The sequence below is a fragment of the Diorhabda sublineata genome, chromosome 10, assembly GCF_026230105.1.
Source record: "Diorhabda sublineata isolate icDioSubl1.1 chromosome 10, icDioSubl1.1, whole genome shotgun sequence".
Classification (NCBI taxonomy): domain Eukaryota; kingdom Metazoa; phylum Arthropoda; class Insecta; order Coleoptera; family Chrysomelidae; genus Diorhabda; species Diorhabda sublineata.
Genome location: NC_079483.1, coordinates 6,077,972 through 6,189,863, shown reverse-complemented (window position 1 = coordinate 6,189,863; position 111,892 = coordinate 6,077,972). Strand labels below are relative to the sequence as shown.

Below are 111,892 nucleotides of genomic sequence, written 5' to 3'. Positions count from 1 at the left end.
AAAATGTTTGAAAAATTATAATATTTCAATTTCAGAGTATTTTTCAAATTGTTTATATAAAAATTTTCTTCATATCTCTATGCCCTTTTAGTATCAGAGAATTAAGGTTATTTTCACCCCCCTTTTATCATTTTCCCACTCTTGTCAATCCTTTATTAATTCATTTGTCGTGTTGTTTTTATCTGTCTTCCTTTGCTTCTTTTCTTTTTCTCCGAAAAAGCTCCTTCTCTTCAATATTGTAATTTTATCTGTTCAGTAGGGATTTTTTAAAGAAATTAAGTCAAAATATCCATAAAAATAGAAAAATGTATAGAAAAAAAAAATGAAAAAATTCAAAAAAATAAAGAAAATATATACAAAAAACAAAACATTCCAAAAAAATAAAAGAATGTATACAAAAACACAAAAAAACCGAAAAAAATAAAGAAGATATACACAAAAATACAAAAAATTCCCAAAAAATGAGAAAATGTATACAAGGAGCAGAGAATTCCAAAAAAATGTAAACAAAAAACAAAAAATTCCTAAATAAAGAGAAAATGCATTGGAAAAACAAATTCCCAGAAGGTAAAAAAATAAATACAAAAAAACAACAAAATATATATTAAAAAACAAAAAATGTATACATAAAAACAAAAATTTCCAAAAAAAATAAAAAAATGTACATAAAAAACAGAATTCTAAACAAAAAAAAATGTATACAAAAAAAAAACAAAAAATATATACAAAAAAACAAAAAATGTTCAAAGAAACATAATTACATAAAACAAGATATTCCAAAAAAAAAAGTGTATATAAAAAAATTAAAAATGTATACAAAATAAAAAATATACATATAAGAAAAAAAATTTTCAGAACATAAATACAAAATGTATGCAAGAAACATTTCCAAAAAATAAAAAAATGTGTGCAAAAAATCAAAAAATATATACAAAAAACAAAAAGAAGTATACAAAAAAATGTATACAAATAAAAAATCCAAAAAATAAGAAAATGTATACAAAAAGCAAGAAATTCCAAAAAAAAATCAAAAATGATGTCCCTCGGCCAGGCTGTAGGCGACTGCGAATCTCTCGCACTACTCACTCCGCCATTGTTGACATTTAAGAGTCAGTCGGCGTTGTGCGACAGCCACGTAAACATGTCCGCCATTATTAATGATCCCGCCAAGTATGAATTGCGAAGTGTGATTCGTTTTCTACAGACTGAAGGTCATAGTACTGCAGAAATCCATCGGAAAATGAGTCGAGTATATGGGGAAAACTTCATGAGTGAATGGTGTTGTGCGGGAATGGTTTCGAAAGTTGAAAGATGGCCAAGGACGCGAATCTATCGTTTCAGATGACATGGTTCAACGAGTTAACAGAATGGTTAAAAAATACCGCAAATTTACCATTTCCAGAAGTTTCAACGTCTGTTTTGTACTCTACTTGAATTCATTCAACTTTCTTTGAAGAGGGTATTGAAAAGCTTGTCCACAGATATTAAAAATGTTTCAATCTCTTCCTTAATGACCAATCTTTTGGTAATAAAATTATTGTTTCATATGAACTTGTTTTTTATTTACAGCCTATCGGGGGTTGAAAAAAAAACAGTCCTCATAGATTTTTTAGGCATTAAAATCATGGCGAATTGTATTTTTGATGCTCCTCGTATACTCCATAATGTGAAAATTAAAAATTATTTATTTTATTAATAGAATTTCTGACATTTGAATAAATACCAAAATAATATAATATATCTTAAAAAAAACTGAAAATCTTGTGACTGTCTTTATTTTTTTCGTTTTTAAAATGTTGTTATATCAAAAATTTTGCCACCCTAGGTCCGGGTTTAGCCTAGGCGTAAATCCATCACTGATTTATGTCATAATTGTTTTTTCTACACTAATTTTTTGTTAAAAAAAATATTTTTTTTTTCAAAATTTCACCTCTCTCTTTCTCCATTTCAATAATTGCGTTTAATACATAAATTTAATTCATTTTTTCTCCAAACAAATTTCAAGTTACCCGGTAGTATTTCAACTTTAAATAAAAATAAACGTACGAGTAAATATCTACGGGAACGTTGATATTGTGGAAAAGTTTCTCTAGACTATCAGATGCATCTCGAGAGATAAGTATAAAAAAAAACAACGATAATGAAAAAAAAACTGACTTTCATCGTAGGTGTATGAACTACATACTTAACATCGTTCACCTTCTAGAAAGAAGAGCCGAACAAACATCGACCTAACGGTGTTATCTCTTCACCGACGAACGGTGCCCCACCATCCGGCCATGTTTATATATGGCGGCTCTTTCGCGAAAAGTTTGTTAGTCGACGAGCGAAACATTATTTGAAGCGGTTATTGAAATAAATTTTTATTTTCTAAACAAACTTTCGCTCAAAATGCTAATTCGTGCATTATTCGTTTTGAGTGGGTTATTTTTCGTACGAGCAGTGAAATCTGATATATACGGGTAAGCTTCTATTCTTTGTGTACAAAAAAAATTTCTTTTACTTTAATAAATTATACAGAGTGATTGATTAATGTGATACACTTCGAGATATCGATTCGAAAATTTGAGTGATTGTAAACTTTCTTCACAATCTTACAGGGTGTACCAAATTTCTTCAAATGAATCACTGTATATTCTATCGCGTATTTAGAATCATCTTGAATCCCCAATTACAATAATACAGGGCTGGTATGTGTTCCACGGGGTATTTAAGTTCCCATAAAAATCGTAACAAATTGAATACCCTGTACAATCTAAAAGAAATTACTACGGCCAAATTATTCGAAAAGTAGTGAAAATTCTGGAACTTTATTTATTAGGTTAATATTCATTGAATTTAATACAGGGTGTATCAAAATACTAAAACATTATTTTCTCGGTGTTTCCAAATGAATTTTATTTCATGTTTGTATCAAAAAGTATTACCAAAATCGAATTGAAATTGGAATATGTTTAAAAAATCAAATCAATCAAAAAAAAAATCAAGGCTAATGTTCGGGTCCTCAATAGAACATCATTTTGAACAGACTTACTATTTATTGGGGTATCACAACATTGTATTACATCACTAAGTTTGCGAACGGTTCTTCATGTCGGTCAATTTCAATTGCTTCAAAGAATAAAACTTGTTTGAAGCTGCGTAAACACAGAGATCAACAGTTGTAGACATAGAGCAAGGCCGCTGCTCTCGGTTTCCGCTTCTAAGCGGTTCACTGCAGCTGCTATGTACTCGTCAGCAAGCTCTACGTGGATCTTCCAGATCTTGTGCCATCCACTCATCGTTTGGTTCTCCACAACCGGGAATTTCTCTCACCATTTGAAGCAGATCCTTGGCCAGAACTGTCATCTAACGAATCAATTCCACAGCTTCCTCCAAGACATTTCTAACAACCTGATCAGTAACTGTATTCCATGCCTCAGCTGACCAGTAATCTACATCTTTCACTGTCACTTTCTTGATTTTTTTCAATTAAAGTTAGTTTAGAATCTCCTTCAATGGCTGTAGGAAGAAATTTCTTATGATAGGCTAATTTAATTGCTTGGAGAACCCCTTGGTCCGCAGGCTGTATCAGAGTGTAGCATTGGAAGGTTGTCAATGAACAAAATTGCCTTATTCGGCAACTTGTTTGCTTTATTAAAACGTTTAATAGCCTTGACGGACCCGTTGTTAAACTGATCGGATTTTTTGATTTACCGATTTCATCCAGATAAGCTTGTACCGCAGATTTATTTGAAGATAATTGCTCTACAGCTATTGTCAACTGGCGGACGCCATTGCTCAGTTGCACAACTCTTTCTTGTAAAAAAAGTTCACTCAGACGATGATGCCCAATTAGAAATTATAGTCTTGCCTACTCCAAATTCTACTGCTAGTTTAGTAGCACTCCGTTTAGCATTTGAATAATACGATTTGAGACATCAATGCATGCATTCCATTCCCCAGAAAAATGAGTAGATCTTATTGAAATCTGGTTAACTTGATGGTAACTGCACTGGACTATTTTGACTGGACTATGAAGGAAATACTCGAAGCTATATTAGGGTGTATTTTGAATAAGCTTTCCGAATCAGTACCCAACGTTTGTCGATAATAAGTGACGTCTTCGGCAGATCAGTCGCTTTGCTTTTGCAAAAGGTTCCTGAATCTTGGGAAGACATTTTAAAACATACTAAACTAATGAATAGGAACTCTACGAGAGTTTTACGAAAAGTTTTCCTCTTCTAAATAAGTTAAAATAATACAAAGAGCAAATGAAAGTGTTTGAGATATAAGATCCAAAATGAAGAAATGAGGAGACAGAGGGATTCAATACAGGAAACAAGACGTTCATAAATTAATGCTAAATAGAATTCAGTAGTCTTCATTTAACTTTGTAATAGGAGACGATAAAGGTAGTAAGGATTGGAGTTATTATCCTGGTGGAACTTCCAGTTACCTACGATGTCCAACTGGACTCACTAAAGACAGTATTTCTTCTCGTTTGAGGATTTCCAGATATAATTTGGTGTTCATGGTTGTTCCAGGTTCTACAAACTCGTGATTAACCAGTCAGAGGATATGTAAAAACTCGATATCGGCAAGATTTTCCGTTTGATTAGATTTTGGTTTTCTTAAAGAGACGTTGGTGCTATTCCAAGTTTCGTCCAAACATCGGGGATCGTGTTTGTACAATTCGATGTTTTCTCGTCATGTTTTAACTAGGACGTGTTCTTGGTGAACATTTTTGGTACAATTTAAACATTCTACTCATATTAACTCAAAATTTGGACACGAGAAAGCGTGAAGATGTTTCCAGTGAGTGTTTTAAAGCCAAAAACTATAATCGGCGAATATTTTGCGAACTTATTGCAAAGTTTGAGCGAAGAAATCAAGCAGAAACGTGCTGTTTCATAAAGACAATGCACCAGCTGACATATCCGCTATTGCAATGGCCAAAATTAATGAATTAAAGTTTGAATTGCTACCCCGTACACCCTATTCGCCAGATTTAGTCCCCTGAGAGTTTTTTCTCTTCCTAGATTTGACAAAATGATTCGGTGGTCAAAGATTTTCTAGCAAAGAAGATGTGATGTCTGGTATTTTGAGGAGCTTGACGATTCTTATTATAAAAAGTGAATCAAACGTAGTGAATATCGCTGGAAAAAGATTTTGTGTTTTATTAGTTGGGTTAGGTACTTCTGGGATAATCCTCGTATATTAAAACTGTTTATCTTCTTTCTCTGAAGACGATAACTTGGCTATCGAAACGTATCGTTAGACAGTATAATTGAAATAGGTTAGTATGAAAATCACTTAATGATTTATGAATTTGTATCTTATGGTGACAACTTTCACAATTTTTTTTTTTTGGGATCAATAAGTACCCGAAAAACTACAATACCGATTTTATATCTAATGATTTTCACTTTGAGGAAACCCACAAAAAATAATAGTTTTATTTTCTTTTATTTATTATTTATTTTTACAAAACGTGTCTTATTTTATGAATTCCCCTCGTATATTAACAGTTGTGTATCGGATTTTTTTTACACAAAAAACAACTTCTCATTCTGTGTTAGTAGTAACAAAAATTTTTATATTTTTGTCGTAAATTTTTTATTTTTTTGCGAACCAAATAGTTAATTTTTTAAAATAGGAATCCCTGTATATTACACCGAATTTGAATTGCTTTTTAAGTGCTTACCTTTAAAATTCACATTAAAATTGTCTATTAAAGCAAAGGAAGTGCATTATCATTTTTTTTTATTATAGTGGAACCTCTATTTGGGTACTTATTAATTTATTCAACTAGAAATCACCTAAAGGAAACATATAAACCAATAAAGTCTGTAAATGAATTTTTTTCATATTTCTAACTATTATACAGTATACAGTGTGTTTCGGAATCTACATTTATGAAAATTTAATGAAATATTCAGTAATATTGACCGTACTAATATAAACAATTTTATGTTTTATATAAAAGTTGTGAAATAAATTAATTTAACTTTATTCAATAACGGATTGTTGAGCTAATTAGATGTAGATGCAGTCAAATGCTCTACATAGATCACATAATGTAAAAACAACACGGTAATAATCTTCGAAACCTTTCACAACGTATTCCAAGAAATCGAGTACGTCTAAAACTTTGGAAAGATCTACAAATGAATAATCGTTTTTATTTTTGAGTTTTGGATAGGAATTGCCCTTCAAATTCCCTAATTTCATTACTAATGATTAAATAAATGAATCTAGACCCCCTCGAGGAGCCGTTGGACCTTCACATTGGTTAGGGGGCCCAGGAACGGTTCATTTAACCTAACCTAATCAGGAGTCGTGAACAAAATTTCGAGGGCGCTGCAAGCGCAAGAACCATGGTACATCCTGAGCTTTCCTCGAGGGTTTTAAGCAAACAGAATCCATTGAATCTTCCTACATACAAACTACCTATGGCGAAGCTTTTAACAAGTCCCAACGCCGCAACATCGTTGGTGCGGAAAAAAGAGAAGGAAGCCCAAGGCTTCCAAGACTCATGGCTTAACGGTCCTGGATCCTAAAGTTGTAACGACCTCCAACCCTCCTTCATCTTCCTAGGATGTTTTGAACCACGAGTTGGATAAAACTGTACCAGCGGTAGTGGCCTGAGGGATGATCGAATCCTCAGCTTCATGGCAGAACAGCTGCTGGATATCTTTGACGCGATGACTGATGTCTTCGCTGGAACTATATGATTGTAGTTTCTTCTTTTTTGGCTGGTTAAGAATCATATACTGATTCGTCGAAAGGTTCAAGTTAAGCTTTCCAAAGGACATCGGTTTGTGGTTATTTCAAGTAGGACAAGTTTGCAGGAAACAAAGCCCTGCAAGCGCAAAAACCATGGTACATCCTGGGTTTCAAGCAAATTGGGACCATTTAATCCTACTACTCTCAAACTACCTATGGCGAAGCTTTTAATAAGTCCCAACGCCGCAACATCGTTGGTGCGGAAAAAAGAGAAGGAAGCCCAAGGCTGCCGAGACGGCTCATGGCTTAACGGTCCTAGATCCTAAAGTTGCCACGATTTCCAACCTTCCTTCACCTTCCTAGAATGGAGGTCCATTGAACCACGAGTTGGATAAAACTGTACCTGCAGTAGTGGCCTGAGGGATGATCAAATCTGCAGCTTCACGGAAGAATAGCTGCTGGATATCTTTGACGCGATGACTGATGTCTTCGCTGGAACCATATGATTGTAGTTTCTTCTTTTTTGGCTGGTTAAGAATCATATACTGATTCGTCGAAAGGTTCAAGTTAAGCTTTCCAAAGGACATCGGTTCGTGGTTATTTCAAGTAGGACAAGTTTGTAGGAAACCAAGAGCTATGAAGTAAATCTAAACTTGAACAATGAACAATGAAAGACTTGAAAGGAATGAAAGCCTATCAAATACGTAACTTTCTATTTCCAATATTCCTAGCGACTAGCTTGTGCTTTTTTTTTGTTCATTTTGCTATTTGTTTCAGAGATCTCAGTCTTTTCCACGAATTACAACAAGAACCGTATCGAGTGAACTGGGATTGGGGTAATCCTTTGGTTAATAATAGACGAGCGGTCGAAGATGATATATCTCTAGAAGACGACGATTCCGATAGAGAACCCCTGGGTAAAAATTATAGAGATCCTCCGGCTGCTAGTTCCGAACAAAAACCAGTTGTAGTATCAAAACCCGAATCGGATGTTAAAACCGAATCCGATAAATCAGATGATACCCAAAAACCTATTTCGCCTTTCCAAGGTTTTCTGCCCGATGGAATTGTGGATGTGAAAGCGGGTGGATTCGGTGGTCCGCTCAATCCGTTCAATCCGGATTTCGATTTTTCCTCAACGTTTGGTATCAATTCCAAGCCTTTCGGATTTGGAGATTTGTTCAATTCATTCCAGAGTAATCAGTGGTGGAAGGGGTAAGAAAAATTATATCAATCCTTAATAATATACAAAATAAACTGACTAAAATCGCCCTTAAAACTAGTGGATACTTTGAAGGTGATGGTTTTTTCCTAATTTGATATTTATTATGGAGATTCGCCGCGGGAGTACCTTAAGGTTCATTTTGGCGAATGGATAGGCAGACAAGGATTCTGGAGTGACCCCGGAAGGTCATTTGACTTGACATCTAGTGATTTCTTTCTGTGAGGCCTCTTCAAGTACCGCGCATCTATTTATCTACTATTTTTGACACTTTCTTGAGGTCTTGACGTCATATAGTAAGTGCGTTCGAAAAAATCTTCATGCACGTGTCAGTGACAAGTTTTATACAAAGTTTAAACTTGCTGCTTGGATCCGTTTTGTTATGGCAGAACTCGAACGACCAATCAGTCAAGTTGTTTTAGAAAATGTTTCTAATTGAGTTTATGGTGATTTGTGTCGATCATTTTCAACAATTCAACATTGTTCTAAGTTGGACTGGGGACGAGAATCATTAGAAGATGACGCAAATGCGGGAGGTCCTCTGATTGGGAAGGACCAAGTGTAATCCAATCAATCGTAATTCCAATCCGATCCAAGATCTAAAAAATATCCATGAAGTAACATTAGAAACGAAAGCTCTTTCCAAAGAAAGCAAAGGTCACGGAAAGCACCAAAAAAATGATGGCTACAATATTTTGGGACTGCTAATGTGTCAAATACAATCATGAACATGACAATTTTTGAAAAAATATCGAGGCTGTAGAACGTGGCGATTGAATATCCACCTTGTAGCCCTGATCTGGCTTCGTTCGACTATTTTTTGTTTGCAAAATTGAAGATCAGTTTAAAGGATAAAAGATTTAACAGCGACGCTGAAATTAAAGATGGGGTGTACAAATATTTTGACTCTAAAGATGCATCGTATTTTTTATACTGAAATAAAAGTTTTGGTCAGACTATTTGCAAAGTATATTGCAATAAAAAACGTAAATTTATGTACTGAAAATTATATTAAATCCCATCTTTCGTATTTCAAACATGGATTCAATGTATTTAGATCCAATTAAACTTATACAGACATTTTTTTGGTAGGAAATTCGAGACAAAGAATAAAGTAGATGTAAAAAATAAATCTCCGGGGGATTATTATCCTTTAAATTATTTTCCAAGCATTAACAGGCCTAATTTCAAAGATGGAAGAGATGAAACTAACGCGCCCCCTCCACTTGACCTTGATTTATATGCCGACGAATACACACGAAGGAAAAATCATAAAAAATTATTCTTTCGAGATTGGCAAGAATATTAGACTGTATTTTGAGTAATTTAATAATATTGATGCGTCTAAATGAAGTATTTAATTAAACATTAAATAATCAAAATTGTGACATTTCTAGAGGAATATACAGGGTGTATAATTAAAATTTAGGTAAGAAATTAAACTAATGTTAGAAATTTGAATAAATTTTCTCGTACTAGATCTCGTTTTTGAATTATCAGCCTATAAATAAAAAAGAAAAATGATATTCTAACCTCATCCTAAGTAAATTCCAAATTCCAAGTATTTTGAAAACATTTAATATCAAAAGTTTGGTTTTGTCGTAAAAAATCTTCTAATTAATACAGTCACTGAAGGGGGGAAACGATTTGTAGTGATTTGCGGTTAAATATTCGTTATACAGGGTGACTAAATCGAAATCGATTATGATTTAATGCTTATTAAAAGTTCGCATTGAAAATCCAAGGGAATTGTAGGTATCGGATCTTTTGAAGGATTATTTTGTATGGAATTATACTTAGGAAACGTCCATAAACCATCAATAGTGAGGGGGGGGTTGGACTAAGCCACGTGACGGGGGAAGGCAGTTTTTGAAATTTTATTAAAGAAAATGATATTATTTGGCACACAAAGTTTAATTTTTCGAGAAAAATCATGAATGCATTGTTTAAAAAATAATTATTACTAAATATTTATTTTTGAAGAAAATCACGTAGCATCGGGTAGGGTGGGGGACGCTTCCTCATGTATTTTAATAATTTCAAGGACTTTTTCTCTAAAAAATTCACTTAAATCAAAAACCGACGTTATTTAAGTAATTTTAGAATAAAATATAGGGTGTTCCATTTAAAATAATATAAATTTGTACATTTTGACTTATTAGCAAGCGTCTTCCGGGCAAATGTCCCCTTTTACGATTTTCTCCATGCAGGAAAACAGAAATAAATCCACAGTCGTTAAATCAGGGGTGTACGATGGATGATCGAGATGAATTACGTTAAATTGAGCCAAAAATCGGCTGGAGAACAAACTTAGCTTGCGCGATATCGTATAGCAGGACTTACTGCTCAGTCCTGCTCAACTGTGGCTAAGACTTTTTTTAAAAGGACTTATAGACATTTCCTTATGTATTTTAATAATTTCAAGGAGCTTGTTTTTAAAAAATTCGAATAAATCAAAAATCGACAATTTTTAAATGTAATTTTACAATGAAATACAGAGTGTTCCATTTAGAATAATATAAATTTGTGTACAGATAAATATTGAAATTTGGACTAATTTTGATTTTTATGCATCAAAATGTTCTTGATTTTAGGTCTTTCCTGTTTTAAAATTGAATTTTTTCAATAATTTTTTAAAGAAAAAATTTCGTTTCGACTTTTCTTTAAGTCTTTCTCAAAATATTATATTGACAAGGACAGTTTGAGTATTTATATTAATCAAGAGATCACCTACATCATGAATATAAAAATAAGAATAAAATCAAAATAGATAATGCTCTAAATCAATTTTTCCTTAGTCTTTACATCTCAAATATATAGCAGTACTTAATCAATCAAATTATTTGTCGTTTTTTTAGATTTTTTTCGCGTATTAAATTCCGTTCCATATCAAAAGGTCTAAGAATCAAGAACATTCAGATAAACTTTTAAAAACTTATTAAAAAAAACTAATTTTGAAACAGAAGAGTCCTAATTTCAAGAATATATAGATGAACGACATGTACAGAATCATAATTAAAAAAAAATGTTAAGCTGGTTGCATAATTGCAAACCGGAAAAAGTTTCCATCTACCCACACATCTCTTTCGACAAGTTTGTCAATTTTCTGTGCTGCTGGCTCTTCATCCTCCATCCGCTGGTTTAGCAGTTATCCTTTTCTTTTCCACAGGATAGTCCATGCACTCTACTCGTCTGTATTATCCGCAGCTTCTAGGAGAGGTGAATTCCTTATAGACTTGCTATCCCTACTCGAGATATTTCCTATTTCCTTCTTTTCTTTGTTCATTTTCTTATATTTGTCTTCCCTGCTGTTTTTTCTGCTTTCTGGTGGTTTATTCCTTTTTGTCCAACTCTGGATAAATCTGCTGGATGTTGATGTACCAAATGGCGTTCATTTCTTGCCACAGGTTGATATTTTCCTGGTTTTCACGCTTCTTTCAGCGACTTAAGTCTCTAGATGCGCAAAGAGTCAGTCCTTGGTTCAGTATGAATCTCAGGTATTTGACCTTGGTGGTCTTAACGTTTTATTCTGGTATATTTTCGTAGAATATTCTTCGTTCATGGTAATCTTTTACATTCATGACTTCCTGGAGTTTTATTGTTATCGTTACTGGTTGGGTACCTCTGGTACTACTCCTTGTGGTACTCCCGCCCTTTTTCCATCGCGTTTTTCATCTAGTTTAATTGAAATTGGTCCGAAATCTTCGGTTAGAAGATGATTGGAAAGGCTTTATTCTAAATTATGAATCGAATTTTCGATTTATACGTATAGAGGTAGATTAATGATTTTTTTTTATTCAACGCCGAAACCTTCACTGAATCTAAAGTAAATAGACAATGGAATACCGTAGAACTATAACTAAATCGAATTAAAAGGTCAATATACTGTTAACTGAAGTAATGTTGGAAACGAAAGTTGAAATCCATTTGTAAAAAAAACGATTGTGTGTAAAAATGAAAAAAAAAATCTGAGTATAAATTCAAGGTGTTCGTTAATTATATTTTGAAGGTAATGATTACTTTATAGCCCTACGGTTTCTGATTTTAATTAAAAAATAAAACAATTCACTTAACAATTATTCAAAAATTGTATAAACAACCAGTATTTTCGGAAATATTAATCATCGTCAATTATTTAACCTTTGGAAGTGAGTTGACAACTCAATCGTGTAAAATCTCAGGCAAATGTGTTGATTTTTCCGATTTATTTTTTATATTTGCGATGACTACACACCTTAATATCAAAAAAGGCGTTAACACCTTTGATTAAGAAATGCTAACGTGCATATTTAAACCTGTACATTCGCAATAACGATAAATATTGGGTGTCAAACATGGTGTGAATATACCAATCACATAACTGACTGTTTTTTTTTTGGTTGACCAATATTAAAGGCTTTTCGAAGAAATCGATGTATACGGTAGAATACGCGAAGGTGTATACTGTAACAAAAACAATTCTTTATTCGGAAGAAGTTCATATTCACTTAAAACTTTGATTAATATCAACTAATATGTATAATTCATCAAAAAAGTGTATGAGTTCATCGAGAAGACGTTCTAGATGCGTCTCGTCATAGGAGCTTTTCTACAACATCGAATTGTTGTGAAATTTCACTTAAAACTTTGAAAAATCACAACCAAAACTTGTAATTTTACAAAAGATGCATATGACATTGAATTTCTATCACCTGGAGATGTTTTTGAGTGGTTTGAGTGCTCATGAGTTGATCGAGAAGGCGTTTTAGATGTTTCTCATCATAGGAGCTTTTCTACAACATCGAATTGTTGTGAAATTTCACTTAAAACTTTGAAAAATCACAACCAAAACTTGTAATTTTACAAAAGATGCATATGACATTGAATTTCTATCACCTGGAGGTGTTTTTAAGTGGTTTGAGTGCTCATGACATCGTCAAATATGCGTTCTAGATGTTTTTCGTCATAGTAGGTTTTCTACAACATCGAATTGTTGTGAAATTTCACTTAAAACTTTTAAAAATCACTACCAAAACTTGTAATTTAACAAAAGAAGCATATGATAGTGAATTTCTATCACCTGGAGGTGTTTTTAAGTGGTTTGAGTGCTCATGACATCGTCAAATATGCGTTCTAGATGTTTTTCGTCATAGTAGGTTTTCTACAACATCGAATTGTTGTGAAATTTCACTTAAAACATTGCGAAATTTCAAAACCAAAACTTGTAATTTTACAAAAGATGCATATGACATTGAATTTCTATCACCTGGAGATGTTTTTGAGTGGTTTGAGTGCTCATGAGTTGATCGAGAAGGCGTTTTAGATGTTTCTCATCATAGGAGCTTTTCTACAACATCGAATTGTTGTGAAATTTCACTTAAAACTTTGAAAAATCACAACCAAAACTTGTAATTTTACAAAAGATGCATATGACATTGAATTTCTGTCACCTGGAGGTGTTTTTAAGTGGTTTGAGTGCTCATGACATCGTCAAATATGCGTTCTAGATGTTTTTCGTCATAGTAGGTTTTCTACAACATCGAATTGTTGTAAAATTTCACTTAAAACTTTTAAAAATCACTACCAAAACTTGTAATTTAACAAAAGAAGCATATGATAGTGAATTTCTATCACCTGGAGGTGTTTTTAAGTGGTTTGAGTGCTCATGACATCGTCAAATATGCGTTCTAGATGTTTTTCGTCATAGTAGGTTTTCTACAACATCGAATTGTTGTGAAATTTCACTTAAAACATTGCGAAATTTCAAAACCAAAACTTGTAATTTTACAAAAGATGCATATGACATTGAATTTCTGTCACCTGGAGGTGTTTTTAAGTGGTTTGAGTGCTCATGACATCGTCAAATATGAGTTCTAGATGTTTTTCGTCATAGTAGGTTTTCTACAACATCGAATTGTTGTGAAATTTCACTTAAAACTTTTAAAAATCACTACCAAAACTTGTAATTTAACAAAAGAAGCATATGATAGTGAATTTCTATCACCTGGAGGTGTTTTTAAGTGGTTTGAGTGCTCATGACATCGTCAAATATGCGTTCTAGATGTTTTTCGTCATAGTAGGTTTTCTACAACATCGAATTGTTGTGAAATTTCACTTAAAACATTGCGAAATTTCAAAACCAAAACTTGTAATTTAATAAAAGAAGCATGTGATAGTGAATTTCTATCACCTGGAGATGTTTTTGAGTGGTTTGAGTGCTCATGAGTTGATCGAGAAGGCGTTTTAGATGTTTCTCATCATAGGAGCTTTTCTACAACATCGAATTGTTGTGAAATTTCACTTAAAACTTTGAAAAATCACAACCAAAACTTGTAATTTTACAAAAGATGCATATGACATTGAATTTCTGTCACCTGGAGGTGTTTTTAAGTGGTTTGAGTGCTCATGACATCGTCAAATATGCGTTCTAGATGTTTTTCGTCATAGTAGGTTTTCTACAACATCGAATTGTTGTGAAATTTCACTTAAAACTTTTAAAAATCACTACCAAAACTTGTAATTTAACAAAAGAAGCATATGATAGTGAATTTCTATCACCTGGAGGTGTTTTTAAGTAGTTTGAGTGCTCATGACATCGTCAAATATGCGTTCTAGATGTTTTTCGTCATAGTAGGTTTTCTACAACATCGAATTGTTGTGAAATTTCACTTAAAACATTGCGAAATTTCAAAACCAAAACTTGTAATTTAACAAAAGAAGCATGTGATAGTGAATTTCTATCACCTGGAGATGTTTTTGAGTGGTTTGAGTGCTCATGAGTTGATCGAGAAGGCGTTTTAGATGTTTCTCATCATAGGAGCTTATCTACAACATCGAATTGTTGTGAAATTTCACTTAAAACATTGCAAAATTTCAACCAAAACTTGTAATTTAACAAAAGAAGCATATGATAGTGAATTTCTATCACCTGGAGGTGTTTTTAAGTGGTTTGAGTGCTCATGACATGGTCAAATATGCATTCTAGATGTTTCTCGTCATAGTAGCTTTTCTACAACATCGAATTGTTGTGAAATTTCACTTAAAACTTTTAAAAATCACTACCAAAACTTGTAATTTAACAAAAGAAGCATATGATAGTGAATTTCTATCACCTGGAGGTGTTTTTAAGTGGTTTGAGTGCTCATGACATCGTCAAATATGCGTTCTAGATGTTTTTCGTCATAGTAGGTTTTCTACAACATCGAATTGTTGTGGAATTTCACTTAAAACATTGCGAAATTTCAAAACCAAAACTTGTAATTTAACAAAAGAAGCATGTGATAGTGAATTTCTATCACCTGGAGATGTTTTTGAGTGGTTTGAGTGCTCATGAGTTGATCGAGAAGGCGTTTTAGATGTTTTTCATCATAGGAGCTTATCTACAACAGCGAATTGTTGTGAAATTTCACTTAAAACATTGCAAAATCACTACCAAAACTTGTAATTTAACAAAAGAAGCATATGATAGTGAATTTCTATCACCTGGAGGTGTTTTTAAGTGGTTTGAGTGCTCATGACATCGTCAAATATGCGTTCTAGATGTTTTTCGTCATAGTAGGTTTTCTACAACATCGAATTGTTGTGAAATTTCACTTAAAACATTGCAAAATTTCAACCAAAACTTGTAATTTAACAAAAGAAGCATATGATAGTGAATTTCTATCACCTGGAGGTGTTTTTAAGTGGTTTGAGTGCTCATGAGTTGATCGAGAAGATTTTTCAAAACAAAAACTATGTAAAAATTAATAATTTTTTTGTTTTTGAGTGTCAATACATATTTCCATTATCTCTCATCCATCCGGCGACCGTGACGAGATAACAAAAACAAAGTCGACTATCTCCACGTTCGTTCTTGAACCATCTGTATATTGTTGAAAAAATCTTGAGGTCGTTGAAAATTCTGTTAAAATTACTAGTGAATATAACTGATAAATATTTTGTTGTCGTATCAACCTTTATCAATCAGTTTTAAACCACTAAAATCTCCAAAAAATAAACTATTGACAATAATAAACACTCCATTGAAGTCATTGGAGGCCAATACTAGATTATTTTTCACAATTAAAAATTTTACAAACCATATAATCTATTTCAAAATCATTATTTTTTATTTTTTTCCTCTATTCTTGTTGCTCCATCCGTTTCTATCCTCTGATCTTTCTTTCCACTCTTCTGAAATCTGATGTTACCTCTCCTATCCATTCCTTTCACGGCTTGCCTGTTCTTCTTCTAGTTCCTTATCTCTCCATTTGTACTTTCTCGAAAATTCTGCTTGCATTCATTCTGCACACATGTCTCAACTACCTGACACTTTGGGCACTGATCATTCTTTATTCTCCATGTCTCATTGTTCATTTTTACACTCCCAGTACTTTTCTTTCTAGTAATCTTCTTAGTAGTACCCAAGACTCATACCGATACAGCCTAATCATTATTTTGTACAGTCTTGTCGTTGTTGCTTTGGAAAAAAATGATATTCCTTATTTTCCGTCACCCTATACGCCAGATTTAGTCCCTTCGGATAATTTTCTATTCTCAGACTTGAAAAAACGACTAGATGGTTGAAAATTTTCCAACAATGAAGATGTGATGTCGGTTATTTTCAGTAGCTTAACGATTATTATTCTTATTGATGAATAAATATATTTGTTTACAAAATTTTTGTGTATGTGACCACCTCTGTGACCAACTTCGTACATAGTACATGTATAACGCAAAAAAGGCCTTAAAAACTATCATTATTTCAATGCGAATTGACCCGAATGACCGTCTTCCTAGTTAAACTTAAAAGATTGTTATCTGTATCGTAATTTAAAATAGAAATGACTATTGAATTGACCTTGAATCGTATTTTTATGCTGATAGACATGAATGTCTTCTACTGGGAAACAATAGCCATTGTTAGATTAGATTGCTTAAAAAATAAGCGCGTTATAAGAGGGGGAGAATGGGTACAAAAAAAAAACGAAATTTGTATATAAGAATTTGATTTTCAAATTTCGGAAATGCATCGGTTTCAGTAACTCATTGCCATTTTGGAAAACTTTTAAAAAAAAGTCTGTACCGGTACCAGAATTTTGTTTTCTTTTATATCAAGTAAGAAAGTTTCATTTGTAACCTGAAGGGCGTATTTTTGCATTATAAAAACTTTCAAAACAGTCCAAAACAATCATACAAAATACGTGATTTTCAATATATGAATGATTCTAGAATAATCAAGAATAATTCTAAAAGATTCCAGATTCTATAGCATCCTAAAATATTTATCTATTTGATGTCGATCAAAAAGTTTCTCTTCTTTACCTAAAATGCTTAGTTTTGAATATATAAATGATTCTAGAACATTCTAGAATAGTCTAGAGAATTTTATGGCATTTCAGAATGTTACAGAGCATCCTATAGCATCCTAAAACATTCTGAAATATTTATCTATTTGATGTTGATCAAAAAGTTACTCTTCTTTACCTAAAATGCGTGGTTTTGAATATATAAATGATTCTAGAACATTCTAGAATAGTCTAGAGAATTTTATAGCATTTCAGAATGTTACAGAGCATCCTGTAACATCCTAGAACATACTGAAATATTATTCTAATAAATGTAAATCAAGAAGAATCTCTTCTTTACCCAAATGCGTGGTTTTCAATTTATAAATGCTTCTAGGACAATCCAGATCCTATAGCATCTCAAAACATTCCGAAATTTTGATCTATTTAATGTCCATTAAAAATATTCTTATCTTTTCCTAAAATGCGAGGTATAGAATGTATAAATGCTTCTGGAACAATCTAGAATAGTTTAGAGAATTCTGTAACATTCAAGAATATTCTAGATCATTCTATAGCATCCCAGAACATTATAGATTACTGATTTGTCTAGTGTCTATTAATAATGAACCCTTTTTTGCTTAAAATTTTTGGTTTTGAATTTATAAATGCTTCTTGAACATTCCAGAATAGTCTATAAAATAATAAAGGATTCCAGCATGTTTTAGAACATCCTATAACATTCTAAAACAATCTGAAATATTTATCTACTCAATGACGATGAAAAATATTTTGTTCTTCACCTAAAATGCGTGATATTGAATATCATAATTTTTCTAGAACAATCCAGAATAGTCTACAGAATTCTAACGGATTTCAGATTGTTCTAGATCATTCTATAGCATCCCAGAACATTCTGATTTACTGATTTGTCTAATGTCCTTTAAGAAAGAACTCTTTTTTGCTTAAAATTCGAGGATTTGATTTTATAAATGCTTCTTGAACATTCCAGAATAGTTTATAAAATTCTAAAAGATTCCAGCATGTTTTAGAACATCCTACAGCATTCCAAAACAAACTGAAATATTTATCTACTCAATGACGATGAAAAAGATTTTGTCCTTCACCTAAAATGCGTGATATTGAATATGATAATGCTTACAGAACAATCCAGAATAGTCTACAGAATTCTAACGGATTTCAGCATGTTTTTGGAACATCCTACAGCATTCCAAAACAAACTGAAATATTTATCTACTGAATGACGATGAAAAAGATTTTGATCTCCACCTAAAATCCGTGGTTTTGAATTTATAAATGCTTCTAGAACAATCCAGAATAGTCTACAGAATTGTAAAGGATTCCAGAATGTTCTAGATCATTCTATAGCATCCCAGAACATTCTGGATTACTAATTTGTCTAGTGCCCATTAAGAAAGAACTCTTTTTTGCTTAAAATTCGAGGTTTTGATTTTATAAATGCTTCTTGAACAATCCAGAATAGTTTATAAAGTAATAAAGGATTCCAGAATGTTCTAGAGCATCTTTTAGAATAGTGCAGAATATTTGAAAGCACTCCAGTACATTATTTCGTAGACTGGATGTAAAAATCACTCTTCTTCTTGTGATATATGTTATTTATCATTAATTTTTATAGTACTAGTTTTGCCTGCCATATTCTTGCCTCACTTTTGATCAGTTTCAATCATAACCTTTAATTTTTCTTCTCTTTTGTAGTAGTTCTTAAATCCTCTTCTATTTCTGTATATTTATTTCCATCTCGACGCCAATTTTTTATTCTATTATCTTGCGAAAATTTCCATCACTTTCTTGTTTGTATTTTTATTAATCTTCTTGATGCTTTCATCATTTTTTCCACTTTTATATCTTATCGTTTCTTGTTTATCTCGACTTTAATTGTTTTAGTTTGTTTATTGCTTCTATAATGCATATTCTGAAAGTTTATGACATTAAATCTTTCATCTTTATCAGTATCAGTTATAATTGGACTTGAATTATTCTTCTTTTCGATTAATTTTTAATTCGATTTCATATTTTTGATGATCCATTTTAAGATAACCGCCCGCCGCTGAAAACAACAGTTTCGTATTTGTTAATTGCATCTGCAATACACTGATAGAACTTTTACAGTTACCTTGGAATTTACACCTTTTTTTGATAGTTGATTTTACAATTAACAGCTTCCCGCATTTTCGCAGTAGTTCGAATAGACTGAGATCAATGAACTTGAAATAAATCGGTAAGTTGTCAAGGATAAACACCAATTTATTTGAGTTAACCTCGAATTATAGTTCAAAAATATATTTACGAGGGTTGTTACTTAAGTTTTGAGATACGGCGATACTAAAGTGAATGTCAAATTTGATATTTTCGATGGTTGTTTATTAAACTAACAGCAGCGTGCCGATTCAACTCGCTTCAACTTTTGGCGATGAAGCGCCATCTCGATTTATCATATACCAGCATTTGTTTGCAAGAAGAGTTGAACAAAATCAGGGATACCAGTCGCAGAAGACGATTCAATTTCCGTCACGACAATTCCAGCACTTAAACATCGAATTGATGTATCATTCGCCCTTTGGCACTCAAATATTTTTTCTTATCCCCGCAAATCAAAAATTAACGTTTTTTTACATCCTAAAAAGCGATTGAAGCGTGTTTTGGAGGTACCTCAATCGAAATGGAAAAAAATGCTTCGGAAATTGGTTCAAATGCATACAAACTGTATTAATCTGAATGAGGAATATTTTGAACAAAAAAATTAAGTTATTTACAATTATAAATATTTGTTTTTATCTGTCTATCTCGAAACTTAAGTAACAACCCTCGTATATATAATTATTGTGAGCTGTCTAATCTTTATTTCATAAAAAATAATGAATCAATAGTGTCATCGATATCTTATAAAACTTTTTGTATATTCCCACCCAACGAAAGGTTTTAATCAACCATATTCATTTTAATTTGATCATTTGTTTTTTTTAATTAACTTGAATCAGTCAAATGAATTTAAAAAAATCACATCAAGTGGTAGACCTCCAAATATAAATCGAGATACATCTGTAATGATTTAATGGAACACTTGTAATATATTTGATGATATATATAGAACTAAGTACACAGCATGAACCGTGTTGGATGTTCGGCCACCGATTTTTGATTCCAATCAGTCTAGTACCTGGAAAAAACTGTAGCAGTGCTAATTAAGTTGTTGCATTGAAATCTATAAAGTAGAACTATAAATTTGACTTGATTTTTTCAGGTCTCTTTCATCATTTACAGCTTTCTCATTCCTATGCAACCATTTCTAAAAATTTTCGCGTATTTGATTCTGTTTCGAGAATTTTTTGATCTTCGTTTTTTTTAACACTTCGTGGTGCATTAATACAGTTTTATCTCTTTTATCATATTGATGATCTTTTAATCTAAATTGTAAACAATGTGATGACTGTCCTATGTAAACAGTGCCATGATAATTACAAGATACTTGTTATATAATATAACTTCTTTCGTTTTTAGGTGTTTTATATTTTAGAAATATTTGGATGATGTATTATGTCTTCTATGACTTATACTAATATCATTTTTATTGAAATAATACGATGGTTATTGGGAAAGTCCTTGTACGTACATTGTGTTCTGATGTTTAGTTTCATAATTTATTATAGTATCTACAAGATGTCTCAAAAGAAAGTCCACCTTTGTATTGCTGATTGCGTGAATCATAGCGGCTGCAATATCATTTAAATTACGAGTCAGGCGTTTGATTGACTGAAAAAATGGTTAGATAAACTAGATAAACCAAAATCCGGGTCTCTAAAATCTAGAAAGTATTCATCACAAACCTGACTTGTTTTTTCGAAAACTTGTTATTGCTTTAAACGTACATTGACCATTTCACATGAAGATTTGGTGCTGCACCTTTACAAAATTGGTTAGGTTGGGTTACAAGAATAGAAGCTTCAAGATGCTTGACTTCGAAAACCAGATGATTGAGCGCTTTCTAACGTTGACCAATATCTTGTTATCGGATGAAGCTCATTTCTATCTTGATGGTCTTGATGGACACGTGACATTATGAGCTGCCTCGTCAGTGCGAGGAATCATAGGCACTTACTTTTGTGAAGAACAAAAAAGTTACAAACAGTAAGAAACAGTTAGAAACGGTTAGAAACAGTTAGAATCAGTTAGAAACAGTTAGGATCAGTTATAAACGGTTAGGATCAGTTAGAAACGGTTGGGATCAGTTAAAAACCGTTAGAAACAGTTAGAAACCGTTAGAAACAGTTTGAAACGGTTAGAAACAGTTAGAATCAGTTAGAAACAGTAAGAAACAGTTAGGATCAGTTAGAAACGGTTAGGGTCAGTTAGAAACGGTTAGGGTTAGTTAGAAACAGTTAGGATCAGTTAGAATCGGTTAGAAACAGTTAGAATCAGTAAGAAACGGTTAGAAACAGTTAGAAGCGGTTAGAAACAGTTAGAATCAGTTAGAAACAGTTAGAATCCGTTAGAAACGGTTAGAAACAGTTAGGATCAGTTAGAAACGGTTAGGGTCAGTTAGGAACGGTTAGGATCAGTTAGAAACGGTTAGAATCAGCTAGAAACCGCTAGAAACAAACAGTTAGAAACAGTTAGAAACAGTTAGAAACGGTTAGAAACAGTTAGAAACAGTTAGAATCAGTTAGAAGCAGTTAGAATCAGTTATAAACGGTTAAGATCAGTTAGAAACGGTTGGGATCAGTTAAAAACCGTTAGAAACAGTTAGAAACCGTTAGAAACAGTTTGAAACGGTTAGAAACAGTTAGAATCAGTTAGAAACAGTAAGAAACAGTTAGGATCAGTTAGAAACGGTTAGGGTCAGTTAGAAACGATTAGGGTTAGTTAGAAACGGTTAGGATCAGTTAGAATCGGTTAGAAACTGTTAGAATCAGTAAGAAACGGTTAGAAACAGTTTGAAACGGTTAGAAACAGTTAGAATCAGTTAGAAACAGTAAGAAACAGTTAGGATCAGTTAGAAACGGTTAGGATCAGTTAGAAACCGCTAGAAACAAACAGTTAGAAACGGTTAGAAACAGTTACAAATAGTTTCAAACCGTTTCATGACGATGCTCCAGTCCACACTGCTTCTCTTTTCATGGCTGCTCAAGCTTTTCACAGATATTGAATACCCACCATTTAGCCCTGATCTGGTTCTCTTCGACAAAGTGAAGGCTGAGTTAAGGGGTGAAAAAATTAAACAGCCACGATGAAATTTAAGAGGCGGTGTACGAATATTTTGACTAAAGATGCTTCGTATTTTTATATGGTGGCACAGAAACTTCAGTCAGACGTTCCGAAAACTTTTTTTTTATTTATGACGTTTCTTGTTATGTTTGTCTATTCATGGACCGTACTACGATAGTAAATAGTGAAGTAGATAGTGAAGGAAGTAGTAGTAGTAGTCATAACCTAACCTAACCATCATCTCTTCAAATTATATTTATTATTAAGTAAAAGTTGAAAATTTATGAACGAATAGAAAGTTTAGAAATGTTATATCTAATTACATATATTCGTATGTAGAACAACAGAAATTTAGTTACCATACAATTCATTTTGTACGGTTGGTAATCCACATAAAAACATCCATCCTGTCTTTGTTTTTAGTTTAATGAGATTTAAAATCTAAATAAGTGATGTCAATAAAAACAGTTTAGAAAATATGCCGAATTACTGGAATGATATACAAAAATTACTAAAAAAATGTGTTTTAATTAAAAAAAATAAAGTACCGAGTGATCAACTAAAAACAGACGTCGACTATAACTCGAGAACAGATTATACGAAGACTGCAATTTAAATTTTGAGATATGGCAACACTGATGTGAATACGTCAATTCTGACATTGACATTATGAAATTTGACATTTTTAATGGTGGTATTCAGAACGAGTTTTCATTCAAGTGTTATTTGATTTGTTTACAGATACTTGGAACATTCATCTTGGTCAAAAAATGGAATTAAATCGAGAGATGATTTAATATGATTTTGAACGCGATTTGAACCAACAATAGTTTCCCGATCAAGTCGCTTCGACTTTTGGTGATAAAGCACCTTCTTGAGCCACGTTGTTTCGCTGGTTTTTCGAATTAATTCGCGTTGGATACCGCATAAAGAAGAAATGCTGGAAAAATTTAATCGCTGTATTTGAAAAAACAATCAACAATATGGGTCTTTCAAGATGAACCAAATCCAGCAAAAGTTGTTCGAGCACGAAGCACTTGGAAGCAAATGGTCGCATGGTTTATCGAATTAACGACCAATGTGATAACTAACCTAAATTAATGGTTCTTATCCTTTAATATTGTGGAGAAACTATTTTTTCTTCCTCCAAGAGCTGAAGCAAATCTTATCTCTCGCTCCGTATCACCCAAATATGTTTTTTTGCGTTGTATCGTGTCCAGCAATTCACTGTCATATCCTCCATGGAATTCTCAGAATTCTTTGGCGGATCCACGTCTCAAATGTCTTCAATCTGTTCGTAGTGTTAACTCTCAGTATCCAGCTTTCCATACCGCATTCCATACGTGGCATTTTGTTAATTTTATTTTGAGGTTGAGGTCAAAGTCAAAATTCGTAAACACTTTTTTGAATTCCTTGAATGAGCTTCTTGCTTTTGGTATCCGGCACTTGATTTCTACGTCTGATGAGCAGTCTCCACATAATCAAGTTTCCTGATAGTCAAACTTTGGTATCAGTTCAATCTCTTCACTATTTTATGATAGATTTGAATCCTGAAATTTTAATTTGCGGTGATTAGGTTAGGTTGCGATTCTCATAAACTTATTGTGTATCCCAACTATGTCCAGAAAACTTTGGAGGTTATTCATGCTGTCTGTTATCCTCGAGGGCTCAAATCCAATAAAAGTTGTTCGCGCACAAAACACGTCGAAGCAAATGGTCGCTTATTTTTAGAGGAATGTAGTACTATCAATCCTGAATGGTATACCAGCTTTTGTTTGCCAGAAGTGCTTGAAAAAATCAGGGAAACCAATCGTAGAAGACGAATCATTCTCCACCACGACTCTGCGATATGTCACATATCAAATCAAACAAAAAAAGAATTCCTTTTGTTTGTTTTAAGTTTATTCAAGTGGCACAATCGAAATCTTTAACTATATTATGCCCGTTTTTTATTTCATCTCTTCAAATAAAACGTGGGGGAGAGTAGGAAACGTGTTATGAAAAAATGCCTGTAAGTCCGGTTCTGTTTAGTCGATTTGTATAAACTTGACGTTGTTTGAAATAGTTCTTGTTCAGGAATACAAAATATATAAATTCTAAGTAATTTAATTATACACGTGAATGCTAGAGGGCGTTGTTAAATTGTTTCCATTAATAAAAAATGTAGATGTATAAGGCGTGGAAGTTTATTTATTTAGCCACCCAGATATCCAGACCTAGCTCGCTTAAATTTTTATTGGTGAGGACGAATAAAAGATCCAGTTTATACCAATAGATGAACGACAAGAATACAGGCGATAGGAAATATTTTAATGGCAGCCATTGTCCTATACACCAATCAGCGACTGATTTCATATGTAGAAAATAATTTTTGAACACCTAGGACGTCACTAATTACCTAGTTAATTATCTAAGTTGTTAATTGTTAGATGTTTACGTGGTTTATTTAATGATTCGATCTCATCGTTAGTAATATTGGTTTTATATTTGGATAACGCCATCTAGCGGAAATAATAAGATTCAGAATAGTATAAATTATAGCAGGCAAGCCAACCTAAGATTTTTTCATACAGAATGAATTTTCAATCGAATATATGCTTGAAGAAAAATTAAGAATAGCAAGTTAATTGGGTAAATTTGAAAAAAATTTGCTTTTTAATTCTATATTTTCAAAACAGGCCCTCTAGTGGTAGATCTATAATTCTGAAAATAATTTCTACGTGTTTCTCGGGGCTACTTTTGTCTTGATGATTTTTTATTCCTGACGCTGTAATTTTGTGATATGGCGTACGGCCGTTCTTAGTCTTCTAAGTCGAATTTATTTTTATTCTTCAATTTATTACGATTCACCACTTTTTTAAAACCATGTAGATAAATGAATAATCTGTTTTAAATATATAAAATCGTTATATATTTTTATTTTGTTTTCAGAAAAAACGTTTGTATTGAGCGAGAAGAAAGCACCGACGACGACGACGACGAAAGCGATGAAGATGAAAATAACGATGAAGCACAAAAAAATAGTACCACTAAAGCACCGAAATCTCTTCCAGATTTGTTCTCGACATCTATCAGCTTATCGAATTGCTACGAAACTGCCAACAAATACGAATGCATTACCAAGTAAGTTATATCATTGATGATTTATCTTTTAACTAGATTTTTGATCATTTTGATGATTATTTAAACTAATTTTTCTATCTATCTATAGACCTACATTCCAAGGTCTGAATATGTCTCCTCTAAGCAACGAACCACCCCTTTTTCATTGATTCCAAGGCCTACTGCTTGGAATTTCTTCGTAGATATGAAAGTATCGAAAACACCGTGAACACCAACACCATCATTGCTAATTGGTTAGCTAGTCGTCTTGCCATTGTGGATATAGAGGATTTATTGGAGGGTTTTGTCTTTTAGAGGGACCTAAAATCAAGTTTAGATGTAAACCCACTTTTAAGCCATTATCAGAAGAGTTTTGGGACTAGGGTGGTTATCCACTCATTGATAAGAATTCCGAGATCTTAATCTGTCCCCTCCAAGCAACGAATCACCCATTTTTCATTGATTCCAAAGCCTACTGCTTGGAATTTCTTCGTGGAAATGAACGTATGAAAACACCGTGAACACCAACACTATCATTGCTGGTTTTAGGCTAATTGGTTAGCTAACTAGTCGCTAGTCCTTGTAAATATAGAGGACTCATTGGAGGGTTTTGTGTTTCATGCGCGCGTCTTAAATATGTGAAGTTCGAAATCTCGCGGTTTTCAGTGTAATCGGATTAAGAAGAATTTCAAAATTAGTATTAAGCAAAAAATGTTCCTTTCCCCTGACGGATATACGTCGATTTATTTGGCCAATATAAGAACGGGGACAATCTGAGCAGGGGATTTCATACACACTATGGTGTTCATTGGATATTTTATCCTTGGTGGATCTGATTAGGGGAGACAATTTCTGATTGAGTTTAAAGATATTTTGAACTGATTTTCCTATAGATTTGGGTTTTATTGCAACAGTTCTGGATCAATGTTCGTTTTGACGAATAGATTTCAATTGGACTAGATTAATCAATCAGCGTGATAGACGTGATCAGGCAGATATTGTGAAATACCGACTAAACTTCAGCGAGAGATCGGGAATCGCCGAAGAGAACGACTAACGACGGGAGTAGTATTTGCTTACCACAACCTTCCGACCAACCCTACAGCAAACTATTTCTATACTCTACAAAATCGCACTCTATTATAGTGTATTGTTATTCATTTCGAGTCCTGAAGAAGTAGAGGGTTCGAAAAATCCAGAAAATAATCTATTAACTCGGTATCTACTCACCCCGTTACGCTTAACTGAATGCAGTTAACTTTTACTCTTAAGTATAGAGGTTAGGAGTAGTAAGTCATTAAGTAGTCATGTGGCCGAATTAGCCAAGGAAGTTTCACAAAAACATAGAGTCCTGCTTAACACCAAAAAGCTTCTTAACCTTTACAAAGCACAGATTCGTCCATCTTTGAAGTATTGATTATTCATTCGGAGCTCGGATCCCAAGCATATCCTGAAGATGTTCGACTCAATTCAGAAGAGACCGATTGGACTTATAGAGGTCAGAAACTTGGTTAGATGAAAGCATTGAAGAGAGATCGTTGACTTGATTTGCTTTAATGATACCACCAAGGCAAATGTTCTTCCTAGATGTCTAACATAATCCTACCTAGAGCAAGATAAACAAGACCAATTCGACAAGCATACGTGGCTTATAAAAATCGAGTTTTTCTACCTAGAAGATCAATTTATAAAGACTCTTTTCTGTGGAATAGTGCAAGCATATGGAATCAACTAGCAAGACACCTTTTTCGCGAACGCTACAACCTTCAGGAATTCAAGATCAATATCCACAGGAATCTCCACACGGCAAGCACCACTCATAATTCTCTTGTGCTTTCACAAAAACTTAGAGACCAGTTTAACACCAAAAAGCTTCTTAACCTCTACAAAGTCCAGATTTGTCCAACTTTGGAGTATTGATTATTCATTCGGAGCTCGGATTCCAAGCATACCCTAAAGATGTTCAATTCAGAAGAGACCGATTGGACTTATAGAGGTCAGAAACTTGGTTAGATGAAAGCATTGAAGACAGATCGTTGACTTGATTTGCTTTAATGATACCACCAAGGTAAACGTTCTTCCAAGATTTCTAACATAATCCTACCTAGAGCAAGATATACAAGACCAATTCGACAAGCATACGTGGCTTATAAAAATCGAGTTTGCCTGCCCAGAAAATCAATTTATCGAGACTATTTTCTGTGTTCTAATTTAAAACCACTAGTTCTATAACTTGGGTCATAGTACGTCATGGAAAGAGCGCGCAGAACACGTTCATGTATCTCAAATGATTAATAATACTTCTAATAGATGGATTATTTAACTAATCGATTTTACTTTGTTGATTATCGAGGTATTACAAGACGAGTAAGAAATACTGAGAAAAATTTTTGGAATAAGTTATAGAAAATGTTGTAAAATCATTTTTTCTGGTTGATTTTGCTCTATATGCCACTCAAATTTATTGTACAACTTGTATAAATTAATTAGAGGGTTAGTTTGAAAAAATATTAATATTTTTTTACTCAGGAATATCGATAATTTTCAATCTATTAAAAAAGGACATGAATCATTATTCAAATGTTTGAATCGACAAAATAAATTTAATTACCGCACGTAACTAGTTTATTTTTTTATAATTATTACTACAACTAGGTTAAACTATGTGGAAATAATATTGTGATTAAAAAAAATATTAACAATATTATAATCACGTGAGGTTATTTATGATTAAGCAATCTACGTGTTATTAAAAATACGAGGGCTGGTTAATAACAAGGTGACTTTTTATTAGCTCGGTATGTATGTACGAGTGTTCTCTGAAAAATTACAGACTGGTCAGTGTTTCAAATCGTCAATCTAAGTGACCGAAAACTGTGTTGTTTCTCGTGCTTCGTTTTCTATAAATCTTTTCTTATAGGTTTTTAAAAATTTTTAAAAAGTTTTCCAGCGGTGGAATTAGTTAAAATTAGAAATTAGTTAGAAAAAAAATAATAAAACAACTCTCCGCTGTATATAAACAAACATATCGGAGACTCAGCTTTCATAAAAATAATTGTCAAAATAAATATCAAATGAACCGGCGTATTCGCGGAATTTTAGACTTCCATTATAACAGAACAGGACCGGTTTCGTGTTCCATGTCGTGGACGAGTACTTCGTAGACGGAATTATCATTATTGAGCTTTCTTCTATTGCTAAGTGGTAGATATTATGTGTCTTAGAAGTAATGTCGGTTTTTATATGTAAAAATTCTGAAGCATCAATTTAAACAAGTCGCAATTCTAGCGAAAGTACAATTGCTCTACGATGATGGATCCAGAAGGGTTGGAGCAGCCCTTGGAGGTTCTAAGCCATACAATTGGAAACCATTGGGTAAAATGTAAAAAGTTGTCACACCGATTAACCGATATTCAAGTGAAACATTGAGTAGAGGTTGGAGGATGGTCTCGAAAGTATCTGATCGAAAAAAGAAAAAACAAAAATTTTGGAAAAAAATATATTCATTGCGATCTTCTTTTAGCTCTATACAATTTTTTCAGCGATGTTCAATAAGTTAACTCTTCATTGTTGGAAAATCTTTGACCAACGAACCATTTTCTCAAGTTTGGAAATCAAAAATATTCCGAGGGGGCTAAATCTGGCGAATACGGTGTATGAAGTATCAATTTAAACTTTAAAAAACTTTAAAAAAATGCATCCAATTCGTCTAGATTAGATAAAGAAACTATTTACTCCCGTTTGATTTGCTCTTTGTAGGTTTGGAAAGGCCAAACTTGAAATACGAAGTCTGGCTATTAAATAACGGCTGGTTAAAAATTATTATATATTCGAATGCTGCCCTTTAATATATTCCCCTACCCTTGCCACACCCCTTTCCATACGTTTTTTCTATTGATCCAAGAGGTGCTGGAAGTATTCTTTGGTGAGGGTCTTCAGAATCTCCGTTTTCCCGCTTCCATCGACTCAAATTGGGTACATTTCAAAGCAAATCTTGTTCTAAACTTTCAAGAAAATCTGAGCAGACCCGTTAACGCAAGAGCTTTTGGTCAGGAGACAGATTTTTTGGGCACCAACTTCGCACAGACTTTTGCCATGTGTAATTCCCCTAATAGTTTCTTTATCAGCATTTACAACCTCGGCAATCAACCGGATGCTCAATAGACGATGTACAAGCACAATTTGGTTGATTTTGATCACTGTTTCCGGAATTAAAACAGTCACAGGGCGACCTGGCCTCGTTATTTAATAGCCAGACCTCGTAGTAAAATTCAAAGCTTGTAATGATGACAATTTATTTAGTTATAAATAAACTTTTCATTGGTGGAATATTCGGACTAATCGTCTGTGGTTCGTTTACCATTGAAGAGTCATTTTGATTATTATAATGAGAATAAAGATCTTTTCGTTTCAATATAATTCTTTCTCTATCTCTTAAAATTTCTTTTGAAAGATGTATAGAATTTTTTGATAAACCTCCACCTTTTATCGTATCTAATGAACAAAGGAATTACCTCCAAAGTTTAAATTATCGTGATTAGTAGACCGCTTAGGCCTTCAAACCATTGTTCCTAATTCTTTAGCAGGTTACAGTAAAGTAATTAAATTAATTATTTTAAATAATTGTTATAATCAATTCCTTAACCATTACTGTAAATAAATGAATGGAATTGATGTTTTTGAACTGATACACTTTGTCCATGACAATTCTCCACAATTCTTATGTTTTAAAAAAAAATAATAATTGGATATCGTAAAATAACATACGAGGATTGTCCGAGAAGTACCTGCTCCAGCAAAGAAAATTCTCCTTTTTGTAATAAGACTCAATAAAACCATTAGCTTCATTGGAAAATCTTTGACCACTGAGCCATTTTATTAATCCTAGGAATAAAAAATAATCCGAAGGAGCTAAATCTGGCGAATAGGGTGTATGAAGTAGCAATTCAAACTTTAATACATTAATTTTAGCCATTGCAATCACTTATGAGTAAACTGGTGCACTGTCTTGATGAAACAACGTTTTATCCTTAGCCAAATGCTGTCGTTTTTGCTTGATTTCTTCGCTCAAACCTTGCAATAATACTCGCCTCTAATAGTTTTTCCTTTTTCAAGATAATTAATGGAAATAATCCCACGCGAATTCCAAAAAACCGAAGCTATGACCTTGTTTGTCGATGGAACGGACTTCGTCTTCTTTGGAGCCGTTTCTACCTTTTCAGTTCATTGTTTTGATTGTCCCTTTGTTTTGGGTGTGAAGTGATGGTTCTAAGTTTCATTCATGGTTATAAAAAGGCTTTATTTCTGTGGCACATTGCCAAACACTCAATGGAAACCATTGCTCTGTTGGTCTTCGCAGGTCGTACGGTCTCGTCTAAACGTTGCTACCCAATATTTCACGATAACGAAGGAGCAGTCTCATCCAGAGTAAAATCTAATCCAGTTTCTAGATTGGTTTAAAATAAAAGTAATGTGTTACAAAACTATGACCAATTTCGTCGTGACGTTCACTATTGATGTCTGCCAAACAAATACTAAACCTGAAAAATATGTTGTATAGATTGTGTACTTTTTATTTCTAGGTCAGGCCAGATACTTATTGGATCATCATCATAGCAGACGTTAAAAATGCCATCCACTCTCCACTTTTTTATGTGGAAACAAAAAAATCGATGAAAAGTTATTTAAATATTATACTGAACGTGATCGTATATTAACGTATACGAGGCTTCTCTAATAAGATCTGTAGTAAAGAAACAAGATTTTGTTTATTATTTTCAATTTTCACTTAATTCATCGATTCTTAGAAGTTTGTATTCATTTCATTTAATAATTGTCATTTTTCTACTGAAAATGGGCGTTTATGTCGTAATTTGTAAAAAATCTCTATTCTGTAAGTGAAATTTTGAGGTAAAGGAACAGAATTATTTCCAATTTTCACCTTAAACACTTAATTCATCGATTCTTCGACGTTTGTATTCATTTCATTTAATAATTGTCATTTTTCTACTGAAAATGGGCGTTTATGTCGTAAATTTTAAAAAATCTCTATTCTGTAAGTAAAATTTTGAGGTTAGGGAACAGAATTATTTCCAATTTTCAGCATAAACACTTAATCCATTAATTCTTAGACGTTTGTATTTATTTCATTCAATAATTGTCATTTTTTTACTGAAAATGGGCGTTTATGTCGTAATTTGAAAACAATCTTTATCCTGTAAGTGAAATTTTGAGGTTAGGAAACAGAAAAAAGTCGCTGAGGTTCAGATTTGGTAAATACGGGGAGTGGTTGACATCTTCCAAGTTGAGGCGGGACATTTCTAGACAATCTTTGTACTCTTTGAACGAATAGAAAAAAATGAAAATCGAAAAATCACCTCCAAGGCATATTTTGATCCCGGCAACTCGTATCTCAACTTAGCTACGTGAAATTTTTTCCGAAATTTTCTTTAAAACGACATCAAAAAAAAATTTACCCCAAACTTGTAGATCTTCAAATTCATCATTGAAATATGTCATACATAAAAGAAAATTGACCGATTTTCTTCAGTTTTGGAAAAATTGACTTCACCAAGTTTTTGGCGATGTTACAGCTATTATACAGGGTGTAATAGCATAAATTCCTCATTTGAAAACCTCATAAAGCAGAGATTTTTTTAAGGACGGTTTAAAAACCTCTAGAAAAAAGTCACAAAGGGACATATCAGGAGAATCCAAATTACGCCTGAATCAGATGGGACGTTCTGGGAAATAATCAAAACAGAGATTGATGGACTTGAAGGCCTTGTCAACGTCTTGTCCTCAAGAAACCAGCAAAACCACAATTTGACTTTAGATGAGTACCAAGGGCGTTATTTGAATATTATTTGAATGATATAAAAATATTTCTTTTTAATTTATTGAAATCCGTTGTATTTTAAACATGATAAAGTTATTGTTGTTTTCTTTCCAGAATAAACAACCACGGAGTATTTAAAACGTTCACTGTACGTTACAAATGTTGCTACGGATACACTCGCAAGAACGGCGGTAGTTGTGACCAAAAAACTGATCTCAAACCCATTTTGGACACTTTGACCGACATCAAAACCAACGAATTTAAAAATTTGATTGCGACATCAAATCTGGAAGAAAAATTCACCGATGGTAATTTCTCTATTTTCGTTCCTACCGACGCTGCTATTAGTGAATACAACGAAAAAATAACCGAAATGGTGAGTGTTTTATTGAATTTTTTCAATATAAACAATTGGTTTGTACAATAAAAACAGATAAGAGACCCCTCACTGCGAACTGAGTAGTTTATACAACATTCGGCATTACAATAATCAATTTCCAGAATCAGCGAATCATTCAAAAGTATAGATAAACATCACAACAAAAAATTAGAATTTCTATAATCATCAAGTAGGTACTTTTAGTAAGGTTTACAGTTAGTAGTTAGTTGTGAGCTGTAAAAATGCGCGTTGTATTAAAATTTTATGAACAATAAAGTTTGTGGTTCCAAGATAAACCATCAACAAGTCGATTTGCAGATTCTGCGAACGTCCTACTAAAGCCTAGTACATAGAGAGGCCAAACGTCTATTATCACATGCTCAAAAAGTGATTTTAACTGTTTTAAACTTAACTTCAATATGTTATAAACAATCTACAGAATGTTAGCATCAATCGTATCTTCAAATGTACAATTCAAAAAGGAAACATATCCTTGAGGTTTTTTCATTTAGACATGATGAAATATTATTGTTTACAGAATAACGTAAGACGACGAAGAGGTATAGGGCAGCATCTTTCCACTGGGGATCTGGTTCTAAGTCACACCGTCAGCGGTTTCGTTGATTTAAGTGATTTACCCAACGATAAAATCATTTTGAGGTATGTATTATAAACTATTCTAGATTTATATCGGATATTATGTTGGTAATAAGTTGAATCGACAATGGACAACAGTAAAAATATCTTTGTGAAACAATTTGGTTTATCAAAACATTTTTAAGGGTTATGAGATAGAAAAAAATTGTGTTTTTGGACATAGTAATGCCGGAAAACGCTCGGAAACTATTGAGGACTCCAGATCTTCTTAATCTGAAATATGACGCTAGATCACGAGGTTCATAGTTATAGCTCAGATCGATTTTATGGTAAAACCCATCGCGTCTCACTAAAAACTACCAAAACCCGATCAAAAACCTTAGCTTGAACCTTCCAACACCATTAGACAAAATTTTCTTTCTCCTCCATACACTAGCGGCATGTCGTAATCTGTTTCACGGAGATGATGTTTTAGAGAACCGTTTTCGGCTAAAAAACCAGTCACCAATCGAATTTCCCGCCTGGTGATTGTTAAGTAAGGAGATTATCTTTCTTAAGATCGTGTATGCCAGAGGTTTTTATCTCAATAGAAACTGTGATGGTTAGACTTCTGGATATACCAAGAATGGTTTCTGGTCCCATCGATCGTAGTCCGAAATACCAGTCCACTCAATAACAAGCCTAAAGCATGATCCCCAAGCAAGTAAAAACTGATTTTTTAGAGTGTTATCCACATAAAGTTGCTCCATTCAGTATTGACGACTTGGAGTTACCCATTACCCACTAACTGTTCAAAAAAATGCAGGAAGTAACCAACAGGTTGAAGATAATATTGTAGAGAGGTTAGAAAATATGAAAAAGAAGACTGAAATATTTATCTTTTTGAATGAAAACGAAACCTCTCAAGAAGACAAAGACTCTGGTAGTAGATGAATCCATCATTTTACCCCATAAGGAATGTTTTGGCACCAACAATGCCGTTACGAACTATCGAATCAGAAGTTCCTCGAGATACAAGATGGAACTTCCCCATCGCTTTCTTCGGCTGCTAGCAATTGCTCACTAACAACCAAGTCACATTTCAAACAGTTTTTTGCAGTTTCCCTTTAACCTTGCGAAGGAGTCCTTTATAATATGTAAGTAACTGAATTGACTGTTCAGTTTCAGTATGAATCAGGGTCAACCTTTATCAGTAGCAGAAACCTCCTCAGATGTGGAGATGAAATTAACATGGAAACAGGTTACAGAAATTGGAGGAATTGATGGAAAAATAGAAGGAATTGGAGAGCTCTCGATGGAACCTCATCGTTTTACCACAGCTGCTGAAACACCGACTGGCGCTCTACGCTTATCCGGGAGCTATATGATGATGATCCGTACTAATGTCTACTGAGACTCTATATCATGTTATAATGGAGGAACTTCTACCATATACTATGGAAAATAACACACTATATATTACTGGACCACTAGAAGAACAAAGACACATTTACGAATTGGAAATTGTAGTAAGATTGGTCACAGATACTAGTGAGATAATATGGAAACAATTGCTGATAATTTAATAGCCAATAGAAGACATTCAAGCAGACAATTGAGTCAAAAACAAAGAGGGAGAAGTATTTTTATAAAAACCAGGTCCTTTATCCTTCTATTTTATTAACAATGTTAAAGATAATAAGAAAATAAGAACGTTCCAAACCTATGATAACCGTTCATGTTAATACAAGGGTTGTCTGAAAAGTTTTTCCATTATAACAACGTTAACTGGTTAACCACCCATCGTATTTACCAGATGTAATGCTCAGCGACTTTCTCTTGGTTCTTAACCATAGAGTTTCATTTCAACAAAAGAATTTATTGTATTATTTGGAAGAGTTGAAAGTAGATATACTTAAAATGCGCTGAGAAACGAATCTAACCTCTCCACCAACGAACTATTTACCTCAATAATTATCAAATGGACGATTGTATTCAGATGAAAACCTTTTTCCTTATTTTTATAATGTAGGGATCATGTTTTGTGGTAGGGATACGCTAAACGATAGGCGACGGTTACTTCGTTTATTATTAAAGCGCTTTTTTATGTGTCTAAAGTCACTTTATTTGTTTTTTTTTCTAGCGAAAACTCGAATAGCACTATCAGAATCAATATTTACCCTACCAATACAAGAGAAAAACTACTAACGGCTAATTGCGCACGCGTGAAAACACCAAACGTGTTAGCTAGCAACGGTATACTACATGTTACAGAAGGTGTCGTTCTTCCTGCAACTCAAAACGTCGAAACAATCATAAATACTCATCCTCGTTTGACCAATTTTAAACAAGGTACGAAAATATTTAAACATCTTCAACACTGTAATAATTTTTCTACGTGTCTGTTCTCTTTAAATGACAGGTGTTGTCAGTTATTACGTCATTTGTCATTCCAAAGCTGTTGTAAAGAGAATGTTCTGTCATGTTTTCCTAATCGAAATATTCGACCTGCATCTACGTCATTTATGAGACCTAAAACGTAATGGCGGCATAATGACAGACTGGTGAGGGATGGCCAACCTTGACTTGACGTAATTTGACAGGTGTTTTATTATTTAGACGTTGGACACATGTACAGTTTTCTTGGTTTCTTGATATGTATGAAGAAGAAAAAAAATATTCTTATTTTATAATTTCGCAGCATAATTAGAAAGAGACCTTTTTGTTTTGTTTTTGAAAGTACAATTTTAATGAAAATTCTACTAGATTTTTTCGGAAATATATATAAGTAACTGCTGTTTTTCGATATTCTACAATATATTTTTGACTTTTTGTCAATTCAACCCTAAAAAATAATTTAAACGTTTCCACTACCCTTTCGGTAATTCTTTCCTTTAAATTTGAATAACCCCATGAAAAACAATGTAGTTGTTTCAAATCAGAAAGTCTTAAGACCAATTCCATGGCTTTTCTTCATCTTATAACTTGAATAACCCCATAAAAAACGACCTAGGTGTGTCAAATCTCAAGATATCACTACATCCATTCGATTATCTTCTTCCATTCCAAATAACCCCATTAAAAATAAATCAGATGCGTCAAATCCGGAGATTTCACTACCAATTTCATGGTATCTCATCCCCTAATTTAAATAATCCCATAAAAAGTAATCTGGACGCGTCAAATCTAAATATTTCACTGTTCAATTCATTATTTACTTTTCCCAATTTAAATCAACCTTTGAAAAATAATCTAAATGTGTCAAATCGGGAGGTCTTGCGATCAATTCCATGGCTTTTCATCTTACAGCTTGAGTAACACCATAAAAAATAATTGAAAGATCTCATCACCGATTCCTTGGTTCCCTATCTTCTAATTCAAATAACTCAATAAATAAATAATCTAGGCGGGTCAAATCTGGAAATCTTGCCACCTATTACAAGGTTCAATTTTTGTACCAACTGTACTTCAAGGGAGCGCCATTTCTTTTTTGACTGAAGCTTCAGTCTAATAACCATATGAGGTGTCTTCCGGTGTCCTCCTTTTGGTTTATTTGTCACCACATTCTTTTACTTTGACTACTCCCCATCAATATTATCAAAATACAAAAGTTTTGCGTCGAAACCTCCGTTCTAATATAAACCAATTTTATCTTCTACTGTCCACCATCTTATTGTGAATATTTTATTGATCTAATTGAGGTTAGGATTCTTTTCATATCTCATTTGTTTTTTGTATCCTTGAAAAATTGATTCCATTTGAGTATGTAGCCAAGTTAATTCAACTATCCAGTTCCTAAAAGTTCAAAACTTCGTATTTATTCTTTAGCAATCTCCAATAGCGATATTCCGAGCCATATGAAACCAACAGGACATTATACAGTGTTTGCACCAACGGATGAAGCGTTCAGCAAATTGGACGAAGTGCAAAAACAAAAGATACTCAGTGGAGCAGGATGCGCCAGTAGTAAGTATCTGTTATTAGCGAAATTGATCCAAATTTCATCCCTTCTACTCATAATTCGATGTTATGATATTATTTGTTTATTCACTTACAGTTTAACTGAAGAATGGAATTAAATCAAACAACCAGTATATTTTTTACCTCAAATTTATTCACTTTATAACTATATAACTATCTAATTTATATTTTTGATGCACTATTCACTAATTTATGTTCAGTTTCATATCGGAAATTCGCTCTCGCCAAAATTGTCATAAATATGTGGTTAGAATGGAGGTGAGTCGTTTGTTCTTTCAGGTATTCTGAAGTATCATTTCACGTCTCACACTGTATGTTCCCCGGCGATAATTGGTAATGCGACGACGCATAACGTCGAAGGTGACCTATTGAATTTGGAAAGGACCATCGACGACGAACTTATATTTGAAAAGAAATCGAAAATTATCGATACTGATATTATGGCGACTAATGGGGTGATTCATTTAATTGATACCATCATAATACCTGATTCAGGTAAGGAATTTGATATCATTTGAACAATTATTGTTTTTTACATGCTTTTATTATATATATAACGTGTCCCAAAAAGTTTTATATACGTAAAAAGTGTCTCTAACATTTTACAATCAACTTGAAACTATCTTCTAAGATATAAAAGTGTCATTTGTCTATAAAGACTGTCTTTTCAAATATAAACTGTCATTTTTATACAAAATACTATCATTTTCACAAAAATTAACCGTCATTCGATTTTCAAAACTATCTTTTGCAAAAAAAGTTATATATCATTGAAACAATTTATTTTTAAAAAACAAACCGCCATTTGTTCTTAAAAATTGTCTTTTTAAAATGTAATACTGTCATTAATCTATAGAAACTGGTTTTTAAAAATAAACTGTCATTTCTATTTAAAATACTGTCATTTTCAGAAAAAATAAACCGTCATTGGTTTATCAAAACTGTCTTTTTAAAATATAAAACTGTCATTTATCTATGGAAACTGTGTTTTAGAAAATAACCTGTCATGTTTATTTGTCATTTTTATTTAAAATACTGTCATTTTCACAAATAATAAACTGTCAATTGTTTTTAAAAACCGTCTTCTCAGAATATGAAACTGTCTTTTCGAAAATAAACTGTCATTTCTATTTAAAATACTGTCATTTTCACACAAAAAATAAACCGTGATTGGTTTATCAAAACTGTCTTTTTAAAATATAAAACTGTCATTTATCTATGGAAACTGTCTTTTAGAAAGTAAATTGTTATATATAATAGCCGTTTTCAATTAAAATACTGCTATTTTCACACAAAAAATAAACCGTCAATTGTGTTCAAAAACTGTCTTTTCAAAATATGAAACTGTCATTTGCCTATGAAAACTCTCTTTTAGAAAATAGCCTGTCATGTTTATTTGCCATTTTTATTTAAAATACTATCATTTTCACAAAAAAATGAACCGTCAATTGTTTTCAAAAACTGTCTTTTTAAAATATGAAACTGTCATTTGCCTATGAAAATTCTCTTTTAGAAAATAGCCTGTCATGTTTATTTGCCATTTTTATTTAAAATACTGTCATTTTCACACAAAAAATAAACTGTCAATTGTTTTTAAAAACCGTCTTCTCAGAATATGAAACTGTCTTTTCGAAAATAAACTGTCATTTCTATTTAAAATACTGTCATTTTCACACAAAAAATAAACCGTCAATTGTGTTCAAAAACTGTCTTTTTAAAATATAAAACTGTCATTTGCCTATGAAAACTCTCTTTTAGAAAATAACCTGTCATGTTTATTTGCCATTTTTATTTAAAATACTGTCATTTTCACACAAAAAATAAACTGTCAATTGTTTTTAAAAACCGTCTTCTCAGAATATGCAACTGTCTTTTCGAAAATAAACTGTCATTTCTATTTAAAATACTGTCATTTTCACACAAAAAATAAATGTCAATTGTTTTTAAAAACCGTCCTCTCAGAATATGCAACTGTCTTTTCGAAAATAAACTGTCATTTCTATTTAAAATACTGTCATTTTCACACAAAAAATAAACCGTCAATTGTGTTCAAAAACTGTCTTTTTAAAATATAAAACTGTCATTTGCCTATGAAAACTCTCTTTTAGAAAATAGCCTGTCATGTTTATTTGCCATTTTTATTTAAAATACTGTCATTTTCACACAAAAAATAAACTGTCAATTGTTTTTAAAAACCGTCTTCTCAGAATATGAAACTGTCTTTTCGAAAATAAACTGTCATTTCTATTTAAAATACTGTCATTTTCACACAAAAAATAAACCGTCAATTGTGTTCAAAAACTGTCTTTTTAAAATATAAAACTGTCATTTGCCTATGAAAACTCTCTTTTAGAAAATAGCCTGTCATGTTTATTTGCCATTTTTATTTAAAATACTGTCATTTTCACACAAAAAATAAACTGTCAATTGTTTTTAAAAACTGTCTTCTCAGAATATGCAACTGTCTTTTCGAAAATAAACTGTCATTTCTATTTAAAATACTGTCATTTTCACACAAAAAATAAATGTCAATTGTTTTTAAAAACCGTCCTCTCAGAATATGCAACTGTCTTTTCGAAAATAAACTGTCATTTCTATTTAAAATACTGTCATTTTCACACAAAAAATAAACCGTCAATTGTGTTCAAAAACTGTCTTTTTAAAATATAAAACTGTCATTTGCCTATGAAAACTCTCTTTTAGAAAATAACCTGTCATGTTTATTTGCCATTTTTATTTAAAATACTGTCATTTTCACACAAAAAATAAACTGTCAATTGTTTTTAAAAACCGTCTTCTCAGAATATGCAACTGTCTTTTCGAAAATAAACTGTCATTTCTATTTAAAATACTGTCATTTTCACACAAAAAATAAATGTCAATTGTTTTTAAAAACCGTCCTCTCAGAATATGAAACTGTCTTTTCGAAAATAAACTGTCATTTCTATTTAAAATACTGTCATTTTCACACAAAAAATAAACCGTCAATTGTGTTCAAAAACTGTCTTTTTAAAATATAAAACTGTCATTTGCCTATGAAAACTCTCTTTTAGAAAATAACCTGTCATGTTTATTTGCCATTTTTATTTAAAATACTGTCATTTTCACACAAAAAATAAACTGTCAATTGTTTTTAAAAACCGTCTTCTCAGAATATGCAACTGTCTTTTCGAAAATAAACTGTCATTTCTATTTAAAATACTGTCATTTTCACACAAAAAATAAATGTCAATTGTTTTTAAAAACCGTCCTCTCAGAATATGCAACTGTCTTTTCGAAAATAAACTGTCATTTCTATTTAAAATACTGTCATTTTCACACAAAAAATAAACCGTCAATTGTGTTCAAAAACTGTCTTTTTAAAATATAAAACTGTCATTTGCCTATGAAAACTCTCTTTTAGAAAATAGCCTGTCATGTTTATTTGCCATTTTTATTTAAAATACTGTCATTTTCACACAAAAAATAAACTGTCAATTGTTTTTAAAAACCGTCTTCTCAGAATATGAAACTGTCTTTTCGAAAATAAACTGTCATTTCTATTTAAAATACTGTCATTTTCACACAAAAAATAAACCGTCAATTGTGTTCAAAAACTGTCTTTTTAAAATATAAAACTGTCATTTGCCTATGAAAACTCTCTTTTAGAAAATAGCCTGTCATGTTTATTTGCCATTTTTATTTAAAATACTGTCATTTTCACACAAAAAATAAACTGTCAATTGTTTTTAAAAACCGTCTTCTCAGAATATGAAACTGTCTTTTCGAAAATAAACTGTCATTTCTATTTAAAATACTGTCATTTTCACACAAAAAATAAACCGTCAATTGTGTTCAAAAACTGTCTTTTTAAAATATAAAACTGTCATTTGCCTATGAAAACTCTCTTTTAGAAAATAGCCTGTCATGTTTATTTGCCATTTTTATTTAAAATACTGTCATTTTCACACAAAAAATAAACTGTCAATTGTTTTTAAAAACTGTCTTCTCAGAATATGCAACTGTCTTTTCAAAAATAAACTGTCATTTCTATTTAAAATACTGTCATTTTCACACAAAAAATAAACCGTCAATTGAGTTCAAAAACTGTCTTTTTAAAATATAAAACTGTCATTTGCCTATGAAAACTCTCTTTTAGAAAATAACCTGTCATGTTTATTTGCCATTTTTATTTAAAATACTGTCATTTTCACACAAAAAATAAACTGTGGATTGTTTTTAAAAACCGTCTTCTCAGAATATGAAACTGTCTTTTCGAAAATAAACTGTCGTTTCTATTTGAAATAAACCGTCAATTGTTTTTAAAAAATGTCATTTGTCCATGTAAACTGTCCTCGAGAATTATCTGTCATTATTATTTATAAAACTGTCATTTATACAAATAATAAACCGTCATTGTTTCTAAGAACTGTATTTTTAAAATATAACATGTCATTTGTCATTTTTTTAAACTGTCAGTTTCTTAAATATTGTTATTTATCTTTTAAATCTTCTTTTTTCACAAAAAAGTCTGTTCAAATATAAACCGTCATTTGTCTTTGAAAACTTTTTATATATATAAACAATTAATTCTCATTGACAACCGCCGCTTTTGAACTATAAATAGTTATTTATCTTTAAAATTTGCGAAACAAACTCTCGTTTCTCTTTGAAAACTGTTTTTTTTTTTCAAAAAAAAAAACCATTAGTTGCCATTCAAAACTCTTTTTTTTTTAAATGAACCATTATTTGTTATTGAAAATGGTCTATTTCCAGAAATAACCCTCTGTCATTTGTTTTCTAAAAAATAAAACCCTTATTTGTCATTGAAAACCGTCTCATACAAAATATGAATCATTGCTAGTACTCGAAAACGGTTTTTTTTTTAAAATAAAACAGTTATTTGTCTTTGAAATCTACTTTTTCACAAAACAACTATCATTTACCTTTGAAAACTGCCTTTTTCAAAAATGAACTGTTTTTGTTAAAAGTGAATCGTTATTTGTCTTTTAAAACTGTTTTTTCTCAAAAACAAAACTATTTCACTCAAAAACTCACTGGTTCTATGTTCTTTAAAAGTGTTTTTCTCAAAAATGAAACCGTTATCTGTCATTGAAAACCGTCTCATGCAAAATATGAATCGTTGCTGGTACTAGAAACGGATTTTAATCAAAAACAAAATAGTTATTTGTCTTTGAAATCTACTTTTCCATAAAAAAAGCTGTAATTTATCTTTCAAAATTGCCTTTTTCAAAAATTGAAGAATTGTTATTTGTGTTCAAAACCGTTTTTTAATCAAAAACAAACCTATTTTACTAAGAAATTCACTTTTTCAAAACTCTTTATTTAAAATTAACATTTCTTAAAAAACCAACTGTCATATGTTTTACAAACCTGTTTTTCGTCAAAAATAAAACCGTTATTTATCATTCAAAACTATCTTTTATTTATAAATAATGAAGTAACAGAATAATGGTTGGGTATACAGGGAAAATAAAGTTTGTCCCAAAAGAGTGAAATACATTGGAATTTTTCCAATTTTTTATGGAGATTTTTTTTTTCGATTTTTGTAGGTCTTCACGTCGGTAACGTTCTCAAACACCAAAACTATTCCAAATTTCAAGAACTCATCGAAAAAGCCGAATTACAAGAACAAATTAATGGTCTCCAAAACGCCACCGTATTCGTTCCAAACAATCAAGCTTTCGAAAGTCCGGAAGGACAAAAATTATTAAGTAAAATTGAAAACGACAAAGAAGCGATGCAAGAAATCGTCAGGTATCACGCCATACAGGGTCAATTGCAATCCGCTGACATGAACAACAATGAAAAATTGGTTACCTTCGATAACGGTAAAGAGCTACGGCTTAATTTGTACTCAACGGTGAGTATTTATTTCAAAAATTCATTATTATTATCATTAGATCGACAATTCAATTAAATATTCGGGATTTATCGAGGAAAACTTTTAATTAATTGCAGAAACCCGACAAAATCTAAATATCACCACTCTATATCACTCACCAATATCATATCTAAAGGCGTTGAACCTTTAATGATTTATAGGACTTTGTACATAATAAAATGGTTCTAAATTTTAAGTTTAGATTTAAAATCGAGTCGTAACGCCATCACTTACCTTCATACTGAAGCAATTAACTGCTCCGACGTTACTTTCATCAATGTCCATGAAGTTTCTGAGTATCCGTCCGCCGAATCTTATCATGAAACTGATATTTCCATATCTAACCGACCATTCAATATCTCAACCACTGAACTAGCCCCGATCTATACATTGCTCAACATCAAATCCTAAAATCTTCTGATTCTCGTATTTTTTTACGTAAAACGCAATCTCTAGATGGTAAACCTTATCCGAGTAGTTCGAGTGGTGCTTGCTGAGATCCCTGTAGATATTCATCTTGAACTTCTGCAGGCTGTAATGTTCGGGAACAAAACTAGCATCTGGTCAATTCTGGATCGCCTACAAGTCCGGGCATTGTAGAGGATTAGCTGTTGCAGAGTTTATAGCCCCATTAAACTCAATCACATTGCTATCACTTCACTCCAGATTGGTATTGATGGTGATGTTGCCTACCGATTTGGTTGTTAGCTAAGTCTATTGTTGACCTTAAACCTTTCTGAGGTATGTCCATCGATTGCGACCTGGATGGATCGGTCTTTGAGGCAATTACTAAGTTAGAACGACAAACTGTACGATCTTAATTCATTTATAAGGTTTACAATTGCTTTGGATTCCTCATATTTCTCCATAGCTTTAGTCCATACGTTAGTCAGAATGTCCCCGGTTTATCTATGTTTATAGAAGCTGTATTGATGGTCCCTGATTATGATAGCAGACTGAAGATTTGCTAGTTAACGATTTTCTTCGTGACTTTGGAAATTACTGGGACTGAAGCAACTAGGACGGTACTTGTTGGGAACCGCCTTTTTACTTTTATTGGTTTTGACGAAATCAGTCCTTTTAAGACCCCCCGTTCGATTGCTGTCATTTAATAACAAAATTTATCTAAAGAACTCTAATTCAGAATAATTTTTACAGAATTTGTGAATTAAATGTTCATAAAATTCATTTCAAATAATAAAATTTGAAAACCAGACACCATTTTACTGATGTATTACAAATATTGCTTTGAAAAATGTCTGAATATTCCATTTGTTGTTATTTAAACTGATTCATAATTCCTACGGCTTCCTTTGACTTCAATGTCATATGTTCTGCTTATTTTTTATAAATACATTATTTTCTCATGGAGGTATTATTTCATACTAGTTGTGTTTATGCAAAAATATTTAGTTTCAGTTTAAATTCGTTTCTTTTTATACAATTTGTCAGTATGCGCGAACGTACCAATTCCGTAAGCTGCCATTTTGATCTTAGCTTAAGCGGCAAATTTAAAAATACGATAGACGTTACTTCTGAACTTGCTTAATAATTATGATATTGTGAATAAAGTAAATAATTATAATTGGATATGGCTTTATAATATTCTCAATTAAGATGAATACACTTTTTCACGCGTCTCAACCAACTGCCGAAGCATTTCGATTGAAGTACCTACAAAACATGGGATTTGAACATACAACCGCTTCTTTAAGTGTAGAAAAACGTTGACCTCGCAATTTAGTTTTGATTTTCGAGAATAAGGAGAAATTATGGGGTGCCAAATAAAGACGTATGACCCATCAATTTACGTTTCGACTGTTCAAAAACGTTTTTGTTTGAACTGGTGTGTGAGAGCTCGCATGGTCGTGGTGGAGAATCATCTTCCACAATTGGTTTTTTCGCGATTGGTTCCTTGATTTTTTTGCAAAAAAATGCTGCCGTACCATTCAGAATTGACACTTCTAAGTTGCTCTACTGGAGCTGTGGCGACACGTCCAGTTATTTCAAAAAAAAACAGGAAACCATTTGCTTGGAAATGCTTCGAACGCGAACAACTTTTGTTGGATTTGGTTTAACTTGAACCGTCTCGAGTGGAACAAACGCCTAATTTTCGCTCAGCATTAGATACTTTTTTTGGCACAGCAGCCGATTTTGAACGATTGACGAAATTCATCTTGTAGCGAAGTGCGACCACGGTTGAATTCAAAAACCAGCGGTGGCTCCAGATGGTACTTTATCAGCAAAAGTCGAAATGAGTTCATCGGCACACTGTTGTTAGTTTAATCCATATCAAAAGTACAGTAAAGTTTGTCAATAATTCAAATAGCAGTTTTATAACATGATCTGAGTACGTTCGTCATTAAAAATGTCAAACTTTATGATTGTAATGTCAGATTTGTCATATTTACATCAGTGTTGTCATATCTCAAAACTTAAGTAGCAACCTACTGTTGTTATACATCAGAAACAGAAAACAAGACATAACTGGAATTTTAACTAACTTTTATTATAAAACAGTTTTCTAACTAAAAACAATTTTTTTTTCATTAAAAATTTACAAAAGTTTCTTAAAACTCGAGAAGTCAAATAGATAAACATCAAATTATACTAACTCTGGTTTTATCTTTTTATTTTTCCATAAAAATATTCTAGAAAACGTCTGAATGTATTTAGTGTTGATGAATGATTATTTTTGTTAATGATTTGTCACTTTGCAAATGAAATTATTTGAATCCATTCTAATTTACATTTCACACAGCTCACGATTTCCTCATAAAACTGTCAGTGTACGTCAATGTCATATATTTTCTTCTTTTTTATATTTACATAGATAATTGTTTTATCGTAGAGGTATATTTAAAAACAAGTGTGTCTATGTTTAAATCTTTAGTTTCAATCACGAGCTTAAAAATATTCGTATTCTCAATTTTAATAAATACCTACAATCGATTTCAGTTACCTCTATTGAATCGTATCGTTAATCGGGCAACAGTCAACTGCGCTAGGTTAATAGGTTTCGACGAAAAAGCGTGTGGCTCCACTATACACGAAGTTAATAAAATATTGGTACCGCCGAGTCAAAATCTTCTAGAAGTTATCGAAAGCGATCCGAAGTACTCGACATTCCGAACACTTTTAAATGACACACAATTAGAGAAAACTTTACGTGAAAATAATCAATCTTTGACTCTATTGGCTCCCACAGATGAAAGTTTCGCCGCTTTAGAAGATAAAGATAGAGAAACTCTAATGAAAGATAAAAATAAAGCGGAATATTTATTAAAGCATCACGTTTTGACAGGTAAGTGACATTGTTTATTAAGGTTAAATTATTCTTCTCTTTTCTTCTATAACTCATCATTTTGTTCATATATATACGCAGCTATCGAATATTTTGGAAGTTATTAATAATATTTTGTAAAAAAATGTTAAAATTTTGAATTTAGAGTGTAATTGTAGAAATTTATTTGATATTTATATTTTTTTTTCACAAAATACGAATAATACTAAATAAAGTAGACGAATATAACACATTAATTCTGAACTTGTAGATTATACAGGGTTGAACGTTAAGTTTACTAAGTCTATTTTCCCCCATTTATAGCTCGCCTCCATTTCCAAAATATCTCCACTGGAATTAAGCCTGGTCCCTCCAAATTTTCCTTTTAAATAATTTTTTGCGTTATTTTTTAATGACAAGACCTAACTAGGTGTGTTTCTTCCTCTTCCCCACAGAATCTCCTCTCATTTCCGCTAGATCCAGTTTAATTAGGACTGGAATGGTCCAATCCTGGAAATATCTTTGATATCCTCGAACTATTATTTGTAAATGCATTTACAGAAAGGTTGAGGTCGAATGAAAGGTTTTCTTGGTAATTTTTGCACCTAGAGCATTCCCAGAATAACTTTCGAGAGCTTAATGCTTGAAACTATGAACTTAGCATTCGATATGGCAACACTGGAAGCACGCGAATTGGAGGGGCGATAAATTGACATATGACAGACGTGTAGTACGAGTTTGAACTATTTTAGGTGAATAGGTTGTTAGTAATTATTGATTTTGTGGAACCGTTTAAAAAATCAATGACATCAATTTCGAGCAAAAGTGTGATGTAAGATTTTCTGCAAATCACAGCTACGTAGTAAAAATAGAAGATGGACCGTTCAATGGAAGACCTTTAACTACAAGAACAGATGAAGATGTCGACAAAATCCGAATCTAATCGGCTTAGATCGTCGATTAATCGATAAACAGTTTAATTTCGAATCAAAATTTGCAAGTATATTTATGTGGAAGACACTGTTACCATTTAATGGTAGTTTCTTTGTAATTTTGAACGTTACATTCCCTTTATCGATGCTTTTTTCTAATTAATATCGTGTTTAAATCCTTTTAGATGTTTGTTTTATAGAATACCGTCAAATATCAAATATACATCGTTGTAAATCAAGTATAGACGAGCCAAAATTTATTTTCCAAGAAACAGCAACCATTTTACAAATAAGTCGTCTTTATAATCGCCTTTAAATGCTTCTTTGAGATTTTCAAACATGTGAAAATCACATGGGGATAAGTGTGTACTGTATCGTGGATGATAGAGCGTTCTACCAGCTCGCGAATAGGATAATATCTTCTTTTGAGCTGATACTGAAGCGTATTTTTATCCAAATGATCGCTTTGATGAGCTAATATCTACGAAAGGAATCTACTAGTAGGACATCTCTTCTATGCTCAACACATTTTCCTTGCAAACAATCGAGTTTTTAGTCGTTTTTTTCTTCTTCTTTTTGTCGTGTAGTTGTTATAATTATTATTCAGCAACTTTGAAAACCGAAGTGATATTTTTCTTATAATTGGACGTTTCTATGTTCTTATGAAACTGTTTGAAGCTCACGTACACGTGGAAGGTTTTCATTAAATATGAAGTCGACAGGGATGCGTTTGATTTGCTCCAAAATCTTTAATATAAACCATGAAACGGTAGCAGTTTTCGGGAGATTTCGCTACTCAACGGACGAACCCCTCTCCGAACTTAATCACTTGATCAGCCAGTTGAAGTACGTCTCCATTTAACGATAACAAATATCACCTACAAATAACCTTCAATTTCTGAAGGTTTGTTTATATTTGACTCTCGTACGTGCCGAAGGTGGCCTTGAATCCTAACCTATCTATCACCAAAAGTAGAGATGTGATCTTTGTAACGATCTTGTGGACACGTTCTCATAGCTCTAGTCATACACACACGAGCAAGTCTTCTTCGTGGTATTTTCACTTACTTACGTGTGTCGTAACCCCCAACAAACTTTCCTCGCACATAATCGAATGTGGCCTTGAATTCTAAATTATCTATCATAAAAAGTAGAGATGTGACTTATGTAACGATTTTTAGTAATTTAATGGAGCACTTCCGGGGCATTCAAGGATCGTAGCACGTCATGGGATCCTCGATTGATTTCCTATCAGTAATTTCATCGTGTTTATTCCAACAAAGACAAGATATTTTAGCTCCAAACTCAGTCTATTTGATTTTTTCCCTTTCTGGTTAAATTTCTTAACTGTTGGGTTTATTTTTAGCCCCAGTGACAAGTGACAATTCCAAATAATACGTTTGTAGGTTAGGTTAGGTTATTTTGATTTACGCAGCTGTCAAATATTCTTGTAGTGTACGAGAATATTCGATATTGATTTGGTTTTAAAAAGAAAGAAAGAAAGTGAGTTTGGGGGAAAAAACGACAAAATTTGTTGGAACAATTATATTTTCTTGACGTTTATACACATTTCTTGAAAAAAAAAATAAACTATTTTCCTTTACTAGAACCGGCTTCTTCTTGTTTAGTTTTACTGGTGGATTCTCTGGAGGCGCTCGGTTTGGGTACCCGACTGGTACTAGTAGACGCGACTATATTTTTTTCGCTGTTAGTACGACGTTGAATTAAACCAACTTTATTTTTATTAATTTGTTGAATCTTCTTTTTTATATAACTATCGGATATCCGTAGATTTTGGGTACTAGAATTAGAACTCGATTCTGATAGAAAATCATAATCTGAACTAAGGTCCGATTCGAATTCGTGATATTTTTTACGTTTTTTCGGTTTAATATCGTCGAAATATTCATCGTCATCCGATAATCGACTACAACTACGATGCCTATTCTGTATACTACTTCTTCTTTTTCTTCTTCTACTTCTCGTTGATTTACTTTTGCTTCTCGATGTTGAAACGTTTTCTTTAATCGCATTTTCTGTCCTAAATCCTTTAAAACGTTCATAAAAAATTCAACTTGTGAAAAAAAGAAACAAATACGAAATGTGGCAATTAAGTTCATGAAAATTTAGTCATAACTGGCTACATTGTGTCACTTTATTTACCTAAGAACGAAAACGAAGACGAAAAGATATCGTGGAAGCTCAAAATGACTTCAAGACACGTAAACGACGTCGTCAGTGGATCCAACAAAAGCTAAAATGTCCAGCGTACAAAACAGTAAATAAATTGTTCTATATTAACGTCTTGGAACGACCGAGCATACACGTTTTCGTCGAAATATACTGGATGCCATACCACGACGACGTCCCTACCCATTCCTCGTTGTTTGAGCAATATTTTTTGAAAAAAAGGCCCCCTATAGTCCCGATAATGACCCTTGTGATTTTTTTATATCCTAAGATGAAGTTACATCTCAAAGTAACTCATCAAAGTCGATTAGTTAATAAAATTTTGTGTGAAACTTGTTTTTTAACAGTAAATTCTCGAAACTTTTTTGCCACACCTCGTATATTAACTAGTGAATGAAAGCCAGTTTAAATAAGGCATTTTTTTTTTCAAATACAGCATAATATGAATCGACCATTTTGTATATTACCTACCTTTAAAAATCGCGTATTCCTTTTCAGTTAACGCCATAATGAATTTTCCACCTTGTTGTTTTACCAATCCATTTATTACGGCGTATTTCAAAGCACTTTTCACTTGCATCGCTACATTTCTCGGTCTCGGACGAATTTGCTTAGCATTTATAACGCCCTGTATATAATCTACAAATAATTATTCGAAATTCAACGATACTCTCGCCTTCGTATAAATATTTTGACGTAACTTTCCTTTTCATAAATCCCCACAAAGTAATATGCAAGGAGTAGGTGGAGAGTTCATGGGGACATTCCAAAAATACAAGCACTCAATGACTCGCCCTCGTATAAATAATATTTATTATTCACTCTTCCAATAATAGTGGCGTTATTTTCAAAAATCCCCATAAATGAAATGAGTGAAGTAGAAATCGTGAGGACATTGATAAAATAAATGAATTTAATGACTCGACCTCGTATAATATTTTTACGTAATCCTTTCAACGAGCGTGGCGTTATTTTATTCAACTTAATGACCTGTCCTCGTATAAATATTGCGTCGTAACTCTCCTAATGATCCTAATGAGTGCGATGTTATTTTCATGAGTCCCCACAAAGTAATATGGGAGTAGATAGTGAGTTCGTGGGGACATTCAAAAAATTGAAACTCTTCTAATGAGCGAGATATTATTTTCATAAATCCCCATAAAATAATACGGGTGGAGTAGATGAAAAGTTAATGGGGACATTGAAAAAATTAAAGAATTTAATGATATTTAATGACTCGCCCTCGTATAAATAATATTTATTCCTCACTCTTCCAATAATAGTGGCGTTATTTTCAATACTCCCCATAAATGAAATGGGGTGAAGTAGAAATCGTGAGGACATTGATAAAATAAATGATTTAGAGATCGTGGGGACATTAAAAAAATTGAGGAATTCGATGACTCATCCTCGTATAAATAATATTTTCACGTAAATCTCCTAATGAGTTTGGAGTTATTCTCATAAATACCCATAAAATAAAATGGGTGAAGTAGATAGAGAGATTATGGCGAACATTTGAAACATTAGCGAATTTAGTGATTCATCCTTGTATAAATAATCTTTTCACGCACTTTTTCCAATGATCTTGACATTATTTTCATAAATCCCCATAAAATAATATGGGTGGAGAATACAAAGAGTTCGTAAAGAGAAAAAAATTAAAGAAATTAATGACTCGTCCTCGTATCAATATTTTTACGTGGCGTTGTTTTATTTAATTCCATGACTCGCCCTTGTATAAATGATATTATATATAAACTATGGGAGTGGAATGGATGAGATGATGGGGACTAAATTACAAACTTCAAACCTGCCCTCGTAACTACGAATAAATATTTCATTAGTTTTTCAAATAGAAATGCGATTATATACAAAAAGAGTTGAATAGTCTTCGAAATCATTAGATTCAACTCCCTTAGATTTCTTTTTTTGCATACGTCTTAAATACGTTGTTTATGATAACATAACCTATTTAAATTAATTACTTAAAATAATTATAACTAATAACGTTACCGATGATTCTTCCTTGGGAAGACCCGTGAGGTTCTTTAAGATTTACGATTGCTTGTAAAACGCATTCCAAATATTTCGGTTGACTCGAACTAACTTTGACCCTATACCAAACATCGTTAGGATCCGGTTTGAATTTACTTTGACTACTACCCATTTTTGAATTTTCTCCCGTAAAATTTGTACCTACATTTAACAAGATAACGTGTTGAATTAACAAATTCAATTTAAATCATGTTATTGACATTTAAGAATAATAATTTTTGACAGATATCAGTTTGTCAAAAAGAACTGTCAAATGTATCAGAATGTAACTTCATCTTCTTTTTTATTTTCTATTAGACCTTCCAGTGGTTAAGCCGAGTAGCCAAATTTTAAATAAAGTATTAATTAATGAAGTATAAAAAACAGTTGGCAACGTTGCGATCGTTCTAATAACGAACGCGGCTTTTATCCCCAAATAATCAATAATTGACAACTAACCTATTTTTTGTCTTATAATCATAAACAAGAAGTTAAAGTGGATACGTTCCTAACTTTTGAACCAGCTCTTGTAGGATTATTGAGATAATTACGTTCGAGTGGTGAATACCTCGGTTTGGAAGCCGGTACCGTGTTCTCCAAGCCAAAAATATTCGATTATGGGGATGTCTTCCACGGAAGTTTACTCCTCCTCGTGGCTTCGAATCCTATCACTAGGGGTGATCCAAGGGTTGTATTGAGGTATGAATCCAATGGGGAAAGATCCCATATATCTTCTGTAGGCCAAAAAGGGCGCAATTGGCATTGTTTTATTTTGTTCTCCACGTGTTCGTACCAAAGCGGTTTTCCTCCCAGATATTTTACTATTCTAGAGTATTAACATCTCCAAGTATTACATTTGGAAGCGTGCCTCCTGGTAGAAAGAAGGAGCTCGGTTTTCCTTGGTATAATCCTTAGCCCGTGAGGACTGGCACCACTGAGTTGCAGGGCCCAAGACTCCGCTCTGCGTGCAGCCATTGGTCTCGACAACTACTTCGGCGCCACGTCTCCCGAGTGTCACGTAGATTACTTTAAAAGGAACATTGTCAAATGCTCCTTCAATGTCAACGACTGTCACCACACTGACTTTGCCACCAGTTCAATGCACTCTCCACCTTTCTTATCAGATGATGCAGATTCATGGATTTACCAGTGTAGTAGACAAATTGTTGAACATGATTGCTCTTAGTAGGAAACTGGTGAGGCTGATACGCTTTGGGAACGGTGTGGTCGTTTCTTTCTGATTATGGAATAAATACTACTTTCCCCTCTTCCCATTGCTCGGGAATACAGCCTTTAAAAGAGCAGGATCTAAAGATCCTCACCAGGTAAGACGCCAATATTTCCAGCGCTTGTTATAGGAAACGTGGATGTATATAATGCGACGATTTGTAGGGTAATTTCCCAAATCACCACTCCATAGTTTATTATCTTTTTGGCAGTGTTGTAGTTTGTATGAATCGGAGCTTTAACACTGGCCATATGATTATTATTTGGTTTGGGATCCGGAAAGTATTTTTGAAGCATGACCTCCAGGGTTTTTCTCTCACTTTTTATGTAGTCGTTATCCAGAAGGGATATCGAGCTTGTGTTTGTAGTTAAACCAGAAGGTGGTTAAAAACTAATAAGGTTAATTGTAAGGCACGATTAATCAAAAACGTGTAATTCGAGTCAATTAAATAACACGTCTTGCTATGAACGTGATACTAATAAATAAAAAAGATAGTTGTTATCATTCGCATTAAATTAAATGTGTAATATGGCTGGAGGCCTCTCAGCTTCAGTCAATACATCCCACAGCTGCCACTTTATAAGCTTACTTGCTGTGATTTCTAGCTAAAGCCTCACAGAAGCGTACCATTTTTTTAAACACCTTGAAATAAAATTATTTTCCAATTTTCAGAAGACGTCGATCAATTTCAAATGATATTAGACGTCAATTGGCTTCAATGGACGTCGACTCATATCATTTGAGGTTATGTTTCATTTCATAAATAAATTATTATGAGAATTATCAAGAAATAAAGAGAATACAATTATGAAATAAACGTAATTATTACTATTTCCAGAGGTTTTGTGCTGTTCAGGTGTCGGTCCACATTCTTGGGGATTTAGCAGCTTCGTATCTACCCTGGCGAATACACAAGTAGAAGTTGGTCGTAGTGGCAGTAGAATAAGAATTAATAGAGCCGTGGTAACCGGTTGTGATAATTTAGCAACCAACGGTGTCGTACATACCATTAATAAAGTGTTGTTACCTAGACAACCCCAAGTATCATCCATTGGAGGATTTTTCTTGTTCGACCTCTAAGTTTTTAATTCAAAATATTATTATTTATACATTTGACTGAAAATTATGTACTTTGTGCTTTTAAAACCAGTTAAACTTTTGATTAGTTAGTATGTTTCATTTAAATGGTGTGCTATCCGTAGTAGTAGTTGAAAATAATTTATTTGCTTATATTTTATTATTATTATAATATTATGAATGTATTTAATAAAAAATATTTGGAACGTACCTTTTGTGTTGTTTTTAAATTGTTTATACCCCTAACGAGTTTTCCTATTTAACATAGAATATAAACTAAGAAGAAATGCTGATTTAGTTGTTAACAACATGGCGGATTTTCGATGCCAGTACCCTCGATGGTACGTGACAGAACTGTTTTCCCGGTTGCACAATCGTTCACCATTCGAGTTAATCCGGTTACTTCAGTTGATAATCTTCCAGCATCCAAACTATCGAGCATTCAGACGGTAATGATACGCACGGCGTTCATACCAAATTAAATGAAAAATAATGTCAAACCGTCAGTCCACGTGGACTCATCATCTCCTCTGTTTACTAATAAAAACATCGACTCGTAAACATAAATGCATTTCTAGTGGCCGAAGCTGTCAGAAGGCGTATGAACACAATTTCTTCGAAATATTCCTGCAAGGCAATTTGCGATAAGCAGTGACGTGGCTAGGTGAGATTTATTCAATTCATAAATTTCTTTAAATCGAAATATGACTACCATAAAACCAGAAACCAATGTAAAAGTACAAAATGTTGCTTTTGTATCCGGTCTCCCTCAACTTTAAATAAATATATAACAATGCCTTTTTTAAAAAATCAATTTATTTCCACTGAATTTTACTATTGAATTTAGTTCTGACACCCAGTATCTTTATTGATATTTGATATGTTACTAGTTGTAATCCAATAAGGCTTTCACATACCATTGGTATCGAACTACATACATATAGAAAGGTTTCTAAGACAAACGATTTTTAGTAATCACAAGATGCAAGCAAACGAAAATACTTTTCTCATAGACAGGAATCGCGTCAATGGATTATCCACAATATTTGCTGTTGTCTGTATTTTGGATGTGTTCGGTGTTTTCCCCGTTATAACATTACCAAAAGCTATAATGGATTGTGGTGAGTTTTATTTTTTTTACAAAACAAATGAGGAACTAAACGGATTTTACGAAAAAAAAAAAATGTTAAACATAATTGCAACGTAGTTAATTGATTCCGTTCATTCTTATGTTTACATTCAATTTATCCAAAAGGAAAAAGATTTTAGAATTTCAATATGTTCTAGTTTGAGGTCTCAATTTCAACTTTTGACACAGTGTTTTTTCATTTATTTTGAAAATAACACCTTACAGAGCACTTAATTGATAAAATGCAAAAATGCAAACAAGAACTTATGACACAATTGTCTTAGAAATATTACAACATCGCAGATCGATCCACACGGCTGCCAACGTTTAGAACGTAATTCAGTTCAGTAACCGTCAATATCAAAATTCCCTATTAACAAAGAAGAGCGCTGCTTAATACAATGGATTATTAATGTACTATATACGAGGTCTGGCTATTAAATAATACATTCGAATATCCCCATCCCCTCGCCACTCATCTTTCCATACGTTTTTTCCATTGATCCAAACAGTGATGGAAATTTTCTTTTGTGAGTGCCGCTTTGCCGTTTTTTGCTCTACCACTTCCATTAATACAAATCGTGTCCCTTTCAGAGAGATTTCATATTCGGAAACAAAAAAAGTCGCGGTTCCAAATCCGGTGTGTACGGCGGACGTTCGAACACTGGAGTAAGTTTACTGGTCGAATACTGCTTGCCAAATAGTAAGTCTGGTTGACGGTTTAACCCTCTGGAACCCATTCAGTCATCATGTTAGCGTTTATGTCGAAAAAAACCATCAATATTGCTTTGAATTTTGATTTGCTCTCTCAGTCCTCACTAAAGCGATTACGCCACTCAAAAACACGCGCACGAGGCGCTATCTAGGCGCGCAGTCTCGTTATTTAATAGCTAGACCTCGTATCTGTATATATATACAGAGTGATTAACTTTGAAAGTATATCTATAGAAAATGTTTTGTATAAAATAATTTGTTTAAGGTTACTACGGGTTTCTATTAATAATTTCGGTAAGTTCGATGCAAATGTATACGGCAGTTCTACTTGGTAGATCTTGGTTAATAGCTGAAGAATTATATCCGATGATAAACAAGAAAAATCGTTATCCATATGCAGCTTTAACGGAAATCACTTTTGGTAGCAAGTTTGCAAGCTTCGTAACATTTTTATTAGATCTTACCATATTTGGAGGAGGAATTCCTAACCTCATTGTTGGTAATAGATTTTTAATAATTAAAATTTTCGATCGTACACTAATATATTTTAGTTATTTAAATAGTTTAGTCTAAATTTGTTGTTAAGTACCATAAACTTATAGCCGAAAGTTGTGCATTTCTCATTTCAGGAAGACCAGTCAAAAATTCTTAAATATAAAAGATTTATTATCTAATGCAACACGATGTTCAACAGCACGCAGTTCAATTAGAAATGTTTCATTGTGGTTTAATATCTCAATAAATAATAACAATTTATGATAATTTTCTTCAGAATGTTTCTTTATGGCGAACGATTTCCTTGACATGTACAACGGTCTAAAAATGTACATATCTTCTAGACCATAAATTTTATCGAGTTAAACAAAGAGTACATTTTTGTTGAAGAAAAATTGTCATTGCATTATTTTCAAGTCATCAACATTTTTTGCATCAAGTCCAGTATAAGTTTCTTTTAAATATCAATATTAAAAGTCATCGTATTGTTTGTGAATCAAACAATATAAAAGGAGGAGTGCAAAAACTTTTGACTGGTCGTTTATATTTTTAATTATTATAACTGAGACTTAAATTTCATTCCAAATATAATTGAGCCTAAAATCTCATGCCAATTTTAATAAAGACTCAAATTTCATGCCAATTATAAATGAGAATCAAATTTCATGCCAATTTATATATGGACTTAAATTTTATGCTAATTATAATTGAGACTCAAATTTTATGCCAATTATAGTCGAGACACAAATTCTATGCCAATTATAATTGAGGCTCAAATTTTATGCTAATTATAATTGAGACTCAAATTTTATGCCAATTATAGTCGAGACACAAATTCTATGCCAATTATAATTGAGACTCAAATTTTATGCTAATTATAATTGAGACTCAAATTTTATGCCAATTATAATTGAGACTCAAATTTTATGCCAATTATAGTCGAGATTCAAATTTTATGCCAATTATAATTGAGACTCAAATTTTAAGCCAATTATAGTCGAGATTCAAATTCTATGCCAATTATAATTGAGACTCAAATTCTATGCCAATTATAATTGAGACTCAAATTTTAAGCCAATTATAGTCGAGACTCAAATTTTATGACAATTATAGTCGAGACACAAATTCTATGCCAATTATAATTGAGACTCAAATTTTATGCTAATTATAATTGAGACTCAAATTTTATGCCAATTATAATTGAGACTCAAATTTTATGCCAATTATAGTCGAGACACAAATTCTATGCCAATTATAATTGAGACTCAAATTTTATGCTAATTATAATTGAGACTCAAATTTTAAGCCAATTATAGTCGAGACTCAAATTTTATGACAATTATAGTCGAGACACAAATTCTATGCCAATTATAATTGAGACTCAAATTTTATGCTAATTATAATTGAGACTCAAATTTTATGCCAATTATAATTGAGACTCAAATTTTATGCCAATTATAGTCGAGATTCAAATTTTATGCCAATTATAATTGAGACTCAAATTTTAAGCCAATTATAGTCGAGATTCAAATTCTATGCCAATTATAATTGAGACTCAAATTCTATGCCAATTATAATTGAGACTCAAATTTTAAGCCAATTATAGTCGAGACTCAAATTTTATGACAATTATAGTCGAGACACAAATTCTATGCCAATTATAATTGAGGCTCAAATTTTATGCTAATTATAATTGAGACTCAAATTTTATGCCAATTATAGTCGAGACACAAATTCTATGCCAATTATAATTGAGACTCAAATTTTATGCTAATTATAATTGAGACTCAAATTTTAAGCCAATTATAGTCGAGACTCAAATTTTATGACAATTATAGTCGAGACACAAATTCTATGCCAATTATAATTGAGACTCAAATTTTATGCTAATTATAATTGAGACTCAAATTTTATGCCAATTATAATTGAGACTCAAATTTTATGCCAATTATAGTCGAGATTCAAATTTTATGCCAATTATAATTGAGACTCAAATTTTAAGCCAATTATAGTCGAGATTCAAATTCTATGCCAATTATAATTGAGACTCAAATTTTATGCTAATTATAATTGAGACTCAAATTTTATGCCAATTATAATTGAGACTCAAATTTTATGCCAATTATAATTGAGACTCAAATTTTAAGCCAATTATAGTCGAGACTCAAATTTTATGACAATTATAATTGAGACTCAAATTTTATGCCAATTATAATTGAGACTCAAATTTTATGCTAATTATAATTGAGACTCAAATTTTATGCTAATTATAATTGAGACTCAAATTTTATGCCAATTATAATTGAGACTCAAATTTTATGACAATTATAATTGAGACTCAAATTTTATGCCAATTATAATTGAGACTCAAATTTTATGCTAATTATAATTGAGATTCAAATTCTATGCCAATTATAATTGAGACTCAAATTTTATGCTAATTATAATTGAGACTCAAATTTTATGCTAATTATAATTGAGACTCAAATTTTATGACAATTATAATTGAGACTCAAATTTTATGCCAATTATAATTGAGACTCAAATTTTATGCTAATTATAATTGAGATTCAAATTCTATGCCAATTATAATTGAGACTCAAATTTTATGCTAATTATAATTGAGACTCAAATTTTATGCTAATTATAATTGAGACTCAAATTTTATGCCAATTATAATTGAGACTCAAATTTTAAGCCAATTATAGTCGAGACTCAAATTTTATGACAATTATAGTCGAGACACAAATTCTATGCCAATTATAATTGAGACTCAAATTTTATGCTAATTATAATTGAGACTCAAATTTTATGCCAATTATAATTGAGACTCAAATTTTATGACAATTATAATTGAGACTCAAATTTTATGCCAATTATAGTCGAGACACAAATTCTATGCCAATTATAATTGAGACTCAAATTTTATGCTAATTATAATTGAGACTCAAATTTTAAGCCAATTATAGTCGAGATTCAAATTTTATGCCAATTATAATTGAGACTCAAATTTTAAGCCAATTATAGTCGAGACTCAAATTTTATGACAATTATAATTGAGACTCAAATTTCATGCCAATTATAATTGAGACTCAAATTTTATGCTAATTATAATTGAGACTCAAGTTTTATGCCAATTATAGTCGAGACACAAATTCTATGCCAATTTTAATTGAGACTCAAATTTTATGACAATTATAATTGAGACTCAAATTTTATGCCAATTATAGTCGAGACACAAATTCTATGCCAATTATAATTGAGGCTCAAATTTTATGCTAATTATAATTGAGACTCAAATTTTATGCCAATTATAGTCGAGACACAAATTCTATGCCAATTATAATTGAGACTCAAATTTTATGCTAATTATAATTGAGACTCAAATTTTATGCCAATTATAATTGAGACTCAAATTTTATGACAATTATAATTGAGACTCAAATTTTATGCCAATTATAGTCGAGACACAAATTCTATGCCAATTATAATTGAGACTCAAATTTTATGCTAATTATAATTGAGACTCAAATTTTAAGCCAATTATAGTCGAGATTCAAATTTTATGCCAATTATAATTGAGACTCAAATTTTAAGCCAATTATAGTCGAGACTCAAATTTTATGACAATTATAATTGAGACTCAAATTTCATGCCAATTATAATTGAGACTCAAATTTTATGCTAATTATAATTGAGACTCAAGTTTTATGCCAATTATAGTCGAGACACAAATTCTATGCCAATTTTAATTGAGATTCAAATTTTATGACAATTATAATTGAGACTCAAATTTTATACCAATTATAGTCGAGACACAAATTTTATGCCAATTATAATTGAGACTCAAATTCTATGCCAATTATAATTGAGACTCAAATTTTAAGCCAATTATAGTCGAGACTCAAATTTTATGACAATTATAGTCGAGACACAAATTCTATGCCAATTATAATTGAGACTCAAATTTTATGCTAATTATAATTGAGACTCAAATTTTATGACAATTATAATTGAGACTCAAATTTTATGACAATTATAATTGAGACTCAAATTTTATGCCAATTATAGTCGAGACACAAATTCTATGCCAATTATAATTGAGACTCAAATTTTATGCTAATTATAATTGAGACTCAAATTTTAAGCCAATTATAGTCGAGATTCAAATTTTATGCCAATTATAATTGAGACTCAAATTTTAAGCCAATTATAGTCGAGACTCAAATTTTATGACAATTATAATTGAGACTCAAATTTCATGCCAATTATAATTGAGACTCAAATTTTATGCTAATTATAATTGAGACTCAAGTTTTATGCCAATTATAGTCGAGACACAAATTCTATGCCAATTTTAATTGAGACTCAAATTTTATGACAATTATAATTGAGACTCAAATTTTATACCAATTATAGTCGAGACACAAATTTTATGCCAATTATAATTGAGACTCAAATTCTATGCCAATTATAATTGAGACTCAAATTTTAAGCCAATTATAGTCGAGACTCAAATTTTATGACAATTATAGTCGAGACACAAATTCTATGCCAATTATAATTGAGACTCAAATTTTATGCTAATTATAATTGAGACTCAAATTTTATGACAATTATAATTGAGACTCAAATTTTATGCCAATTATAGTCGAGACACAAATTCTATGCCAATTATAATTGAGACTCAAATTTTATGCTAATTATAATTGAGACTCAAATTTTAAGCCAATTATAGTCGAGATTCAAATTTTATGCCAATTATAGTCGAGACACAAATTCTATGCCAATTATAATTGAGACTCAAATTTTATGCTAATTATAATTGAGACTCAAATTTTATGCCAATTATAGTCGAGACACAAATTCTATGCCAATTATAATTGAGACTCAAATTCTATGCCAATTATAATTGAGACTCAAATTTTAAGCCAATTATAGTCGAGACACAAATTCTATGCCAATTATAATTGAGACTCAAATTTTATGACAATTATAATTGAGACTCAAATTTTATTCTAATTATAATTGAGACTCAAATTTTATGCCAATTATAGTCGAGACACAAATTCTATGTCAATTATAATTGAGACTCAAATTCTATGCCAATTATAATTGAGACTCAAATTTTAAGCCAATTATAGTCGAGACTCAAATTTTATGACAATTATAATTGAGACTCAAATTTTATGCCAATTATAGTCGAGACACAAATTCTATGCCAATTATAATTGAGACTCAAATTTTATGCTAATTATAATTGAGACTCAAATTTTATGCCAATTATAATTGAGACTCAAATTTTATGACAATTATAATTGAAACTCAAATTTTATGCCAATTATAGTCGAGACACAAATTCTATGCCAATTATAATTGAGACTCAAATTTTATGCCAATTATAATTGAGACTCAAATTTTATGCTAATTATAGTCGAGACACAAATTCTATGTCAATTATAATTGAGACACAAATTCTATGCCAATTATAATTGAGACTCAAATTTTATGCCAATTATAATTGAGACTCAAATTTTATGCTAATTATAGTCGAGACACAAATTCTATGTCAATTATAATTGAGACTCAAATTCTATGCCAATTATAATTGAGACTCAAATTTTAAGCCAATTATAGTCGAGACTCAAATTTTATGACAATTATAATTGAGACTCAAATTTTATGCCAATTATAATTGAGACTCAAATTCTATGTCAATTATAATTGAGGCTCAAATTTTATGCCAATTATAATTGAGACTCAAATTTGGAGGGATTCTTCCAAGTTATTACAAAAATTTTCATTATTAATCAGCTTCACAAAATCTGCAACTATTCGGCCAACGAGTTAGTAATGGATCTATCGACATATCATATTGTTTTTGGATTATTATGGTCGGAGCGCTATTATGTCCGATTTTATGGTTGGGAAGTCCAAAAGATATGAAGTAAGTTGTTGAAAATAATTAAAAATCATCAAATCAGATTACGAACAAGCAATTATAAAGGGGATAAAATTGTAGTTGAGCATAGTTTTCATTTTCTAGATGTTTGTGTTCAATATCAGTTGGCATAGTTCTAACGGTGTTTTTCTTAACATCCGGATGCATTTTATTTAGTCCAAAATATATACCAGAGGAATCTAAAGTTGTGCATAATGAAAATTTACCGTGGAAGAACATATTAAAAGCTTATGGGATTCTAGCTTTCCAATTCGATATCCATCCGTCTATACTCACTATTCAAGTTGACATGAATGATAAATCGCGACTATCTAAAGCACTTTTATCAGGATTTTTGAGTAAGTAACTAACTAGAACTAAAGCCCAAGTATGCCTCAATCTCATGGTATGTCACATGACGATCTTGTAATATCAGTTTACGCATAGCATCGATGTTTTCTGGCACAACAGCCGATTTTGAAATGTCGGCCATATTGTCGTGGTGGATAAACAAAGGTTTTACTTCAATTGTTTTTAGAGAATTGATAGTTACTGTTTTATGATTGGAATAAATATCTATGGTCAAAAAAATGAAAATAAAATAACATTTAAGTCCTATTTATCGAAAAAAAATAGTAAACCAATTCAATGATCAGTGCGTGATCAGCACGTGAGCATTCCGGATGAAAACATGCATCGTTATCGGTCCAAGTGATAATACACCACAAATAAAAAACCGAACGGGGGGGGGGGGGCATTAGATCCGGCGTAACACAGGGACGGCATCGTATTATCGTACTGCAGTGAGATTATTTATATTTGTCTGTGGCGTAATTTTCTTAAATATGTCTGACAGATGATTGTGTATATTTTAAAAAATTAAATGCTAGAAAATGATGACGATACTGTTGATGACTCTATTTCTAAAACGGCAAATTTTTTGCGAGTATCTTCTTGAAATGTTTACCGAAATGAAAAAAATCCAATTTTCTGACGTTAAAAATATTTTTCATGAAGCTATTAAAGAATTACACTTGATAAGTGGAAAAAGTGTATTTAAAATGTCCAGAAAAAGGGAAAACCAAAATATGGAATAAAGACATTGTCATTGATTTGCAAGTTGAGTCTCTTGGTGTAAATGTTGACGACAGTGCTCAAAAACTCAATGTCGTCTGAGAGGGAATAAGAAAATGTGTTTATTGCGGTAAGAAACGAAAATTTTTACATTGTATATTTTTATAATAATAATTATCTATGATTTATATTGTTGTTACAAACTCATCTCCGTCCTGGAGCCGGTTCTGCTTGGTAGAATTCTAAAATTTGATGAAATTCATTCCATCTTTGTTTTTATATAACTTTTTATAGCAAGTGGTTTATTTACATTGTTTCTTTTGAATAATTTCTAAGAAAGTCTATTTACTTATTATTTTTGTTTCTTTATTTTCTAGAAGTTTTGAGAATTCTTTTGGGATATATAAGGAGTTTATGTAGCGCAGATGAGTTCAGTTTATAATATATAGTCGTAGTGAACAGAACGAATTATCAAAGTAATAGTGGAATTTAAATAAATTATTTAAGTGATAAGTGAATTATTATAAGTTAGTGTAGTGTATAGTATTTAAATAAATTAAGAACGTAAGATACAGTGTATATTAATTCACCTCACTAATAGAAATCATATAAATAAATTAAAAAAACATTAAATTATTAATATGCTGTATGAAATCGAAAATTATTTCTTAAGTGCGGATTGGGGACCTTTTACATGCTCGACTTTGGCGTTTTCAACCCTGATCACGTGCTTTATGTGTGTCTATGTTTTGATTTATTATTTTTCTTCGATAAATAGATTTTACAAATAATTTTTGTGTAAATAACGCACTCTATGTCCCCCAAGACAATATGGCAGCTGTAACGTCATCAATAAATGATGTAATATTACCAGAAATTACAAAATTACGTTACAGATCTTTTTACAATCATTGGGATTGTAAAATCGAACATTATTTCAATACAAACCAATTTTCAGTAACTTTATCGATGTTTGGAATTACAACGATAATGGCTTATTTGAAATTAGGACTCCTAGATCAGCCTAGCATTTTAGAAATACTACCGACGACGGTATTCTTGCATGCTGTCGCGTTGTTGGTGGCGGTACAATTATGTCTTACGTCAGCTGTCAGTAATTGCGCTTTGTACCAACAGATGGAGGATTGTATGAGTATATCGAGAGGTGAGTATTTATCGCAATTTATCTTCAAAACAAAGTTAATCAATAAACCGATCGATGAATTTACATCCATTAGTTTTCTTATAATGACTTGGGAGCACTGGGGTTGAAAAACGGAATTGTCATCTTGAATTTTGACATTTACGATACATACAAAGTTTGTTTTGACGAATGGAATATTGAAATATATGTTGTTCAATTTTAATTTGGTGTAGAATAACCATAAAGCGCTGGGCACTCACAGATAACATGATCTGCAGTTTCATCTTCCTCATTGCACCAGCGAATCGCCCGTGGTGGTTTGGATATGGTGTCTTGGATGACTGTGTCAGGTCAGTAGTCAGATATCACGTCTATTCAATCGGAGGAGTTGTTTGGTAAGAACCGGCGAGCCCGCCTTGCAAGCAGACCGTTGAGACACGCGATAGCAACACATTCAGCTACACCAAGAATAAGTTCTGGGCCCGATGGTCAGTTTGCCAATCCCAGTCTGGTAAATGAGTCTTCTTCATTGTTGCTTGAGTGATCCACACATCCAGGCATCCACGAGCTTGATTTTCCAGTAATCACTCACCAGTTCTTGTAGTACTTCCTTGCACTCCAGCAATAGCCTTGAGCAAATCCTTATGGATGTTATGGCTTGTGTGACAGCAGTTCTTATGAAACTGAGCTTGAACAGCTCTCAGATATAAACAGAAGAAATTAACTATCTATTCATCATTTTTGTGACTTTAAACGTGATCAAACTCAGAAAAATTATACATAATTGTTTTTATAGAGTAATTATGTGATGTAATCCAAACCTTTTTCAATAAAAACTATAATGGCCGAATTCCAAATCAATTATTTTAGATTTTCGTGGTTATTTGATATTTTTAATTCTAGATTTTAATTCGAAAAGATGTATTCTTCGTACTACCATATCCATTTTAGCGATTGTGATAGCGGAATCAGTTCCAAAATTTGATTTGGTGATGTCAATAATAGGTGGAACCCTAACAGCACCTTTGGCATTCATATTACCTCCGCTAATTTTCTTGAAAATGCAAATGATGAAAAAACTTTATATAGAACAATTGGCTTTGGCTTCTTTCACTAATTTAGTGTATACAAAAGATATGTCACAATATGTTGAAAGAAAATACGATTCAGAAATTATTGTCTCCAGTAATGAATCTAATCATTGTAAGACTTTCATTTACAAATATTTTGAAAGTTTCTTTTGTGTTTTTATAATTGTTTTTAGTACTTTTTTAACTTTGACAACAACTTACTTCAATTTTCTTAGTGCTATTTATTCCTACAGTAATCTCACTATGCCTTGTATTTATAACGTATCTAAAGCATTAATATTTATTTAAGATACACCCTGTAGTTTGTTTTTCACAAAATTGCAATTGACATGTCCTTTAGTGACACACTGTTTTAAGATGTTTGAAGGCAATTTATATACGAAAAATGTTATATTTACACTATAAATAAAAAGTTTTTTAAATAAAACTGTTTTTTTACTAATTTACACACAAAAACAAAAAAAAATACGATTACAATCATTGTTTACTCGAGAAGCTTGTGATATGTAAACATACTAGATTTAGGTTCTTTCTTCTTTTCTGTATAACTTGGCCTTTGTTCATATGAATATGCGGGTTTATACATCAGAGTGAGTATAAAAATAATTTCTAGATTTGAGCTTTGAAAACAAAAACATTTTGACGAGTATGATTAGAAAAAATATTAACTCTCAAGAGTTATTGTAACAAAACTGGATAGATTGTTCAGTTAACTAGGTTCTTCTTTTTCTTGTGATTTGGCCATTGCCTCTATGAATATACAGGACTAAAATTTATTGTAGCAAAGCCAGATAGGTCAAGTTCTTCTTTTCATTGTAATTTGGCCTTTGCTTATATGATTATAAAATTATTGTGAAAGTGCTATTGAATGATATAAATTTTTTATTGTTGTGTCAACTGTCATGGGAGAGTGCTATGTTTATAGGGAAGGTAAAAATTTAATTGAAACACTGATGAACATCAACTATTTCCGTTTATTGAACATCTATAACGGCATACTCACGATTTAAGTAATTGACAACACATTTATTTGACAATATTGGAATAATAGGATAGGGAAGAAAGTTTTCAAACTGTTCGTAATATTCGTTTCATTTTCTACATGTGAAAATAAAATTTTTACCTACAATAATGTTTAATTATTTATAATATGGCGCGGTCAATAGAATTTTCTCAATAAAACTTGATAGTGCGATCAATATCTGTTTCGGTTAGTGTGCAATGTCACCAAATCTATATTTAAATAAACCCGCGTAATCTCGATTACCTGTAGAGTTGCCCAATGTATTTTTGCCCAGCATTAGAGCCACTTGATCAATAGTAGATCAATAGAAATTCATATCGAGTTTGCAATCTATACTTCACCAAATTATTTGCTATATGGGATTGTATCGGTCATGGGATGTTGTCAAATGATTTTATTCTAGCACTGGAGACGTTTAATTTAATATATCGGTTCTGCTGCGTTTATTCCTGCATTAAAGAAACATATCGAGACTGCAGTGTAGCAAAAACTACATTTCACTAGACCTGGGAAAATATTGCAGTGCTGCAGGAACGGATTTTTACCCAGAGCGCCACCTGTCGAAAAATATGGTAAACCCCACCGAAACAATTGTACCAAATTGAACTTGAATACTTTTGAAGTTATACTTGTAAATATCCTTTTGACCGCGCCAGTTATATCCGTTTATATTACGAAATCATTTTTCAGTTGGACCTGTACTTTCAGTTTAACTTTCCAAAATGCCTTTTCATCTTCTAATAATATTTCTAACTCTTTTTATTAGGCATGCAGTTTATTGTCAGTGTTTTCAAAAAAGTTTTTCACGTAGTCAATTGATTAAAACATCGAAATCTCTCAATGGAAAGCATTTGATTAGTTTTGAAATCGCTTCAAGTGAAAATTTTGACTTAAACCTTACTGAGATTCTTGTCTGATTTTTTTCATTATGAATAACATTAAAAAAAATATGTGTAGTAAAATAAAAAGGGGTTGCGACTGTTCGAATTTTCGAAATTGATACTAAAAGGCTGTTTTATCGTTTGAAAAAAAAATATATATATATATAGTAAAAATGAGATTCGAAGAGTATTAATCCGATTATTTTGTAACTTTACTTACTAACTTTAAAATAAAAAATTATACGACGTAGTTTCCATATTTGAGTATTTTAAATTGTTAAAAATGATAAAATAATGATCTTGGCAGTTCAAAAGAGAATTATGATTTCAAAACTTATCAAATTTGCTAATAAAAATCATAATTTTGGAAAAAATTGTTTTACTAACGCAGTTTTTGAGATAAAGTAAGAAGAACTAAGAAACTTACTATCAAATGAAGTTTTATAAAAAATTAACCGATTACTATAATGATTTTTACATCGGTATTAAACTAAAAAGTGCTAAAATAAGTTCATTATTGAAAATTTAGATTGGAAAATCTGTTCAAAACCATTTTAAACAAAATTATCTGCCAAAAAAACCAATCAATAAGCGTTTCCATGAAGTTTGTATGAACGGACTATAATTTTTTGTCATACATATCAAAGAAATGGAAAAAAATGTTATGAAATTACCTTTTTTAAGATCATTTTAAATTTTTTTCCGAGTGTGAAAATAATCGAAATTTGGAATGAGCAATACACTTGTTGCTTTTTCGAAAAAATTATAATTTAAAAAAAATACATCCAACGAGTGTAAAAGAGAAGTTTAGATTGAAAAATCTGTTCAAAACTATTTTAAACAAAATTATTTGCCAGCAAAACCAATCAATAAGCATTTCCATGAAGTTTGTGTGGAAAGACTATAATTTTTACCATTAAATATACCATTTTTCATTCATTAATGATAAAAAGATAATAGGTATCAGGAAAGTACCCCTTTTTAAGAATATTTTCCACTTTTCTTCCCCACAAACTCAACAAAGTTGTTAAGAAATACATTTAAGCGATTCAGGAAGATTTAGAATGAACAGACTATAACTTTTGCCATTAAATACTTTATATATTGTTCATAGAAAATTAAATGACAAGAAAACAGATATGGTGAAAATATTTCTTTCCGAGATCATTTTCCTTTTCGACTGAACTGAACAAAATCGATCAAAAATGCAGTTTACTACTTCGAGGGGGGTTTTGCATGAACAGACTATAATTTTTGCCCATAAATCATACCCAAACTGATTCGTTTATGATAATAAGAAAATAGGCGTGAGGAAACACCCCTTTTCATGATAATTTTCCACTTTTCTTCTCGACAAGCTCAACGAATGGATTTCAAAATGCATTCAAGTGATTCAGGAAGGTTTTGAATGAGCCGACTATAATTTTGCCATTGAAAACTAACTGAAATGCATTCAAAAGATATTTGGAGGAGGTTTTACATGAACGGACCATATTCAAACCCGAAAATATAATAATAGTAATATAATAAAATTAATACGATAAATGGAATAATAATTCAACGTTTTAATCAATTTTAAACCAAAATTTCGAAAATTTAGTAGACAGTTACACATAAAATAGTAAAAAGTTTTTAGTCTCAATGAAATTTTCATTCGTAAAAAACAATTCGAATGAAATAAATCAAACGAAACAATAAAATCAAAATATAAAAATTGATCAAAAAAAAAAAAATTTCGAAATTATGTTTACGTATCAATCGAAATATTTAATATTTTTCGCAAATATTGGGGGTGGAAAAACATATTCGGGATCGAAATAAAGATGTTATACGAATTACAAAAATTTTTAAATAAAAATAAATAAAATTTGTTCTTATCGCTAAAAAAAATCATCGCTAGTAAGACTGGTACTCCATTTATCCTCTTGGATAACCCAAAAGATATTCGGCAACTCCAAGGTAATAAACGGTCTGCGCTATACCAAATAAAGGTGCTATGACAATCATTCGGCAAGCACCACCCTTAAAAAAAGCTGTAACCCCTTCGTATTTCAAAATATTTCTAAAATAAACGATATTCGTTAGTATAGTAACGAAAAAATTGAAAACGCAACACGTAAACATTAAACGCGTGATGAAGGAATGGAAAGAATTAATAATAAAGTCAAATATGAAATTATTCGTTCGTTATTTTGAGTATAAGATGAAAAAAATTAGGGTTGAAATGAAATACTTACACAAAAGCGTTCCCAATACCAGTATACGATCTTTCTCCTTCCGCCTTGGTCAAAGCTTGTAACCTAGTTTTGACAACATCGAAAGGATTCACAGCAAGAGCTGCGAAACTTCCGGCAGCGCATCCCGCCAAAAACGAACACCAAAATACCGCTTCGTCTGCGCAAATTTCGACAAAAAAACAAAATAAATTCACACCAATAACAATTTTCGATTGAGAAACTTACTGGAGCCGTCTCTCTTTCGAGGTCCTAAATCGTTCAAAGTGGCGAATAATGGGAAATATATGACAGAAAAGGAAACGTCTCTTAACATAGTAGCACCGGTACCTTTGTACAATCCAATGATGCCGTGTTGTTTTAATAAACCTAACGTCAATTCGGTAGCTGATGTTTTTTTAACGGTTTTACCTGCTGTAAAACGAATAGAATATATACTGTATGATTCTATTATCTTGTACATACTCGATTAAACATACAGAGGTCGGTATCAATCAGGCGACGCTCATAAATCCGGCAACGCTGTCGAAAATAATTGAAACGAAGCATGTTCGTTGTGATAACGCGTGTTTGTCGAGTAGACGCACTTTCAAAATGAATACAAATTCACGCTTCAAGTAAATGTTTTGGAAGGCGTACCGGAAATTCTTGAAAACGGGCTCTGTTACCGACGCTTCACTAGAATGATTTCGATCGCAGATTGGAATTTTGCTAGTGGTACCTCTGATGCACTCAGCTGTTTCCAGCATTCCATTTTGTGGTACTTACAAGCTAAACGGAAACCACCAGGATCCTCAAGTCTTCGTTGAAAAAGAATTAAACCTGCCTGGGGTGTGTTTGTGGGCAGATATCCATACGGGTCTCAAGGGTCCGTACTTTGTTGAGGGTCATGTGACGGACAAAATTTATCTGGAAATGCTCGAAGGGTGGGTAAATTGATAAGGATCCAACGTTCGCGAATATCCTTCATGAAATGAAGGAGGGAGCTTAGTCGCGGGACTCTTAATGGATAGGCGGATGAGGAATCGTCACCCTGCGGGACCTTCTGATGGACCGCGAGTTTGCAAGAGAACCGCGCATCCTTTCCGATCTTCGAGTGTAATTGAAGACGAATTGGGAAGCTTGACATGCTTCGCCGGACCTGCCATTCCGTTCAGAACCGTCACCGTGAATGCATTGATCAAGATGGGCATCAATTTGAACACTGCATTTTTTTTGCCTGAGTTATGCCGACCTTTGTGTTTCTATTACGACCTTAAATATATTCGCGAGCAAAAAAATTTCTAAAGTCGTATGGTCGCGGTAGCAAAAACTTTCTTGACTTGACACAATGATAACGAGTTGAAGGAATCTGATTAAATATCTCAATAGGCTCGAAACCCCATACCCCACCCAAACCCAATGGTACTCTGGAAGGAGGGGGATTGGTTAAGGCCAATTTTTTGAAAACTTGGCATAAATATAACTCAAAGAAAGCTATTGAAAAGTCTTAAAAGGCTCGAAGCTCCAAAGCCACATAATTGTGGCAAGTTTTAGAAAAATTGGACTTTTCAGGGGTAATTTTTAGGGTTTAGAGGAGGAGGTTTGGGGTTTCGTGTTTGGTTTGACCGTAAACCAATTTTCATAAGGATCGAGCGAGGTCCTTTGGTAAATGTTTGGCAGTGGAGCCCAACGTATTTCTTTGTCATAAAAATTAATATTCTCAATATTTTTTTTTCATTTTCTTTATTTTTTTAGGTGCATTTTAGATAAAATTGAGACTCAAGTTTGAAAACCAAAATTTTTTGTGTAACAAAAAATCCAAATACAGAAATTCCACGATTTGTCTTCAAAAACTGTACTTGAAAATTTTTTTTCGAAACATTTCTCGTTTTTTCAACATAAATACACAAAATTTGAAACAAAAAACAATTGAAAATACGAATTTAAACAATTTTTACAGATTATTAGAATTTCTAAAAGATTCAAATTTTACTTATTTTCTCTAAATTGTTTGAATATCGAAAAATTAAAATTTTTAATAATTTTTTCCATTTTTTTGACGCTCTTATGACAAAAATTAGTTTAAAAATCAACTTATTACTTCTATTCCCGCAACATTACAAAAACAGCATGAAGAAAGGGACTCCTAACCTAAACTAACCTAAAAAATATTAATTTTTTCATGACCAAAGATAGGTTGGACCCCCCATTTCCATAATAACCCCAAATTTATATTCAGATTGTTTTTTTTTACGTAAGCAAATTTTATGTAAGAAAAAATATAAAAATATGTAGGTACCTAAAAGAGCTTGAGCGGCAACTCTACCCGCGTCTTGCATTTGAATTTTCAACAATTCCATGGGAGTGGTTATCACTATTTGGCAAAGTCCAGCTAAACCTCCAGCTAACATTTGCCTAAATAATGGAAGCGTCCTAGGAAAAGTGATTATTACTTGTTTATGAAAATGAATCAACTACAAACTTCAACTTACTTCTCTTTTGTTTGTAAATTAAATCTAAAAAAATCGTTGGCCGCCAATTTTATTGCTTTTTCCGGTGTTATTAACAATATATTGACCGCCGATCCTCTATACATGCCTAAAAATCCTTCATTCCTATATGTTTTCTTAAACGCGTCAATCCTGAGGAAAAAACCAAATGTTATAACCCAACCCATATACAATTCAAAACAATTCCCTTCTCAAAACAAAAGATTTTCGTCCAGAGATGGTTTAAGGTTAATGGAGACGACTAGAGTTGGTTAAACTTTAGTTAACACGTCCAAGAGATCTTTTAAGGTGATCAGAGATGGTTTAACATTAGTAGAGACGTCTATCATTGGTTCAAGGTTAGTAGTGGCACCAAGAGATTATTCAAGACTAATAGAAACGTCTAAAAATGGTTCATGATTAAGAGAGGCGTTAATAAATGGTTCCAGGTTACTAGAGACGTCCAAAAATGACTCACAGATGGTTCGAGGTCTAGAAACTCCCAGAGTTGTTTCAAGATTAGTTAACACGTCCAGAGAGATGTTTCAGGGCGAGAAGAAATGGTCCAAGATTAGTAGCAACGCTCAGAGTTAATTCAAGGATAATAGAAACGTCTAAAAATGGTTCAAGATTAACAGAGGCGTTAATGAATGGTTCCAGGTTACTAGAGACGTCCAAAAATGACTCACAGATGGTTCGAGGTCCGTAGAAACTCCCAGAGTTGGTTCAAGATTAGTTAACACGTCCAGAGAGATGTTTCAGGGCGAGCAGAAATGGTCCAAGATTAGTAGCAACGCTCAGAGTTAATTCAAGGATAATAGAAACGTCTAAAAATGGTTCAAGATTAACAGAGGCGTTAATGAATGGTTCCAGGTTACTAGAGACGTCCAAAAATGACTCACAGATGGTTCGAGGTCCGTAGAAACTCCCAGAGTTGGTTCAAGATTAGTTAACACGTCCAGAGAGATGTTTCAGGGCGAGCAGAAATGGTCCAAGATTAGTAGCAACGCTCAGAGTTAATTCAAGGATAATAGAAACGTCTAAAAATGGTTCAAGATTAACAGAGGCGTTAATGAATGGTTCCAGGTTACTAGAGACGTCCAAAAATGACTCACAGATGGTTCGAGGTCCGTAGAAACTCCCAGAGTTGGTTCAAGATTAGTTAACACGTCCAGAGAGATGTTTCAGGGCGAAAAGAAATGGTCCAAGATTAGTAGCAACGCTCAGAGTTAATTCAAGATAATAGAAACGTCTAAAAATGGTTCAAGATTAAGAGAGGCGTTAATAAATGGTTTCAGGTTACTAGAGACGTCCAAAAATGACTCACAGATGGTTCGAGGTCCGTAGAAACTCCCAGAGTTGGTTCAAGATTAGTTAACACGTCCAGAGAGATGTTTCAGGGCGAAAAGAAATGGTCCAAGATTAGTAGCAACGCTCAGAGTTAATTCAAGACTAATAGAAACGTCTAAAAATGGTTCAAAATTAAGAGAGGCGTTAATAAATGGTTTCAGGTTACTAGAGACGTCCAAAAATGACTCACAGATGGTTCGAGGTCCGTAGAAACTCCCAGAGTTGGTTCAAGATTAGTTAACACGTCCAGAGAGATGTTTCAAGGCGAGCAGAAATGGTCCAAGATTAGTAGCAATGGTCAGAGTTAATTCAAGACTAATAGAAACGTCTAAAAATGGTTCAAGATTAAGAGAGGCGTTAATAAATGGTTCCAGGTTACTAGAGACGTCCAAAAATGACTCATAATCAGTAGAAACGATCACAGATGATTCGAGGTCAATAGGCACTCCCAGAGTTGGTTCAAGATTAGTTAACACGTCCAGAAAGATGTTTCAAGGCGAGCAGAAGCGTCTAAAAATGGTTCAAGATCAACAGAGGCGTTAATAAATGGTTCCAGATTAACAGAAGCGTTAATAAATGGTTCCAGGTTACTAGAGACATACAAATTTGGTTCATAGTTAGTAGAAATGTCCAAAGGTGGTTCAAGTAACATCCAAAAATGGTTCATGGTTAGCAGAGATGTTCAGGAATGGTTTATTATTAGTAGAGACGTCCAGGAAAGATTTAGTATTAGTAGAAACGTCCAGGAATGGTTTAATATTAGTAGGGACGTACAGGAATGGTTTAATATTAGTAGAGATCCAATAGCAGAAGACGAATCATTCTCCACCACGACTATTCGAGCTCGCACACAATCAGTTCAAACAAAAACTTTTTTAAACAGTCAAAATATCGAATTGATGGATAGACTGCCATACAGACTTTCATTGGCACTTAATGATCGAAAAAAAATTATGAGGTTAACGTTTTTCTACATCTAAAAAAGAGGTTATTGTTGTGTTCAAATCACATTTTTCTGGCTAATTTTTTGGTTTGTTATAGAAGTTTTGTCCTAGCTTTTGAGCCTCCTCCTTTTTTTTTTTAAATTTTGTCCTCTTTTTATTTCTTTTTTTTTAGGAGCGGCGACTTTTCTTGCTTTGGTAAAAGAACTGCTAGCTGCTGTTACCATTTTTTTTTATTTAGTTGGTATTCGTTTTGGCGGAAGTAGCCGATACCAACTTGAATGATCCGGAAGCTCCTTTAGTTTTTTACCAAAGATCCCGATACTACAGATGCTTTCACATATTTTTCGATGAATGACTCTACTTTTTTTGCATCAACTTTATAATTGGCAACAATGTGTTTTTCAATTACTCATAGAGATGAGTTTCCGCGTTCCTTCAAAATCTTTAATCGCATTGTTTAAAATTTCTGAAGTCGGTGGATGAGATGGTTTGGTCCTAGGATTTCTCTTGGAGGTTCCTCAATCAGAATGGAAAAAATGCTTAGACAATTGGTGTAAATGCACGCAAAAGTGTCTTGATCTTAATGGAGAATATTTTGAAAAACAGTAAAGCCATATCCAATTTGTTTATCTCAAAATATCAGTATCATTCCTCATATTGACTATATGTCTCGAAGTGAGTACAAACTATAACTGAAATGGACTGAAAAAATGTCATTTTTGGACAAATTTACAATCAAATGTGGTTATATTGTACGAAATATGGAAAAACTAGAAAATTCAAAATCTATAAATATTAATAAATATGAACGAACATAATAAAGTGGGGAAAAAAGTAACTAGCAATTGTTTATATGAAATTCAACGATGTTAGTTATATTTACACTGTTGTCAAATTTTCTATTTTTCTTGAGACATCACAAAATGTATTTTCAAATTCTTTTAAAGTTTTGCTGGTAAATTGAAGGTTATCTAATATCAGATGCTTATATAACAAATAAATGATAAAAAAAAATCGATATTTTCGTATTACTCACATGCTATTATACATCCTTTCGCCATTCGGACCTATTTGTTGATTTTGTAAACGAGTTTTTACCAGATCTAGTGGAAAAACACATGTGACACCGATTATACCAGCAATACCACCGTTAACGATTTTCGGTATTAACCTGAAATACATTTCAGATCAATTCGGGGTATCTATTAATTTAACTAACAACGCAGAATTGATACAAAATCCACTATGAAATTAGTTTTCATAATCTCGCGACTCGAAAACTATCAATTTTATCTTCTTCTTCTTCAGCTATCCATTAATGGATGTTTGGAATCATTTCTGACCATTTTATCCTGTACCTGGTGGTTGTTATCCCTGTTTAATGTTTAACATTATTCAGCCACGACATCCTCTTCCCGTCCAATCCTCTTCTTCCCTTCTTTCAAGAGTTGAAGCAAATGGTATTTCTCGCTCTTAGGTATGCCGTTTTCCTACGTTTTATCGTGCCTAGCAAATCTTATTATCCTCAGAATTTCTTTGTTCGTTTCTCTTGCCGTGGAACTCTCTTCGGTAGATCCCACGTCTCAAATGTCTTCAATCTGTTCGTGGTGTTAACTCTCAGTGTCCATACGTGGCATTTTGTGCATCCATCGCTTTTTCCATCTGGCACTTGATCTCTGATGACCAGTATTTACATAACCAAGTTCCCAGATAATCAAACTTTGTTAACCGTTCAATCCCTTCACTATTGTATGATAATTTCAACTAATTTGCTAGTGGTCACTAGGAATTTCGTCTTTTTTTTCTCGATACTGATTCCCATAAGCCGATTGTGTATTCAAACTACGTCTTTGGACGTCATTAATGTTGTCTGCCATCAGGACTGTATCATCGGCTGATCGTATATTTTTGACCAATATGACATTTACATCGATACTTAATTGTTGACCCTCGAGGGCTTCCTGAAAGATATTTTCCGAATAAACGTGTTAAACATGAGAGTTTATAGTGTTGCAATATGTCAAAAGCTTTATTGTAATCTATAAAACATGTAACTACATCTTTATTCTGGTCGCAGTAGTTCTGAACCAGGACTATTTTCGGAGTACGACTTTTAGTATAAAATACAACATAAAATTTTCTTCAGTTTCCACTCCACCAATATATACGAGGAACAGTTATTACATAAACATCCCCTAACTTCAGCTCGTACCGTGAAACTTCTTGTTACGAATGCAGTACGTCTCGCTACTACAAACAAATCAGTTTAGTAGCAGTCAGTACTTACATTAGAGAAAAAACAAATTATAGGTTCTTATGGAACCCTAATTAGTCATCTTAAGAGCCTTAAATTGAAGCAAGATTCAAATTTGTCGCCATTTATGCAGTAAAGTGTTAATAACCCTAAAAAATAATAAATCGGCAGCTGCAATTGAGAAATTTACTACAAAATATGGTCATTTTATAGCGAAGACAAGAGTCGAAACAGATTTTGAATGAAGGAAATTTCGTTTAACTGTTCTTTTGCTTCAGTACCTCGGTTACCAATCCAGGAGGGCAAGGAAAATCTGTTCAACTGGCCGGAGTGTTTCAGTGCCTTCATTGACGCTACCTGGAGCAAGTGGATAAAAAACTCGAGGTAATTCGAAAACTGAGCTTTGGTTTTCACTGGCTTTAACTTTAGCGAAAGAGCGTCCCAAATGTGCCATGATTCATCAAAAAATTCCGGGAGGTAGGATCCGTCGGGGATGCCAAACACACTGGTCGTCCAAAAAACAAGTCGTTCAAATATCAAAATCAAACTAAAGCACACCATGCACACCGAAGACATTTTGTTGAATGGATTATTGAGCGAGCATCCTAAGCGACGAAAACACATTTTTACCTAATTTTCACCATCCGTGGTTGTCGAAAAATAAACGCAACCACAACGTTTCACTGTTTGGTGTATATTTTGGACTGGAGGTGTAATTGAAATTGAGTCTAGAGCCCGATACGGGATGTTTGGGCGATATCGATGTGGTTTCAACAAGACAACAGTCCATGAAACACAAATACCGCATTAGACATATCCAGGTCGTGTACTCCCTTGTTCCTATGATAAGAATTGACCCACTAGATCGCGCGATTTAACATCATTAGATCAACAGACTGATGAAAGCTGTTTTCTATTTTAAAGTTCGAATCTTCAGTTAATTTTAGGACACCCTATAGTTTCACTGGTTTGTGTTATGTATACAAGGTATGGAAATATGAAAATTTGTACCCCAAATCCATTTTTTCTAATCCTAAAAGCTCAAATTAATAAAAGAGCTGAGCAACCTCAAATATTGATCTGTCTTGAGGCCTGGGCGGAATTTATCTAGTAAATATTCAGGTTATTTCACTAAAACTGATTGCTGATGTCCTTTGATGTTGCTTGGAATAATCTGCAATTAAATCGATAATCGGCGCGCCAATCCAACACTTACTGGTCGTACTGCATTAGTTCCTCCATTGTTGTGCGATATTTTGAATAAAAATACCTCTAACAGGCCCTATTTAGCTCGAAACTCTTGGGTGTCGTCATATTTCGATTCCCAGGGTCGCAAATTTTATTGAAATATTAAAACCATTCCGATAGAAAGGAATCCAAAGTTGAAATAATTGTATTCTAAGAAAATATGTCCTCTGAAATACCTTAAGCGTCTATAAAGGATGTCCCAAACATATTTAATAGAGAGTTCAAATGAATTGTCTGGTCCATAGTATTGATTATAACATTTTCCAAGTAATTTTGAGACACTCGAGTTATTACGGACCTGCGTTTATACAAATCTTCTTCCAGGACATCCATTGAACATTTCCATAGCAATTATTTATTACAACTAATTCTGTGCGCACTTAGAGAGTTGTACCGATGAAATTTTAACCATCAGAAGACGTTGAAGATAAAATTGCAAGTTTCTGCACGTAATCTGACTGTTTATAACCTCAAATTTCGGTTTTGTATCAACTCTACATCAGAATGGATAATATATACGAGTGCCTTACGATATTTAATATAGTTATGAGATATTAAATGAGAGTTTTTGAAATTATTTTATAGTGAGTTAATTCCTAGTGTACTTGTTTAAAAATTCGTTTTACTTACGAAAAGGTTTTTTGCTTTTCAGCCATATTGTTTTCTGTTATCTATAATAAAAATACAAAAGAAATTGAATATAATATAAAAAGAAATATATTATAATATGAATAAGTGACATCAAAAGTCAATCAACTGTCAATAACATATAGTTTTCTAGGTTAAAGTCGCTAAATTAAAGTTTCAAGATAAAACTTGTAATACTTTGGCAACCCTGCGAATATGACATTGTAGATTGAAATAAATATTGCGGGAATCGACCATTTTAACGTCCTGTCAAGGGTTGTAATGGCGTATGAAGTTCGATTGTATGAAAATTTAAAGTTTTTCAACTGATATGTGATAGTTTTATTTTTATTTAATTGAAAATAAGTGAAACTTCCCGTGTAAATCAAGTTAAGTGGATCTGAGTCACAATACATGAGGTTAATCATACATTGAAACAACTTCATTAACTAAACTATTTGAGTTGTCGAATTTTCTAATCTAAAATTTAATGAATTTGAACCTCGACGTTTTTCAAAATACCACATTTTCCTGCAACAAATAATACAAAAGCGTACAGCCAAAGCTTTTATAAGTCAAAAATTCCACCATTAACTGGTGATGGAACACCTAAGAAAGAGAGGAATTCACGATTGGAAAACTAAAGCAATAAATAGGAAAGAGTCGAAGGGAATCACTTCCATACTATGGGCCTAAAAGGCAAGGGGAAAGCATCTATATACTTTTTTTACTTGTATACATAAGTGAAGTTCAAAATGTTTTGTTTACGATCGAAGTACGAATATTAGAACAAATATACAAGATAAATAAAGTCTTATTATAGTTTTTTAACATTCGTTTTAGAATTATTGCCCTCAATACATCCTCATCTGGTAATATACGGTTTAATTAATGGATTCTTAACATTACAAGATATTTGAGAAGAATTTTGCTTAAATTGTAGCACAAGAAATATTCTTTTTGAAATTAGTTAATTCAAATAGAAGAAACATTCAACAAAGAAGTGTTCAATAAACAAAAAACAATTAATAGCCATATCAAGCTTTGAAATTGAATTGAACAATCTTCTGATGTATTTATTATCGTATGTTGCAAAATTTAATCAAAAGATTGTTTATTAATTAAAGTACAGTAGACACAAGGCATGGCCTTTAATACTACTTAATAGTTTTTTGATGCATATAATCGATTTTTCGAGGGTGGCGACCCCAAATCTGGTCGAGTGGATTGTCATAAACAATTTAATTGTTTACAAAGCTAAAACTCTTAAACAAAGAAAGGTACAAAAAAGAATTTGAAATAAAAACGATTTGTTCTAATAAGATCTACAAAAAAGGTCTCTACAGTTTTTTGTAAAAAATCAATATTTAAAAAGTTAATGTTGATATAACCTTGATAACCTTTTAAATATTAATTTTTTGTAAAAAACTGTATAGACCTTTTCTATAGATTTTTTTTAAACAAATCTTTTTTATTTGAAACTTTTTTTCGTATCTTTCTTTGCTTAAGAGTTATAGCTTTATAAACAATTAAATTGTTTATAACAATTTACTCGACTATATTTAGGCTCGCTACCCTCAAAAAAACGATTCTACGCATCAAAAAACAAAGGAAAACGCTTTAAGACTGTGGCGAATATTAAAAAGCTACAGGGGAGGCTCCTGTAGCTGCCGTACTATTATCCTAAATAATCTCAAATATTTTTTACAAAAATTTCCATTATCGTGTCGTCTGGTTATATTAAAATTAATTTTAACAAAGTTGTTTACAAAAGATTAACTATAAATATAGGTATTTAATATGACTCAATTGATATCAAATATGTTTATAATTAGATAACAATGAATGAGACTAATCATTTTATATTTTATGATTGTTGTTGTCTCATAAATAACAAACAAATTGATTATCGATAAATATTGTGTATATAGTTTGTCTTAAAAAAAGTAGCAAAAATTAAGTACTTAAAACTTAACTTAAAATCAAACTTCTAATTTTTAGGTTAGGTTTAACATTTAGCAATATATCTAGTGTTATTTATAAAAAAACTAAGGGTAATAAAAAAGTGTTTATTGAAAATAATGGTATAATAAATTACATAATACTTCTTGGCAACTGTTATTTGAAAAATATTTTTAATAACTTATAAATTATGAATGACGAAGGACGAATTTTTCGTGTTACTCTATATATAGATGCATCTAATAAAACTATTATAATTTAAATTGATATAACATTGAAAATAATATCCAATTTAAATGATTATATCCAAAATATATAAAAATATTGATTTTACTCTATATTAAAAGTGAAAATAAAATCTACCTTATTATGATACAGCTAATATTGAATAACCTCTTGATGTATGATAAGTTACCGGTCACTTATTACAGTATTTATTTACCTCACTTATTTTAATTGACACATACACATACACAACAGAATAAATAAAACTAATTTAGTTGAAGGTCTATTGACAATCCTTCAATTTTGTTAAACTAAGAAAAAGTATTGAACATGAAGTGAAGAAGTAATCTGTAATAAATTTGTTTGTGATATATTCATTACCTACTAGAGGGCGATACATATTCTCACATTCATATTATCATTGTATAAAGAATAGGTTGAATCGAAAAATCTTCAAATTTGTATCGAGAAAGATAGATTAGATACTTATAATAGATTTGTTTATAATACATTCATTTTATAATAGATGGCAATGCATAATTCTCACAGATTTACATTCCAAATTACATTTGATTTGATACTCCAAATTTAACGCTAGTAAAAGGAATAGAAATCTGTAATATATTTGATCTGTTATGTTCACATTCTACTAGAGGGCAGAGCATAATTCTTACATATTCACGTACATTGTACAGTTAAATCGAAAAATATTCAAATTTGCTGCAAGAAAGACTTAACAGAAATCTGTAAGAGATTTTTTAATAACATATTTATTTTATAATGGAGAGTAATCTATAATTTTCACAGATTTACATTCCAAATTACATTTGATTTGACACTCTTCAAATTTGACGTTAAGAAAAGTAGTAGAAATCTGTAATAGATTTTATATATTCACGTACGTTGAATCGAAAAATCTCCTAATTTCTAACGAGAAAGATAGAACAGATACCAATGATAGATTTTTTTCATAATAAATTCATTTTATAATAGAGGGCAATGCATAATTCTCACATAATTACATTCCAATTACACTCGATTTCATATATCTTCAAATTTGACGTTATGAAAAGGAGTAGGAATCTGTAATAGACTTGTTCGTCATACATTCACGATTTAATAGAGGGCAATGCATGAAGATCCATTACGAATGAAGGTTAGATTGAGAAATCTGTTTTGTGTTTTAAAGTTTTTGGTAACAAAAACAAGGAAGACATGAAATGTAACATTTTCCTCAAACCCGCAAAGGTCTACGTTGAAAATATGAGTCACTCTATACATTTAGGGTATTTTACTATATAGTGTTAATCAATATTCGGTGATGTGAGAAGTAATTGGTACAATAAATTGGAGAAATTATATAAAAAAAGTTCTCGTTTAATCTAATCTTTTTATAGTCTACTATTTTATTGTATTTCCTTTAAATTGTTTAAAAAAAAATAAATAAAATAACAACGGTAAATCTACGAACGTAATTGAGCAATTGGTTTAAATGTTTAACATCCTCTTAGGGTATAATTTTTTAGTAAATGATTCGAGAGTATTATTGTTGATAGATTTTGTTCCAGACACTACACGATATTTGGGTGAGTTTTATTAAATAATTTTTAAAATCAAACTTCATAAAATTTAACGACGAAATTCATTTCTACGATGATTGTAGTTCGTCTTTAAAAGTCATCAATATTTTATTGTATTGAATTGTGGTCTCATCAGAACGAGACGTTTCACCAATCCATTTATTTGAGGACCTTGATAATGCCAATATGTTGCAGAAACCATAATGCATAATAGTCAGGTAGCAAATTTCAAGATGCTTGATTGCTTGAGACATTTTTTCAATGCCATACCTTTTATTGACTGGACTATAATAACGCAGCACGTTAACTACACTATTTTTTGAATACCAAGACATTTTGAAGACAAATTTTCAATTAACCCATACAGTAAAATGAACTCACTTCTATAAATTGAACAACGCGTTTTGGATGAGCCTCCAAAAGGCTCCCGAGAAATAGGACGATACCTACAACCGCTATCATACTCCACAATGCTAATGCTTGAACCAGACTATCGCAAGGTGTCTTCTAGAGGCTTTGACAAGTTATAGAAGCATTTACAACCGCAATCAGGCACTTTAAGGCTGATGTTTGGAACCAAAGTCTCCTCAGGTGCCTTATAGAGGCTTTTGACAATAAATAGGAGTATTTACAACCGCAATCAGGCACTTAAGGCTAATGATTGAACTAAAGTTTCCTAAGGTGTCTTATAGAGGCTTTGGACAATAAATAGAAGCATTTACAACCGCAATCAGGCACTTTAAGGCTAATGTTTGAACCAAAGTCTCCTCAGGTGCCTTATAGAGGCTTTTGACAATAAATAGGAGTATTTACAACAGCAATCAGGCACTTAAGGCTAATGATTGAACTAAAGTCTCCTAAGGTGTCTTATAGAGGCTTTGGACAATAAATAGAAGCATTTACAACAGCAATCAGGCACTTAAGGCTAATGATTGAACCAAAGTCTCCTCAGGTGCCTTATAGAGGCTTTTGACAATAAATAGGAGTATTTACAACCGCAATCAGGCACTTAAGGCTAATGATTGAACTAAAGTTTCCTAAGGTGTCTTATAGAGGCTTTGGACAATAAATAGAAGCATTTACAACCGCAATCAGGCACTTTAAGGCTAATGTTTGAACCAAAGTCTCCTCAGGTGCCTTATAGAGGCTTTTGACAATAAATAGGAGTATTTACAACAGCAATCAGGCACTTAAGGCTAATGATTGAACTAAAGTCTCCTAAGGTGTCTTATAGAGGCTTTGGACAATAAATAGAAGCATTTACAACAGCAATCAGGCACTTAAGGCTAATGATTGAACCAAAGTCTCCTCAGGTGCCTTATAGAGGCTTTTGACAATAAATAGGAGTATTTACAACAGCAATCAGGCACTTAAGGCTAATGATTGAACTAAAGTCTCCTAAGGTGCCTTATAGAAGCTTTGGACAATAAATAGAAGCATTTACAACAGCAATCAGGCACTTAAGGCTAATGATTGAACCAAAGTCTCCTCAGGTGCCTTATAGAGGCTTTTGACAATAAATAGGAGTATTTACAACAGCAATCAGGCACTTAAGGCTAATGATTGAACTAAAGTCTCCTAAGGTGTCTTATAGAGGCTTTGGACAATAAATAGAAGCATTTACAACAGCAATCAGGCACTTAAGGCTAATGATTGAACCAAAGTCTCCTCAGGTGCCTTATAGAGGCTTTTGACAATAAATAGAAGCATTTACCACAGCAATCAGGCACTTAAGGCTAATGATTGAACCAAAGTCTCCTCAGGTGCCTTATAGAGGCTTTTGACAATAAATAGGAGTATTTACAACAGCAATCAGGCACTTAAGGCTAATGATTGAACTAAAGTCTCCTAAGGTGTCTTATAGAGGCTTTGAACAATAAATAGAAGCATTTACAACAGCAATCAGGCACTTAAGGCTAATGATTGAACCAAAGTCTCCTCAGGTGCCTTATAGAGGCTTTTGACAATAAATAGAAGCATTTACCACAGCAATCAGGCACTTAAGGCTAATGATTGAACCAAAGTCTCCTCAGGTGCCTTATAGAGGCTTTTGACAATAAATAGGAGTATTTACAACAGCAATCAGGCACTTAAGGCTAATGATTGAACTAAAGTCTCCTAAGGTGTCTTATAGAGGCTTTGAACAATAAATAGAAGCATTTACAACAGCAATCAGGCACTTAAGGCTAATGATTGAACCAAAGTCTCCTCAGGTGTCTTATAGAGGCTTTGGACAATAAATAGAAGCATTTACCACAGCAATCAGGCACTTAAGGCTAATGATTGAACCAAAGTCTCCTCAGGTGCCTTATAGAGGCTTTTGACAATAAATAGGAGTATTTACAACAGCAATCAGGCACTTAAGGCTAATGATTGAACTAAAGTGTCCTAAGGTGTCTTATAGAGGCTTTGAACAATAAATAGAAGCATTTACAACAGCAATCAGGCACTTAAGGCTAATGATTGAACCAAAGTCTCCTCAGGTGCCTTATAGAGGCTTTTGACAATAAATAGGAGTATTTACAACAGCAATCAGGCACTTAAGGCTAATGATTGAACTAAAGTCTCCTAAGGTGTCTTATAGAGGCTTTGAACAATAAATAGAAGCATTTACAACAGCAATCAGGCACTTAAGGCTAATGATTGAACCAAAGTCTCCTCAGGTGCCTTATAGAGGCTTTTGACAATAAATAGGAGTATTTACAACAGCAATCAGGCACTTAAGGCTAATGATTGAACTAAAGTTTCCTAAGGTGTCTTATAGAGGCTTTGAACAATAAATAGAAGCATTTACAACAGCAATCAGGCACTTAAGGCTAATGATTGAACCAAAGTCTCCTCAGGTGTCTTATAGAGGCTTTGGACAATAAATAGAAGCATTTACCACAGCAATCAGGCACTTAAGGCTAATGATTGAACCAAAGTCTCCTCAGGTGCCTTATAGAGGCTTTTGACAATAAATAGGAGTATTTACAACAGCAATCAGGCACTTAAGGCTAATGATTGAACTAAAGTCTCCTAAGGTGTCTTATAGAGGCTTTGAACAATAAATAGAAGCATTTACAACAGCAATCAGGCACTTAAGGCTAATGATTGAACCAAAGTCTCCTCAGGTGCCTTATAGAGGCTTTTGACAATAAATAGGAGTATTTACAACAGCAATCAGGCACTTAAGGCTAATGATTGAACTAAAGTTTCCTAAGGTGTCTTATAGAGGCTTTGGACAATAAATAGAAGCATTTACAACCGCAATCAGGCACTTTAAGGCTAATGTTTGAACCAAAGTCTCCTCAGGTGCCTTATAGAGGCTTTTGACAATAAATGAGAGTATTTACAACAGCAATCAGGCACTTAAGGCTAATAATTGAACTAAAGTCTCCTAAGGTGTCTTATAGAGGCTTTGGACAATAAATAGAAGCATTTACAACAGCAATCAGGCACTTAAGGCTAATGATTGAACCAAAGTCTCCTCAGGTGCCTTATAGAGGCTTTTGACAATAAATAGGAGTATTTACAACAGCAATCAGGCACTTAAGGCTAATGATTGAACTAAAGTCTCCTAAGGTGTCTTATAGAAGCTTTGGACAATAAATAGAAGCATTTACAACCGCAATCAGGCACTTTAAGGCTAATGTTTGAACCAAAGTCTCCTCAGGTGCCTTATAGAGGCTTTTGACAATAAATAGGAGTATTTACAACAGCAATCAGGCACTTAAGGCTAATGATTGAACTAAAGTCTCCTAAGGTATCTTATAGAGGCTTTGAACAATAAATAGAAGCATTTACAACAGCAATCAGGCACTTAAGGCTAATGATTGAACCAAAGTCTCCTCAGGTGCCTTATAGAGGCTTTTGACAATAAATAGGAGTATTTACAACAGCAATCAGGCACTTAAGGCTAATGATTGAACTAAAGTTTCCTAAGGTGTCTTATAGAGGCGTTGGACAATAAATAGAAGCATTTACAACCGCAATCAGGCACTTTAAGGCTAATGTTTGAACCAAAGTCTCCTCAGGTGCCTTATAGAGGCTTTTGACAATAAATAGGAGTATTTACAACAGCAATCAGGCACTTAAGGCTAATGATTGAACTAAAGTCTCCTAAGGTGTCTTATAGAGGCTTTGGACAATAAATAGAAGCATTTACAACAGCAATCAGGCACTTAAGGCTAATGATTGAACCAAAGTCTCCTCAGGTGCCTTATAGAGGCTTTTGACAATAAATAGGAGTATTTACAACAGCAATCAGGCACTTAAGGCTAATGATTGAACTAAAGTCTCCTAAGGTGTCTTATAGAAGCTTTGGACAATAAATAGAAGCATTTACAACCGCAATCAGGCACTTTAAGGCTAATGTTTGAACCAAAGTCTCCTCAGGTGCCTTATAGAGGCTTTTGACAATAAATAGGAGTATTTACAACAGCAATCAGGCACTTAAGGCTAATGATTGAACTAAAGTCTCCTAAGGTGTCTTATAGAGGCTTTGGACAATAAATAGAAGCATTTACAACCGCAATCAGGCACTTTAAGGCTAATGTTTGAACCAAAGTCTCCTCAGGTGCCTTATAGAGGCTTTTGACAATAAATAGGAGTATTTACAACAGCAATCAGGCACTTAAGGCTAATGATTGAACTAAAGTCTCCTAAGGTGTCTTATAGAGGCTTTGGACAATAAATAGAAGCATTTACAACCGCAATCAGGCACTTTAAGTCTAATGTTTGAACCAAAGTTTCCTTAGGTGCCTTATAGAGGCTTTTGACAATAAATGGGAGTTTTTACAACAGCAATCAGGCACTTAAGGCTAATGATTGAACTAAAGTCTCCTAAGGTGTCTTATAGAGGATTTGGACAATAAATAGAAGCATTTACAACCGCAATCAGGCACTTTAAGTCTAATGTTTGAACCAAAGTTTCCTTAGGTGCCTTATAGAGGCTTTTGACAATAAATGGGAGTTTTTACAACCGCAATCAGGCACTTTAAGGCTAATCTTTGAACCAAAGTCTCCTAAGGTGCCTTTTACAGACTTTGACAAGTTATAGAAGCATTTACAACCGCAATCAGGCACTTTAAGGCTAATGTTTGAACCAAAGTCTCCTCAGGTGCCTTATAGAGGCTTTTGACAATAAATAGGAGTATTTACAACAGCAATCAGGCACTTAAGGCTAATGATTGAACTAAAGTCTCCTAAGGTATCTTATAGAGGCTTTGAACAATAAATAGAAGCATTTACAACAGCAATCAGGCACTTAAGGCTAATGATTGAACCAAAGTCTCCTCAGGTGCCTTATAGAGGCTTTTGACAATAAATAGGAGTATTTACAACAGCAATCAGGCACTTAAGGCTAATGATTGAACTAAAGTTTCCTAAGGTGTCTTATAGAGGCGTTGGACAATAAATAGAAGCATTTACAACCGCAATCAGGCACTTTAAGGCTAATGTTTGAACCAAAGTCTCCTCAGGTGCCTTATAGAGGCTTTTGACAATAAATAGGAGTATTTACAACAGCAATCAGGCACTTAAGGCTAATGATTGAACTAAAGTCTCCTAAGGTGTCTTATAGAGGCTTTGGACAATAAATAGAAGCATTTACAACAGCAATCAGGCACTTAAGGCTAATGATTGAACCAAAGTCTCCTCAGGTGCCTTATAGAGGCTTTTGACAATAAATAGGAGTATTTACAACAGCAATCAGGCACTTAAGGCTAATGATTGAACTAAAGTCTCCTAAGGTGTCTTATAGAAGCTTTGGACAATAAATAGAAGCATTTACAACCGCAATCAGGCACTTTAAGGCTAATGTTTGAACCAAAGTCTCCTCAGGTGCCTTATAGAGGCTTTTGACAATAAATAGGAGTATTTACAACAGCAATCAGGCACTTAAGGCTAATGATTGAACTAAAGTCTCCTAAGGTGTCTTATAGAGGCTTTGGACAATAAATAGAAGCATTTACAACCGCAATCAGGCACTTTAAGGCTAATGTTTGAACCAAAGTCTCCTCAGGTGCCTTATAGAGGCTTTTGACAATAAATAGGAGTATTTACAACAGCAATCAGGCACTTAAGGCTAATGATTGAACTAAAGTCTCCTAAGGTGTCTTATAGAGGCTTTGGACAATAAATAGAAGCATTTACAACCGCAATCAGGCACTTTAAGTCTAATGTTTGAACCAAAGTTTCCTTAGGTGCCTTATAGAGGCTTTTGACAATAAATGGGAGTTTTTACAACAGCAATCAGGCACTTAAGGCTAATGATTGAACTAAAGTCTCCTAAGGTGTCTTATAGAGGATTTGGACAATAAATAGAAGCATTTACAACCGCAATCAGGCACTTTAAGTCTAATGTTTGAACCAAAGTTTCCTTAGGTGCCTTATAGAGGCTTTTGACAATAAATGGGAGTTTTTACAACCGCAATCAGGCACTTTAAGGCTAATCTTTGAACCAAAGTCTCCTAAGGTGCCTTTTACAGACTTTGACAAGTTATAGAAGCATTTACAACCGCAATCAGGCACTTTAAGGCTAATGTTTGAACCAAAGTCTCCTCAGGTGCCTTATAGAGGCTTTTGACAATAAATAGAAGCATTTACAACCGCAATCAGGCACTTAAGGCTAATGATTGAACTAAAGTCTCCTAAGGTATCTTATAGAGGTTTTGGACAATAAATGGGAGTATTTACAACAGCAATCAGGCACTTAAGGCTAATGATTGAACTAAAGTCTCCTAAGGTATCTTATAGAGGTCTTGGACAATAAATAGAAGCATTTACAACCGCAATCAGGTACTTTAATGCTAATGTTTGAACCAAAGTTTCCTCAGGTGCCTTATAGAGGCTTTTGACAATAAATGGGAGTTTTTACAACCGCAATAAGGCACTTTAAGGCTAATGTTTGAACCAAAGTTTCCTAAGGTGCCTTATACAGACTTTGACAAGTTATAGAAGCATTTACAACCGCAATCAGGCACTTTAAGGCTAATGTTTGAACCAAAGTCTCCTCAGGTGCCTTATACAGACTTTGACAAGTTATAGAAGCATTTACAACCGCAATCAGGCACTTTAAGGCTAATGTTTGAACCAAAGTCTCCTCAGGTGCCTTATACAGACTTTGACAAGTTATAGAAGCATTTACAACCGCAATCAGGCACTTTAAGGCTAATGTTTGAACCAAAGTCTCCTCAGGTGCCTTATAGCATAGCGAATTCGTGAGTAACAATGTTGGAGAAGGAAAACTGTTTGAGATCTAAGAAGCTTTTTTTCAGGGAGTTACCTTAGTAATATCAAGATCTTATTCATAAAATATATACAACGTGTTTATTTCAAAACATTAACCATATATAATAATTTAATCTATTATAAATGTCATAATACATTTTTTTAGATCACAGAACTACATCCCTAACCTCACTTAACGAGAATGTTAGAAGTGACAGACGTTGGAAGTTCTATGCAACGTTTCGGATGGGTTGATTACGTTACTTTCATCGGGATGTTGGGTATAAGTTTAATTGTAGGTTTGTATTTTGGTATATGGAAAAAATCGGAAACCGCTCAAGATTATTTAGTGGCTAGTAGATCGATGGGCGTGATTCCGATTGCGATGTCGCTGCTTGCTAGGTATGTTAAATTTAATAAAACAAAGTATAGAATACAATATAACTAAAACAACATTGTCTCACGATACTAAAACCTAGTTAATATCTTCAAAAACGGAAGGTTTGTAGTTAAAAACCTAGTTCGTGTATTATAGAGGCGGAACACTCTTTGTGAGTCTCAACTATTCGATTTATAAACACAATTAGGAGCCCAAGACTCGGTTTTAACATAAAAAATGGAAATCTGTTCTTCATTATAATTCTTTTATTAATCAACTTTGGTTTTACAATCTTTGGTGGCGATTTATCAATTGACATAACTGGTGGCCATCTTATTCGACACATCCGTGTCAAATGGCTATAGCAAGTAGTAAAAGATGACTACATTATTTATATTTCGTCCTTTCTCATTTTCCTTTCACTTTGGTTTCATTTTCCTTGTCTTCAGTCTTTTCCTTTGCCTTCTTTCCACATGTGTCTGAAGTATTTTCAAACATCCTTTCGAAACAGTAAAAAAATTTTCCGATTCTTCTTCAGAAATTAATCCTGCTTTCGTTTGTTGTTTCTTCTCTATTTTTTGTTACCTTCTCTTCAATACTTTCTTTTGAAGTCAGCATTTCTACTACTTGCTTTACACGCTCCCGGTTGGGGTAACTTCGACCCACGACCCAATGGTTCCGCGATTTGACTTTCATTAGAAACGTTAGGTCGTATGGATATATTCCTGAGCTGCTCCCAGGAGAAGCATTCCTTTGAGACGTAGATTTTCCTCAATAATCTGATCGGGTTATCCTTCGACCTGCATTATCATCAAGCCAATTACGACATTGTTAATAAAACTTAGAGTTTAATGACTTGAAAATAGCTCTGTCTGAGTGTTGGAGTTTGTAGATTGACAAACAAAAAAGAATAATGTCATTTGCTTCGGTTAGCTACAGAACTTCGGCCGAACAAACCGACGCATACCCATCAGCAATCAAAAGGACCTTATTCGCAGTTGTGTGGCCGATTTTTTTAACATGTGGAGGACAAAACCTGGAAGTAAACCATCTTTATATCCTACTTTCTTTTATTTTTGCTCTCCATGATTCAAGCGGAAGGTAAAATATTTCTTCGACACTGCAGCAGTTTCTTTATTTTTTACTTTACTTTAGAACGGCTCCACGACGATTATTCAGATGAAGATGAGTTCTAACCATATTGAAGATGTTGGATAGATCGGTAAACGATTCGTTATCCTTTAAAATGGTCTCCAAAAGGTTGAAATATGATTCTACATCATTCCAATTCATATTTAAGTGAGCGATAGATTAAACAATTTTAATATCTTGATAGTGCTGCTCCGTGCTGCTCCGCAGAAGTGACTATGTGGATAATTATAGCTTCGTCATAAAATCAATCAATACTTATGTTGTCAAAGGTATACAAAAAGTATCGGGGCACGGTCAAAACATCAGCCATCATTTCTACATTGTTCATAATACAATAGACTACGTAATTTGACAATACTTCCTTCCAAACAACATTGGCTGTGGGTCGACCCTTTGGTTTAATCTCTATCTTTACATTTTTGAACGATTTCCCACGTGATAGGGCTACATACAACTCTATAGCTATATTAGAACCTGAGATATAGATCTTTGAATGTAGAAAAATTGTACAAAAATCCATAACTCCACATTGAATGTCCGCGCCTAGCTCCTCTCCAACTCAACCGATTTAAGTGTTCAACAATTCAAAAGAAAGAAGGTGCTTCAGCGAGTGTTCTTAAACCAAAACGATCTCTGTAGCTATATTAGAACCTGAGATATAGGTCTTTGAATGTAGAAAAATTGCCAAAAACTACAAACATCCATAACTCCACATTGAATGTCCGCGCCTAGCTCCTCTCCAACTCAACCGATTTAAGTGTTCAACGATTCAAAAGAAAGAAGGTGTTTCAGCGAGTGTTCTTAAACCAAAACGAACTCTGTAGCTATAGTAGAACCTGAGATATAGATCTTTGAATGTAGAAAAATTGCCAAAAACCTACAAAAATCAATAACTCCACGTTGAATGTCCGCGCCTAGCTCCTCTCCAACTCAACCGATTTAAGTGTTAAACAACTCAAAAGAGAGAACGTATTTCAGCGAGTGCTCTTAAATTAAAACGAACTCTGTAGCTGTATTAGAACCTGAGATATAGATCTTTGAATGTAGAAAAATTGCCAAAAACCTACAAAAATCAATAGCTCCACGTTGAATGTCCGCGCTTAGCTCCTTTCCAACTCAACCGATTTAAGTATTCAACAATTCAAAAGAAAGAAGGTGTTTCAGCGAGTGTTCTTAAACCAAAACGAACTCTGTAGCTATATTAGAACCTGAGATATAGATCTTTGAATGTAGAAAAATTGCCAAAAACCTACAAAAATCAATAACTCCACGTTGAATGCCCGCGCCTAGCACCTCTCCAACTCAACCGATTTAAGTGTTAAACAACTCAAAAGAAAGAACGTATTTCAGCGAGTGTTTTTAAATCAAAACGAAGTCTCTATCTTGAATAGAACCGGAGATATTGAGGATAGAACGTGTGTATGTGAAAACTTCCATAAGTAATGTACAGGGGGAAATCGCATTTGAGTATAACTTGAGAATGGTGAAAATTACATGAAATCCGATGGTTAATGGCTAATCTGTGCATCAATACCTTTCATTGAAAAAAAAAAAATTAAGCAAATCGGTTGGGTAGAACGCCTTTACGGACTCGGAATGGAAATCATCAATTTTTTTAATATATAAGATATTTCTAAGAATTTGGTAACAAAATCATATCAATATTTCCGCTTTTCTGTATTGAATTAATGTTTCAACAGTTAAAATTCAATTTTTGTAAATGTTATCTTAAGAAACGGTACGGTTTCGCCCGTACGGAAAAAACCGTACGATGTAAAGTATTGTTCACACTGGATCGTCCCGTCGTACAGCGAGAGCGTTCACACTGTCATTGCTTCATTAAAATTCGACAGAAACAATTTCCCTGATGTTGTGGTACCGATTTTGGAAAAGACAAAGAAGATTTCGTGGTAATCACTCAATTATTCAGAGAAAAAAGGAGACAAACTGTTTTCGAATGTCACACACAAACTAAGCAATGTTTTATTTAAAAATCATAAATATCATTTTCCAATTTACAAATTCCTTAGGTGGCAATCTGACAAAGTAGAATTTGCTAATGGTGGACGAACTATGGACGATTTAACTCTGTCTTGAGTCCTCATTGAAGCACTTTGAATTAGTTTCGGGCTTTCTTCTTTGTAATTGTTTTTTCTCTTGCATGCTGCGATTTATTCACTCTAGGAGACGTTTGAAAGGGCAATGGAGGTCGACTCGAATCTATTTTTACGAAATACTGTTCGTTAGGATATATGTTGTGTTAAATAAGAATTGGTGTCACTTGGATTTGAGTTCATTGCTGATTGAAGCTAGGAAAATGTAATAAAGAAAATTCCGGTTCGGAAGATTGAGGAACCGGATGATTGACGTCTATTGGATTCTGAATAGACTTCAGTCCTTAGGTTCCTTCAGCGATTTCAATTCAAATTAGTCTTGCTCTTGTGTTTCTTTTTGGTTGCGGGAACTCTGACTGTTGGAATGGCAGTAGCTGGATGACAATCTTCAGCAGACGATTCTGGAGCCTGTGGATATCGAACTTAAGCTTCTATATGTTGTGGTTTTCGGGAAACGCGACTTGATAGCTGACTCCACATGCTTGTACTTCTCCAAAAGAAGGAGTTTCGATTAATTGACGTTCTGGGTGTCTGCAGGTGAACTAGGTGTTGATGAGCCACGTCTGTCTATCGGTTAGGTTTTTGCAAATAGCTCGGGAAAGCATCTAAAGTGGTAGACGTCGGGTGTTTCCGTTCCGCGAGGAACTGTTGCTACAGTGCTGTACCTAAGAAGTTTTACTTGTAAAATTATTATTTTCAAAATCCTTGCAACATTTTGACTGATAATATTATGAACTTTTCAGTTCTGTAAGCGGTATATCTTTATTGGGAATACCGACAGAAGTATACGTTTACGGAATACAGTATATTTACATCCTTGGAGGTTACTTAATTTCAGCCTTACTCATGAGCTTCATATTTCTGCCGGTTTTCCAGGACCTGCAGCTCACTTCAACATACGAGGTTTGTTTGTTATAACTATAATTAATTATGTTTATAAATCAAGTTTCAAAGTAATTAAAACTTGTAGTGAAAAATTTGATACTTTAAGATGATGAAATAAAGAAAGTATTTAATTTATTCAACACTTTATTTAATATTATTGTTTAATTAATTATAGAGCACCCTACACAACCACAAACTCAAAAGACTCCCGTTTTTATGTCAATATATACATAACCTCAATTCCGAGCTGTCTAAATGACATCAAGCAACGTAGTTGTCAAAAATATCATTCCCCCACCTCGTGGATGTTTACTAGGCGGCTCATTCTTGACACTCCAGAGGAAAATTATCTATAAGTCTCTAGGAATTCTACTCTTCAGATTTTACGTTGTTTTTCTCGATATTTCCTACATCACATCACGTGAAACCCATTCCAAAACTTCACCTCGTTGTTTATTGCTCTAACGCCGCAACTGTACCCGTCCTGGCAGAAAGTACCACAAGGTTACTTCTTTCCAAAAATTACGACTTTGCAAGGAAAAATATTTTCTATATCTAGGCCAATACTAAAATATACCCTATCCCACATAAAAACGTCCCTATTTTTTCTAAAAAACAACTCAAACCTTGAGCTTGTATCATCATAGAACAAGTTTGAGTTTGCAGATATTAGTATTCCCAGATTTTGATTTCAAATAGTAGAAATTTTGGTTTTTTCTTTGAAATACTTCGTCACGTGGCGAAGAATAAGCCAGGAATCGCGAAGAGTGGAGCTGAAACCAATTATTCAACGAGGGGTTTCGAATATCCTCAAGAATGGCGCAAGTTTATTTACAAACGTACAAGACGTATTTGCGATACGATTATATTTTGGGAAACTATGAAAATAGAGCTGGCAACACTGCTATCATAATGAACGACAAACTTGTAATGAGCGTTTTGGTGATAAAAGTCTAGTTACTGTACGAAACATTCAAAGAGCGAGACTTATATGAGTGTTGGAGTATCCAGTGTACACCTATCAAGAGATAGAAATTTTCTCTGAGGAAAGCTGGAATTGTTGCAACTGTGATCTAAGTCGTAGGAGATGATGGGGATGTTTGGTTTGGTACTTGTTGTTGCTCCAGTCGCGGTGAATCAAAGTGAAAAACACTCTTCGAATTGTCACAACTTTTAGAGCAAGCTAGGCTCATTGGATTACTACACGAACTAATTCAGTTCCAGTGGCATCTGGAGGAAGGGAAATCCTGAGAAGTTTGACACCTTGTGATATTTCCAGTCATCCATATAAGAATTTAGCGTTTTAAGTGACAGAGAGAATAAAAATCTAGAAATTCCATGAGTTCTTGGTATGTGATTCAACAATTTCGGATTCTGGAGGACATCTCAGTTCCAAAATCCGTAGGATGGAACCTCAGGATGGGTTTTAAGCGTAACATTCGAACTGTAGACCATCACTAAGCACAGATTCACTAGTGGTTCGGAACTGCAAACCGAGCTGTAGGTACTAAGATCAAAATTGCTGCTTTATCAAATAACCTCATGAAGGGATTGATTGGATATTTTGTGAGGAATGCTCCTGTAGGACCTCTTAAAGGTCAGCATAGATTCTGAAGGTCATTTGAGGTTTGGTACTAGAAGTCGAGCTGTAGAGGTTATAAACAGTTCTACTAAAAAGAATGAATAGTTTTTTTTTGTATTTATATCAATCAATTATAATTTGTGTTTCAGTATCACGAAAGGAGGTTCAGCAAAACTGTACGTTTGTTTGGATCTCTTCTATTCACTATTAAAATGTTATCGTGGTTACCTTTGGTCATATACGTTCCTGCTCTAGCTTTTAACCAAGGTGAGAAAAACAAAAAAAATATTATATATACACTGTGACCAAAAAAAAAACGTTACGCCTGTTAACGAAGTTCTTTTGGTATCCTGAAGGTTTATTTCACGATTAGTTTGTGTATATAGTTTTTCAAGGTCATTGAGAAATATTAATTATAATAGTGGAGAAAGCCTTTATTGAACTACTTGAAGGTCAAAGTGTATGCATGGATTTTAGGGAATTAACTTCAATATACTACTTAAAGTATTTCTTCTTACACTTTTCGGTTCTTTTTTCTTTTTATTGATTGATGTCTCACAGCCGTACCTCTTCTAATGAAAATTGCTGCAGTCGGGGCAATCGTGGGGTAATCAAATGAGAAAATGATCAAGGCATTGGGCAAATCACATGCCCGCACTTTGACCTTCACATAGTTTAAAAAAAACATTCTGTTTTGCTCGGGACTGGATGCAAAAAATTTGATGCCGTAAAATCAATGATGTGATATAAAAAATTCTCTCATAAGATCCCTCGTTCCTGAGTTATAGGTCTTCAAATTTGCGAAATCAAAACTTTTATTCGAATATATTTTCTAAATTATACATTCGAACTTTATGAATTTTTAATAGATGATTAAGTATGTCTATATGGTGTGTTTGAGCTAAATAATTCTACACTACTATCTGAAGGCCAGTGGCGGCTTATATCCAATGGTTAACAATATATAACTTTTACAGGGACAACCTGTACAATCTAAAGATACAAAAAACGAATTTTTTAATCGATTTTTTAACAAAAAGATACTCTTTGTTTAACTCGATAAAATTTATGGTTTAGGAGATATTTAGATTTTTAGATAGTTGTATATTCCAAGAAACACGTTCGCTATAAAGAGACATTCTGAAGAAAATTATCATAAATTGTAATTTTTTATTGAAAATTTCTTGGAGAACTAATGAATAAAGAAATAAAAATTTGTACTACATACTATCGTAGATCATATTACTGGCATAAGGAAAAACTTAGTAACAAGATATTCGACAGTATCTCATGATTCATTTTCGTTAAGAGTTGTTCAAATGAATCTTCATCCATTCTCAAATATAATTTTGTATATTTCCTCGTCTAATTTTGTACCTAAAATTCATATTTTCCCTTGTTCTATCTAGTCAGGGCTTGTCTGGCACTTTTTTGCTTATAACTTTTTGAATTTTGAATTTATGAAAAAACGTTATATACACATAATTGTAGACAAAACGATTTACTACAAAATATGTCTCAACAAATTTTTTGTATGATTAAAAGTTTTGAAGATATCGCTAGCAACGTGTTTTCACCCTTTTCTCCAATTTGGCGGCCGGGGGACAAAAGCAACAACCCCACAAATTTGGTGTTAAGCTTGTGTTGACCCCCCCTACATGTTCCATAAATAAAAAATCTATTTTTTTTTCACAGTAACTGGAATTAACGTCCATTTAATAACCCCTACTGTGTGTGCGTTTTGTATATTTTACACGTCATTAGTAAGTAACCCCAATAGTCATATATTTTGTACAAATCACTATAAAAAATTAAATTTTACTCTTTTGAGAAGCTTAATTCTATTTCAAAGATGATCAGGGACTATTTGACGTCACAAATCAGTTTATCAGTGCACTAATAATAATTTTTTCCAATATACCAGGGAGGTTTGAAAGGAGTAGTATGGACCGATGTGATTCAATTAGTTCTCATGTTCGGAGCATTGATGTTAGTAATGGTTAAAGGTACTTTACACGCCGGTGGTTTTGAAACGGTTTTTAAACGAAATTGGAATAGCGACAGACTCGAAGGACCTAAGTAAGCGATGCGAATAAACGGATAAAATAAATAAAGCAAAAAAAGTTTCGATTTAGATCCATTGGCGAGACATACGATATGGGCGTTGGTTATTGGTGGTGCTTTTATGACCGTTCAAACGACAGGCGTTAATCAAAATATGATACAGAGATACCTGTCGCTGCCATCTTTGAAACATTCTAAAAGGTGATTGGTTCTAAATAAACAGACATTTTTATTTAACGTCTTCGTGAGTCGGATATTGAATTTTTACCATTTTTTCAGAGCTTTATGGGCGTTTTTTGTTGGTATTACACTTTTAATGGGTTTTTGTTCTTATTGCGGTTTGTTGATATACGCCACGTACGATAAATGTGATCCGTTAACAACAAAGGTAAGAGAGCTTCTTTAATTTTTTTTTCGAAAGCTTTTCCTCATTTATGTGATGCGAAAATGTCTTTTCTTCAATGGAAATGAAAACAGGGACTTGGAAACTATTTATAACGGAATAATGTAGACATTTAGCAAGGCTTATCAGAATTTGGGTCGATAAATTTGAACTAAGACATGAATACTCGCCAAAAACTTTTTCCATGTTTTACCGCGATCTTAATTAGTGACTATTCAGTTCTCCGAAGCTTTTCCTTCTCTAGTTTTTTTCTTCTCTTCTTGTTTAATACATTCATTATAAATTTAAAGAAACTTCCATTAAAAATTTTTTTCATAATATAGGATACAAAAAGAAAGCCTTTCAGCCAACTCTTTGAGAACATGGTGGAACTATTCTTTCGGCTTTGGTGCATTATTACGTTTGCATCAATTGTCCACAATATCGGAATTAATAGCTCGACCATTTAAAAAGATTTTGAGCTTCACTAAACCTTCAATTCCACCAGGTACCCAACAAGACTTTCCGCTCGAATCGGTTTCTATTTGCAACGGGTTTTGGTAACTGTTTCGCTTGGATCTCGGCTAGATCTTACATGATAATTTGATGGTCCAAGGGAATTCAATAATCAGCGACTGATGATACTAGATTGATTCTTAACTGCTTCCCTAGCAACTTCAACATCGACCTGAGCGATTTTGAAGCGTCAGATCTTCACTATTTAAACGATTAAATCAACGCTGTATAGTTCACTCATTCACGGTGTCTATCTCTTCAATTTCACTTATAAGACATCATCTGTATTTCGAGAAAGTATTTTTGTACTGTTTGTATTCTATTCTGATGGTTTAAACACTATCTGATACAAACAATTAACACTTTAACTACCTTGTAATGATTATTTGAACTCATCAACTCGATAGGTTACTTACTAGGTTAGTTCTTAGCTCTAAATTTCGATCAAACCGAAGCCTCGAGTACTCTATCTTCCATAGAACCTAAAATCGACGATGTTTCTTATTGTTATTCCATCAAGGTGTTTATTTAAGTGACAGTTTTTCCTTCACACCATTCACTAGACGCAAATCGGATCCCCTGTCACGTTTTGTCCATCTTTTTGCTTCCTTAGGTTTATTTTCACGATTCTATTAGTTGTATTGTAGTTTTCCCGATTTTTTGTGAAACATTGATAGCTGCAATTGCCCGAGATGTAAATAAAAAATGGAGTTTCTTCGTTCCTGCTTTGTCCATCTTTCTATTTCTGGTATTAGTGCTTTTGTCCACTTTTATCTTATGTTTCGGGTTCCGTTCAATCGATACTCCAAGGTCTATCTTCGCAGTTTTTTAAATGTTTCATAGGGAAATGTCAATTTAGTTTTATTTCTTCTATATTTAAACTTATTGTGGTGATTTTTATGTTATAGAAGTCATACAGTTTTACACACTTTTTACACTTTTAGTTGGCAAAAAAAAGAGATCAACTGCTACCATTACTAGTGATGGAAATTTTAGGAGACTTTCCTGGAATCCCTGGTATATTTGTTGCTGGTATTTTCAGCGCAGCCCTTAGGTAATATTTTCTAATTTCCTACTTTATATAAGTACGTCCTATATAACGAGATTAGTTGATTATATTCGCCTTAATACAAAATTAATTTGAAACTTTTGGTTATTTACTATGGGGACCCAACAATAACCCGAATAGCATTATTGTAGGCGGCGCTTTAGTTTGTGATATTAACGTGGCTTGTTCTATTCGTATGTAGGAATTTTTTGCTAGTCCTAATTGATCAACTAGTAACGAGTATTGGCTTATCTTGGAGCTCTGATCAGAAGATTTGTGAATGATAAGAGTTGCTGCGAAGTTTGTTCCTCGAGCTCTGATTAACATTCAGAAGGAATATTCAGTTGAATGAATTCGTGCTTTGGACGAACAACTATTTGATCCAGACCGTCGAGTGACTTAAGATAAACCATTAATGATCTTATAGAAGATTTAGGAAGGAAACGAGTTGCTGCAAAGTTTGTTCCTCGAGCTCTAATTAACAGATAGAAGGAATATTCAGTTGAACAATTTCGTGCTTTGTAAGAACAACTATTTGATCCAGATCGTCGAGTGACTTAAGATAAACCATTAATGATCTTATAGAAGATTTAGGAAGGGAAGGAGTTGCTGCGAAGTTTGTTCCTCGAGCTCTGATTAACATTCAGAAGGAATATTCAGTTGAATGAATTCGTGCTTTGGAAGAACAACTATTTGTTCCAGACCGTCGAGTGACTTAAGATAAACCATTAATGATCTTATAGAAGATTTAGGAAGGAAACGAGTTGCTGCAAAGTTTGTTCCTCGAGCTCTAATTAACAGATAGAAGGAATATTCAGTTGAACAATTTCGTGCTTTGTAAGAACAACTATTTGATCCAGATCGTCGAGTGACTTAAGATAAACCATTAATGATCTTATAGAAGATTTAGGAAGGGAAGGAGTTGCTGCGAAGTTTGTTCCTCGAGCTCTGATTAACATTCAGAAGGAATATTCAGTTGAATGAATTCGTGCTTTGGAAGAACAACTATTTGATCCAGACCGTCGAGTGACTTAAGATAAACCATTAATGATCTTATAGAAGATTTAGGAAGGAAAAGAGTTGCTGCAAAGTTTGATCATCGAGCTCTTATTAATAGATAGTAGGAATATTCTGTTGAACAATATAATTTTGTGCTTTGTAAGAACAACTATTTGATCCAGATCGTCGAGTGACTTAAGATAAACCATTAATGATCTTATAGAAGATTTAGGAAGGGAAGGAGTTGCTGCGAAGTTTGTTCCTCGAGCTCTGATTAACATTCAGAAGGAATATTCAGTTGAATGAATTCGTGCTTTGGAAGAACAACTATTTGATCCAGACCGTCGAGTGACTTAAGATACACCATTAATGATCTTATAGAAGATTTAGGAAGGAAACGAGTTGCTGCAAAGTTTGTTCCTCGAGCTCTAATTAACAGATAGAAGGAATATTCAGTTGAACAATTTCGTGCTTTGTAAGAACAACTATTTGATCCAGATCGTCGAGTGACTTAAGATAAACCATTAATGATCTTATAGAAGATTTAGGAAGGGAAGGAGTTGCTGCGAAGTTTGTTCCTCGAGCTCTGATTAACATTCAGAAGGAATATTCAGTTGAATGAATTCGTGCTTTGGAAGAACAACTATTTGATCCAGACCGTCGAGTGACTTAAGATAAACCATTAATGATCTTATAGAAGATTTAGGAAGGAAACGAGTTGCTGCAAAGTTTGTTCCTCGAGCTCTAATTAACAGATAGAAGGAATATTCAGTTGAACAATTTCGTGCTTTGTAAGAACAACTATTTGATCCAGATCGTCGAGTGACTTAAGATAAACCATTAATGATCTTATAGAAGATTTAGGAAGGGAAGGAGTTGCTGCGAAGTTTGTTCCTCGAGCTCTGATTAACATTCAGAAGGAATATTCAGTTGAATGAATTCGTGCTTTGGAAGAACAACTATTTGATCCAGACCGTCGAGTGACTTAAGATAAACCATTAATGATCTTATAGAAGATTTAGGAAGGAAACGAGTTGCTGCAAAGTTTGTTCCTCGAGCTCTAATTAACAGATAGAAGGAATATTCAGTTGAACAATTTCGTGCTTTGTAAGAACAACTATTTGATCCAGATCGTCGAGTGACTTAAGATAAACCATTAATGATCTTATAGAAGATTTAGGAAGGGAAGGAGTTGCTGCGAAGTTTGTTCCTCGAGCTCTGATTAACATTCAGAAGGAATATTCAGTTGAATGAATTCGTGCTTTGGAAGAACAACTATTTGATCCAGACCGTCGAGTGACTTAAGATAAACCATTAATGATCTTATAGAAGATTTAGGAAGGAAACGAGTTGCTGCAAAGTTTGTTCATCGAGCTCTTATTAATAGATAGTAGGAATATTCAGTTGAACAATTTCGTGCTTTGTAAGAACAACTATTTGATCCAGACCGTCGAGTGACTTAAGATAAACCATTAATGATCTTATAGAAGATTTAGGAAGGAAACGAGTTGCTGCAAAGTTTGTTCCTCGAGCTCTAATTAACAGATAGAAGGAATATTCAGTTGAACAATTTCGTGCTTTGTAAGAACAACTATTTGATCCAGATCGTCGAGTGACTTAAGATAAACCATTAATGATCTTATAGAAGATTTAGGAAGGAAACGAGTTGCTGCAAAGTTTGTTCCTCGAGCTCTAATTAACAGATAGAAGGAATATTCAGTTGAACAATTTCGTGCTTTGTAAGAACAACTATTTGATCCAGATCGTCGAGTGACTTAAGATAAACCATTAATGATCTTATAGAAGATTTAGGAAGGGAAGGAGTTGCTGCGAAGTTTGTTCCTCGAGCTCTGATTAACATTCAGAAGGAATATTCAGTTGAATGAATTCGTGCTTTGGAAGAACAACTATTTGATCCAGACCGTCGAGTGACTTAAGATAAACCATTAATGATCTTATAGAAGATTTAGGAAGGAAACGAGTTGCTGCAAAGTTTGTTCCTCGAGCTCTAATTAACAGATAGAAGGAATATTCAGTTGAACAATTTCGTGCTTTGTAAGAACAACTATTTGATCCAGATCGTCGAGTGATTTAAGATAAACCATTAATGATCTTATAGAAGATTTAGGAAGGGAAGGAGTTGCTGCGAAGTTTGTTCCTCGAGCTCTGATTAACATTCAGAAGGAATATTCAGTTGAATGAATTCGTGCTTTGGAAGAACAACTATTTGATCCAGACCGTCGAGTGACTTAAGATAAACCATTAATGATCTTATAGAAGATTTAGGAAGGAAACGAGTTGCTGCAAAGTTTGTTCCTCGAGCTCTAATTAACAGATAGAAGGAATATTCAGTTGAACAATTTCGTGCTTTGTAAGAACAACTATTTGATCCAGATCGTCGAGTGACTTAAGATAAACCATTAATGATCTTATAGAAGATTTAGGAAGGGAAGGAGTTGCTGCGAAGTTTGTTCCTCGAGCTCTGATTAACATTCAGAAGGAATATTCAGTTGAATGAATTCGTGCTTTGGTAGAACAACTATTTGATCCAGACCGTCGAGTGACTTAAGATAAACCATTAATGATCTTATAGAAGATTTAGGAAGGAAACGAGTTGCTGCAAAGTTTGTTCCTCGAGCTCTAATTAACAGATAGAAGGAATATTCAGTTGAACAATTTCGTGCTTTGTAAGAACAACTATTTGATCCAGATCGTCGAGTGACTTAAGATAAACCATTAATGATCTTATAGAAGATTTAGGAAGGAAACGAGTTGCCGCAAAGTTTGTTCCTCGAGCTCTAATTAAGAGATAGTAGGAATATTCAGTTGAACAATTTCGTGATTTGTAAGAACAACTATTTGATTCAGACCGTCGAGTGACTTAAGAAAAACCATTAATGATCTTACAGAAGATTTAGGAAGGAAAAGAGTTGCTGCAAAGTTTGTTCCTCGAGCTCTAATTAACAGATAGTAGGAATATTCAGTTGAACAATTTCGTGATTTGTAAGAACAACTATTTGATCCAGACCGTCGAGTGACTTAAGATAAACCATTAATGATCTTATAGAAGATTTAGGAAGGAAACGAGTTGCTGCAAAGTTTGTTCCTCGGGCTCTAATTAACAGATAGTAGGAATATTCAGTTGAACAATTTCGTGCTTTGTAAGAACAACTATTTGATCCAGACCGTCGAGTGACTTGAGATAAACCATTAATGTTCTCATAGAAGATTTAGGAAGGGAAGGAGTTGCTGCAAAGTTTGTTCCTCGAGCTCTAATTAACAGATAGTAGGAATATTCAGTTGAACAATTTCGTGCTTTGTAAGAACAACTATTTGATCCAGACCGTCGAGTGACTTGAGATAAACCATTAATGTTCTCATAGAAGATTTAGGAAGGGAAGGAGTTGCTGCAAAGTTTGTTCCTCTAGCTCTAATTAACAGATAGTAGGAATATTCAGTTGAACAATTTCGTGCTTTGTAAGAACAACTATTTGATCCAGATCGTCGAGTGACTTAAGATAAACCATTAATGATCTTATAGAAGATTTAGGAAGGGAAGGGGTTGCTGCAAAGTTTATTCCTCGAGCTCTAATTAACAGATAGTAGGAATATTCAGTTGAACAATTTCGTGCTTTGTAAGAACAACTATTTGATCCAGACCGTCGAGTGACTTAAGATAACCTATTAATGATCTCATAGAAGATTTAGAAAGGGAAGGAGTTGCTGCGAAGTTTGTTCCTCGAGCTAAGATTAACATTCAGAAGGAATATTCAGTTGAACAAATTCGTGCTTTGGAAGAACAACTATTGATCCAGATTGTCGAATCCCTCAAGATAAACTATTATTGATCTTATAGAAGATTTAGGAATGAAAAGATTTGTTGCGAAGTTTGTTCTGCGAACTCTGACCAACAAAAATTGCCAAGTTGATGCACACATCAGAAAAATGCGAATGAGAAGAGGCGGCTTCAATAGAAAACTATTCCACAACATTGCTAAGAGAAAAAAAAGACATTTTTACATAAAATGAAAACTATTTAAAAAAAATTTTTTCTGTTATTTTTGGGTCCCAAGAAAAGACACAAAAATTAGAACGTTTTTATGAGCGTTTAGATTTTTGTCTATTAAATTGGATTATTTGTGGAGAACTATTTTATTTTCAGCTCTCTATCAACAGGTTTGAACGCAATGGCGGCAATCGTACTAGAAGATTTTTATAAGCCGTTTTTTGGTAATCAACTTACCGAGAAAAAAAGTTTCTACATTATGAAATCCACAGTTATTTGTACTGGAATTGTGTGCATAGGATTAGTATTTGTTGTTGAAAAACTGGGTACTGTCCTACAGGTAACAGTATTTTAATTACAAACGTTATTAGTTAAGGTACCAAATAATTAGAATTCACATAGGATTATATAATTATGAAAACAATCAGTGAAGCTTCTTAACATTCACTCGTGATGTTAAAACTTAATAAAAGATATGACAAAATGAAAGATCAGACATTTAAGAGAATATTAAATAACCTCAAAAATGATTCTAGTCAACAATTCCTGAGAATTCAAGTGCATTAGTATCAAAGGAATACTATTCACATTCCCAAAGCACTTGCAAAATATTTTTAAACTTAACTATGCATCAATAGATGAAGGATGTTACTGGACGTGAGTTAGGGGCTTTTGATAAAGTCCGACATTAATAAAATCAGATTATTTTTTCCTTTATAGTATTTTTAAATGCTTAGATCCCACTCTGAAGATTGGTACTTCATGGTAGACAGATGAAATATCCTTTCGACATCATTTTGACCAAACTCTTTCAGCAAGTTCCCAAGTGGTGATTTCCTCCAAAATTCTCAGAACTGGTTCTTCTCCAATTCGGTGGAACTTAGCTGAAATAAGCCTTAAACCCAACCTTTGAAGACCGTTTGAAAAAGTAGGGCAAGTAGTAAGGGAGGAAACTGATTAATACCAATTCTTAACACAAAAGATCAATTTGGATTAAGGGAGGAAAAGCATTTACGAAAGATAATTAACAGAATCTACATCTTTTCCAGGACATTTCACCATTTATATAAGGCTTTTGATAAAGCCTGGCATTTGAGTTTCCTTAACAAAATTCCCAGGAAATTCCTTCCCTTAAATTATTTCGTGATTCCTAGATCCCACCTTGAAGATTGATACCTCATGGTTGACAGAGTTGATTTACTGATAATTTAAATAAAAATATTTATAAAAGTACAATAATAATAAAAATAATCAATTCAGAATTGCGGCGTCTTAAATTTACTTGAAATCGTTAAATATGTTGGTTTTAAAAAGAAAAAACGTAATTTAAAACACCGCAATTCTTAACTAATCAATGTAAGTAATTTTTTTATTATTATTGTACTTTTATACATTTTTTTATATGGTACTTGACCATAATTTGAGTCCCAGACGATAAGTATTCGAAAGCTAGGAAATGAATTAGAGTTAGTACAATTTGGTGTTTAATTTTGCCACAATCCCACCAAGAAAACGATCATAATATAGTTTTTGCACATATTATAACATATTTTGCAGCTGTCCATGAGTATCGGTTCCATTGGTAATGGCCCTTCTTTAGGTGTTTCCGCTATGGGCATATTATTGCCTTGGGTAAACTCAAAGGTAAAGAAAAAATTTTATATCCATCATTTATTAGATTGTATATAACTTTTCTTCAATGTTTGACAACAATAAGTAAATCCGCGAGATCAATATGCGTAGTAAATTTTTTTATACAAAGATTATCATTTACAGCTCTCACATTTGTAAGTAGTTTATGTTGCAAATTATTTTATCTAAGTGAAAATTTAATCTTCACTGATTTATAATACGATCTGCCAATCGAATCATCCATCAAATCATTCACGATATCATCCCATATTCTTCTTTTTTTCACCTTCTGTTTTTCAGTTCAATTTCTATATCTTAATATTGGTCACATACTGTTTTCTTTATCCTCATTTCCTTCTCTTCAATCATCAAATTTATCTTCTGTAGTTCTCTTTCCCGTATCTTGGTGTTATTTATCAAACTTTTTTCGGTAGACGCCATATCATGAAGTCATCTGCAAAGGCGCGCTCCAACGATGCAGATGCAGTAAAAATCTTCGATACATTGAATCATACAACTGATAAAACTTAATCAGCACGAAACAACCTACTTCTTGTCTGTCTATTCCCTGTCTATTCATTTTCTTTCTAATATGCCCTTCATTTATGTCGATTTCGGTAACGATTTCTTCTGATAACACGAGTAGCATTTATCCTGTTGTAGATTGCTTCCTTGCATAGCTACACATAGGATTCTTATCATTCCTATATGTAACCACATGTCAAATTCTTCTATACAGTTGATTGTGGCTGCATTTAGCATCCATTTTCCACTTCCCTACCATGGTACATACTAAATATAACATTGAATCATTCGCTTCGGTATCAAGTTCAGAATATCCTTTCAAGACAGTGATATCAGATGCTGGAAAGTGAACTAGACGAGGTTGATTCACCAGACTGGGATCAACATAAATATTTTTGGGAAACACCTAACTTAAGACAAATGTAGATGTAGATATAGAGGTCTCCAGTCTGTTTTGCAAATCATTCATTTCACTCTAACGTCTTGTGACTAATTTTTTGCTTAGAGACGGTTAACTTGGGCACCATCTCCAAGTTTAAGGCACCACGATTGAGAGTTGATACCTTTGGTGCTTAGATGAGGAAGGAACTTCCAACCACGCCATCTGTGAACGCCCAGCACTCAAATATAATAACGAGTAGTTTACCTAGTGTACTCAATGAGACATTTATGAATAAAACAATTTTTCTTTTTTATATAAATTTTGGCAACGTTTTACAAAATAAATCGTATTATTGTGAAGCTTGTGGATCTCGCGGTCGTACTTATTCTTGTCAAAAATACTGTTTATTTTCAAAAATTTCTTAGGGCGCGCTTTGCGGAGGAATAGCATCCCTTATCTTCATGTGCTGGTATTGTTTAACAACTCAAAGTTTAATCGCTTCAGGAGATTTAGTTTTCGAAGAAAAACCGGTTTCCACTGAGGGTTGTCACTATTTTTTCTCGCCCGTGATAATACAAACAAATAATATAACACATACAGAGTAAGTTTTATTATTATGATTAAGGATGATGTCTATAGATGTAAATTATAAACTGAATTATCATCAAAAAATTCGATCTCGACCTAAAGATGTCAGCACTTATTCTTCATCTTATTTAGGCGCGTAGTTTCTGTTTGACAATCGTATAAATTCGTCGTTGTCTTCTTATTTCTTCCATAATAGATCTATCGTTTATTTCTTCTTGGATATCTTACTTCATCCTAGCTCTAAGTTGTCACTCCTGGTCGCTCTATATTCCGTGGTCCAACGAAGACCATTTTTTATCCTTCTATCGTTTGTTATGTTGCTTGTCGCTTCGTTCTCGCTGTTGTAGTGTTTTTCTCGAGATCCGCCTGAGTATTTTCAGTTCTGTGATCTCCAACATCTGTTTCGTATTCGATATTTTAACCTTTATTTCTAATGTCTCTTATTGCGTTGTAAATTCTTATCTTGAGTGTTTATTTCGCTAAATATTACGTTCCGAAGACATCTCGTGACCTGATCGTGATCTGAGTTATTCGCGATTCAAAATAATTTTTAGTGTATAAACCGATTTTAAGGAGAAAATTTTGAGGTTAGGAACAAAAGCCAAGGAAACTTTTTTGTAGAGAATTTTGCGCTGTACAGTTTTGGCTCCGGTACTTTTTTTCAAATTTTACGTAGTTTTCGAGTTATTCGCGATTCAAAATATTTTTTAGTGTATAAACCCTTTTCATAATGGAAATTTTGAGGCTAAGAAAAACGCTTGAAGACCAATAAATAGAGAATTTTGAGTTGTACATTTTTTGCTCCAGTACCTTTTTTCAAATTCTACGTAATTTTCGAGTTTTTCGGGATTCAAAATATTTTTGAGCGTTCAAACTAATTTCATAATGGAAATTTTGAGGTTAGGAAAAAATTGAAACCTTTTTGTTGTGCTTCACAATTTGTGTCCCGGTAGTTTGTGTCGAAATATTTATAGTTTTCGAGTTATACGAAATTCAAATTATTTTTGAGTACATGAACCCATTTCACGATGAAAATTTTGAGGTTAGGAAAAATGCTAGAAGACCAATTAATAGAGAATTTTATGCTGTACATTAATTGCTGTAGCATTTTTTTTCGATTTCTTCGTAGTTCTCGAGTTATTCACGATTCAAATTATTCAACATTTTTTGTCCAATTCCTCATAGTTTTTGAGTTATTCGCGTTTTAGAATTTTTTTTGAGTTTTAGGTCCCAAATTTTCGGCTCGCTGCGGTATATCACTTTTTTGGTGGAGCTCTGATGGATAGATAGATTTATTTTTCATATTAAATTCGTATAAATTAATTCCGCTATCAAATGTGAAACTTTGAGTCACGCCTTGACATTAGGAAACATCAAATTTTTCATAACCTCCATATATCAGTTATGAAAAGTACTTATGTAAAAATTTTACGTAATTGCTTGAGTTTCAAAGAATAATTTATTGATTACTGTAAAAACTGTCAATTATTTTATTATTCGAACAGTTATTTAGAGTGAATCCATCTTCTGGGTAAACATTCTCTCCAACTTCTTGTATAATGTTAATTTCATCTGAAGCTGTAATATCTACATGCGTTATCTAGAATGTTTCCTGAAATTCTTCCCTTATTTTTCAATAAACCCTTTTATAAAAGGTCTGATACAATTTTTTGTACGGAGAATGAAGTCTAGGAATTAAAAATTCGCTTAGAAGCCTTTAATAAAAAGTATAATACTGTTAAAGTTATATATACAAAAACGAAGGTCTAGAAATGACTATTCGTTCGAAAACCTTCCATAAAAGGTTCGATAAAGTTGTATACAGAAACGAAGGTCTAGAAATGAGTAGCTCGTTCGGAAGCCTTTAGTAAAAGGTCCGATTCAGTTTTGTGTACAAAAACTGAAGTCTAGAAATGATGAATCCATTTGGAACTAGCTTGTTTGGAAGCCTTTGATAAAAGATCTGATACAGTTTTGTGTACAAAAACAAGATGATGAATCCGTTTTGAAACCCTTATATCCACTTGAACTTCTTTTCTAATATTAATTCCATCTGAAGCTGTAATATCTAGGGGCTTCGCCCAGACTGTTTTCTGAAATTCTTTCCTTATTTTTTTAATGAACTACTTATTTAACTTTACCAGGATTTCCATCCTCCGTGTTGTATAATTTTCGTAATATCCGCTGACGAGCGTCTGAAAAAATATCCTGTGTATCCTTTAACATTAGGTAGACCCAGGTACTGAGCAATCTTAGTTAGTAATTTTCCAATAATCAATAAAGTTGTTGCAACGGAAGATCACTCACTCTTCTCCAATATCAAGTTCTATAATGGCTTCTAAATCAGTAGAATATCTCAATTTGTCGTTAAAACAAAAGATTTTTTCATAAATCAATGCAATGTTTTCTAATGAATTATCTCCTGCTGTTTTCACGCCCCCAATAGTTTCTGAAACATTTTCCTTTTCCACAATCATATTTTCTCATAACTCTTCTTGGTTAGTACCCAGGAATTACATTTGTACAAGCGTATCTTTGCTTTTAAATTCCTTGAAGAACTGAAGAACTTCTTCAATAGTACATTCATCATTTGTCGTTTTGTTTCCGCCCCTTGCTGTTGAATGTTAAATCCTTAAACAACTTGACGTTATCGCATCATGATGTTTTTTTTTCAGTACACTTATCACTATCCTTCGTAATCACTAAACGACCAAATTCTTCACAGACTCCTATGGCTGCTAGAGTTTCGTTGTTTATATACTATTTTCACATTCTAGAATATTGCGATTCCTGGAAATCTCAATTCTGTAAACAATCAAAAATATCTCTGTATTGTTAAAAGGTAAAAAGTTAGTAATTTATTATGCATATGATGAATATTTTTTTGGAAATTTCTATTTTCCAAAATTTTGTCTTTGTCTTACAGCGAACAGTTAATGATATACAGATTGTCCTATTTATACTATTGCATGATAGGAACGTTAGTAGCGATGCTAGTAGGAGTTATTGTTAGCGTATTGACAAAACCTACAGATCCAAGAGACATCGATCCAAAATTATTGGCACCTTTTATAAGGAGATTAATAACACCGAGAAAATTTTCTAATCAACCGTACGATGGCATCACATACGCATTCGGATCTCCTGCAAACGTAAGTGTTTTTTTCTATATACCCTCGTATATATATATATATATATATATATATATATATATATATATATATATATCCTACGAAAACTCCCAAATGGTAGGAAATGTTCTGTTCACATCCATTTTCTTGTTAAATTCTCAATTTTGTTTTGATATAATCTGTTTTCTTAAGATAATAAGATAACAATATTTTTGAGTCCCTCTATTTATTTGAAAATTCAAAAGTTTGTATTTTTATTTAGGGAACAGAAAAACAAAAAAAGGATATCACCGATGTTGAAATGAAAGGTTGAATATTTTTTGAAACATCTTGTATTCTTTGTTTTTTTTTTGTTTTAAATAAACATAATACATTTTTTGCGTTTTAATCATACCTCAAAAACAATTTTAGAACCATAGAACGAGGAATTTGCCATTTTGCATATGAACGGAAGTCCTGAAAGTTCAGTACAAAGCATTCAAAAGTTTTGATCTATTCAACTCAACTTGAAGAAAATAGTTTTCTATGATTTTCGGTACTAGAATTTGCGCGCCATGTACGATAAGCAGCGTTTTTGTTGCTGACTGCTCTAGTGCAGCTTTTATCAAACTATGGGTTGTTGTCGGAAAAGCCCATGAAGGAGTAAGGACCATAGGTTTCCATAAATGCGAATATTACTTTTGCAATGTCGTTAGCACACACTGAAGGGTCATTGGAATTGAAGCAAACAACATTCCAAGGAAATATAGAAAGAAAATGCTTCCATTTGGCCGATCCACGATGGCAAACTTTACGTGATCTAATTTGATACTGAGTTTCGGTTTCCAATTACGAACTTTGCTGTAATTAGTTTGTGATCTGATGATCAGAGTGGTGCATGTAAGGTCACGTTTTATAGATCAGGGTTTGAGGTTACAAACAGATCTAAGAGGCTAGCGAAGTCACCATCTCGATCAGGGTAATCTCATTGACCATTAAATC

The 111,892-nt window shown here is 32.9% G+C and overlaps 5 protein-coding genes across 6 annotated transcripts; 3 read left to right on the top strand and 2 right to left on the bottom strand.

The window, feature by feature from the left end:
• Positions 1-2,074: 2,074 nt before the first annotated feature.
• On the top strand, positions 2,075-54,153 carry LOC130449991 (transforming growth factor-beta-induced protein ig-h3). The gene is made up of 11 exons (XM_056788150.1): positions 2,075-2,462; positions 7,486-7,923; positions 25,351-25,542; positions 32,474-32,735; positions 33,277-33,398; positions 35,458-35,666; positions 37,143-37,280; positions 37,575-37,790; positions 42,848-43,158; positions 46,138-46,483; positions 53,688-54,153. Exons 1-11 carry the CDS (start codon positions 2,392-2,394, stop codon positions 53,927-53,929), a joined length of 2,547 nt encoding a protein of 848 aa, XP_056644128.1. The 5' UTR covers positions 2,075-2,391; the 3' UTR covers positions 53,930-54,153.
• Positions 48,925-66,012, bottom strand: LOC130449995 (uncharacterized). The gene is made up of 4 exons (XM_056788156.1): positions 65,716-66,012; positions 51,601-51,783; positions 50,056-50,223; positions 48,925-49,442 (listed from the first exon to the last, which is right to left on the bottom strand). The coding sequence occupies exons 2-4, from the start codon at positions 51,752-51,754 to the stop codon at positions 48,985-48,987; spliced, it is 780 nt and encodes a 259-aa protein (XP_056644134.1). The 5' UTR covers positions 51,755-51,783; positions 65,716-66,012; the 3' UTR covers positions 48,925-48,984.
• On the top strand, positions 54,832-65,941 carry LOC130449993 (uncharacterized). 2 transcript variants are annotated; one of them, XM_056788152.1, is made up of 6 exons: positions 54,832-55,047; positions 56,035-56,268; positions 62,079-62,211; positions 62,311-62,564; positions 64,238-64,444; positions 65,327-65,941. In XM_056788152.1, the coding sequence occupies exons 1-6, from the start codon at positions 54,909-54,911 to the stop codon at positions 65,800-65,802; spliced, it is 1,443 nt and encodes a 480-aa protein (XP_056644130.1). In that variant the 5' UTR covers positions 54,832-54,908; the 3' UTR covers positions 65,803-65,941. The 2 variants fall into 2 exon arrangements, with proteins under 2 accessions (XP_056644130.1, XP_056644131.1); XM_056788153.1 differs by having other exon boundaries at positions 54,874-55,047; positions 64,657-65,941.
• A 456-nt stretch (positions 66,013-66,468) lies between the features above and the next one.
• Positions 66,469-81,047, bottom strand: LOC130449994 (mitochondrial glutamate carrier 1-like). The gene is made up of 8 exons (XM_056788155.1): positions 80,873-81,047; positions 78,551-78,591; positions 75,455-75,589; positions 72,128-72,277; positions 71,935-72,068; positions 69,882-70,067; positions 69,657-69,813; positions 66,469-69,481 (listed from the first exon to the last, which is right to left on the bottom strand). The coding sequence occupies exons 2-8, from the start codon at positions 78,574-78,576 to the stop codon at positions 69,337-69,339; spliced, it is 933 nt and encodes a 310-aa protein (XP_056644133.1). The 5' UTR covers positions 78,577-78,591; positions 80,873-81,047; the 3' UTR covers positions 66,469-69,336.
• A 1,143-nt stretch (positions 81,048-82,190) lies between these two features.
• Positions 82,191-111,286, top strand: LOC130449992 (sodium-coupled monocarboxylate transporter 1-like). Its single transcript, XM_056788151.1, has 14 exons — positions 82,191-82,320; positions 89,693-89,928; positions 93,915-94,074; positions 95,788-95,905; positions 97,334-97,401; positions 97,563-97,717; positions 97,763-97,903; positions 97,982-98,090; positions 99,545-99,654; positions 104,810-104,993; positions 106,211-106,297; positions 107,618-107,793; positions 110,707-110,932; positions 111,174-111,286. The coding sequence occupies exons 2-14, from the start codon at positions 89,729-89,731 to the stop codon at positions 111,222-111,224; spliced, it is 1,785 nt and encodes a 594-aa protein (XP_056644129.1). The 5' UTR covers positions 82,191-82,320; positions 89,693-89,728; the 3' UTR covers positions 111,225-111,286.
• Positions 111,287-111,892: the final 606 nt, after the last annotated feature.

What these genes read in the sequence shown, in the direction of transcription:
- LOC130449995 (XM_056788156.1), bottom strand. Translation starts at nt 51,754, where the DNA reads ATGGGTAGTAGTCAAAGTAAATTCAAACCGGATCCTAACGATGTTTGG. An exon ending in TTCCCAAGGAAGAATCATCG is followed by an intron (nt 50,224 to 51,600) that starts GTAACGTTATTA and finishes AATTATTTGTAG; the next exon opens with ATTATATACAGGGCGTTATA. An exon ending in GGAATACGCGATTTTTAAAG is followed by an intron (nt 49,443 to 50,055) that starts GTAGGTAATATA and finishes AACGTTTTAAAG; the next exon opens with GATTTAGGACAGAAAATGCG.
- LOC130449991 (XM_056788150.1), top strand. Translation starts at nt 2,392, where the DNA reads ATGCTAATTCGTGCATTATTCGTTTTGAGTGGGTTATTTTTCGTACGA. An exon ending in AGTAATCAGTGGTGGAAGGG is followed by an intron (nt 7,924 to 25,350) that starts GTAAGAAAAATT and finishes TTTTGTTTTCAG; the next exon opens with AAAAAACGTTTGTATTGAGC. An exon ending in CATCATAATACCTGATTCAG is followed by an intron (nt 37,791 to 42,847) that starts GTAAGGAATTTG and finishes CGATTTTTGTAG; the next exon opens with GTCTTCACGTCGGTAACGTT.
- LOC130449992 (XM_056788151.1), top strand. Translation starts at nt 89,729, where the DNA reads ATGTTAGAAGTGACAGACGTTGGAAGTTCTATGCAACGTTTCGGATGG. An exon ending in GTATATTTTACACGTCATTA is followed by an intron (nt 97,402 to 97,562) that starts GTAAGTAACCCC and finishes CCAATATACCAG; the next exon opens with GGAGGTTTGAAAGGAGTAGT. An exon ending in TCTTTGAAACATTCTAAAAG is followed by an intron (nt 97,904 to 97,981) that starts GTGATTGGTTCT and finishes CCATTTTTTCAG; the next exon opens with AGCTTTATGGGCGTTTTTTG.
- LOC130449993 (XM_056788152.1), top strand. Translation starts at nt 54,909, where the DNA reads ATGCAAGCAAACGAAAATACTTTTCTCATAGACAGGAATCGCGTCAAT. An exon ending in AAAAGCTATAATGGATTGTG is followed by an intron (nt 55,048 to 56,034) that starts GTGAGTTTTATT and finishes AATTTGTTTAAG; the next exon opens with GTTACTACGGGTTTCTATTA. An exon ending in TTGTATGAGTATATCGAGAG is followed by an intron (nt 64,445 to 65,326) that starts GTGAGTATTTAT and finishes TTTTAATTCTAG; the next exon opens with ATTTTAATTCGAAAAGATGT.
- LOC130449994 (XM_056788155.1), bottom strand. Translation starts at nt 78,576, where the DNA reads ATGGCTGAAAAGCAAAAAACCTTTTC. An exon ending in AATTTACAAACAAAAGAGAA is followed by an intron (nt 72,069 to 72,127) that starts GTAAGTTGAAGT and finishes CACTTTTCCTAG; the next exon opens with GACGCTTCCATTATTTAGGC. An exon ending in TCGAAAGAGAGACGGCTCCA is followed by an intron (nt 69,814 to 69,881) that starts GTAAGTTTCTCA and finishes AAATTTGCGCAG; the next exon opens with ACGAAGCGGTATTTTGGTGT.